General features: G+C 47.2%; 3 protein-coding genes across 5 annotated transcripts in view; 1 reads left to right on the forward strand and 2 right to left on the reverse strand.

Annotated features, from left to right (window-relative positions):
• The window catches only part of LOC146036542 (POU domain, class 5, transcription factor 1.2-like), a 10,614-nt gene extending 28 nt beyond the window's left edge, over window positions 1-10,586 (reverse strand). The window contains exons 1-5 of the mRNA XM_083160519.1: window positions 9,558-10,586; window positions 2,719-2,830; window positions 2,497-2,627; window positions 1,970-2,134; window positions 1-969 (exon numbers count right to left, since the gene is read on the reverse strand). The exon at window positions 1-969 is cut by the window's left edge and continues 28 nt beyond it. Of these exons, the coding sequence (XP_083016645.1) occupies window positions 697-969; window positions 1,970-2,134; window positions 2,497-2,627; window positions 2,719-2,830; window positions 9,558-10,220 (1,344 nt within the window). The 5' untranslated portion in view covers window positions 10,221-10,586 and the 3' untranslated portion in view covers window positions 1-696. The remainder of the gene's footprint in view (window positions 970-1,969; window positions 2,135-2,496; window positions 2,628-2,718; window positions 2,831-9,557) is intronic.
• An 11,818-nt stretch (window positions 10,587-22,404) lies between these two features.
• NPDC1 (neural proliferation, differentiation and control 1) lies at window positions 22,405-107,507 on the reverse strand. Of its 3 annotated transcripts, none has more exons than XM_083158650.1 (9): window positions 107,309-107,507; window positions 66,530-66,655; window positions 42,245-42,325; window positions 39,070-39,201; window positions 35,904-35,970; window positions 28,402-28,486; window positions 27,762-27,841; window positions 27,534-27,633; window positions 22,405-25,162 (listed from the first exon to the last, which is right to left on the reverse strand). In XM_083158650.1, the coding sequence occupies exons 1-9, from the start codon at window positions 107,394-107,396 to the stop codon at window positions 25,088-25,090; spliced, it is 834 nt and encodes a 277-aa protein (XP_083014776.1). In that variant the 5' UTR covers window positions 107,397-107,507; the 3' UTR covers window positions 22,405-25,087. The 3 variants fall into 3 exon arrangements, with proteins under 3 accessions (XP_083014776.1, XP_083014775.1, XP_083014777.1); XM_083158649.1 differs by having other exon boundaries at window positions 66,530-66,661; window positions 107,309-107,506; XM_083158651.1 differs by lacking the exons at window positions 66,530-66,655; window positions 107,309-107,507 and adding an exon at window positions 53,896-54,106.
• A 3,996-nt stretch (window positions 107,508-111,503) lies between these two features.
• LOC146035291 (uncharacterized) lies at window positions 111,504-112,974 on the forward strand. The gene is made up of 2 exons (XM_083158652.1): window positions 111,504-112,089; window positions 112,175-112,974. The coding sequence occupies exons 1-2, from the start codon at window positions 111,685-111,687 to the stop codon at window positions 112,763-112,765; spliced, it is 996 nt and encodes a 331-aa protein (XP_083014778.1). The 5' UTR covers window positions 111,504-111,684; the 3' UTR covers window positions 112,766-112,974.
• The last annotated feature ends 13,164 nt before the right edge of the window (window positions 112,975-126,138 follow it).

Raw genomic sequence — 126,138 nt, forward strand, 5'->3', positions numbered from 1 at the left:
GAGCAGCAACAGCGCCGGGTAAGGGTCCCCATGGGATCCGCTGACTCACCGCAAAGGACAGCTGTTAACACAAGAGCTGTCCTTTGCCATAATTATCGCATATGTTAGTGCATATGTGATAATTATGAATGCGATGGGCAGCGAAGGGGGGCAGAGTTGGGGTGCGGATGTTATAACCTCCCCCCCTGGGTTTGAAAAATGACAGGTGGGAGATGATTGGCTGCTTGTTTATCACTCTCCATTTTATCACTTTTTGAAGCTTGATACATCTGGCCCTATGGCGCAAGCCCTTGAACTATGTGGTCAGCCTGGAATGCAAACACGCATATACGCATGTACCTACCTCTAACATGGACCAAATGATTACTGTATATCTATAAGAATAATACATGGCGTATGTTAGGACCCTGGTAGCGTAGAAAATAATGCACTAAAGTTAGTCATTCAGGAATAATATTAGGTGTATGATATAATAAAATTAATAACAAAGGAAATTGATGCAGTTTAAACCCTCAAATTTTCTCGTTTTTTTTTTCTTCTCGGATCACGAAAACCACGAGGACAAGATAAGAATATGACCCAAAACTCAAGTCACACCAGCAATAAAATCTCTTCGCCCATTCCATACCCAGACCCATATTTAGGAAAACAGAAACAAAAGATTATATTCTAGAACAAAAAACAGGGGTGATAGGTTTATCCATTGTGGTTGCCCATTGGCATTCCGTGAGGCATGGCCTGCGGGAACACCTCACTTTTGTGGAAGGCGGACATGTAAAGTGCAGGGTTGGAACCCAGGGAGGGTGGAGCAAAACCTTGGGAGGGCATCACTTGTGACAGGGAGTAGGGCCCGGCGGAAGGAGGTGACAGTGACTGGACGATTTCGTAGGCTTCACCGTTCTCCCTGAGGTAGGGGTGAACCTGGCGCTTTCCCTTCTGTCGGCGGTTGCAGAACCACACTCGGACCACCTGTGGGCAAATAGATAGAACCAATTATAAATGGTGGAGCAGTAAGGGTGATGGCAACGAGAAAAATACATCTGGGTTTGGCCAAGTCCCTTAGCAGGGTTGACTGGCCCACAGGCTGTGGCATAACAATGGCACTGCAGCCCAAGCGGTGGCTTGGGGGAGCCAGTGCTGTGGGGGCGCATGGTCTCTGCAGATTCCAATGGATCTGACCATCCGTATGGAATCTGCTGAAAAAATATCCCTCCAAAAATAGCCGAAAACTTAGAAGAGACAGATACTAGAGGTACTACTGAACTGATGGATAGATGCTAGAGGGCCTACTGGGTAACATACATCGCTACCCGGAAGTTAAAGATTTTGGGTAGCGATAGATATATATATCTGGAATATATATATATATATATATATATATATATATAAACATTGCCACTATATATATTGCCACTGGCAATGAGCATATAAAACCCTGGCAATGGGCATGTAACCCCTTGGCAATGGGCATGTAACTCCCTGGCAATGGGCATGTAACCCCTGGCAATGGGCATGAAACCCCTAGGAACGAGCATGAAACTCCCTGGCAACGGGCATGTAACCCCAAGAACGGGCATCAAACCTCTGGCAACAGGTATGAAACCCCTGGCAACAGGCATGAAACCCCTGGTAACCAGCAAAAAAACATTGGCAATGAATAAGAAATCCCTGGCTACAAGCATGTACCCCCTAGGCAAATTTCTAATCACGCCACTGCCCCCCAAGGGGAACACCCCCCCCCTTCCCCCGGTGGTACTAATTTAAATGGTATCCTCTCAGTCATGTCCACGGGACTGCCTATGCTACACAGTGTAGTTGGCGAGGAGGAAGCAATTCAGCGAATGCATATGGGAACAAAATGGCCGACTGGACGTGAGCAGTAGCTAGACTGCTATAATCCCAGCTGTGGTGCAGCGGTACAATACACCTGTGTGCGCGCCAGGTAATCAGACTAACAGCAGTCACTTACATCTTTATCCATGCTCAGCTCTCTGGCAATCTGGGAGATTTCCTGCGCACCAGGCTTTGAGCAATGCATGAAATAATTCTCCAGGCGGCGTTTAACGTTGTTCTCGATGCTGGTCCGGTGCTTTCGCTTCTGGGCTTGTGGCAGGACATGCCCCCGGCTGATAATCTGTTGCATTAAATAACCATGTATTAGATAGTTGTTTTTGCTACGCCCAACTACCCTATAACAAATTCATAAGCAGAGCAGTGTTTCAGGATCTTCCTTGGTGAGAGCCCACCAGTACCAGGAGTGGATCCTGTGACTTTGATCTGAGGTGATCCTGAAACCCTGCAGATGGGTAAAGACAATGGGTTAAATGTACTAAAATGGGAGTTTTATTCAGATGGGATGTTGCTATGGGTAACCAATCAGATTCTATCTATTATTAATAAATAAGAAGTAGATTCTGATTGGTTGCCTTCTGAAATAGAACTCCCATCTTAGTAAATTTACCTCAGCAGCTCCCTCCGTCTGCGACTCGTACTCACCTCTTGCAGGTTCTCGTTGTTCTCCACCTCGTGCAACCAGCTCCTCAGAAGGGGCTTCAGTTTACACATGTTTTTGAAGCTCAACTGTAAGGACTCAAAGCGGCAGATGGTTGTCTGACTGAAGGTTTTGCCTTTAGGAGAGAAGAGACATGTCAGATCCACAAGACTCCAACCCACGCTCTATTATCAGGTCTTCCAGAACCCGTGCGCACATATCCTTACCGAACAGAACGCCTAGGGCATAGCCGACGTCGGCTTGTGTGTAGCCCAGCGTGATCCTCTTGTGCTTAAGATCTTTTGCAAACTGCTCCATCTCAGCAGACGTTGGGACTTCCTGCATCAGCAATGAAACAACAATGAGATGGAGAAACAAACAACATAAACTCGCCATCTGGTATCCCCAGGACCACTTTACAGCTCAACCAAACAAACCTTAACTTAGTTTATCACTTAAATTCTAACTAATAAATTAGACACGGACACAAAGTGTTGGCGTTTCAAAAATGAATGTCAAATTTATTTTTCACAATTAACTAAAACTATAATTGGTGGTGGCACCAAAGAACGGTCACTATAGGAAAGTGGGGTTATAGATGACTCCACATACACACCATCGCTGGTGATCACTCTCCCAGGTCATCCACCTCGGCAGGTGGCTTGGCCATCCCCCGGACAGAAGCATGGCCAATGACAGGCGATGCCAAGGGAGAGCGCACCCCACTATCTACACACACACACAAGATCTTAAAAGGATGACCGTTCTTTACCGCCGCCGAAGAAGAGAGAAAAATAGGGAAGGGTGGGTGGGGCTTCTCAGGACAGGGTGACTCACATCTAGCATGTGACTTCCTTGCCCTATCTAAAACCCTCCCCCTGCTCTGATGGGCCTTGTGCCCATCCTAATCAGCATGTCACAAGACACCTTCCAAGTGTAACCTGGGGAACCTATCAGCGGTTTATGTTCTGTCACTGCTTACTCAGCATTCGTGATTCTTTTCCAGCAATTATACTACAACTAGTTACCAGCCGGTCAACATGACAGAACAACATAACAGTAACACCAGCGTCGGATAGGTCCATGACTGACTGGAGCAACACTTGAATTGCTCTGTTGGGTGATATCTAGTGGGCACCGGCGTGCAAAACACTTGAATCCCCCCATAGAGGTAAGGAGTAGCGTTAGACTTTTATTATATAGGATCTTTGAATCAGTGGTTGACATGCTCATTGGCAGGGGTAGTGATATACGCTACCCAACAGGACCTCTAGCATCTATCCATCTGTCCAGTAGGACCACTAGCAACTGTCTCCTCCAGGGTGGCGGACATTTTTGGAGGGACATTTTCAGCAGATTCCTTACGGACGGCCAGACCCATTGGAATCTGCAGTTTTTACCACAGATATTTGCATGCTCCCGGAATCTGAGGGCTTACCAAGGGCCTTATTCTGATCGGTGCGGCCCGATCAGAAATATGCGGTCATGTCCGTGCAGGCGAATCCCCGCCTTCCATACGGATCGCCACCGTCCGTATGCGGATATGTGGCGGTCCGCATGAAAGTGGACGGGGATACGCCTCCTCCATGTTGGGAGCAGCCCCTGCATTCGATGGTCGCCGAACATCGAATGCAGGGCCGCACGCTCCACCATGTCCCGCCACCCAAGACCACACGGACACTTGTCCGTGTGAAATCATGTATGGGGGCGGGCAGCTGACATCCGGCGATGTCAGATGCCCGCCCCCTACACACGCGTCACGGCTTCATTACCATGCATACGCCCCGCGTTTGCATGGGAACGCCCATGAAACGCGGGGCGTATGCATAGGGTAATGAGGCTAAGTAGCCCCTCACGCCCCCCTACGCCCCCTGTGCGGCGTATAAAGAATACGTGTGGCGAAATCGCCTGCACATGCGCAGAGTGACCTCTGCACATGCGCAGACGATCAACATCGGCGGGACGTCCGCATGCGGTAAAATCCGCACCGATCAGAATAAGGCCCCAAGGGAGGAAATGGTCTTAATTAAAACTTCAAGGTGTTAAAGCTCAAGGCAATTGAATATGACCTATAGGAAAAAAGGGGATAACGCGGGACCAGAAAGTTTAATTACAGTAGGGGCAAAGTCAGGCTATGTATCATGCAGATTGTCCCCTGGTGACGGACCTGCCACTTCCTGTCTACATAATGCTTTGCCACTTGGTGGGATAATCTAGTCCAAATGATACACAACCACAAATGCACCGTCTGCGGCATTTTCTGGACTGGCACTGTGCATTTATATGTTTCTGCAACTGACCACAGCCTTTCTCACAGAAAGTAACGGTGCTTGCGGTCTCTTTATGAACTCTCAGGATGAGTCTCTGAAGCCTTAGAGAATGCTGACAACACAGATATCCCCAGACCTCGGTGCCCAACGCTTACGTTGGCAGCTCTGCCATGACCTGTGGTTATGTCACCAGCTGAGAATACAAAGTTCCCAGGAACTAATGACTTTTTGAACACCTGCAAAGCTGTCTGCACATTCGGCCTCTATAAATTACCCCTGTATCCGCACAGTCAGGAGACGAATAAAGTTTTAATTATAAAAAGGTTCAAGTGCGGACACAAAACTTACAAGGGGAGAAGCATTGCATTTTATCTATATCACATGGAGGCCTATAGAAGATGGGAGTTACTTATTATATAAGATGGGGTCTTCTAAATTGAACAAAATGGCGTCAGGGGTGCATGACTAAATGGTCGCCTCAGTTAAACAACCTCAGTACACGATGACATCATTCCAAGGCAGAGCGCGCAACATAATATGGGATACGGTCGTATTGTCGACAGCACACCATTGGGTCGACAGGTGGGAAGGTTGACATGGGTTAGGTCGACATGTCAGAAGGTCGACATGTTTTTTTTTTAGCCGACAGGCGGTATTTCATGCCCTACCATCCACTAGGGCATGGTGGGAGAATAAAATAGTGTGCCGAGCGCATAGCATAGCGAGCAATGTGAGGGGCTGCGGTTGACTTCCAACTGTGTCCATGTCGACATTCGGGTAAAAAAACATGTCGACCTTCTGACCTGTCGACCTAACCCATGTCGACCTAATGCTGTGTCGCCCTAAACCCATGTCGACCTTGCCACTGTCGACCTAGACACATGTCGACCCTCACCCATGTTAACCTAGACACCTGTCGATCTTCCCACCTGTCGACCCAACGGTGTCGACCTAATGACTGTCGACCTAAGTGCACTCGACAATACAATCCACACCCCATAATATGGAGTCTCAATGGGGTAAATGGGAATTCTATTGAAATGGGATGTTTCTACGGGCAACCAATCAAATTTTCGTCTTATGTATTTAGCACTTTCTAGAACAGTGATGGCTAATGGGCCCTACACACATGCCGATGTGTGTAGGACGACCTAGTTATGCTGCTCCTCTGTCCCTCAGCACACAGAGCTGACAGCACACACACACAGCGACCTGTCAGCTCTGTGTGCTGAGCGAGCGGACAGCGCCAGTGTTCTCCGGTGAGAGAACCCTGGCGATACCAATGTTGATGGACACTGCTCATCAATCACAGCCAGCGACGCGCGGGGACGCGCATTGCTGTCGCTATAGCCCCAACACAGACACAGACGTAGGATAATTTTCTAAGCGACTTGCCAAACTAAGCAAAGTCGCTTAGAAAATGCCTTAATATCGGCGTGTGTGTAGGCCGTATAACCTTGACACTCTAGCTGTTGTTGAACTACACATCCCAGCATGCCCTGCATCAGTTTAAGCATGGCCAAATAGTAAAACTGGAGCAGGGCATGCTGGGATGTGTAGTTCAAGAGCTGGAGTGTCAAGGTTAGCCATCACTGTTCTAGAAGGTGCTAAATACATTAGACAAAGAATCTGATTGGAGAACTCTCATCTTAGTAAATTTACCCCAATGTAACAAGATAATGGGCTCAGAACAAGATGGAAGCCCAGTCAATATATCAGCCCCAGAAGCAAAATACAATATGGAGTACTTTCTTAAGAACAATATAATACAGTTGTACCCCGAAGGGTAAATTTACTAAAAATATAAAAAAAAATGATGTTGCCCATAGCAACCAATCAGATTATGGGCCAGATGCGCTAAGCTTCAAAAGTCATAAAATGGAGAGTGATAAACAGCCAGCCAATCAGCTCCTGCCTGCCATGTGCAGACTGTGTTTGAAAAATGTCAGGCAAGAGCTGATTGGCTGGCTGTTTATAACTCTCCATTTTTTCACTTATGAAGCTTAGTACATCTGGCCCATTGTCTAATATTTCTCTATTGCATCCTAGAAAATGGTAGACAGAATCTGGTTGTTATAGGCAACATCATCTATTTTCATTTTTAGAAGCTTTAGGGCCTTATTCTAGTTCACTCTTTCTGAAAAAATCCTGCTTAGATGGACAAAACCATGTGCACTGCAGGGAGGCAGATTTAAAATGTGCAGAGAGAATTAGATTTGGGTGAGTCATTTTGTTTCTGTGCAGGGTAAATACTGACTGCTTTATTTCTATACTTCAATATAGATCTCACTTTGAAGTAAAACCCCACCCAAATCTTATCTCTGCACAACTAACACCTGCCTCACCTGCAGTGCACATGGTTTTGTCCATCTAAAGCCCCGTACACACGGGGGAGATATATTGCTCAGCCATACACAGCTGAGCAATATATGGCTGAGCAATATATTGCTCAGTTTCTCCTTTTCATCAGCTACCAGAGATGGTCGCTGATGAAAAAGAAACTGCCGGGGGTGGAGCCCGGCAGTGGAAATCAGCTGGTCGCACGAGCATGTTCCTGCGACCAGCGATCACTACAGAGGTAAAAACGGGAGCACGCACCCGGCGATATATCTACGGTGCACACTCCCATCGTGGGCAATATGGTCGCTTAGCGACCATATTTCCTGCGATATTACACAAAATCGCCCCTGTGTGTACGCACCTTAAGAAGGTGTTGTCAGAAAGAGTGAACTAGAATAAGGGCCTTAGAGTCCAGCGGCACCCTGGGGTGCTGCAGTGCTTTCTCAGGGATGGCATGGGTCCTGGTTAAATGAGTGGAGCTGGCTTTTCATAGGCCAGGCCACATGCCTAGAGACCCAGTAGTCATATGCAGGTCACCAGTAGTCATTTACTGGTGACCTGCATACAGGTGGTTATTCCGGAAGGAATCTAGTTCACTTTTACATATGGGACATCGACGACAATTGCCGTTAATTTCTGAGGGTGTAAGGGCACTGAGGAACCTTTTAGGGTACAGCGAGCAATAAAAGATGGCGTCCCATCACTATAACAAGATCAGAAGCTCAGTACACACTGAAATCACCTCAGAGTGACATGGTCAAGGGGTCGACGGAGATTAGTACAGGAGGTAGACCTCTCAGTATAACAGGAACCTCAGTACAGCACAGGGCGCACTCAGGATAATGGGGACCTTAGTACAGGACAGAGTGCACGCAGTATAACAGGATCCATACTACAGTATAACGGGGACCTTGGTACTGCCCAGAGCACACTCAGTATAAAGGGGACCTTAGTACAGCACAGAGCACACTCAGTATAACGGGGACCTTAGTATAGCACAGAGCACACTCAGTATAACGGTGACCTTAGTACAGCACAGAACACACTCAGTATAACGGGGACCTTAGTACAGCACAGAGTACACTCAGTATAACGGGGACCTTAGTATAGCACAGAGCACACTCAGTATAACGGTGACCTTAGTACAGCACAGAACACACTCAGTATAACGGGGACCTTAGTACAGCACAGAGTACACTCAGTATAACGGGGACCTTAGTATAGCACAGAGCACACTCAGTATAACGGTGACCTTAGTACAGCACAGAACACACTCAGTATAACGGGGACCTTAGTACAGCACAGAGTACACACCAAGTATAAAGGGGACCTTAGTACAGCACAGAGCACACTTAGTATAACAGGGACCTTAGTACAGCACAGAGCACACTTAGTATAACGGGGACCTTAGTAGAGCACAGAACACACTCAGTGCTGTACTAAGGTCCCCATTATAATAATGGGGACCTTAGTACAGCACAGAGTACACACCAAGTATAAAGGGGACCTTAGTAGAGCACAGAGCAGACCCAGTATAACGGGGACCTTAGTACAGCACAGAGTACACTCAGTATAACGGGGCACTTAGTACAGCACAGAGTACACTCAGTATAACGGGGCCCTTAGTACAGCACAGAGCACACCCAGTATAACGGGGACCTTAGTACAGTACAGAGTACACACCAAGTATAACGGGGACATTAGTACAGCACAGAGCACACTCAGTATAAGGGGAACCTTAGTACAGTTCAGAGTACAAACCCTTTGTACAGCACAGAGCACACTCTGTATAACAGGGACCTTAGTACAGCACGGAGCACACTCAGTATAATAGGGACCTGAGTACAGAACAGAGCACACTAGTATAACGGGGACCTGAGTACTGCACAGAGCACACTGAGTATAACAGGGACCTTAGTACAGCACAAAGTACACTCAGTATATAACGGGGACCTGAGAACAGCACAGAGCACACTAAGTAAAATGGGACCTGAGTACTGCACAGAGTACACTCAGTATAACGGGAACCTTAGTACAGTACAGAGTACACTGTCACCTAGTATAACAGGGACCTTAGTACAGCACAGAGCACACTCAGTATAACAGGGACCTTAGTACAGCACAGAGCACACACCAAGTATAACAGGGACCTTAGCACAGCACAGAGCACACACAGTATAACAGGGATCTTAGTACAGTACAGAGCACACTACTACAGGGACCTTAGTACAGCACAGAGCACACTCTCGGTATAACGGGAATCTTAGTACAAGACAGAGCATACTCAGTATACCACATACTTAGTACAGCACAAAGTACACCCAATATAACACATACCTCAACACAGTATAGAGTACACTACACAGTATAAATATGACTATCCCTCCCAGAGTATCACATTAGGGAGGCATGCTGCGCAATATACCGGGAAGGGTACCACCAGGGGGCGCACTCACCTCCTCACTGTCGCTGCCGATGCCCTCGCTGGCCCCGCTGGACATGCTCCTGGGAGTGGTGCCCGAGCTGCTGGTCTCTATGCTGGAGATACCGCTCTCGGCAGCCGCATTGGGGCTCCGGTCGGAGGGATACTGCTGCTGCTGCACTGGGGGAGGCGCAGTTTGGGGTTTGACGGTGGCTTGGGGCTTGCTGGAAGGTGCAGCCGTACCCGCACCTGCCCACAGGGTGGCGCCATTGCTCTCCCAGATCTGGGGGTAGAAGGCTGCTGCGCTCCCGGGGGGATTGCTGGACAAGGGGGGGTTACACTTGGCCGACGGAGGTTCCACCTTCACCTCCACTTCATTGCCTCTCTCTCTTTTCACGTTTCGGCTCTTGTTGCCCCCAGGGCTGGCCATCTGCTGCTCCCCATTGATGCCGCCCGGGCTGGCAGGGTCCAGCTGGGGCAGGTGACTCCAGTGCATGACTTGGGGAGGGCAGTCCCCCATGGCCTGCACCCCCAGATCCCCGTAGTCTGATGACTTGACTGTGGAGAAGGGATAGAAGGCCTGGGGATGGTGGGGGTGGCTGATGCCAGCATAGCCACCCATGCTGTACTGGCAGTTGGCATCCTGCATCAGTCCTGGGCTGTGGGTAAAGGCCTGGAAGCTCTGATGGTTGTACATGGTGAGATGTTCCTCAAGCCCCGGGTCTGGGTCAAGAGTTGGCCTTAAATGGAAAGTTGGACTGGACTTCTCATCATCTTCTTGGTTCCCTGGTTGTTGTTGTTGTTGTAGCAGCTGCAATATTCCTGATGGGGCAAACAATGACCTCTCTCTGGGGAGGACCTGTTGGAGGTCAGTCCATAAGGTTCTTGGCTGTAGCTGGGATCCTACAGGTCCCCAGAGGACCTTTGATATGTGTATGGGGTCTTGTCCTGGAGTATGCCGGCAGTAATCTAATTCCCCATGATCATGGGCCTCCTTACCCTAGCCCCAGAGACCCTCCTCCCCCTGCCTATTGTCATTGGCCTTCTAGGTGATTGGCCCACTTAAAACAAATGAGACCCCCCAAGGGCAATGAATGGGAGCCATATAGGTGTATGTGTGTACAGTGTGTGTGTGTGTGTGTGTGTATGTATATATATATATATATATATATATATACACACATACATACATACATACACACACACACGCACTGTGCAGACCCCTCAGCCCTCACAGACAGGTGACTGCTTCCATTTGCAAATGCACACACATCATCCAGTGTAAGGAGCCCCCATAACCATCTATATACATAGCAATACCAGCTCCACAGAGGCAGATGAATATTCAGCAGGTCACTTTTTACAAACTGAAGTCCCAAAACCCCAGCAATCATTCCACCCCATTTCCTAAACATTAGACCTAATAAACCCATTTAGTGGCAGTAATCACACAGGGACCTGTGACATGTGCCTGGGATACCAGCTCTGCTGCCCTTCACAGATCAGTGCTAATGTGGGGACATGGTCATTATCTAGGACATTCAGCTATCCGCAGACAGTCAGGTACACAGGTATAGGGACATATGCTATAGAATAGATGTATTACTGGGGAGGGAGGGATAGATTAGATAGATAGATAGATAGATAGATAGATAGATAGATAGATAGATAGATAGATAGATAGATGAGAGCAGCAGTTGAGCATCTGGATGATCAATGGTAGATAGATAGAAGTTAGATAGATGATAGACAGATAGAAGTTAGGTAGATAGATAGATAATAGATTGGATGGATAGATAGATAAAAGTTAGATAGATGATAGACAGATAGAAGTTAGATGATAGATAGATAGATAGATAGATAGATAGATAGATAGATTAGATGGATGGATAGATAGATAAAAGTTAGATAGATGATAGATAGATAGATAGATAGATAGATAGATAGATAGAAGTTAGATAGATAGATACTATATTGGGTGGATGGATAGATATATTATATAGGTGGGTAGATAGATAGATAGAAGTTAGATTGATGATAGACAGATAGAAGTTAGATAGATAATATATAGATTTGATGGATAGATAGATAGATAGATGGATAGAAGTTAGATAGATGATAGATAGAAGTTAGATAGATGCTAGATATAAAGATGGATAGATAGATAGATAGATAGATAGATAGATACTATATTGAATAAATGGATAGATAGATTAGATAGGTGGGTAGATGGATAGATAGATAGATGGATAGGAGTTAGATAGATAGATAGATAGATAGATAGATGATAGACAGATAGAAGTTAGATAGATAATAGATTGCTAGGACGGGAGGTTAGTGGCCCAAGGGACACTAAGGAGCGCTAGTCGTGCTAGAGCCTATTCACACAAATAAACATGGATATTAGACTGAGCGGGAATGGCTGCTTCTTATACAGGGTGTGTGCCTTTATGTTGCAGAAATGGAGACTGTGACAGCAACAAAACAATGTGTAGTTGCCACTTTAAGAAGCTCAGTCCTACTCAGTAAACTTTTCACACATTGTCAACATTAATTCAATATTATTATTTATTAAAAAGAAAAACAATTCATATTTTTTAAGTGTTCTATGTTGTATGTCCTGTTTGTCTCTTTATTGTGCACTTTGAACATTTGAAACCGTATATAAATTGTTTTTCTTTTTAATAAATAATAATATTTATTTGATGTTGACAATGTGTGAATAGTTTACTGAGTAGGACTGAGCTTCTTAAAGTGGCAGCTACACATTGTTTTGTTGCTGTCACAGTCTCCATTTCAGATAATAGATTGGATGGATGGATGAATAGATATATAGATAAAGGTTAGATAGATGATAGATAGATGATAGACAGATAGAAGTTAGATAGATTAGATGGATGGATAGATAGATAGATAAAAGTTAGATCATCGATAGATAGATAGATAGAAGTTAGATAGATGATAGACAGATAGAAGTTTGATAGATAGATATTAAATGGATGGATAGATAGATAAAAGTTAGATAGATGATAGATAGAAAGATAGATAGATATATAGATAGATAGAAGTTAGATACATACTGTAGATAGAAGTTAGAGAGATGGATAGATAGAAGTTAGATAGATGCATATATAGAAGTTAGATAGATACTGTAGATAGAAGTTAGATGGATAGATAGAAGTTAGATAGATACTGTAGATAGCAGTTAGATAGATGGATAGATAGAAGTTAGATAGAACTTAGATAGATGGAAGATAGATAGATGGATATATAGAAGTTAGATAGATGGATATATAGAAGCTAGATAGATACTGTAGATAAAAGTTAGATAGATGGATAGATAGAAGTTAGATGGATAGATAGATAGAAGTTAGATAGATAGATAGATAGGGGTCTATTTATAAACACCCTCCCCCCTTCAAAATGTAATAAAAAGATAGTGTAACTATCATAGTTAGATATTGTGTGTTTGTGTGTATTAATGTGAAAAAAGCATGTCATTTAATGTGTAGACATTTTCTGTGTCAACCTCTGTCCAGTGTGGACCTTGTGCATGTCAACCCATTGAGTGTTGACCTACACATTGTCTGTGAGCTGTACCAGACCCATGTGGTCCAATCAGTGGTCTGGGATGTAGAGCACAGAGCGCACACTGCAGTTGCATGCACGGTTATCTCCGACCCCTTCGCCTATGTAATAGCATCTAGCTAGCCGGCTGCAGCCCAGTGATACCGGGGTTACTGGTAATGCTGGGACTACAGAGCAGGACTAGACCCAGACAGGGGAAATCCAGTTAGGGCTCCTAGCAGATAACAGGGGTCAGTCCTGGGACCCCCCATATATATATACTGTATATTGTAGCTGGGATGGAGATAACAGCGGATAATTGGCTTTGTACAGTTTGGTGCTATTAGTATAATGTCTCTCTGGGGCTGCACTAGCCAAGAGGGGGTTAAATAGATTAATTAAAGGTTTTCTTTGTTAATAGAGGTCACATGACCTGACTGAGACGTGCTAAGTGGCTGTAATCACGTTATCACTGCAGAGGCACAACCCTCTAATCCCATCTCTTGTCACAATATTATTTTTGCAGCGGTCATGTGAGGTTGGAATGTGTCATTTGGGTCGACACAAGCATTAGGTCGACAGTGGCGAGGGTGTCAGTGAAAGGGTTGACATGAGTTTTTCTCGTTCCTTTATCCCAAAGGTCGACATGGGCAACGTCAAAGTGTACCGCGTCACATGGCTCGCTGCGCTCGACACACTATTCTATTCTGGATGGTAGGGCATGAAATACCGCCTGTCGGCACATGTCGGCTAAAAACAAAAAGAGAAAAGGTCATGTTGACCTTTTGACTGTCAACCTGGCCATTGTTGACCTAATGCTTGTGTCGACCCTCCAAACCTAATGCTTGTGTCGACCTTAGCCTTGTCAACCTATTTCATGTGTCGATCTAATCAATGTCAACCTAACAACTGTATACCATACATCAGTTAGTATTGGCATTTTGTATATGGAACGCTTCTGCCGACATAAGTAAGTGCTGAATCCCATAGCGATGCCCTACAGACACTGCTGGCATTATACTATGTACTGTTAGCGATGGATGATTCAGGCTTGGATCAAAGGGTTGACGGGCACAAAGTCGACATTTCACTTGACGGGCATGGGGGTTGATCCTTTTAAAGGGTGCGAGTTGTCGTTCCGGTGCCGTTTTAACTATAAAACGGCACCCAAATTAACCCTATCTCGCACACTTCACAGGGCCGAATTTAGTGAAACTTGCTTGCACCCCTATGGAGGTGCGAGCGCTTTTCAGTGTATTCGGCCCGCAGTAAAGTGCGCCAGGTGTCGCGATGATTCGCAAATCATCCGCACCGTTCGGGGTTAATAGGATCGACCTTGTGGTGCGTCACTGCGCTCCTGCTGTACTTGGTGCGCTTTACTGTTCCTGGTACGCTTTACTGTTCCCAACCTTAGTCCATGTGGATCGTAAAGCATGAATGAGTCCAAAACAAAAGAAAAAAAAATCATGAAAAACTGATGTCAACATTTTCATGTGTCGTGCATTGCCATTCCATGTTGACATTTTGTCAATGTTGACCTAACGCACATTGCACTTTTGGTGTCGAACCTGGACACTGTCGACCAATCATCAAGATACCAATGATTAATTGGCCTGCATAGGGCCTGGTGAGCACCCTGGGGCCTGGATTACACGGATGTGGATCAGTTGGTCACCAGCAGGTTGTTAGACAGTCATTAGGTCGACACCATTAGGTCGACATGCAGGAAGGTTGACAGGGTCATTAGGTCGACAGTCAAAAGGTCGACATGGTTTTTTTCACTGTTTTGTGCCCCACATGTCGACACAGTCGACATAGACACAGATTAAAGTGCACCGTGTCCCCTCGCGTGGCTCGCCATGCTTCGGGCTCGGTGCCTCTCTACGCTCGGCACACTATTTTATTCTCCCACCACGCCCAAGTGGATGGTAGGGCATGAAATACTGCCTGTCGGCACATGTCGTCTCAAAAAACAGTGAAAAACCCGACCTTTTGACTGCCGACCTAACCTATGTTGACCTAATGACCCTGTCGACCTCACCCATGTTGACCTAGACCAGTGGTTCCCAAACTTTTTAAAATCACGGCACCGTAGAGCATCAGAATTTTTCACGGCACCCCTAGTCGAAAAGTTTCTTATTCTATAAATTGATTTGTATGTCATAAATGGGTTTATTTATGGGTGAGGGACAGGATTAGCTTCTGTTTGTCCACATATTCTATTATTGGTAGCCCACCAGCAATGTTTTTGCCTTTTACAATGACCATAAATAATTTCAATTGCCTCTAGACCACCAATCCAAGGCACCCCTGCAAGTGTCCCGAGGCACCCCAGGGAGCCACGGCACACAGTTTAAGAACCACTGACCTAGACTCATGTTGACCTTCCTGCATGTCGACCTAGACATGTCAACCTAAATGCATGTTGACCTAATGACTGTCTAACAACTTGCTGGTGACCCAATGACCGTATCCCGATTACATTAGGTCGACCACTAAAGATCAACAGGGCTTAGGTCGACACATGACATTGGTCGACATGGCTAAGTCAACAGGGCCTGAAGGTCAACACAAACATTAGGTCGACATTGAAAAGGTCAACATGAGTTTTTCACATTTTTTTTAAGCTGACATGTGCCGACGGGCGGTATTTCGTACCCTACCATCCACCATGGCGTGGAGGGAGCATAGAATAATGCACGAGGCACCGTGCCCGACGCAGGGGACGCGGTACACAGATACGGTGTCCATGTCGACTTACATTGAAATTCGGTACAATAAACGTGAAAACCAGTGTCGACATGCAGATCCTGTCGACCTTAGCCATGTTGACCTATTTCATGCGTTGACCTACGCCCTGTCGACCTTTAGTGGTTGACCTAATGTATGCCGACCTGCGATTCGCAAGTTGATGGACAGGAAGCCGGCGTTTCCTCTATAGAAGGTTCCATATAAATCTCTCTCCTGATGAAGTCTCCGTATCACAGTGGTCAGTGGTCTTTTCTCCTGCAGGATACAGCACACCGGGGTTCCACTGGTGACAGACTTTGCTGCATTCACCCCGGGAGGTGCTGCTGGGACCACTGAGCAAGTCCTCAGTGACTGGATGACTTTGATTCATTGTTACTATCACCTCATTCCATCCCCCACCCTGTTGACTTATCACCCCGGGACACTGTGCTACCCAAAACAAGGCAAAAGAACTGCTTTAAACTAGATTGTCCACATTCCTGCAGGGTCTTCTATTCAGAACTCAGTGGAGACCCCTCCTAGGGTTGTGACTTTGAACCTGTTAGACCACACATGGGTCTCTTTCTGATTATGTCCTGCACTGGGTACCGCATTTCTTTGTGCCAATGTTCTAGGACCCCCCCCCCAAGTTGTTACTATGTGCCAGTTTTCTGGGAACCCCAAGTGCAGAGCCAAATTAACAACAGGGTGTGCAGGGTGTCTGCCCATGGACCCCCTTCCCCATATAGCTGCCTCATCAGCTTTGGGGGCACTGTGGTTTTTGTGTTGCATAATGTGAGCTGGGGGCCCTGCAGTGTGTTTAGCATAATCACAGCGCTAGGAGTATTTACACATTTAATGTTTTGAGAACATAATAGATTGCTGACAATTTTATTTGGGTTCCCCACAAGCTTTAATGCAGCCCAGGCCAAGTGTCAGGATGCCATGTTTTGGGAACCCCGATTGATAAAGAGCCATGTTCTGAGAGCCCCACATGCCAAGTTCAAGACACCTCAAGTGCCAGGGTGAGATGTTCAGGAAACCCCAAGTGTCAGGGTACCCCACTCTGGGGCCTCAAGTGCCAGGGTACCACAATCTGGGAATCCCAAGTGTCAGGGTGCCACCTTCTGGAAACCTCAAGTGTCAGGGTGCCACCTTCTGGAAACCTCAAGTGTCAGGGTGCCACCTTCTGGAAACCTCAAGTGTCAGGGTGCCACCTTCTGGAAACCTCAAGTGTCAGGGTGCTACCTTCTGGGAAACCCAAGTGTCAGTGTGCCATATTCTGGGAACCCCAAGTGTCAGGGTGCCATGTTTTGGGAACCCCAAGTGTAGGGGGGGGGGGGAGGGGGTTCTGGGAACCCCAAGTGTCAGGGTACCATGTCCAAGGACCGGGGGCGTAACTAGATATTGGAAGGCCCCATAGCAAAAGTTTGTAAGGGCCCCCTATTTAGCGACTGATGTTGATAAATGTAATTAGAATAAATTACTTAGACAGTAAAGATGGGCCCCCTTCAGCTCTGGTCCCCATAGTTCCAGTCCCCTTGCACCTATGGTAGTTACGCCCTTGCCAAGGAACCTTGAATGTCCGCACACTAGTGGCCTAGGGTTCTAGCAAGGAAAATATTCAGTTTGTGTCTATGCGACCAGTTTCTTTGCATACTTATCAGAGATTTGTAAATGTCTAGGGGGTCCAAGTACAGAGGAGGCCCTCCATCATTCTGCAGTGACACCCTTTGGGTGTAAGGTGTGGGTCTCAACACCTCTAATCCACCAAGGATCCCTGTGAATTTTTTATATGGAGGACACATCTCAAGACCCTTTTGCACGGCTTCATTGCTGAAACACTCAACTAAACTGAACAGAATGGGGATAAGTTGGTCTGTCTATATGCCTATGATCGCACCTGGCCACATTAGGGCCACAGCCAATGACCAGGCAGAACAGTCTGATCCATGACTTTTCGTGAAATGTGGGCGGATTTATTTTTTGCTTATTTATCATTAGCCGTAATTGGAGGCCCACAAATGTGAGATAGGAGAAAGGTCAATAAAAAAAAAAAAATGTGGGTCCATTTTCTGCCAAAAGATTTAGTATAATTGTTGGACCTATATACAGTGATTTTTATAAATCTTTGTACCTAACTTTTTCAGGAACAAGAAACAAAAACATGGTTAAGTGCTATATTGTATTTGTTGCAATAAGAAACACAGAAAGGTTTCCAAAGAAACTGCTTCCATTCTTATCATTTATGTTGTAACCACTTTGGGTACCACCTTTATCACCATATTTAGAAATGCCCCACCCTGCACCTATCACCGACACAATACAATTGTTGGGGTGGTCTCATAAAGAAGACATTGTATTCAGACATTCCCCCAACACAGGCATATAAGCACAAATGTTTTGGGTTTAGTCTTTGTTACTCCGCCCTTCTGGGAACCCTCTGTCTTTCAAAGCTTTAAACCAGCCTCATAACGGCGAGAAGAAATATTAATAGGATATATTTTTTTAATTACGTCAACAAATAGGTTAATATTATTAATTTTATTTATCTGCTTTATTTTGACAAATACGCTAAAGTATAATGTTCTATAAAAAAAAATGAGACAAAAAAGTAAAAAACAAATGCACACATTTTTTGCATAAGCAATACCACAATTAAAAATTTTGTAAGCTTCATTTAATTATATATATTATGAACTTATGATGGCTTACACATTTTTTTTTTCATTACATTAATTTTTTGCCACTGTTTTAAGTATATTAATATAATTATCCAAGATAATTTAGTTGTCATTCTTTATAATGTTGAATTCACTACAGACTGTTTAGAGTTTTGTATCCCTAAAGCAGGCATGCCAAAACTATGGCCCTCCAGCTGTTGTGAAACTACAAATCCCATCATGCCTTGCCATAGTTTTAGCATTTCCTAATAGTAAAAGAGTGGCAAGGCATGATGGGGGCTTGTAGTTTCACACCTGTAGGGCCATAGTTTGGACATGCCTGCAAAAGGGTTGAATTGCCACCTTTAAGTCTTTGATTGCCAGCAGTTTCTCGTCTGTATGTGTATGTGCAGTGGCGTAAGTTTGTCCCAGGTGCCTGGATGCAAGATAAAAATCGGTGTCCCCTAAATAGCTCAATCAGTAAGGTGTCTGTCTCCAGTAAGACAAGTCATGGGTTCAACTACAGAGTGTGGCACTTGCAAAAATATTGGGAGGGGAGTCAGCCACCGAAGCAATGGCTTTTAATTAACTGATTCAAACTCACAGGGAAGGAGAGGTGCCCCCTTTGGGAGCAGGAGCCCGGCAGCAGATGACTCCATTGCCTCCCAGAGTTAAGCCTCTGTGTATGTATGTGTGTATATATATATTTTACACATTTAAATAATAAACAATTATTACACCTTTGGGAATCATTTTTTAAGAAACTCACTCCTGGGATTTGTGGCACTGTGTATAAATCATTTTATTATTTGATGGCCTCGTCTACGATAAATGTAGCGTGGACAAGCTCAAGAATGCTATGGGTCATATTGTGAAGGTTGACACATGAAATTGGTCAACATGGCTAAGGTCAACAAAGTTGGAAGGTGAACACAAGCATTAGACTTTGGAAAGGTTGATAGTTAAAAGGTTGAGGTTTTTAACATTTTTTTTTGTCCCAAATATTGATGTTAAGTAGACATGGACACTGTATCAGTATCTTTGTGCCCCAGAGGTGTGAGTGGGACCTTGCCATGTGGTGATGCCTACCATAAACATTATATATGTGCAGCAAAGACGGTGTAGTGGTTAGTATTAGTGCCTCACAGCACTGAGGTCATGGGTTCCATTCCCACCATGGCCCTGTGTGGAGTTTGTATATTCTCTCTGCGCTTTGGTGGGTTTTCCTCCAGGTACTCCGGATTCCTCCCACAATCCAAAAAGACACTGGTAGGTGAATTGGCTTCCAACAAAATGAACTTTAGAATGAATGTGGGTGGTGTACGGTACATGTGGTGAGCAGCTCCCAGAACCCTTTGCTCCTAAGCGTAATTATGGTGTGGCTTGTTATAACATTGAAGTAGATAGAACTTTTCCTCTGTCAGAGTCTTGTAGCTAAAAGACAAAAACACCACGTTGGTCAACCTGGACCGGACTATTTTTCGACTGATCCTGGCTCCTATAGTGTGGAGTGGAACACTGCCCAAGCTACTACCAGCCCATTTCTAAGTCAGCGGTGGATCACATAATGACACAAACCAGCTAACGATGGGGGAAGGAGGGGGGGTCATCACATGACATGAGAGGCTAAGAAATGCATTCACCTTCCGTTCCAACCTTGACATTGCTGAACCTGCGGTTCTCAACCAATGACATTAGTCTGTGGCGACTTCCCTTGGCTGTACCAGCCATGCACACATATATGATATGGCAGGACCTAATCTGTACATTCCATGGGTCGGAATGTCAACATGGATGTAATATTGACACGCACGAACGTTTAATTGATTAAAATGTCAAAAGCACATTTTTGTGCTATTTTTAGGGTTTAGGTCAACACTCTAGTGTCAAAACTCTGTCAGCATTTTTTCTGGTCGACAGCCATGTCAACATTTTGCTTTCTGATTAACTAAGCTGCTTTCTTTAGGCTGTTTATTTTTTTTTTTTAAATGACTATTCTACGACCTCATATTTAATTGTATAATGTTAAAATATTGTCTAATGCTGGATACACAATATAAGATCATGGGCGGAATTCAATGTGGGTGCTATTTCCAACAGGGGAAATAGCACCCACCACCTATCCAATGCTACCGTTTCCAACAGCATTGATGGCGGATTTGATCTAAACCTGGGGTAGCCAACCCTAGTCCTCGAGAGCTACCAACAGTGCATGCTTTGCAGGTCTCCTCACAGAGGCCCTTATTCTGATCTGTGCGGCCGGAGCCGCATACGTTGCTCCGGCCGCACAAACCAATCCCCGCCTACAATACGGATCGCCACGGCCGTCCGTACGCGGACGGCTGGCGATCCGCATGAAAATGGTGGGGCGTACGCCTCCACCATGGTGGGAGCTGCCCCCTGCATTCGATGGTCGGCGACCATCGAAGGCAGGGCCGCACGCTCCACCAGCTCCCGCAAGCTTAGACCACACGGACAATCGTCCGTGTGAAAGCTTGTATGGGGGCGGAGAGCTGACATCCGGCGATGTCAGCTTTCCGCCCCCATCACTGGCGTCATAGCCTCATTACCATGCATACGCCCCGCGTTTGCATGGGAACGCCCATGAAACGCTGGGCGTATGCATAGGGTAATGAGGCTATTAAGCCCCTCACGCCCCTATACGCCCCCTTTGCGGCGTATACATTTTTTGTGCGGCGATTTCCCCTGCACATGCGCAGAGTGACCTCTGCGCATGTGCAGAGTGAAAACATCGGCGGTACGGCCGCACGCGGGCCGTACCGCCGAGATCAGAATAAGGGCCAGAATCACAAGTGAGCTCATTAGCTCCATCTGTGTATCTTTTAAAATGTGTCAGTGATTAATGAGTGCAGCTGTGCAGCAGCTAGGTTGTCTGGAAAATGTGAACTGTTGGTAGCTCTCGAGGGCTAGGGTTGGCTACCACTGATCTAAACAGATCTGACTTTAAAACAAGTCAGATCTGTTTTGTCGGCAATGGCTACGGATTCTAGAATTCCTGGTTCCTCGTTTTCCGACATTTCACGGCTGTTTTGCCGACACGCCCACTTTTCAACACTCGACAGGCGGAACATTCCACCTATCGAGTTGCAAGCAAGCAATGAGCTATACTCAAAAACTGTCCAAAATGCCAACTGTCAGGAGATCCCCACAGTCGGAATCCCACATTGAATACCCCCTAACTGACCAATCTGGTAATGTATGGGAGAAAACGACAATCAACCATTAACTACCAAAAGCCAGACTATGTTCAAGAATATTCTATCGACGAAATTGGTAAAAACAAGTGCATTTAACTAATTTGTCTGAATGTGCATTTTTGTCTGTGGTTGCAAGCGAAGGGTCCATATGATCATTTCCTTTCAGAAAATACCAAATTTTTGATCCTACCACAAGATTTGTCAGAGAATCCTATAGTGTGTATCCAGCTTCAGACAACCAGTGGTACTGCTAGCAAAAATACTTACATGGGCTCTTTGCTACCAGTCTACAATGGGAGAAAGAGGAGGGTGGTGGTGGTGGGGAAGGGGGGTATTGATCTGCTTTTAAAGGTCTCATCAAAAGCACAGGGAAGAGGCGAGGAGATCAAGGCGAGGGCAGGAGAATGTGCCCTTGGGGAGGGGAAAGAGAATTCAGCATGTGAAAGAGAACTCACTGGGGACGGCCGAGTTAAATAGGGAGACTCTATGGGATCATGAAAGAATGGGGGGGTCCCAGGTGAATACAAATGCAGATTTTGTTGTGAAGAATAGTACAGGTGTAATTGGCTTCCTCTTGCCAGAGCTGGGAACGTGTCTTACAACAAAAACTAAAAAGACCCACACAAAAACTTTTTTAATTAACTTTCGGCGAGGCCAGAGGAACCGTAGGAAACCTGACGTTAGAACATACAACAATCAGAGCTGGAGGGGCGATGGCTTTATTTGAATTAATCAAACTAAACAAACATGAAGGAAGTTGCAGCTTTACAAAGAGAATGGAGTACAGGACACATCCACACCCCCACCCCCCCGGTCCGGCCACTGAGCTTGGGTACAAAGTAGGGCAACAATTCCGATTGCCCCAGTCATCCATCTCTACGGAAGTCCTAATGAGTCAGCCCCAGGACAGGGGGGCGGGTAACAGATTAGGGGGGGGTACGGCCCTTACAACGCTCACTTACTGCCCTCGTAAATCTGGAGTGTGCTAGCATGCGCAGGCAGCTTCTCTCGGAGAGAGATAAAGTACCACCCAATCAGGTTCCAATTGCTATTTTACAGGCTGTGCTTTATATAATAGCAGCTGGAAGCGGATTGCTTGATACATCTCTCCGATCAGTTTGGTGAATGTGACATTACTTCATTGTTATTTACCAACATAACACAAACTAAAACCATCGCTGGACAATACTCTGTCTCCTCCTGGTTTAGCGCCTACAGTCCGTGGTTCTCCTGCAGATCAGGGACTACAAGGTCCAGCAGTAGATGCTAGGTAAGGGTTGGCAGGCAAGGCTGAGATTTGTAGTTCCACAAAACCCAGGACAGCCACATCTGGTCTCCATATACAGCAATATTGGTGCATTTCTGCCGAGTTCTACCAGCATCGCTGTGGAACATTAAAGTTTTTCCAGGTCTCCTTGTATCAGAATATGGTTATTAGGTTGACACTTTTAAGGTCGACATGCATTGGGTCGACCACTGAAAGTCGACACCTGAAATAGGTTGACATGGGTAAGGTCAACAGGGTTGGAAGGTCGACACAAGTATTAGGTCGACAATCAAAAGGTCAACTTGAGGTTTCCACGTTTTTTTTTTGTTTTTAGCCGACATGTGCCGACAGGTAGTATTTCATGCCTTACCATCCAATAGGGCGGGAGAATAAAATAGTGCCCGAAGCCATTCGACGGGACACGATGTCTATGTGTCGACATTCGGGACTTAAAAAGATGTGAAAAAATGTCGACCATATGCTTGTGACGAACTTCTGACCCTTAGCCATGTTGACCTTCATTGGTCAGCCCAATGTCGACGTTAACATGTTCAGCCCAATGACCCACACCCCTTGTATCCCGGGATCAGCTCATTACCACCTATAACAGAACAGCCTGAATCCTGATCATCCACAACCAGATCTGTGCCCCTATCACCCCCAGCCAATTGGACGAATGAAAAACAATATCCTTAGATAAATAAAATGTCTAATTATATTAGTAAGCAAACAGGGAGCTGAACAGCGCCTGCAAGAGAAAAGGACGGACAGACACAAAATATCGGTTATCGTACAATTATCAGTTGTGCAAAAAAAAAAAAAAGACAATTAAAATGATTGTATCATCACAACCATCTCATACATGGGTGGAATCTATAATTAGTGCAATGTGGACAGGAAACTCAGATCTTCGTTTTATGTCCAGATACAATGAGCAGAATACAACATCATCACCAGCAGAAAATCAGGCAAACGTCCAGGTGTTACTATAATCTGACTGTGCGGCCTGGCTGCCTGGAGAGAAACTATGGGCCGAAGCGGATCACGGAACTCCCTAACTGGCTTACAATTTTAGCCCACCAATGCCTTCCCTTCCCCGCCCACCAACCAGCCATATTTAATGGCGGTAAGATTGCGCCCGCCTGCACACACAGTGATCATGGTCAAAATCTGTCTGCCTCTGATTCTGGGAAGGTTTAAAGCCCCAACCATCAACGGCTGGTGGAAACGCACACTTGAAGCGGTTTCGCCCCCAGTTTGCCAGAAATCTCCAAGAGTGGCTGATGACAACACTAGTGTTCACTCTGCAGTTCCTCTTCCCTGTCTGGGGTGTCGCTCTCTGCTGCGTTGCTTCTAGCACGGTGTGGTCTGTATTTCAGCACTGATATACAGACCAAACATGTGCTAGAAGCAGAGAGAGCGTAGGAATGACTAATTATGGACTTAATCAGTCAGAGTGCTATAGCCGGACTAGAACACACACTAGGTTTTATCAAATGATTTTCTGGGATGGAAGAAAAAGTAACATAACTGGTGATACTGGTCGGAGGACAGAGCAGGCGTCATGAAACGGACTCTGGATAACGGATATAGCGTACAGCGATTTACATACACAATTTGACATATATAAAAGTGCAAATGTATTTTGAGGAAAAACAAATAATTCATTTCTTTAGCTCTGGGCGTATAAACGGAGATCAAATCACAAGGTATAGATCGGGCTGGTCCGCGTGGTGATTGGTCCGGTGATCTGAAAACCTGTATCGGCGGATTCCGAGGCTGGTTTATCCCTCACCTTATGCAGCCTTGGGTAGAATCATATGATTTGAGGTAAAGGGAAATCTCAGCAGATTAGAACCAACCACAGTCCTCAGAGAAGAGAACATTTAAAGCAACAACAACAAAAAAAAAATCTATCTGAACGAAGCGTAATCCGGTCACTTATTTAACAGTCTTGGGTTTATCGCCACTAGTCACATAGAAGTTGGCTGATAATTAGTCTTTTGCATCTTATTTTATGATTGTATTCAGGGACATCTCAAAGGTGTCTTCCCTTTTTTATGTTTTGGGAAGAAGGTTTTGGTTTGTGTACAAGTCCGGCGGCGGAGTCAAGAGGTTGCTAATGGTGGGGATGGGTTGAGATGTGGAGAGAAGAGTCGTCAAACAGGGGATTCTTCACTTCCATTTCTCCCGTCTGCAAAATAAGGCAAAATATAAATTACATACAGTCTCGTTTCCTCTACATATTATACACACTTAATACCAGAGGCATTTTATCAGAGGGGGCTCCGGACGGGCCCCCTCCTTCTCTATGATTCAGTAGGCTCAGACATTGAGCCAGAGTCTACTGTGAATGTGCAGGTCTCCAGAAACATGGCGTCCGCCATGTTTTGGAGACTAATTACGGATATTTTTGTAGTGGATGCAGCTCCTGACCCGGGACTCTGGAAAGGTGAGTATTACAACAAGGGCGCAGTGTGTGGTGTAAGCCCCCTGGACTCAGGGCTGTGTTCATCGCACCCATTACAGAAAACCCTATGAAATGTCTGAGACGCTCTGATTGTACAGACCACCTCCAATCAAAGTTGACCACTGAAGACTAATGACTGCACCACATTTAAGTTTGCAAGAGTGTCATTATTATATATATAATTTTTTTTTAAACATGTTTTATTGAAACACCATGAATCACAATTTACATTCTAATTACAAGTATAATGATAGTAACAGAATTAGCATGGACACTGTGAAATTGACATCAGTGTTCAATATTATCAATTCAGATATACATTGCGGTAGTAACTAAATACATTGAAGAAACATAAGATGTGTCTGTGTCTTCTCTCCGCATTTGGTATGCAACCTATCCACAAACCATTATGGCCCAGGGCTGATTATATATAGAATTTAAATAGACAGTCTAGTGATCCCTTCAGGATCAGGGCAGTAGGAAAGAAGGTGACTTGAGTGTGATGTCACCATTGTGGGTGGGGCCAGAGTTAGCACTAATGTGGGCGTGCCCGGACAGCAATTTCACTAACATGGGCAGGCCCAGCCACTGCCGTCACTGTTTGGGGCGGGACCGGCACCTACGGAGGTACTGGGCTTCCCCCAAGCTCTCTGGTCAATGTGAATAGATGACATGCTATTCACGTGGCGGTGGGACCCATGGGCCGACTGTTTTCGCTGGGTGCTGCTAAAGGGGTAGGGCGCATTTTGCCCTTTAAAATTCAGCTAAAACAGCATAGGAGGACATTGGGCTGGATATCCTTTCCGGATATACCCACAACACTGGCATTGCATTCCTCACAACGTTATGATTATCAGAATAGGGAAACTCCGTAAAGGGGGCCTGGTGTACGTAAAGGAGGTTGCGGCTTATGCAAATTAGGGCGCAGCTTATGCAAATTAGGATGCGTCCCAGTTTTCGGACGAAAATAGACGCTGTGCACAGTGTCTATTCTCTCAGATTGGGGGGGGGCTCCCAACTGCCCCCCGCAGCGGGACACTGCCGGCCGCGGGAGGGACGCGCGAACGTCCCCAAAAACCGGGACGTTCCCGTGTTTAGCGGTACAGTTGGGATGTATGGCATTGGCTATTATGTAGCAACGGGAAGAGAATTTAGCAGACGGGTAGGGGCAGGAATTGGCAGCTAAGGTCACAGACTAAACAGCAATGTTGGACTGTCTTGGCTGCGGCAGTCATGGCCACAAATAAAAAACTTTCACTCTGTGTGTCGTCCCCCCCCCCCCCCCCCCGCTAAATCTTTGTGTTTGTGACAAGGATAATGATAGGGGCACATAGTTCTGGGAAGGGATTGTAACGCACTGGGTAAGGTGGCAGGCAAAGCCTTGTTCCTTTATACCCCAACCTTATATTATAAGGTCTAACATTACATTGTGCTCTGTGCCTAATTGTATAATTATAGGGTATCTGCAGAGTGGGATTATGCAGATAATCAATGTGCATGTCTGTGGGCTCAGCCAATAGAAACCGTGACAGCCTCCAGGTCCAATCCAGAAAATCGAACATCAGGGACTACAGTGATTGGTCATCTTTTCCTGTCTCTCTTTTCATACCTTATGCACATTAGGAACATCCTCTGTGATGAAGGATAGTTTTTATTAGAGGGAATCCGGGGGGTGTGAATGACTGGCCGCTTGAAGAGGGGATTACATACTTATACATCCTGCTCTGGTGTGGACCCCCCCTATGGAAAGCTTAGAACAGCTCCTGTTTGATCTCTGCTACCAAATAGAATTACAAGCCTCATTTAACACACGACCCCTACTGGTGTCTCTAATAGTAGGTTTCTGAGCATGGTATAATGACACCGGGAATGTCATAGCATCCACAGCAGCCAATACACCCCGGCACGTGCCACTAAGTACAAGTAATCCAATACTGAGCACATTTTGTGGCAGATTGTTGACACTGGTTGATCAGATCTTTCAGCCATCCCAACCGTGAATTTCATTGGTCCGGATCAGCTGCCAGTCAGCTGGAAGAACCACATGTTCTCCCAGCATGCTGTGCTACCGTTCTAGCTTGCCAGTAATACTCACCGGGGCTAATCCCGGACACTCGTACACTGTGAAGTCCCCGTCCTCGTTCTCTTCGTCTGACGTGACGGCTGAGTCTGGGTGTTTCAGATCATCTTTGTTTCTTTAAAACACCCCAAAAAAACACAACAAACGTTTATCAGTAAATGGGCCAGTCAGAAATAAGGGGCGTACAGGGACACCCGCAACCATACAATCTAGTGTAATAAAGCAGGTCAGGTGGTCACTCACTTCTCCATGGATATCATCTGCTGTTTCTGGTGCTGGTAATGATACATCTGTGCGTTCTGGGCTAACTTCTTATCCCCGGGCTGCAAGACAAACACAGAGAAGGACCTATGGGAGATGTTGAGCAATGGTCTAATCTGCGTATGCTGGTGAGTGAGGAGATAGGGAACCATGGGGGAGGTTTATCATGCCTTCCAACCAATCAGCTACTAACGGGAATGCTACAGACTGTGTTGAAAGGTGACAGTTAGGACCTGGGTGGCTGGTACTTTTGGGCCAGAAGTATTAAGCCTGGTAAAGTGAAAGGTGATAACACATCGGCCAATCAACTCCTAACTGCCAATTTTCAAACACAGCTGATTGGCTGGTGCGTTATCACCTCCCAGGATTAATACTTCTGCCCCTTTATCTCTCTCTCTCTCTTCACTTTATCTTAGTAAATAGACCCCAGAGTTCCAAACTCATTTTCTGCACAGGGATGAATGTGGGAAAGTAATGGGGCGTTATACTATACTGTATCCCGGGCACAGTGGGGTGTATTGGGACTCCCACCTTTTCGTAGGTGTGGTACCTTTAATCACACATAGGCACGGTCACTAACAACCCCTCCTATGGTAGATCTGTTACAATACAAGATACATACCGATGTCTTGTCGTACGGAGGAGGAGGAGACTGCTTATACGCAGGGTAATCCGTCTTTTCCGTTAGCTTCATTTCCTTGCGCATCCTGCACGGTAAGGAGATATAATATGAATAAACGGAGGTTTAAAGGTAAACCACAAGAGGAACCTTCTGCCTTGATAGTGTGTACACAGCGGAGAGCGTTTAGATGAAGCACGCGGAAGCAGAAGTATGCATCAGTGCGGCAATCAGCGCTCACAGGTGCCACTTAGAAGCACGGAAAACATGGACTGTACTAAAAAGAGGGTGTAACGCCATATAGCGTTTACAACCCTATGAAAAGTAATCATGTGCCTTGCTAAATGTGAATGATGTTAGCAATGTGTAGGATCTATAGTGAGATTTCTTTTGCTGTATTAGATAGGTATTTAGGAATAGGAAGTGTGGAGGAGTATCCCCATACTCCGTTCCGGTTTTTTATGATGTTTTTTATCAAGAAAGGTAGGACAGGTATAAATACCGTCCTTGACCAGATACCCCTCACACCTTGAAAAAGGGCCATACAGGGCCTGAAACGCGTTGGTGAGGAGAAGGAGGGGACACACTTGATGGTGAGACCACTTTTGTTTTTTACATCTTACAAACACTTTTCGCCCTGTTCCGGATGCAGGGAAGAAGTGTGACATTTTTGGTCTCACACATCTGTGTGTAGTTTTTAATACTTGCTTTTACTGTTTGTTTTACCGTGAATAAATACCTTTTATATGGAGGATCGTGGTCTGGTGATATCCTTGATTGCGGGGTGAACAAACAAAGATACCTTTTGATGAACATAGGGCCTCAATTTGAGGTGAGTGTATACCCATATGACCTGTGGGATGTCCATGTGATTGGTGGAGACTATATGTTGAAGTTTTTGTGAAACCTGGGATAAAGATACCTTTATATGAAAATAGGGCCTTATATACAGGTCAGTAACGGATATCTATCTAGTGCCTGAAGAGGTTTTAGCTGATGTATCTGTGTTTCATCGATTGAAAAGGACCATAAAGATACCCTTACGTGAATATAGGGACCCATTTAGAGGTCAGTAAGGATCTTTGTGGTTCTCATCTTGATGAAATAGCTTCAATCAACACTGAAGATCTTTTTAGAAACTTTAATTAGAGGAGGGATAGCGCTGCAGTGTATTTTCAATTTTTGTTGGAGGTTTTTTTTTTTTTTTTAATCTTTATTCAAATATTTCATTTATATACATACAAGACATAACAAAACATTAAGGACTTTCCAATTGACCTTCCATTATTATACATAAAATAATTCCTGCACACACTATCTACCTTCCCTGTTCGGAACCTTTCTGACATGTTTTTTGGACTCTTTATCATTTCTATCTTTGGAGATCTATTCACTTCCTCGCCATTTACTCCTTTATACATGGAAAATTATCGATCACTATTTACATTCCATTATTCTACCTCTCACAGAGGGGGGGGGGGGGATAAACTTAACAAAGAGGATAATTTATTTTCCATCAGGTATATCCTTTTGACTGACCACTTTCTCAAGATATCTTGGGCCTTATTTAACATTTTAGGATCTTTTGCAACTTTGTCTAAGCATTTGTTTATTATTTACTTGTGTCTATGTGTGTCTATATTCCCTCCCCACCCACCCTCGACCCTCCCCATCCACCCTCGACCCTCCCCATCCCTTCCCTTCTTAAATTCTGTGAACTGTGTTCTAACTTCTAAATTTTCTTTTACCTTCTCTTCCCTCCTTTCCCTTGTGAGTTATAACAACACATTAAGCTAAGTGTGTGCATAAGTGGGTAAAAAAAAAAAAAAAAAAAAAACATAGAGGGGGGGAGGTGGGGGAGGGGGGGGGGGAAGGGTGCAGGGTGACAACCATAATTTTTTACCCTTATTTTTTGTCTTGTTTTTCATTTTTCTCTCCTTTTAACAACCCGTACTATAAATTCCACTCTTATGTGCATTGTTACTAATTGTCTTACAACCTCTGTGTGTATGAGCCCCTTTTGGCATATTATTCTTTTTTATAATATTTTGTTTTGTGCCACCCCTCCCAAGTCTCTAAAAATCTTTTTGTGTTTTTTCGTGTGTTACTAACGTATTTTTCGTGTTCAAAAGTGAGGTTTACCATCCTAACCCTAGGCTTCTTATTTCTCCATACAAATGATGAGATAATGTCATGGATCCTTTTAAATACCGCCTCTTCAATGTGACATGGTGCGTGTTGGAGTACATACAGAGTCTTGGGCAGGATGACCATCTTGACTAGGTTGACCCGTCCTATTACCGTGAGGGGTAGTTTTCCCCAGTTTTTACATTTGATTTTTATATCTGTAATAATGGGCTCCAGATTGTTTACAACATATTTCCCTGAATCCTCCGACACGTATATACCCAGATATTTAAACTGTTCTACTCTTTGTGGGTATTGAACTGTGGGACTTGTCCTATTAGATTCTCCTCCAGTGATTAACAAGTGTGATTTACTTAGGTTAGTTGTTAACCCCGAAAATTCCCCATACCCATGGATAATTTCGAGTACCCCGTCTAAGTCTTTCTGGTAGTCTGAGAGTCCGACCAATAAGTCGTCGGCATAGAGAGAAATAATATTGTAGGCTCCTGGACCCCCTCTAGATTCTAGTGCATCTCTTAGTTTACAGGCAAGTGGCTCGATCGCCAATGCAAATAGCTGTGGCGACAACGGGCACCCTTGCCTGGTGCCCCGAAAAAGATTGAAGGGTTCTGAAACATACCCATTAATGAGTATCCTTGCGGTAGGCGTTTGGTAGAGTAAAAACACTCTTTCAATAAACTTGGGTCCGAAGCCAAAGGTATTTAACACCTGCCGCAGGAATGGCCATTCTATTGAGTCGAACGCCTTATTGGCGTCGAATGAGGCGACCCCTACACTCTTTTCCGTTACCCCCGCCCATTGCAGATATGAGAAAACTTTCCGGAGATTAATAGTGGTTGATTTCCCGCATATAAAACCGGTTTGGTCCGGGTGTACCATTTCCTGGATCACTTTACTTAGTCTTACTGCTATAATTTTGGCATATATCTTAGCATCTACCGAAATCAATGAAATTGGCCTATACGAGTCTACACTTAGGGGATCTTTTCCTACCTTAGGGATGACATTAATAACCGCCTCAGTCATTGAATGAGGTAACTTACCCTCCGCTTCCATACCCCTAAATAACTGGTGCAGGTGCTCCGCCATGTTCTTCCCAAAGAATCGGAATACCTCTCCTGGTAAACCATCGACCCCTGGGGCTTTGCCCTGCGGCAATGTCCTAAGGGCCTCTTCCACCTCGTCTAAACTAAAGGGTTCTTCCAAGTTTATTTTACTCTCCTCTGATAACGTTGGCATTTGGGGCTGGTCCAAAAAACTTTTCAAGATTTCCGTTTCCGTGTTCAATCTGGATCTATATACCTCTTTGAAATGTTTGACGAATACTTTGGTTATTTCCGGAGTAGTTGTTACAATCTGGCCACTATCTGTGTATATTTTTGTTATCGTACTTGGGGGTGAGTCTGCCTTAGTCAAGTATGATAAAAATTTACCTGCTTTGTCACCGTTCAAGTAATATTGGTGGGAGCTTTTTAAAATTCTACAACTAGCCATTGTCTGAAGATGCTCAAACCATTTTTGCTGATCACTTAACCATAATCTTTTGGAGACCTCGCTTTTGTCCACCAAGTATCTCTGTTCAGACCCAACCATCTCCGACTCTAAGACATTAGCTATTTCACGACATTTTCTCTTCTCCCCTGCTATTTCCTTCATAAGGATACCTCTAAGAAACGCTTTGAATGTCTCCCATACCATTGTAACACTGGCAGTGTCTGTATTATGATTGAAATAGTCTTCAATTTCCCCACCTATTGCATCCCCTCTTTTCAGCCTAGACAGCCAGCTTGGGTGAAAGCGCCAGTATGTAAATCCCTTATCCAGGTTCAGGTCTATTTGCATAATTACTGGTGAGTGATCCGAAATGCCGCGTGCTGCGTGCTCTATCTTTACCACCTGATTTGTTAACTCAGCTGAGATCAGCATCATGTCAATCCGGGAGAAGGAATTATATGAGGCCGAATAACATGTATACTGCTGGACATTGGGATGTCTCTCTCTCCATATATCTCGCCATCCCAGCTGTTTAACAAATTCTGCTAAGCCATTGTTTTTTATGACTTTACTCGCTTTCATCTGTAGTCTGTCTAGTTTGGGATTGATGATTGCGTTATAGTCACCCAAGCAAATGACATGTGCTGCTGGCCGTTCCGCCACAAAGTCCACCACCTTCCTAAGGACATCATAGGAAAAAGGCGGGGGTATATATATTGCCATTATGCAAAATCTACATGATGCGATATACGCGTCCAGAAAAACAAATCTCCCCTGTGGATCTATTTTGCTCGATATACATTCAAAACCAATACCTTTTTTAATTAACACCGTAACCCCTCTAGAGGATGGAGAGAACTGGGAGTGGTATACTTTTTCAATCCATGGTCTCTTTACCGTGGCTATTTTATCCCCAAATAGATGAGTCTCTTGCAGACATATAATGTCTGCAGTCGTCTCTCTACAGTGCTTCAAAACCAATGCCCTCTTAATTTTTTCATTTATCCCCCTCACGTTCCATGTTAATACATTAACCATTACCAATTTTCCCACTCCTCTCCACCTCGGCGCTGAAGTGATAGATCTCCAATTTCATTACCCGTTCCGAACAGGGTTTGCAGGATTTACAATTAGTACATATCACACAACATAACAAACAAACACTTACCCCTCCCCCCTCCCCCCTCCCTGTATAACCTATCCCTTTAGGCATACCTATTTCTACCCACCTCCCCGACACACTAATTTACACTATCCACCCTTTGAAGGCTCTTACAAACTGCCACTAAGGTTCTGTCCCCTTTTTTTAAGGCGTGCTCAGCTCCCCATTAAACTACAGGATATCATATACTCCTCTGTCACATAATGTCGACGCTTGTCATAGAACTTTCTGACAGAGTACCATATTTTAACCTCCCTTACCCTCCCCCCCCCACCCTCCCCCCCCCACTCAAGGCCCAGAAACCGTCCTCAAAGACGTATTCACAACCCTCATCACATTTTATCCAACTGTTTTTTTCTTAGGCGGGCAACTGAGTACGGCCCGGATGGACTTTATTGAGCCATTCTGCAGCTTCTTCTGGTGAAAAAAAGAATTTGGTCTCCTCTTTATGCTGCACACGAAGTTTAACAGGGTACATCATGGAGTATTTTATATTTAGGACTCTCAATCTTTCCTTTATCTCCTTAAATCTTGCTCTTTCTTTCTGGATTGTATATGGGAGATCAGGAAAGAACGAGATTTTTTGGCCATTAAAACACACGTTTTCACTGTATCTAGCAAGTTTCAATAGGTTATCCCGGTCCTGATAGTGTAGGAGCTTTAATAGCATAGTACGTGGTGGACCTCCAGGAATAGGGGGTTTAGAGGGTACGCGATGTGCTCTCTCTATTGCAAAGAAGGGGGTAAGAGTCTCTTTCCCGAATACTTGGGTGAGCCAACCTTCCATAAATTTTTCGGGGTCTTTCCCTTCCGCTCTTTCCTCTAGGCCTATCACCCGCAAATTGCTTCTGCGTAACCTCCCCTCCATATCAGTGACTTTATTCTGTAAGTCCGTGATTTTACTTGAAGATATGTGTATCTGTTTTTGCATAGGTACCATAATGTCCTCCAAACTCGAGATTCGGTTCTCAACCTCAGTTACCCTGTCCCGAGTCTTTTGGGCATCATCTCTCAGCAAAGTTATATCAGATTGTAGTTTGTCAATTTGCCCTGATAGGCGAGTTTCACAGGAGCTGACTGCATTTAGTACCTGCTGTAGAGTGACTTCGTTCTGAGGCTGTTCCCCGCCATTTTTAACTGGACTTGTATGCGGAGTATTCGGAGTTGAATTACTTGCACTCTGTGCCTGTGCACGTGCAATTTTCTCTTGTCGTGCTGCGGCCGCTGCCCCGGTCTTTACCATTTTGGTGTATGGGGCGGTTATACTGGGGTTTTGCCTCTGTGGAGCCCCCACTCGCTGCTTACCCGCTATGCGTTGTGTGCCCTTTCAACTTTGCTCATTCAACTGTGTTTAATTTTAGGGGACACTCACTACGCAGGGTTCAAATAGTATAGACAATATCACAGTCACTGTGTCTTAAAAAGACACTTTTACTCACGCAGTTTTCAGCTTTCCTTCATGCGGTGTCTTTCCGTCCCACATCAACCTCTACCTCCTCTATGCCGAGGGGGGAGGATACGCTGGCTTTGGGCACCCTTGGCTGTCAGGAGACCTTACTTGCCACTCTGCTTGCTTTACCAGCTCTGTAGATATCATCCTGTGGCTGCAGGGGGTCACCAGGTGGGAAAACGCTGAATCCCCAGCCCAGCGCTGAGTGCCTGCCTCTACAGTCCAATTTACTCTGTGGAGCGTCCAATATGTAACACAGAGAGCCCAGCGTTCAGCGTCCTCAGTCAGGGCGGGGAGCAGTGTCAGACAACAGCACAGACGATCAGCGCTGTGAAGCAGTGCAGGGCTCTGGTAAATGCTGCCGTTTCTCCGTCTCTGCAGCCTTATACTGTATTGCGCTCGCTGCCGTCAGCGTCTGTCAGTGGCGGGGGAGCAGGATCTATTAGCCGGCAGTATGACAGAGGGAGAGACGCCGGGTAAAGCACCAGCCTCCGGCACAGGTCCGCACATACAGGCAGCAGCCGCACAGAATGTGTTCGGCGTCAGGGGGTGATCCAGCCGACCTCCGGTAACTGCTGCGGACTCCGGCTCACGCGACCTCCCGTCAGTAGCCTCGGCGGGGAGAGCAGGGATCGGGAGACGGCGGGCAAGGGAGAAACGCTGGGGAGCTGAGACTCACTTCCCCTCACACACACGCCGCCGTGGCTCCGCCTCTCTTGTTGGAGGTTTAAAGGTGGGAGAGGTATCAGGCACTGGTGAGGGATGAAGTACCAACCAATACGATCCTGTCATTTTTCAAACACAACCAGTAAACGGACAGCTAGCAGCTGATTGGTTGGTACTTCATCCCTCTCCATATTCCCCATTTCCCTTCTAAAGTGTGATGATCTGTTTGCAGTATATACCCCCAATGCTCTATTAATATCTGTAATTATAGAGTTAATTAAGATGTACTTAGGGGTTGCCACTATAAATGTGGGGCAAAAACGCAGACTAAAAGGATGACAAATCTCCACAATCCAAATCTTTATATAGGACGCATGAAATCCCTTAGATATACAGTAGGTTTTGTATTTTAGTTTTTGACTACTGCAAAGATCGTGCTAGACACAGATAATTAACCCTTGGCACATCCGTCATTTCTGATACACTACTCAGCGATCACAGATGGGTGGTCTGAGAAAGGCTTCTAAAGGCATTTGCAATAAACTCTGATGACTGATTATCTGGGATCTACAACATGTACGTTACCTGCACCAACATATGCCAGCGCCAACCAAAGCCAGGAGTCCGGCCACTGCGCACGCCACGAATACACCTGCGGAGACACGGACAGTAAAAGGTTAATTCATCTGTCAGGAAAGACGCCATTTACAACAGAGATGTTCTTAAAGAACGTGGGAATGGCCGACTGGGTCTATGTGTGGCACTGCAGTTCCTCCTGCAATCACCCCTGCTTCTTCCTGCACTCACTATATCAGCAGCACATGCACGGATATCCAAAACAAAAGGTCTGATACAACACGGGATTTAGCTCAGTGTGAAAGGGTCTTGAAAGAATATCCCGGGATGAACATCTCGGGATTTCTTCAGGAATCGACCCGGGATGCGGTCAGTGTGAATGGTCCCGTACTGATGATTGGAGCTTTCTTGGGCTCACAAATGCTGATGTCATCTTTCAGAGCCCTGAAGTCCATTTATAATGATATGCATATGGTATTTGCAGGGATTTCCCGGGATCAGTGTGAATGGGGCTGTCCCGGGTCAATCCCAGGTCTGAGGGCAGTGTGAAAGGGTACATTCCCGGGAAGCATCAGGGAACACATTCCCGGGTATGACCTGGCTCTGCGAGTGTGAAAGGGGTATTACAGTAACAGATTTCTGCCTGCCCCTCCATAGGAAGGGATGCAGTTAAGATCCCGGCGGTCGGGATCCCGGCGTTCAGAATCCCGACGCCGGAATCCCGACCGCCGAAATGCCGACACTTTCTCCCTCCTGGGGTGTCCACGACACCCCTGGAGGGAGAATAAAATAGCGTGCCGAGCGTAGCGAGGCACCGGGCCCGCTGCGTGGCGAGCGCAGCGAGCCCGCAAGAGGGGGCGATCCACGTCCCCCCCTTGTCGGCATTTCGGCTGTCGGGATTCCGGCGTCGGGATTCTGAACGCCGGGATCCCGACCGCCGGGATTCAATACTGAATCCCATAGGAAGCCACCAGACACTGCTGCAGCTCAGTTGAATCTGCCCTGTTGAGCGCAGGAAGAAGTGCAGATGATTAGTACACTGCGCTGCCTCCTGCATGATTAGTGCACTGCGCTTCCTCCTGCATGATTAGTGCACTGCGCTTCCTCCTGCATGATTAGTGCACTGCGCTTCCTTCTGCATGATTAGTGCACTGCGCTTCCTCCTGCATGATTAGTACACTGATCTTCCTCCTGCATGATTAGTACACTGCGCTTCCTCCTGCATGATTAGTGCACTGCGCTTTCTCCTGCATGATTAGTGCACTGCGCTTTCTCCTGCATGATTAGTGCACTGCGCTTCCTCCTGCATGATTAGTGCACTGCGCTTCCTCCTGCATGATTAGTGCACTGCGCTTCCTCCTGCATGATTAGTACACTGCGCTTCCTCCTGCATGATTAGTGCACTGCGCTTCCTCCTTCATGATTAGTACACGGCGCTTCCTCCTGCACGATTAGTACACGGCGCTTCCTCCTGCACGATTAGTGCACTGCGCTTTCTCCTGCACGATTAGTGCACTGCGCTTCCTCCTGCACGATTAGTGCACTGCTCTTCCTCCTGCACGATTAGTAAACGGCGCTTCCTCCTGCACGATTAGTACACTGCGCTTCCTCCTGCACGATTAGTACACGGCGCTTCCTCCTGCACGATTAGTACACGGCGCTTCCTCCTGCACGATTAGTACACGGCGCTTCCTCCTGCACGATTAGTACACGGCGCTTCCTCCTGCACGATTAGTACACTGCGCTTCCTCCTGCACGATTAGTACACTGCGCTTCCTCCTGCACGATTAGTGCACTGCGCTTCCTCCTGCACGATTAGTGCACGGCGCTTCCTCCTGCACGATTAGTGCACGGCGCTTCCTCCTGCACGATTAGTGCACGGCGCTTCCTCCTGCACGATTAGTGCACGGCGCTTCCTCCTGCACGATTAGTACACGGCGCTTCCTCCTGCATGATTAGTACACGGCGCTTCCTCCTGCATGATTAGTACACGGCGCTTCCTCCTGCATGATTAGTACACTGCGCTTCCTCCTGCATGATTAGTACACTGCGCTTCCTCCTGCATGATTAGTGCACTGTGCTTCCTCCTGCATGATTAGTGCACGGCGCTTCCTCCTGCATGATTAGTGCACGGCGCTTCCTCCTGCATGATTAGTGCACGGCGCTTCCTCCTGCATGATTAGTGCACGGCGCTTCCTCCTGCATGATTAGTACACGGCGCTCCCTCCTGCATGATTAGTACACGGCGCTTCCTCCTGCATGATTAGTACACGGCGCTTCCTCCTGCATGATTAATACACGGCGCTTCCTCCTGCATGATTAGTAAACGGCGTTTCCTCCTGCATGATTAGTAAACGGCGCTTCCTCCTGCATGATTAGTACACTGCACTTCCTCCTGCATGATTAGTACACTGCACTTCCTCCTGCATGATTAGTACACTGCGCTTCCTCCTGCATGATTAGTACACTGCGCTTCCTCCTGCATGATTAGTACACTGAGCTTCCTCCTGCAGGAATAGTACACGGCGCTTCCTCCTGCAGGATTAGTATACGGCGCTTCCTCCTGCATGATTAGTACACGGCGCTTCCTCCTGCATGCTTACGCACCACAGATAGCATAATGATGAAGTACAGTAGGCTTTCTGTTGGGCCCAGACTCAGGCAGTTCTCCCCAGATGCATGTGGTGGGAGTCCTTCAGTGTAGAGTCACAGTTGATGGAGTGAATGCAAGACTGATACCCCACGGAGAGCAGGCGATAGCACTCCACAGAGACTATTGTACTCCGCTCAGAAAGCCATCTTTGCTCTTTCCAGACTTAATTGCTTTATTGTCTTCCCAGCACCCTTTCCTTGGCTCAGTGTCTTTGACTGCAAACCTGGACACAACAGGCTGCACAATTGCTGTTTGATGAATGATTAGAGAATCCATTACAATGACACATGAAAAGCCCCAGAGCACAGAGTGGCTCATCGTACGCTAAGCACTTCCCAAAGCGGCCACCAGCAAGTTCAACACGTGCGGGGGCTGCGGCACTTTATGTATGCACATCTGACGCATGCAATATTAATCTGTGTGTGCATTATTAATACAGCAGTAACCTCTGGCGGACGGATAGGGGAATTCACCTCCATAACATCATCTGACCCTTGGAAGCTAAATAGAAATGATCAGTACCTAGTAACACAGCGTCGTTCGGTCTTTTGGAAGGTCCAGGCACCCCAGGGGTGTCACTGCGCCCTGACGGCCCTTCTGCAGGTGGATTGGGGGGAGGAGGAGGAGGAGGACTCTGGGATGGTGTAGAGTTAGCTGAGGGAGAAACATAAATAGATTACACATTGTAAGCACTTGGGAGGCTCCAGTTTATGGCACTGATGTTATCTGTACTCTATAGACAGTGAGTGCAGTCTGTATCTGTACCCAGCAGTGACTGCGGGGCTCAGTGTGTGTATCCTGCAGCAAGACTGTGGGGCTCAGTGTGTATGTGTATCCTGCAGCAAGACAGTGGGGCTCAGTGTGTGTATGTGTATCCTGCAGCAAGACTGCGGGGCTCAGTGTGTATGTGTATCCTGCAGCAAGACAGTGGGGCTCAGTGTGTGTATGTGTATCCTGCAGCAAGACTGTGGGGCTCAGTGTGTGTATGTGTATCCTGCAGCAAGATTGCGTGGCTCAGTGTGTATGTGTATATTGCAGCAAGACTACGAGGCGCAGTGTGTGTATGTGTATCTTGCAGCAAGACTGCGGGGCTCAGTGTGTATGTGTATCCTGCAGCAAGACTGCTGAGCTCAGGGTGTATGTGTATCCTGCAGCAAGACTGCTGAGCTCAGTGTGTATGTGTATCCTGCAGCAAGATTGCGGGGCTCAGTGTGTATGTGTATATTGCAGCAAGACTACGAGGCGCAGTGTGTGTATGTGTATCCTGCAGCAAGACTGCTGAGCTCAGTGTGTATGTGTACCCAGCAGTGACTGCGGGGCTCAGTGTGTGTATCCTGCAGCAAGACTGCGGAGCTCAGTGTGTATGTGTATCCTGCAGCAAGACAGTGGGGCTCAGTGTGTGTATGTGTATCCTGCAGCAAGACTGCGGGGCTCAGTGTGTATGTGTATCCTGCAGCAAGACAGTGGGGCTCAGTGTGTGTATGTGTATCCTGCAGCAAGACTGTGGGGCTCAGTGTGTGTATGTGTATCCTGCAGCAAGATTGCGTGGCTCAGTGTGTATGTGTATATTGCAGCAAGACTACGAGGCGCAGTGTGTGTATGTGTATCTTGCAGCAAGACTGCGGGGCTCAGTGTGTATGTGTATCCTGCAGCAAGACTGCTGAGCTCAGGGTGTATGTGTATCCTGCAGCAAGACTGCTGAGCTCAGTGTGTATGTGTATCCTGCAGCAAGATTGCGGGGCTCAGTGTGTATGTGTATATTGCAGCAAGACTACGAGGCGCAGTGTGTGTATGTGTATCCTGCAGCAAGACTGCTGAGCTCAGTGTGTATGTGTATCCTGCAGCAAGACTGTAGGGCTCAGGGGGTTATTTTGGTTCACTCTTTCAGACAAAATCATTCTTAGATGGACAAAACCATGTGCACTGCAGGTGTAACAGATGTTACTTGTGCAGAGAGAATTAGATTTGGGTGGGGTTTTACTTCAAAGTGAGATCGATATTGCACTGTAAAATTAAAGCAGCCAGTATTTACCCTGCACAGAAACAAAATAACTTACCAAAATCTAATTCTCTCTGCACATTTTACATCTGCCTCCCCCTGCAGTGCACATGGTTTTGTCCGTCCAAGAAGGATTTTGTCAGAAAGAGTGAACCAAAATAACCCCCTCAGTGTGTATTTGTATCCTGCAGCAAGACTGTGGAGCTCAGTATGTGTATGTGTATCCTGCAGCAAGACTGCTGAGCTCAGTGTGTGTATGTATCCTGCAGCAAGACTGCTGAGCTCAGTGTGTGTATGTATCCTGCAGCAAGACTGCGGAGCTCAGTGTATGTATCCTGCAGCAAGACTGCGGAGCTCAGTGTGTGTATGTATTCTGCAGCAAGACTGCTGAGCTCAGTGTGTGTATCCTGCAGCAAGACTGTGGAGCTCAGTGTGTATGTGTATCCTGCAGCAAGACTGCAGAGCTCAATGTTTGTATGTCTCCTGTAACAAGACTGCAGAGCTCAATGTTTGTATGTCTCCTGTAACAAGATTGCAGAGCACAGTCTGTGTATATGTCTCCTGTAATAACATTGCAGAGCGCAGTCTGTGTATATGTCTCCTGTAATAACATTGCAGAGCGCAGTCTGTGTATATGTCTCCTGTAATAACGTTGCAGAGCGCAGTCTGTGTATATGTCTCCTGTAGTAAGATTGCAGAGCGCAGTCTATGTACAGGTCTCCTGTAATAACATTGCAGAGCGCAGTCTGTGTATATGTCTCCTGTAATGAAATTGCAGAGCGCAGTCTGTGTATATGTCTCCTGTAATAACATTGCAGAGCGCAGTCTGTGTACATGTCTCCTGTAATAAAGTTGCTGAGCGCAGTCTGTGTACGTCTCCTGTAGTAAGATTGCAGAGCGCAGTCTGTGTATATGTCTCCTGTAATAACATTGCAGAGCGCAGTCTGTGTATATGTCTCCTGTAATAACGTTGCAGAGCGCAGTCTGTGTATATGTCTCCTGTAGTAAGATTGCAGAGCGCAGTCTATGTACATGTCTCCTGTAATAACATTGCAGAGCGTAGTCTGCGTGTCCCCCCATGCAGGAATAATGCAAACCTTTACACCCATACACCGCAGTCATGTGATCTCTCTGACACATCCAACACGGCTGCATTCCCCAGATATGCCGCCTGGGTATAAATGCCGTCCTCTTTATACAACACTCCACAAGGAAGAGCGTATTCCCCAGACCCATCGCAGGAGAGAACAAGTGACAGCGGGTTACATATAGGCCGCAGTCCACTCTCAGCTGTACGAGCAGTCTGTGAGACATTGGAGGGTGTCACTGCTGGGCTGGGGTCCTGTACAGGAGCGCCTGTCACCAGTATAATGATACAGCCTTCACACAAGCCGCTGTCAGCCGGCCGCACTGAATATTCATGTCTCTGGCCCTAAGGCTGTAAATAGGTTTACATGGCCAGCAGAGATCCTCCTGTGTTGTGTCTTTAGGGTCATTTAACACGACTGGCCACACAAGCTGACAATTACTGATAGACTAATAATGGAGATCTATCTATAGAGGAGATTTATGGCTACCCCTCTGCTGACAGATCAGCAACAATACCTGCGACATAGCACCACAAACTGATAACACATATCCCATAATTGTGGCCTATATGCCCCCTGCCCAGCCCATAAATAACAATATGCAATTTACCTTGTGCCAAGTTGGAAAGTGGAGGGCTCTTCACCTCAGCCATGGAGGCCAAATATTCAATAACGCCATCTGGGTCTTGCACTAAAGCAATCCAAAGAAAAAAACTAATATTAAAATAAAGTATAAGAGAACGCGGAAGAATAGGACAAAAGATTTGGGATTAGCAGGATTCCTGAGGACTAAACGTAACACAATGTCGGCCATCTTGGCTCATAGATTAGTGGTTCACAACACAACTATAAAGGCTTCATCCTTTTTGGCACGTCAATGGCTGAATACACCTGCCAAAGCAAAGGGTTAAATGCCCCTATGTTTGTGTCAGGGGGCAAAAGGCGACATCCATTGTCGATTTAAGAGAAAAGGCTGAACCCCCCCCTGCGGAGACAACTCAAACCAGTAATTATGTCTTCAAAAGGGTCCTTCCCCAGGGAGGCTTTCCCTGAAGCCTTTACAGCAGAGGGGCTGTTGTCGGAAGGCTTGTAGGTCTGCTGTGACATATTGATCTATAGCCATAATCTTTAGGCCAGGAGGAGGTGAGCTCCTGACCCCGAGCGGTAGCCATTTTGTTGCCCGAGCCAACATTCAGCCTTTCAATTTATTTAGCGACTCAACTGAGAGATGACAGAATCAGTTCAAAATGGCCGTCGCAACCAGTTGTGATATCCAAAGCGTAAACTTGACCAAGGTATTCTTCACCGTGGTACTTGTGTGGCTTATCAACTAATCCCATTGTCAGGGACAGGGGACAATCATGGCCGCTTCTTATGAGCGTCTGTTGTCACACTGGTTTAGGAAGTGAAGGTAATAAAGAGGAGAGGAAAAGTGAATGACATCTAGACCGTAAAAGACTCAGCATCTGTAGCTGAACAAGTGGCAGTAAAACATTATAGAAATACCTTAATGCACTTGTGCCGTCCCCAGGGAGACCGGAGACCACAGACAGCAAGCAGGTGACAGCAGGCTAGATGCTGGGTAATACTATAGGACAATGCACACCCTACTGTAAATTATATGGCTATATCCTACGCATCAGCCATTTGCAGTGTTAACCAGTCCCCGCCAATCCTATTGCAGCATCAGGTTTGGTTCAGCGCAAGAACCTTCTCCAGAGCCTGCAAGCGATGGACCCACTTCAGCGGCCATGATTGTGGAGACCCAGAGCAATTCCTAAAACACACAGAAGAGACAGGGGTGCGTGTATCGGTGCCACCGGCCAATTCATTTTGTATATTTGATGGAGGTCTGAAAAGACAGCAGGTGTCCTGGCTTAGTTAGCACATCACACCTCTGTCCCCAAAAATGGAGTAAACAAGCCTCTTTCCTCTGCCTGAATAGGAGAGCACGGAGCTGTACACATGTTAATGAGCCCTAGGGCAGGCTGGACTGGAACAGAGCAGATGGCTTGAGAAACAGGGCCGTCCGGGACCCCCCTCCGACGCCCTACATGGGGCGTTTCACTTGTGTCCCTGGTCAGATAGCGGTGTTTTGCAAACATGTCAAAGCAATAGGTGAACCTGGCGGAGGAACACAGAGATCATTGTGCCTCACACCCAAACACAAAGTACAGCGCCACACAGTGGTCAGATTACAGTTACAAACAAATTCAAAGATAATTCTTTACTAGTAAGTAAGTTAGTAAGTTTAATTTATATAGCGCACTTTCTTCAACAGGACTCAAGGCGCTTACTAGTTGAAAGCCTGTCAAAAGGACAGCTTCTGCAATGTACTTTCACTTTGAGCTGTGGCAGTTTTTACTTTAAACTGTGACAGTTTTTAGCTCACAAACTCTCCACCCCACTCCCCAGTCCTATTCTGCTCCTACCTCCAATCTCTGTCTTCCCAGCTCCCTTTCTCCATATCCAGCAAGGTTGAAACAGATCAGTGTCCCTGCAAAAATTGCTTTCACTTTGTTATGAGAGCTTCTAGCACACAAAGGAGTAATTTGGTCGGTTTAGTGGCCTCTAGTGGTCAGTTATGGTACTTCAAGAATGCAAGAAGTAGTTAGATGATATATATACATATATATGTATACATGACCTCACAGCGCTGAGGTCATGAGTTCGATTCCCACCATGGCCGTAACTGTGCGGAGTTTGTATATTCTCCCCGTGCCTGCATGGGTTTTCTCCGGTTTCCTCTTACAATCCAAAAATATACTGGTAGGTCAATTGGCTTCTAACAAAGTTAACCCTAGAATGAATGTGTGTGCGCGCGTGTACATGTGGTAGGGAATATAGATTGTAAGCTCAACTGGGACAGGGACTGATGTGAGTGTTCATATATTATTATTATTATTATTATTATCATTTTATTTATAAGGCGCCACAATTGTTTCGCGGCGCCGTACAAAGGAACAGTACAGGGAGACAGAACTTGGCATAATATTGAATAAATAACAAAAATAGGAGTACAAATAAAGAGCACCACAGTTCAATACACATTACAGCTTAAATATAAGTAGTGAGGACTCAATATATTACAATATATTCTCTGTAAGGCACTGCGGAATATGTGTGCGCTATATAAGAAACTGTTAATAAATAATAATAAATATAAATTATATATATTTATATCTCAACTATATCAATCTGCTGGCAGAGAGTGAAACTACATCTCTTTCTCACATATAAACACAGAAAGTAGCAGTCCAGCTTTCAAAGCTTTTGATTTAAGTGATTTGCCATCAGGGGGCGCTGTTCCCTTGTTGGAGTCTGGATAATTAGCAGAACTCATGCAGGTGTGGGGAGAATCACTTCTACACCATGATTCATTGAGAGCTTATAGAACATAGTGACAAGGACCATGTGTCCCTGGTAGGATGGGGGATTCCTGAACTACTGACAATAGCTCTTTGGTGTTCATGACGGAGATGAGAAAATATCAGGGACAGAGGGAGGACCATGTGGTGACGTTAATTCCATTCACCCCACACATTCTCAGATCTCTACTGTAGCGCACTAACATTCTGGAACCTCCTTGTGTGTTTAGCTAAACTTCAGCTGTAGATTGTAAGCTCCTCGGTCAATAGGTAACTGACTACCCACAATTCCCCACCCCACTTTATCAACATTCCAGGTAAACATATGCACACAATGGGCCACAGACATGATGTATCATTACCACACTGCTGCAGTCAGAGATCGGACATATTGTCTCAAGTTTAGCAGTTGTCAGGGATAGAAGGACATGTAGCCAATCAGAATGGTCTCGGCAGCAGGACGGGAGTGTAAGTGACAGTGACCTGTTCACTAGGTATGAGGACAGGGCTGCATGTGACAGGGGCAGTGACATGATGTGAGGAGGGGATTATAGGCAGCAGGAAGCCACAGTTATATAGTGGGAGGAGCAGGGTCCCCAGCAGCACAGAGTATATCAGGAGAGGAGTGATGTGTCAGTGAGGAAAGGGCTGCATGTGACAGGGGCAGTGACATGATGTGAGGAGGGGAATGGGAGCAGCAGGAAGACAAAGACTGAGAGTTATATAGTGGGAGGAGCTGGGTTCCCAGCAGCACAGATTATTTCAGAAGATGAGGCATGTGTTAAGACAGGACTGCATGTGACAATGGGTTGACGCAAAAACTGGGTCTGCACGGTACCTGCTGCACAGAGCACTACATCTATATATATATATAGTGAAGTTGATAAAAAATATATCATTTTTTTATTATATATACACAAAATCTCTCTCACACACACACACATATTAAGCCTGCTAGCCTGTCTATATGTTGTTCGTGGGGTGCCGCACCATCTGATGGTATGTGTATATATTTATTACGTGTTACAGACAGACATGCACTCTCAGACCACTGACCTCACTGGCATGAAAAGGGGGTCCAGGAGAGTGAAATCAGATCACTGTAATTACATCGCTGCAGATAGGGAGATGTTATCTATCTGTGTAGCTACCAGAAAGGATAGCGGAACCAGCTGGGCCAGCAGGGAGCCGAGGACGGAGGTCCTAAACCTGTACACAGAACCCAGCTATAGCTTAGCAGAACCAGCTGTGCCAGCAGGGAGCCGAGGACGGAGTTCCTAAACCTGTACACAGAACCCAGCTATAGCTTAGCGGATCCAGCTATGCCAGCAGGGAGCCGAGGACGGAGGTCCTGTACCTGTACACAGAACCCAGCTATAGCTTAGCAGAACCAGCTGTGCCAGCAGGGTGCCGAGGTCCTATACCTGTACGCAGAACCCAGCTATAGCTTAGCGGAACCAGCTGTGCAAGCAGGGAGCAGAGGACAGATGTGCACAGAACCCAGCTATAGCTTAGCGGATCCAGCTATGCCAGCAGGGAGCCGAGGACGGAGGTCCTATACCTGTGCACAAAACCCAGCTATAGCTTAGCGGAACCAGCTGAGCCAGCAGGGAGCCGAGGACGGAGGTCCTATACCTGTGCACAGAACCCAGGTATAGCTTATCGGAACCAGCTGTGCCAGCAGGGAGACAGGGACCAAGGTCTTATACCTGTATACAGAACCCAGCTATAGCTTAGCAGAACCAGCTGTGCAAGCAGGGAGACGAGGACAGAAGTGCACAGAACCCAGCTATAGCTTAGCGGAACCAGCAGGGAGCCGAGGACGGAGGTCCTATACCTGTACACAGAACCCAGCTATAGCTTAGCGGAACCAGCGGTGCCAGCAGGGAGCCGAGGACGGAGGTCCTATACCTGTACACAGAACCCAGCGGAATGGGATCATTCGTCAGACTGCATTTAGGTCTACAGTCATTAGGTCGACCCCACTAGGTCGACTGGCAGGAAGGTCGACATGGGCCAAGGTCGACATGACTTAAGGTCGAATTTGCATAAAGGTCGACATGAGGAAGGTCGACTGGTCATAAGGTCGACATGGGTTTTTCACTGTTTTTTGATCCGAATGTTGACACAGTCGACATGGACACAGTTGGCAATGAGAATCGGACCCTCGCATCGCTCGCTTCGCTCGCGATGCTTCGGGCACGGTGCCTCTCTGCGCGCGGCACACTATTTTATTCTCCCACCACGCCCTAGTGGATGGTAGGGCATGAAATACCGCCTGTCGGCACATGTCGGCTCAAAAAACAGTGAAAAACCCATGTCGACCTTATGACCAGTCGACCTTCCTCATGTCGACCTTTATGCAAATTCGACCTTAAGTCATGTCGACCTTGGCCCATGTCGACCTTAAGTCAGGTCGACCTTCCTGCCAGTCGACCTAGTGGGGTCGACCTAATGACTGTAGACCTAAATGCAGTCTGACGAATGACCGCATCCCAACCCAGCTATAGCTTAGCCTTAGCGGAACCAGCTGTGCCAGCAGGGAGCCGAGGACGGAGGTCCTATACCTGTACACAGAACCCAGCTATAGCTTAGCGGAACCAGCTGTGCCAGCAGGGAGCCGAGGACGGAGGTCCTATACCTGTACACAGAACCCAGCTATAGCTTAGCAGAACCAGCTGTGCCAGCAGGGAGCTGAGGACAGAAGTCCTATAGCTGTACACAGAACCAAGCTATAGCTTAGCGGAACCAGCTGTGCCAGCAGGGAGCCGAGGACGGAGGTCCTATAGCTGTACACAGAACCCAGCTATAGCTTAGAGGAACCAGCTGTGCCAGCAGGGAGCCGAGAACGGAGGACCTATAGCTGTACACAAAACCCAGCTATAGCTTAGTGGAACCAGCTGTGCCAGCAGGGAGCCGAGGACGGAGGTCCTATAGCTGTACACAGAACCCAGCTATAGCTTAGAGGAACCAGCTGTGCCAGCAGGGAGCCGAGGACGGAGGTCCTATAGCTGTACACAGAACCCAGCTATAGCTTAGTGGAACCAGCTGTGCCAGCAGGGAGATGGGGACGGAGGTCCTGTACCTGTACACAGAACCCAGCTATAGCTTAGTGGAACCAGCTGTGCCAGCAGGGAGCCGAGGACGGAGGTCCTATACCTGTACACAGAACCCAGCATTAGCTTAGCGGAACCAGCTGTGCCAGCAGGGAGCCGAGGACGGAGGTCCTATACCTGTACACAGAACCCAGCTATAGCTTGGGTAAGCACAGAGGGATTTTGTGACATAGAAATAAATAATAAAGTAGAAGAGGTGGACCCTAATATGTGCTAAGGTGACACAAAAGACACACACACACACACACACACACACACACCAAGGTGAATTTATCTCTCTTCTTTTATATAGCTTCGGCTTCCTATCACTAATTATTAACACTTAGTATATCACTGGCATGCCGCGCTGGGCTTCCCAGCTTATGATAGTTTTTTGGGGTGCCGCACCCTGCACCTAGATATAGCGCTAGGGACCCCCAATATACAGAGAAGCCTTGACGCGGCTTGGGGGCTTATCATACAACCTGCGCAGGTATATGTAACCAATATCTCTGAATTCTAATATCATGTAGTGTTCTAGATTGGTTACTAGCATTGCTCAGTGTGTTGAGGGAAAAAATGTCTTGTTTTACTTAACCAGTATTTAACCCCTCCCTCATGCACCTGGGAAATGCTACTGAACTAATTGAGCATCTACCACTATCTGTATGGAAGTGTCTATCACCACCTGGATGTATGATCAAAGGACTACCTGTTGTCACCTCACTCCAGACAGTAATACACAAGGACTATTTACTGGCCAAATACAGACGGCTGCCTCCCTGGACGCAGTGGGACATACAGAACAGTGGAACCCCCTTTGTAGTCCAGACTCTCCAGAGATCTTTTTTTTTTTCATTTTACGAATTAAATAGCTAATAATAAGCTACACATTCAGCATTACTGTAGTAGCTTTATAAGTGTATGACAAAATAAACCGACAGGTTGAGAATCTCTTATCCAAAATACTCGGGACAAGAAGCCGTTTGGATACTGGATTATTCCATATATCAGAATATTTCAATGAGGTATCGGGAGGACGGGACCCATGTGTGAACAGAAAATGTATTTATTTTGTATAAACACATCAAACACATGAAATACATACAAATAGATTTTCTTTTTTGCATGAAACAAGGTTTGTGTACTATCTAAGGCACTGAATTTGAATGGCAAGCAATCATTTTCCTGAACATATGTAGTGCCAGTTACAAATCATGTCCCCAGTAGTGCCAGTTACATATCATGTCCCCAGTAGTGCCAGTTACATATCATGTCCCCAGTAGTGCCAGTTACATATCATGTCCCCAATAGTGCCAGTTACATATCATGTCCCCAGTAGTGCCAGTTACATATCATGTCCCCAGTAGTGCCAGTTACATATCATGTCCCCAGTAGTGCCAGTTACATATCATGTCCCCAGTAGTGCCAGTTACATATCATGTCCCCAGTAGTGCCAGTTACATATCATGTCCCCAGTAGTGCCAGTTACATATCATGTCCCCAGTAGTGCCAGATACATATCATGTCCCCAATAGTGCCAGTTACATATCATGTCCCCAGTAGTGCCAGTTACATATCATGTCCCCAGTAGTGCCAGTTACATATCATGTCCCCAGTAGTGCCAGTTACAGATCATGTCCCCAGTAGTGCCAGTTACATATCATGTGACCCAGTAGAGCCAGTTACATATCATGTCCCCAGTAGAGCCAGTTACATATCATGTCCCCAGTAGTGCCAGTTACATATCATGTCCTCAGTAGTGCCAGTTACATATCATGTTCCCAGTAGTGCCAGATACATATCATGTCCCCAGTAGTGCCAGTTACATATCATGTCCCCAGTAGTGCCAGTTACATATTATGTCCCCAGTAGTGCCAGATACATATCATGTCCCCAGTAGTGCTTTTAGAAAAAAAAAAACATTCGGTAACAACGGTAACAAACCTACGGTTTTCGGAATAATTTGGGTAATGGATATCTGGATAAGGGATACTCAACCTGTATATTAAGATTCTGGAGAAGTCAGCTATCTACCCAAAGCTAGCAACATAACCATATCTTATGTACTAACACACTTATGCTAGTTCTGCAGTAGTAAATGCATCGGTGACTGTAAGTAGTAGCTTCAGCAGGTACCATTATATTCAGGGGCCCTTTAGCACATCTTGTTGTCCCACAAATAAAATGTTTCCAGAATACACAGCTTCACCCAGCGCAGTACTTAGTAATTCACTTTCTATTATTTTTTTTGTAGGTTTTTCCTTGCAATGCAGCTAGAGCACCCTCTAGTGGTCCAAACGGCAATTACAGCTATTAACATAGAAACGTAAAATTTGGCGGAAGCTAAGAACCACTTGGCCCATCTAGTCTGCCCCTTTTTTAAACATGTTACCTCAAACCATATTTGATCCATATTGCTTTTTAAAGTATATTCATATGCCTATCCCAAGCATGATTAAATTGCTCTACTGTATTTGCCTCTACCACCTCTGATGGGAGGCTATTCCACTTATCCACTACCCTTTCTGTGAAGTAATTCTTCCTTAAATTTCTCCTGAATCTTCCTCCTTCTAGTGTCAGTGCATGTCCTCGTGTTCTGTTTGTACCCTTTTTGTTACAACAGTGCTTGCAAGTATGTTGTATGTTCAGATTACGAACATGGTCATTTGTGTGTTTTGCTGCACTATTGCTGGGTATGGGGCTTGGCCGTAACGATTGGTTGGTTAGAATGGCACTCTACAGGGCACTGGTGTTGCTCAGCCACCACATATTGTAATTCCTGGGGAGCCCGCATCTACCCAACACTTTGCAAATTACCCCAGCCTTGCTTTTTGGCCCGAGCGCCTGACTTTGGGCTCCATGATGCTGTGGCCAAGAAATGCTGCCTGCGTGCCAAGCCTACCCGGGCCGCTGGATACATGACTGCATGTGGGAAGGGGGTTATGGATTTTAAAATCGACAATGCCTAGGTCACCAGTAAGTAGGTTGACACATGAAAAAGACGGTTCCCAACCCCGGTCCTCATGTGCCCCCAAGAGTGCCCATTTTCCAGGTCACCAGGCAGGTGCACATTCATTATTCAGACACATTTTCAAAGATCCACAGGTGGAGCCAATTGTTTTGGTTCTGTTTGGAGACGTGGAAAACGTGAACTGTTGGGAGTACTTGCTGGGGGAATAATGGCGCCTTTGGTACTTGTATATTATCATAGCGCCCCCCGATATTAAGTCGCACGATTTTTCATCGCATCGCATGCCATACACCCGATGCACTGCGATGCGATGTAAGCCCCCTATACGATGTTAAATTGTATAAGCACCATAATGGGTGCTTACAATGTTAAATACACCCCCACGCCACCCCCCCAGTATGAACGTGAACCCGAAGCGTGGCGTGCGCAGCGAGCCCGCGAGGGGCGGCGGTACGCGTCCTCCGACCTTTTCATACCCCCACTATCCACGTCGGCGTGGAGTAGAACCTATATAGTGTGCTGAGTGCAGCGAGCCACCGAGCCCGAAGCGTGGCGAGCCCCGCGAGGGGACACGTATACCTGTGAAGTTATGTGCGTCCCCTAACAGGGCTCGCTGCGCTCACCACGCTTCGGGCTCGGTGGCTCGCCACACTATATAAAATCAACTCCACGCCGACGTGGATAGTGGGGGTATGAAAAGGTCGTAGGACACGTACAGCTGTGCTCGCCACGTTTCAAGTTCACGTTCTTACTGGGGGTGGCGTGGGGATGCATTTAACATTGTAAGCACCCATTAGGGTGCTTATACAATTTATAATCGCATCGCATTGTATGACATATACAATGCCATACAATTTTTAAATTGTATGACATTGGGGAACATCGTGGGACATCGCATGGCATTGCATGCCTTATGGTCTGCGATGCGATGGGCGCCGTGATAATACACAAGTACCGCGCCTTTTGCTTTCGGATGGTTTCGGGTTACTAAATTCGAAAACCAGAAAATAAATGTCGGGCTTACTGTGAGCCCATAATTATTTGTCATATATCTGGATGTGGTCATGTGACCTTCCATATGTAATAAATGCAGCAGTTAGTCACTACTGACCAAGCCGATGACAGATTCTGCGTGTGTCTAGATCGAACTGCAACAATCTAAAGCAATTGCTACGTAATCGGAATGTGACGGTTGGTAGGGAGCACCGGGGGAGTAGCCGGCACCCAAGGCTACACCTCAGCTTCAGTAATATGGGGCGTCTCATGATAGTTTGCCACTTCTGAGCCTGCGCTACTGCGCCTATACACTGGTAACAGAAATACACGTATTTGTTCTGGGCATCCACAGCCGGGCAGTCACCCACACATACACCCAACCTCCATGCCGGCCCGTTAAACCCCCCGTACACCTAACCTCCATACCGGCCAGTCACCCCCCCCCCATGCCGAAGACAGTCACCGCCCCATACACCGTACCTCCATGCCGCACAGTCATCGCCCGATACACCCAACCTCCATGCCGGCCAGTCACCCACCCATACACCTAACCTCCATGCCGGCCAGTCACCCCCCCCATGCCAAGACAGTACCCGCCCCATACACCATACCTCCATGCCACACAGTCATCGCCCCATACACCCAACCTCCATGCCGGGCAGTCACCGCCTCATACACCATACCTCCATGCCAGACAGTTACCCCCCCCATACACTCTTCCTCCATGCCGGAGACAGTTACCCCCCATACACTCTACCTCCATGCCGGAGATAGTTACCCCCCGCATACAACCTACATCCATGCCGGAGGCAGTCACCCCTCCATACACTCTACCTCCATGCCGGAGATACCTCCCCCACATACACTGGAGACAGTCAACCCTCCATAGACCCTACCACCATACCAGAGACAGTCATCCCTCCATACAACCTACCTCCATGCCGAGACAGTTACCCCCCCATACACTCTACCTCCTTCCCGGAGACAGTCACCCCCCATACACTAGAGACAGTCACCCCTCCATACACCCTACCACCATGCCGGAGACAGTCACCCCCCCATACACTCTACCTCCATGCCGGAGACGGTCACCCCCCATACACCCTACCTCCATGCCGGAGACAGTCACCCCCCCCCCCATACACCCTACAACCATGCCGAACAGCCATCCCACCCTACAACCTTTCCCCATGCCAAACACTTATCACCCCATACTCACCGCCCCATACACCCTTCCTCCTTGCAGGGTAGTCACCCCTCCATACACCCTACCTCCATGCAGCGAGAACACCTTGGTTCTACTACCAAGCAGCGAGAACGACAGTAAGAGAACAGGTCGCTGTGCCCATCTATGGCAAGTGGCAGATATACACAGAAGCACCGGGTAGCATGAAAGCAAACCCCCTCTACATAACCAGACGGGGGGTCTACTATAATTCTTGATGACAGCAGAGGCCTCCGCCATTTCCTGTTACAAATCACCATGAGAACTCTCCCCAACACCAGCTACAGGTGTCATCCGGCCACCGTACAAGCATCCCCCACAGCTATTAGATAGTAAGCTCATATGTCCGGTGCCATCTTGTTTCATCATTCTATGCCATTTGTATCAGGACTGTCTCAATGCTTGGCGCAGCGTCACAGGTCAGCGCTTCGTAAACAAATCCTAATAATATTGTGCAGGATGTATAACCCCCCCCACGTTCCACCACACATAGTAATGACTGTACTACAGTCCTGGTGCACAGCACCGCATACACAGAGGTAACACAAGCCCTGGGAAGTCTGGCATTACTCTCCCCATCCACACATTACCAGCCACACTTACGTTTGTGGTGTCGGAATCCATGCTCTCTATAGTGCAGGTGATAGGCGGATCCCAGGGAACAGAGGGCGCAGAGACACTTGGCGAGCAGGAGGTAAGTGACATGCATAGTGACGGCGAGGGCAGGTAAGGTAAGGCAAGGCAGCTGGGAGAGGTGAGCAGGATAAGGCACAGGCACTGCAGCACAGCCCGACGTGTGCGCTCTCTCTCTCTCTCTGTGAGCTCAGACTGTGTGGGAAGCAGGGAACTCTCCTCTGTTCCCACGCACTGCTACTGGGCAGCAGCCAATCACAGGATGGAGCTGGGACATCATCTCTGATAGGGGACCAGGCACCACCTCAGTATGCTGACAGGTACAGCAGCCCCGTAAAGGCAACACATTATAAAACGTTACTGTGACGGCACATGGCAGCCATTAACAGTTATATATACACACACAACAATAAAACATGGTAAATCCTTCCCAGCAGACTATACATAAATGCTAATAACCATAAGGCTCTCCCATAGGATTCCTGCTCCACAGGATACACGAATATCTAGAGCCATCTTAAAGCAGCAGCCCAGTCCACGTATGGCACTCATACGGGTCAGCAGTGGCGGATCCAGGGGGTGGGGGCAGCAGCACAGTCCAAATTTCAAACAGGGGAACCACACCAACTGCCTGTGAGTCAGTTTGGAATGGCAGTGGGTGTGGCTCTTCTATTTGAATTTTGAACTGTACTGCAGCGGTCGAGATTTTGAACGCCGGGATTCCAACCGCCGGGATTTCTTATCGATCCCCCAATAGAACCTGGACCAGCTGTCAACTCAATCATGGGGGAAAATATGGGAAACGAAACTTAGGGATGAAGCGATATTATCTAGTTCTACTCCTATCAGTCCCCGCCACACCAGAGCTTACAATCTAAATTCCCTAACATACCAGCGCTCAGGCCAATGTAACCTACCAATGAGTGTGTGTGGGGACTGGGAGTAACATACCAACCCCATGCAGTTGTACTACGCAAGTTACCTGCGGTTTGGGTTATTCTCAGAGCACCTGGGCCCGTCGGGATACCCAGAGATAAGCCCCTCCCCCATGGCATTTCCAAGGCTACAGCAGAACCCAGGCTTGATGCCATACACAGCGGCTGGCCCTACATCACGCTCTATTAATAAAGGATTTGCCAGGATGACAACAGCCGGCAGATTCTGCGAGACAGATTTGTAGTGGATGAGTACAACCTTGAAGATGAGCTATCGTGTTGTCACACTCGGAGCACAGTCACCCCCGTGCGGGAGAGTGGGATTTCACATGCAGAAGCGGGTCATGCCCACGGGGGGCTCCTTCAGCCTGGCTGCCAGAACCAGACCCTCCCCCAGCTCCCTGCGCTCATTACGGAATCTGAGATCTGGGCAACGCTATCTCCAGCAATAGAGAAATGCTGCCCCCTGAAGAGAAATTCGCCCCCATATTTTATTTTAGATGCTGGAGGAATTATTTGGCAAAAGGAATCTCAAGAGGGAGTTTCAATAACAGACACTGGGGCAGATGTATTAAGCTTTAACAAGAGATAAATGCAAGTGTGATCAGGAGAGATAAACGTCCAGCCAATCACCTGCTAAAGGGCCCTACATACGCAGAGATGTGTGCCAGAGATACATAACGGGAGATTCAGCACAAGAGATTTCACTCTTGTGGCTCATTTCAGACAATGAGCCACATACAGAGAGATTTGTGTCAGATTCAAATTGGGAGATTCAGCACGGGAGATTTCAAATCTGTCACAGAAAGTGAAGTAAATACTGTACTTCATCACAAAAATGTTATTATTACTAAACACATCTAGCACATAACTAATGTCTTCTTTAATAAGTATTCTTTCACCTCCCCCTAATATTGTCCCCCCCCCCCCCCCCCAAAAAAAAATGTAATCATGGTGGCTAGTGGTTCCCCCAGAACCGGCCCCCCCCCCCCCCCCCCCCATATGTCAACTTTTAAACGTTGGTGGTACAGTGGGAACGGACATAAAAAAAATACTTACCAAGTCCGGGGTCCAGCGTCTCGTCCTGTCATACAGACAATAATTTTGTAAAATAAAAAAATGGCATGGGGTCCCCCCCCCCAGGCATGACCAGCCCCGGGCTTTTTGAGTGGTCCTGGTTCCCAAAATCCAGAGGACAAAGTGCGTGGGGTCCCCTGGATCTTGGGGACCAGCACCAGGCTCTTGAGCTGGCCCTGGTTTCCAAAATACGGGGGACAAAATGAATAGGGGTCCCCCATATTTTGGAGACCAGCACCAGGCTCCACTAGCAGGGGGTGTAATGCCATAGCCAGGGGACACGCTTGATGGTGTCCCGTGGCCAAAGCATTACCCACCCTATCTAGTCAGCCCAGGCCGGGAGTTTTTGGGGAGGTGGGGACCCCCCAAATAAGGGGGTCACCCCTCTCCAGGGCACCCCAGGCCTGGGCTGCAGCCCGGGGCTATCCCCTGCACCCCTGGGCGGTGGGTGCAGGGTTGATAGCTTAACAGTAATATTGTCTTTTACAGTAGGACTACAGGTCCCAGCAAGCCTGCCCCACATGCTGGCACTTGGGAGAACCACAGGTACCAGCATGTGGGGCATTAAAGGCCAGTCGGTACCTATAGCCCCCCTGTAAAGGAAATATTAAAATAAAACAAAACACAAACACAGATGTTTTAGTATTTTATTAACTGCATCTGGTCTTCACCCAGGGGGGCTCCTGCCCCCCCCCAGGGCTTCTGCGGTGTCTTCACCTGGGGGCAGCGGCCCCCTAAGCTCTTTTGCATGGCCGCCGCCTCCCAGGGCTTCTGCCTCTTCATCTGTGTTCTTCACCTGGGGGTGGCGGCCTTTTAAGCTCTTTTGCATTGGCCGCGCCTCCCAGGACTTCGGGAGCTCTTCTCTCCTCCTCCGCCGTCGGACTGACTGCCCCTACCCTGTCTCGAGCTGGCTAATATAGCCAGCTCGAGGGGGCGGGGCAATGATGCGGTGAGCCGTGATTGGCTGGCCGCGGCCATTTTGAAATTTGAATTTTTTTTTTTAACATTTCCTCCCGATGCCGCCGCGCTGCCGCCGAGAGGAGAGGTGAGGTGGGGGTGGCGATGGGTGCTACTGCTGGTGGGGGAGGGGGGTCAGGGGTGGCGGCGGTGGCAGGGGCGGGTTCTGCGGCGTCCGCAGTCGCTCGCCCTGCTCATCTGCCCGCAGCCACACATGCGGGAGATGAGCAGGAGCTTTCTGAGCGACTGCTCTGAATTGAACAGCCCGTCCATTCTGAATCTATGACAGATTCAGAACGGCGGGTGCGCGCATGTAAATCGCTGTGTGGGCTATATACACAGCGATTTACATGCATTTTCTGAGCGATTTGTTAGAATCGCTCAGAAAATGCCTGAATATCGTGCTGTATGTGGGGCCCTTAACTGCCATGTTACTTGCTGTGTTTGAAAAAAGTCAGTAAGGAGCTGATTGGCTGGATGTTTATCTCTCTTTATCACCCTTGCATTTATCTCTTGTTAAGGCTTAATACATCTACCCCAATATTATCCTTGCAGTTATGAACATTAAAGAGGCGCATCCGCAGGTGGACATCATGGGACCGATCCCTAATCGGGCATAATTCGGTCACAATTTCGGAGGCCTCCCAGCTCCCCGAGAGCTGTCGACATCGCTAATGGCGCGTACACCTGCGCTAAGATAGGTTCCGAGATTGTGATGTAACGTGACAGGCACTGTATAAATGATAAAGGCCACTCAGTATCGCCCGTTCAGTCTTCTGTGAGTAACAAATGAAATGCGACGGCCTGCTGGGGACCGTGTGCATTTTACAAATAATGCAAGATGAGGCCGCCTTGAGAGCTTACCGCGACTTAGATTCAGAACCTATAAGCTTTAAGCTACAGGGAAGAGCACACTATCAGCTTCATTTACTCATCGGTGGTTGTCGTGGTAACTGCACAGTCAGTGACATTACATCAGAACCAGATTCACCTAGAATGGCATCCTTGAAATGGGGCCACATTCTTTTGTATTTGTGGAGGGAGGTTGCACTTTATTAGACCAGTGGTTCTCAGTACCCCACACAGTTTCACCGGTACTCTTTACCTAGAGGGGCGCCCATCGCGGGCATCGTATGTACATCGCATGCCATTATAATGGCCCACGATTTTACATAGAAATGCATTTAAAAATGTAAATCGCGTCGGTCGCATCGCATGCGACCAAAAATCGCATGCGATGCGACCGACGCGATTACCGCGATTTTACATAGGGAACAATGTTAAATGGCCCACAGACCCCAAATACCCACCCTGGGCCCCCCAATTGTTAACGCCACCCCACCATCAACGTGAACCCGAAGCGTGGCGAGCGCAGCGAGCCCGCGAGGGGCGGCGGTACGCGTCCTCCGACCTTTTCATACCCCCACTATCCACGTGGGCGTGGAGTTGAGAATATAAAGTGTGGCGAGCGCAGCGAGCCACCGAGCCCGAAGCGTGGCGAGCCCCGCGAGGGGACGCGGATACCTTCACAGGTATCCGCGTTCCCTCGCGGGCTTCACAGGTATCCGCGTTCGCTTGCCACGCTGCGCTCGCCACACTTTATATTCTCAACTCCACACCGACGTGGATAGTGGGGGTATGAAAAGGTCGGAGGACGCGTACCGCTGCGCTTTGGGTTCAGTTGATCGTGGGGTGGCGTTAACAATTGGGGGGGCCCAGGGTGGGTATTTGGGGTCTGTGGGCCATTTAACATTGTTCCCTATGTTAAATCGGGTCAATTGACCCATTTAACATTGTTCCCTATGTAAAATCGCGGTAATCGCGTCGGTCGCAATTTTTTACCTACGATGCCTATGATGAAAATTGTGGGCGCCCTTCTAGGTAAAGAGTACCGTTTCACCTTTTCCAGGTCACCCGGCAGTTGCACAGGTGCACTCATTACTCACTGACACATTTGAAAAGATCCACAGGTGGAGCTAATTCTTTCACTTGATTCTGTGAGGAGACCTGCAAAACATGCGCTGTGTGGGGCCCTGAGGACCAACTTTGAGAACCTGTATATTATCCTATATCAGTGGTTTTCAAACTGTGGGTCATGACCATATCAGCATGGGGTCACTACTCCATGCTGATAATGACCCCTATAACCTTTCAGCCAGTGCCCACCACACTCCCCACTGCCACCAATAACCACTTTAAAGCCCCTAAAGGGAAAGTGTGAAGGTGGCACCTTCGAAGTTCCACAGCCGCCACCTGCATTAAGTACAACAAGCACGTCTTCCTCACTGACATCTTTCTTTTGTGTTAACCAGACTTCGGGGTGCACTTCCAAATCCTTGCACCCTTGGCAGCTGACTTATACCCCTTTCACCCCAAGCTTATTTCCCGGGTTATTCCTGGGTCGACCCTGGTCGGGCCCCTTAAAAATAACCTGCTCCAAAGACCCAGCAATCCAACCTGGGAAATGTTGCGGGTAGAACACGGGTGAGACCTGTGTTTAGGGGCAGTGTAAACGAGTACCAAGGGGTAATCCAATCCAGGACCCCTTTAAATCAATGGGAGAGTCCCTACCTTCTGACTGCAGCGTCCCGTGGTCAGTCCTGAGCTTGGGACAGGAGGTATGCAGAGGCATACTGTCTACTGTACAGCAGCAGTGATGGGAGGCCGTGAATGGATGTCTGTGTGCAACATCCATTCACCTCACAGACAGAGGCTGGGGGCAGCCCTGCAGCTTTCCCGATTGCTGGTATGTAGCCGCCGCGGGGAGTTCCAGCCAGCGGATTGCGCACCGGAACATCCCAGGTCAGCACTGCAGTGAATCCCGAATCTGGCCCAATTCGGAACCATGTTCCAAATACCGGGTCAGATACAGGATTTTGATGTAAAAGCAGTATAAAGCTGCCTAAAGGTAGAGCCAGCCCTGCTCATTGCCCAATACCTCCCCAGACTCTGACTGCCTCTCCTGGTAACCCCCCTGTCACTCACTGTCTCTCCTTGTCTTCCAATGCTTACCTCCTGTCACTCACTGCTCCCAAAGTCACTCACTGCATTCCCAGTCACCCTATTCCTTCTACCTGTCACCTACTGCCTCCAAAGTCAACCTCTTCCTTCCATTGCCTCAGCAGGGGGAACAAACTTAACATTCACATGAAGGTATAAAAAAAAGCACATGAAGGTCAGGGGCTTCAAAAGGGGTCTCGTCCCTGGGATCCCATAAGCCAGGGATGGCCAAACCTGTCCTCAAGATCTACCAACGGTGCATGTTTTCCAGGCAACCTGTGGATCTATAGTTTGAAAATGTGACAGTTAGTAATTACTACAGCTGTGCACCAGCTAGGTAACCTGGAAAACATGGACCGTTGGTAGATCTCGAGGACCGGTTTGGCCACCCCTGCGGCATAAGCAGTCCCTTCACTTCTGTTTTGTGTCGAAAAGAAAACTCTAAAGGCCCCCACACACTAGAACGATTTTTTTGAACGATTTCCGACCGATCGTCCAATATATCGGCCGATTTTTACCGATAATCGGTCGGAATCGGACAAAAAAATCGTTCTAGTGTGTGGGGGCCTTAACCGATCCATGTGACAGTGAAAAAAACTTTATTCCCAGGATATCCTCCCCCGGCCATCACAGAGATAGACACTCGTCAGGCTCATCAATCATTAATGCTCCTGTCTCTGCTAGGATGAGAGACAATTCAATCTCATTAATCCACAATACACAACTGATAACAATGGCTCGCAGCTTTCCACATCAAGACAATTACAGCTGTGGGCGGATTCTGCCATTAGGTAATGCTGACGCGATTCGCAGCTTCCCAGCTGTTGCAGAACTATATACCCTACAGCTGGTCATACATCACAAAGACCAGCATCCAATCCGAGTCGTCCAACAATTAAATCGTTCTAATGTATCCAATAGCTTTAGGGCATGCTGGAACTTGCAGTTCCCAACAGCTGGTGCAAAAAACGTATCTCTGTATCATCTCACTGTTATGTAATACCCTGTGGCATATTTATGTTCCGATCATTATTATCAGTCTGGGAACGATTAAAATAATCCCAGAATTTGGAGAAAAAAACATGGAGTATGCCGGAAACGCCACAAGGTGGCGCTGCAAGAACAGTATTCTGTGATCTGTGTTACTAGCAGGAAAAATCACTGGGATTTGCACCCTGAATTTAACTCTATTCCCAAAGCGGTGAGTATGTGAGTGTAAATAAAGGCCCCTGCACGCTAGACGATAGAGGCCGCTATGAATAACAGATATTGCGCATACACACTGAACGATATCAGCAATCAATATCACCAGGACCCTCTGAACATGCATGGTTATATAGCCAAATTGACATTAAGTACACACTAGACCAGTGTTTTTCAACCACTGTGCCGCAGCACACTATCGTGCCCTGAGCTGTTCCCAAGTGTGCCCCCAGATCTAGAGATCCCAACCAGTTTACAGCCACCACCAGTCCAACTGTTATTTACTGGTCTCTTCTTTTCATGTAAAGGGCCGATGTGTTTTATTTTTGTTACCTGTGGGGACCAGTGTGATTGTTTTTATATAGGGGCCAATAGGTTTGGTTTCGTTCCTGTGGGGGGGCTGGGTGTGCATCGTTTTATCGACCACACTTAGGTTGACAGTCATTAGGTCGACACTGTTCGGTCAACATGCAATTAGGTAGACAGGGTTTTAGGTCGACGTGGGACAAGGTCGACAAGACGCGAGGTGGTTTTTTTTAGTTTTTTGACCCGAATGGCGACACAGTTGACATGGACACAGTTGGAAGTCAACCGCAGCCCCTCGCATCGCTCGCAATGCTTTGGGCGCGGTGCCTTGCTGCACTTGGCACACTATTTTATTCTTCCACCACGCCCTAGTGGATGGTAGGGCATGAAATACTGCCTGTTGGCACATGTCGGCTCAAAGAACAGTGAAAAAACCCATGTCGCGACCTGTCGACCTAACCCATGTCGACCTAAACCCATGTCGACCTTCAACCATGTCGACCCCCCGTATACCAGGGGGCCAATGTGTTTTGCCCTGTGGGGATCTCATGATGTGCCTTGGCAAATTTAAAATCTTATTTAGTGTGCTGCAAGGTAAACAGGTTGAGAATCACTGCACTAGACTATATTGTGGAAGCTATTATTTAGAAGCCCCTTTCTGGGCAATATCTTTTACAATATCCTGTAGTGTGTAGGAGTGCGCCTGCAGGTATAAACACACGTCATGGGGAATCCATCAGATGGGTCTCTGACATCCGGAATACTAACACATGATGTCAATGTATCAAGGACAGAGTCCATTCTAACATGCAGACAGGAGTACAGGAACCCGTGCTGATTAACGTCACCAAAATGCAAATGGTTGGGGTGCTAGCACCAAAAAGGAGTTTCGGCATTCAAGTGAACTTTATATACACAAATTTTTAAAATTTGGGTGCACAGTCCAGGTCCCCCTTCGATTCCCTCCGTCTTTGTGAAAGAATACAGCGTTGGATGCTAGTTTGATCAAATATTTAACTATGCGATGTCACTTCTGTGCAATACATAAGGTCTACCACTAGGGGGCAGGTGTGTGTGTTATGACACACACACACACACACACACACACACACACACACACACACACACACACACACACACACACACACACACACACACACACACACACACACACACACACACACACACACACACTGAGAGCCAGGAGCTTCACCACAGCTTGTGATCCAGCAGCTGGATCCTGGCGCCGCTGTGACCGTTCCTGCTGTCACCTGTCCTAAAGGCCAGGGATTGATTACCACATGGGCCATCCCAATATGTTCTCCCCGTGTTTTTAAGGTGTTCCTCCACGAACTCCAGTTAACACTCATGCTCTAAAAACATATTTCTCCAGATTCAGCAATCTACGCTAATGCATTAGCATTTCTGCATATAAATCCGCAATATTGTTTAGGTACCTTGGCCCCTGCTCAGTGCGACCCTTGACGTAGGGATCGGAAGCCCACCATCACACTATGTCTAGGCTTCTGCAATCAAATCTTATGATATGATGGTAACTGACCATTGCATCAAAAGAATTCGATAGAAAAAAATGTATATGATTTGTGCATGCGCAAAAAAAACCTTTTTGAGGATTTGCAAATATCATCAGCATGGCCACACATGCGAAGAGGCACTGCAGCATAGCTGGCTGGGGGGGGGGGGGGGGCATCGAATCACCATCTAATGTTTACCATTGGATGGTGGCAAACATAGGCATTCTGCCATCGAAAGGCAAAAGTACTACCATCAAATCAAAATCATCGTTGGTTAAGAAACATCGAGATGCAATGTCAATCCATAGCGTGGTGACTGTAAGCTGACTGCAGCATTAGGGTTAACTATCTTTTTCCTATAGATCATGTACAGACACTTCCAGTACATCCCTCTAAGCCAGCGGTGGGGAGCCTCCGGCCCGCGGGCCGTATACGGCCCCCGGAGCCGATCTTTGTGGCCCGCCCACCCGCCCGACGGTTGTACAGCAAGTCAAGTACAGGAGAAATCTCACGAGAGCTACCGACCTCTCGCGAGATTTCCCCTGTATGAGACTCCCTGCACAGCCGGAGGACCACACAGACCGGCGACTCATAACCTGTGGCAGCCGCCGGAGCGTGGGACGGCTGCCGCAGGACGATTTGTAAGTTTTTCGTTTTTTTAAATTGCCCCCTGAGGCATTATGCCTCAATGCAAATGGCCCTCAGACCTCAAAAGGTTCCCCACCCCTGCTCTAAGCTGTTGTGAAACTACACATCCCAGCATGCCGTGCAGTAGTTTTAGAATTCCCTAATAGCAAAACTGTGGCAAGGCATGATGTGACATGTAGTTTTAGAACAGCTGGAGGGCCCAAGGTTCAACATGCCTGTCCTAAATGGTCTTCAAGTACTTGTGTGGGTGTAGGAAAAACAAGGAAATACAATAACATAAAAAAATAATTGAAAAAAAAATAAATAATAATTTTGCACTGGGGAATCCCTCTAGTCACCGGCTGTACAGATCTATGGAATGCCCACGTCATTATCTCCGGCACACGCAGCTCAGGATTAGCAGAAACCCAAAGGCTTCTAAAGCTTCCCGACCTTGTTCTAGAGTTTCTAGTGTCAATGGAGTTTTACTTGCGTACAGAGCAGATAAGATGGCAGAGAACCTGCAACACAGCAGCTGCTGTAAAGCTACAAGCTCCAACATACTCTGTTATGCAGCCGTCACAGAGAATGCTGGGAATTGTAGTACTGCCTCAGCTGGACAGCCACATTAAACCAATCACCATTCAACTAATGCACTGTGATCCAGCAATCAAAACACTCAACGTTTGTAAAAATAGCTCATAGTGACACCAGCAGGCTACAAAAAGCACTGCACTCAATTAAAAAATATACATAAAAGGATAAAAGGATAACTACTTCTCACCTCTATGAGGTGAAGTACCGTCACTGACTGCTAGAGGCCACTCGACGGACCAAATTACTCCTTTGTGTGCTAAAAATATGTAATAACAGAAAGTGAAAGCAATTTTGCAGGGACACTGATCAGTTTCAAACTTGCTGGATATGGAGAGAGGAAGCTGTAAGGATAGATATTGGAGGTAGGAGCAGACAGGGACTGGGAGTGGGGTGGAGAGTTTCTGGGCTAAAACTGTCACAGCTCAAAGTGAAAGTGCACTGAAGAAGCAGTCATTCTGATTGGTTGTGACTATATTCCCTTTGTGGAAAGGACCCGGATGTCACGTGAGGTAACGGTGAATGTTAGTAGAGCGTTTTTTAGGTTCTCTCTCTTTTGTGTGTGTAGTTTGTTTTCTTTTAGTTCAGCTGCAGCGGTCCCTCGCCCTTGCTCGCCCCAGATTTATATTCCCTTCCAGGTTGACGTGGACCTGGTGCATGATGGGAAAGGTCCTCCCAGTAAGGAGGATCTATGCTACCCATTCTTTTAACTAGTATACTTGATAAAAATGTTTGCTAATGAAATTCAGAATGCAATTACAAATGATCGTCACGCCGTGATCACGTTCGCAGGGGGCTACACCCCAATAGCCTCAATTTTCAAAACAACTCCTGACATTCATCACAACGCAGCATGGAACAACATGGAAGTAGGGATAACTGATCCCTATAAATGTCATCAACAACAAGAATTTATAGCGCTGAATGCAACAAAATAAAACAATGCAATAAACAGCTGGACAGCATATCCCGGATTCCTGGTGCAGGTTACATAATGCTGCCTCCGGTCTTTGCATTGTGCAGACGCACTGAGCCAGCACGTGCGGACAGCAGATCCTTGGATGACAGTAAGTGTGACAGATATATAACATGACAGCATAACAGAAGTCTTCCTGCACGTGGGCTCTGAGAAGTGGTGTATGCTTATCCTTCATCTGATCGCCCACCCACAGCACTGACTCATCAGCAGTGACAGAAGGATGCATGTTCTGTCCACGTGCGGGGGTCGGGAAGGGCAGGGTGTACCACCTACTGTCTGTAGAAGTGACGCTTCTCGTTTATTAATAACCCTGATCTCCAAAGTGCCGTTACTTGTAGAAAATTAAAGCGGGAGGGGTAGGCGGTAACAAATCCAAATACGGTAAATAAAAGTGCACTTAATGAAGATGTAGACTAACTGGCGTGAAATCTGGGCGATGGGCAAGTGCTGGTGGCACAACCAGGGCGAAGTCAATAGTGTTCCGTCTAAGCTTCTTTTGCACGGTGCAGCACCCTGCCAGTTTTTACAACCTCAAAATGCACCCTGCCCTTTTTGTGTGTGGCACTGTGCACCCTTACGCTGCCCCCCACCGCACTGACATACCACGGAGAACTTCCGGTGTGTGCCATCATGTGTAATGGGCATTACGGTGTGTGCCATAATGTGTAAGAGGCATTACGGTGTGTGGTATAATGTGTAAGAGGCATTACAGTGTGTGCCATAATATGTATATGTCATTACGACAGAATATCTAATGGGCATAGCACAGTATGACAATGTTTAATCCTAGTGCAGTATGCAATTTTAATGTTTTTTTTTTCTTCTTTCTAATATAAAATGAGCCCGGCCGATTAAAAAAAGTGCCCTACAAAAATCCTAGAGTGAACACTAGGTCAATCCGCGACTAGTATCTTTGCTCATTTGTCCTCCTACGTCATCCCTGCGGTGTAATATCACCTGCGTCTCGCTGGCATGGAACAATATTGCCTGTTATACAGGTGGCATCAGGGGGACTTTTATTATATTTATCTAACTAAAAGATGATCAGAGACGTCAGTGTTCTGCTCATTGATCCAACCGAGCTAACAGACAGGTGATCCCGTTATGCTGCAGACAGACGGGGGATCCCGTTATGCTGCAGATGAGGATTACCCTATGCTAGCAGTCACAAACAGGTGGGAAAATGGGCAATCGGATGGGTCATTAGAATGTGATTAGATCTACGCTGCGCTGAAAGGGCATTGCCATTACATACAGATGGAGCAGATTCCAGTGTACCACTGGATTTAGTGAACTCTGCTCCACCTGTAGATTAACACACAGTATAAAGAGAACAAAGCTGATCAGGAACGTGTCTTATATATAACGTTATACAGTATATTCCCACATACCTTTCACACATTGTCCATTGGTGGATTCTTTGTAGCCGTGAATGCAAGGGCCACACTCTGAGGAGCCCGGGGGGCAGATTTCCCTCCTGTGTAGCGGACAGTCTAAGCTTCTGTAACATTTTCCAGCTGTAACTAAACAAAAATAGGGACAGGTTATCCATACGCTCAATAACCAATTACAAGCCCTGTATATAAATACATGCATAATGTTCAAAGATGGCAAGTCTTTATTGGCTGCAACAAGGAGATTAGACAAATCCCAGGACGCAGATAAGAAATGCATGCAAGCAGACTGCACCTAAGTCCCACATCACTCTCTGTCCAGCCCTGGTACAACCCAGAACTCACAGAGCTGCAGGGAGCAGCTGTGGTAGATCAGAGTTTTAAGGGTTAAATCAAGCCAGTGCATCAGGGGTGACGGACTGAGAGACCATTTCTGACGCCCACGCCTGCGGCAGTGCCTCGGCCTATGCAGACATGCAGCCGATTTGATCAATTAGCTTCCTATCCATGGCCAGCAGGAGGGGATGGGGTGTTCAGCAGCCTGTTAACCCTTTGATGGCCAAGAGGCTGGGAGAAATTTAGCGTCGGAGGACATTGTGTGGTAAAAGCCGCTGGTAGAGATAAGCTATGATCTTAAAATGAAAACTTTCCACAGTGGGCTTGCAGCTTTGATGAGCTCCAGACCGGCCGCAAGGGGGAGCACTAATGGGGGAACAGTCATGGTGATTGCAGCACGTTGGCTAAAAAGGAAGCATTATAAATATTTAATCACAAGCAGACTGCAAAGCTGTATTAATTACACATTACATGTTCCCATTAAGCTCTGCATGTGACAGATCGGTGATGGGAAGTGGACACAGAGATTTTAGCTATTTATATTTATGATGCTGGATTATAAAATCAAAAGCAGGAGAGAGGAACAGGTGCCCTAATAACCTGGGCAGTTGCTCCTTCCTGCCTGTGGTGTCGCTGTCTGCTCTGGTGCTTCTAGAACACTCTGGTCTGTATATCAGCCCAAATACAGACCAGAGTGTGCTTGAATAACTGGCGCAAACAAAGATACCCCAGGCAGGAAAGTGAAACTGCACGGGTTGTGGCAGGTGAAGGGTGCTAGGGGTATTTATCAAATCTTGAGGAGAGATAAAATTGTGATATATACATGGAACCAACCAATCAGCTCCTGTAATTTTTCAAACACAGCCTGTAAAATGTAAGGCACAAGTGGATTGGTTAGTACTTTATCATTCACAATTTTATTTCTCTCAAAAGTAATCCCCTGTATTTTAGGAAGATCGCTACAATGACCTTAGTGTTCATTCTAGCACCCTGCACCTGGGCAGTTCCTCTCCCCTGCCTGAGGTGTCGCTTTTTGCTGTGGTGCTTCCTAGCACATGTCTGGTCTGTAGTTCAATGCTGAAATACAGACCTAATATGTGCTAGAAGCACCACAGCTAGGAGTGACACTGTCCTTGAGTCCACAGCAACCAGTGACATCACTGAAGCATGCCCTAAGATTCTCTTAGAGGATAATAAGGGCATTCGTTCTGTCTCAGGTAAACTTGAGAAAGGTCATCTTCCACATTTACACATGTAAGTCATGTTTATTGGTGCCTCAGTACCCTATAGGGTTTTTATGTATAAGAATCTTTACCACAATATAGGCTGCCAAATTAACCAACGTGATGGGAAGCCAAGTAGGCAGAAATACAAAGATGGAGATGAGGGTAAATACAACGGCTGCCGGACGGGGTCCTGACAGTCATTAACCCAACGTCGGGATCCCGACTGTTAAAACACTGATGGCCGGGTTCCCGACGGCCGTCGGCTATTTTCCCTCGTGGGGGTCCACGACCCCCATAGAGGGAGAATCGAATAGGTGGCGAGCGTAGCTCGCCACCATGCCCGCAGCGTGGCGAGCGCAGCGAGCCCGCAAGGGGCTTTGTTGCGCTGGCCATGCTGTCTGAGACCAGGCAGTCGGGATAATGACTGTCGGGATCCCGACTGTCGGTGAATCATACCACACCCAATACAACTGTTTTAAAATGGCGAAACCAAGATTCAGCACTAAGGGCCAGATGTACTAAGCTTCAAAAAGTCCCAACCAGCCAATCAGTTCCTACCTGTCATTTTTCAAACCTAGCCTGTAGCATGACAGTTTAGAGCTGATTGGCTGGCTGTTTATCACTTTTTTGAAGCTTGATACCTCAAGCCCCTAATTATTTAGCGATGGTGGGACAGCTGCTCTACCATGTTTGCTGGGACACTTGGACAGACCCAAGCTGGTCAGAAGGAACATTACTCAGGTCTAGAAGAGGGTGTGTGGGATAAGGGGCGACTCAATTATGACGCCGGCGAGTGCGTACTATATAATGGGCAAGGGAATGAGGGCTAAGGGAACAACAGGGAGTTTAGGAAAAGAGGCGCAATACCACCACATTTCCACCAAAACCCAAGGTTTCCGGACACTGTTCCAACCCAGATCAAACCCCCATTTACAGTGCATCTTGGACCCAGGTTATTCCTGGATCGGCCCGGTTTACAATGAACCTGTCTGCTCTGACATGTCAAACACAGTCACTCCCATGGAGGTGGACCTCTGCATACACAGCCAATCAGAAGCTTTAAAGCATAAACAGGATCAGAAAAGAGGGTCACTTTGCCAGATGTATTTTCCAAGGACTTTTCTTTTAATTGCAATGCTGGCTTGCACCCAGGATTTTGTGCATGACGTCTGAGACCCCTTTCAGAGTGACATCACTGGATGATGTCACCAGATGCATGTGCCAAACTGGTGCTTGAACAAGAGTCAGGGAACGGGTTACTGGGGCAATGGGAAAGGGATCTTGGTAACGGAGGAGCTTGGTTAGGCCACAGGCCGGGAGCATTCCTACACGTTGTGCAAATCCAAGGTGACGTCTATTTTCCACATGTAACACTCGAATACAAATACTGGGATGGAACGCTGATGTAATGAGCATGTAGATTGTTGTGAAGTATTTGTGAACACGCTTCTATTGGAAACCATTATCAGGGACACATCACCGCTGCCAGGAGCAGAATAATACGGCAGCTAATTACGATATTAGCAAAATTAGCCAGGTCCCGAACTGCCGACATGCTGCAGATTCATTCTGATCACGTTCCCGGGGCGAGAGGTCAACACGTGACGACAAAGTCACACGCAGCACTGGAGACCTTGTCACGCACAAAGCTGAAGGACTCCCCAGCCTGCAGCAGCCTCCGGTACCAACGCATGCATGTGACCGCACTGCATAATATGTCACTGCTGAGCATAATACACAGATAAATGCGACAGTAATACTGTGTAGTAAGGTTACAGTCTGATGAGGAGATCTGGGGAAAGCCATCTCCTGCATTTAGATAGAGACAATTATTATACAAGTATATTCAGCTTTGGTGAATACAAACAGACTAAATAGGAGGCAGAAAGATTGGAGGCGGGGGGGTAGGACGCAGGCTGACAGCCTTGGGAGCACGCATCCACATGGCCTGGGTCAGGAACACACAGAGAGGGACACGTGTTCCCATTCCCACGGGGGAGATAACAGCCATGTGCACAGCTGTGCGGCACACCATACCGGATCTACACATTATATATTATCAGAGAGAGAGAGAAGGGGGAAGAGGTGAGCGAGAGAAGGGGGAAGAGGTGAGCGAGAGAAGGGAAAAGAGGTGAGCGAGAGAAGGGAAAAGAGGTGAGCGAGAGAAGGGAAAAGAGGTGAGCGAGAGAAGGGAAAAGAGGTGAGCGAGAGAAGGGAAAAGAGGTGAGCGAGAGAAGGGAAAAGAGGTGAGCGAGAGAAGGGAAAAGGTGAGCGAGAGAAGGGAAAAGAGGTGAGCGAGAGAAGGGAAAAGAGGTGAGCGAGAGAAGGGAAAAGAGGTGAGCGAGAGAAGGGAAAAGAGGTGAGCGAGAGAAGGGAAAAGAGGTGAGCGAGAGAAGGGAAAAGAGGTGAGCGAGAGAAGGGAAAAGAGGTGAGCGAGAGAAGGGAAAAGAGGTGAGCGAGAGAAGGGAAAAGAGGAGAGCGAGAGAAGGGAAAAGAGGTGAGCGAGAGAAGGGAAAAGAGGTGAGCGAGAGAAGGGAAAAGAGGTGAGCGAGAGAAGGGAAAAGAGGTGAGCGAGAGAAGGGAAAAGAGGTGAGCGAGAGAAGGGAAAAGAGGAGAGCCAGAGAAGGGAAAAGAGGAGAGCAAGAGAAGGGAAAAGAAGAGAGCGAGAGAAGGGAAAAGAAGAGAGCGAGAGAAGGGAAAAGAGGAGAGCCAGAGAAGGGAAAAGAGGAGAGCCAGAGAAGGGAAAAGAGGAGAGCCAGAGAAGGAAAAAGAGGAGAGCCAGAAAAGAGAAAAGAGGAGAGCCAGAGAAGGGAAAAGAGGAGAGCGAGAGAAGGGAAAAGAGGAGAGCGAGAGAAGGGGGACGAGGAGAGCGAGAGAAGGGGGACGAGGAGAGCGAGAGAAGGGGGACGAGGAGAGCGAGAGAAGGGGGACGAGGAGAGCGAGAGAAGGGGGACGAGGAGAGCGAGAGAAGGGGGACGAGGAAAGCGAGAGAAGAGGGAAGAGGAGAGCGAGAGAAGAGGGAAGAGGAGAGCGAGAGAAGAGGGAAGAGAGGAGATCGGGAGAGACGGGAAGAGAGGAGACGGGAAGAGAGGAGATCGGGAGAGACGGGAAGAGAGGAGACGGGAAGAGAGGAGATCGGGAGAGACGGGAAGAGAGGAGATCGGGAGAGACGGGAAGAGAGGAGATCGGGAGAGACGGGAAGAGAGGAGATCGGGAGAGACGGGAAGAGAGGAGATCGGGAGAGACGGGAAGAGAGGAGATCGGGAGAGACGGGAAGAGAGGAGATCGGGAGAGACGAGAAGAGAGGAGATCGGGAGAGACGGGAAGAGAGGAGATCGGGAGAGACGGGAAAAGAGGAGATCGGGAGAGACGGGAAAAGAGGAGATCGGGAGAGACGGGAAAAGAGGAGAACGAGAAAAGAGGAGAACGAGAGAAGGGGGGGGCGAAAAGAGAGAGAGAAGGGGGGCGACAAGAGAGAGAGAAGGGGGGCGACAAGAGAGAGAGAAGGGGGGCGACAAGAGAGAGAGAAGGGGGGCGACAAAAGAGAGAGAAGGGGGGCGACAAGAGAGAGAAGGGGGGCGACAAGAGAGAGAGAAGGGGGGCGACAAGAGAGAGAGAAGGGGGGCGATAAGAGAGAGAGAGAAGGGGGGCGACAAGAGAGAGAGAAGGGGGGCGACAAGAGAGAGAAAAGGGGGGCGACAAGAGAGAGAGAAGGGGGGCGACAAGAGAGAGAGAAGGGGGGCGACAAGAGAGAGAGAAGGGGGGCGACAAGAGAGAGAAAAGGGGGGCGACAAGAGAGAGAGAAGGGGGGCGACAAGAGAGAGAGAAGGGGGGCGACAAGAGAGAGAGAAGGGGGGCGACAAGAGAGAGAGAAGGGAGCGACAAGAGAGAGAAAAGGGGGGCGACAAGAGCGAGAAAAGGGGGGTGACAAGAGCGAGAAAAGGGGGGCGACAAGAGCGAGAAAAGGGGAGCGACAAGAGCGAGAAAAGGGGGCGACAAGAGCGAGACAAGGGGGCGACAAGAGCGAGAGATGGGGGGGGGGGTGACAAAAAGCGAGCAAATGGGGGAGATGACCCTCCTTTAGTCACCTGACCCTAGCAAATAATAATCCAATCAAACGATTCAGCGGCAAGTGTACAGCTAGTGGAAACCATCACAATCGTAAAACAAGGTTATTGGCTGAGGACTGGATCACCTGCAGATATGGTAGTGCAAAGGTTTACAATACTCACACACACTTCTCCCACAGATTTTATATGGGAACTTAGCCACCCCGAAAGGCCCGAACTGTTGCCCCAATCTCATTTCTCTCTTTGACTGGCATTTCTACATAGTATGACCTTGATTTTGATACCCCAGCCATATAATTATGTTCAGCCATTCTCTACAAAAACAGTTCTCACATTTTGATGAACAAATTGTTAACGCATGAAAAAGGTCAACAGGAGTTTTTCACAATTTTTCAATGTTTGGGCTTCTTCAGGCTTTACTGACCAATTGGAACGGTTAAGTGTTCTCTGCTCACTCCAGCTGTTGTTGAAATACACATCCCAACATGCCCTGCTAAAGTTTTGCTATTCGGTCATGCTAAAACTGTTGCAGGGCATGCTGGGATGTGTAGTCCACATGCTGGAGGGCCAAAGATTCCCCATCCCTGATCTAGACACTGAACGGATAGAAGTGACTGCACTGGCGGATCTTCTGTAGAACAACCTGCAGTAAGCCCACCTACGGACAGAAGAGGGTGCTGTGCGCATACAGTCTACAGACAGGACGTATGTATGTATGTATTCACCTCTCAATAACATTGAAGATTAATGAAACCATGACAACACCAGCTGTGGATGTGTTGCTATGCGCAGAATGTTGGGCCACACTGCTGTGTCCTTGTGTGGGGGAGGGGTGCTTATTCTGAAAAAGGGTGGGAAGGGGGGGGGGGGAGATAAGGTATCATTATGACCAACTTCCCTTATTTCCATAGGAACTACTGTGCTAAACTGGAGCTGGTCAGATCAGGGGTGTCGTGGTTAATGGCGTCACACATCGCTCTGAAAAAGCTTAAAATCTAACCCGGGGGTCCCGAAGTCATTGTAAATAGGGTTATGCAGCATGTGGACTACATATCCCAGCATGCCCTATAACAGTTTTGCTTATACAGGCATACTAAAACTGTTGCAGGGCATGCTGGGATATGTAGTTCTACTGCAGCCGGAGGGACGCCTGTTTAATATCTCTGCATTAGACGATATTGTACAAACCCTGAAAACCTCTACAAAGACCTCTTGCGCCAAGGCTGCTGCAAAAGCACAAATGTGGATGAGGCCCTTTATTTTGCAAAAAATGCCTGATAACAGATAATAATAGCCTGCGCACAGCTACTCCGCACAGACTGAATGGTAAAAGTTCTGTCAAGGTAGTGAAACCTTTCCACACGTGTGTAACAGTGCAGTATGGAGTGAACACATTATAAATCTGATCTATCTACTGTATATATAAAAGGCTAACTACTCCTCCCCGCTATAAGGTAAAGTACGGCCACTGACCACTAGAGGTCACTCGAGGGACCAAATGACTTCTTTGTGTGCCAATAGATGTCATAACAAAAAGTGAAAGCAATTTTGGAAGGGACACTGATCTGTTTCAAACTTGCTGGATAGGTAGAGGTAGATGTGAATACAGAGATTGGAGGAAGGAGCAGATAGTGACTGGGGGTGGAGTGGAGAGTTTGGGGGCTAAAAACTGTCACCGCTCAAAGTGAAAGCAAAAACTGTCACAGCTCAAAGTGAAGGTACATTGCAGAAGGTGTCATTTTGACTAGCTTTTAACTAGTCCGTTAAACTGACAACCATTTCTGCTTTAACCCCTTCCCGACATATGATGTACATTTACGTCATATGTCGGTTGCGGGGGAATCAAGCCAGCTCACGGAGTGAGCTGGCTTGAAAGAGAGCAGGTAATGGCTGTATATTACAGCCAGGTACCTGCTCTCACGGCCACGAGCGGCGAGTTCGCCGATCATGGCCGTTTAACCCTTTAAGCACCGCGGGCAAAGCGCCCGCAGTGCTTAAATAGCTGATCGGAGGGGGGGCGCCCCCCTCCGGCGCCGATCGGGGCCCCCCGCGGCGAGATCGGAGGGTGCCGATCGGTTGCCATGGTAGCCAGGGGTCTAATGTAGACCCCTGTGCTGGCCGTGTCAGCATTCCTATTACATCCTGCCTGAGGCAGGATGTAATAGAAAGTGCTGAAAATCACTATGTTCAGCCATAGAGCTCTATGGCTGAACCTAGTACAGGCGATCGCGCCCCCTAGTGGTCAAGTACACTAGGGGGCCTTGTAAAAAAAGTAAAAAAAAAAAAAAAAAAAAATAAGTTTAAAAATAAAAAAAAAATAAAAAAATATTAAAAGTTCAAATCACCCCCCTTTTCCCATTTCACAAATAAAAATAAATAAAAAATAAAAAAAATAAACATATTTGGTATGTCCGCGTTCCTAAAAGTCCGATCTATTAAAATATAACATTAGTTATCCCGCACGGTTAAAGGCGTAAACGGAAAATAATTCCCAACGCCAAAACTACGTTTTTTGGTCGCATCGCCTACCCAAAAAAAAATAACTAAAAGAGATCAGAAAGTCGCCCATATCCCATAATGGTATTAATTAAAAAGTACACTTCAGCCCGCAAAAAATGAGCCCTCACCCAGGTCCGTAGGTGGAAAAATAAAAAAGTTATAAGCCGCAGAACATGGCGACGCGACGCAAATTAGAAAAACCGTAAAAGTTGCTATTTTTTTTTTTTGTGGTAAAACATAACGAAAACTATATAAGTTTGGTATCACCAGAATCGTAACGACCCATAGAATAAAGATAATCCATCATTTTAAACGAACTATGAACTCCAAAAAAAACGTAACCAGCGCAAAATTGTGGAATGGCGGTTTTTTTTTTTTTTTACCCCACATTGAATTATTTCCTGATTCCCCAGAATATTATACGGTATAGTAAATGGTACCATTAAAAAGTACAACTTGTCCCGCAAAAAAAAAGCCCTTATGTGTCTATATAGCCGGAAAATTAAAAAAGTTACGCTTATTTGAACGCAAGGAGGAAAAAAAAAAAAAAATTAACAAAAAAGGCCTCGTCGGGAAGGGGTTAAACTGCAGGACAGTAAACCGGTAAGATGTAAGCTCTTGGGCTAAGAACCAGATACAGAATCAGAATCATCTTTATTGGCCAGGTATACTTGCGTATGCTTGGAGTTTTTTGTGGTAACAGTGCAGCATCAAGCAGGGAACACAAGGGGGGTGGGAAGAGAGGCATAAACATACATCACATACATTTCACATATATCTAGAACAGTTCGAGTTAGTATTTAGTATTTGGTACGTTCAATACTGTTTAGTTGGTGAACAGCTATTGGGAAGAAGCCTTTTGTAGTTCTTGTCGTACAGTAAGAGGTACTTGTTTCCTAGCACGGCACAAGTGATAAAAATTGTATCCATCGGGACCCAAAGAATCGCGTTGATCGCATTGCATTCAACCAAATCGCATGCGATCGACGCGATTTTTACATTGGAATCAATGTTAAATGCCCCCCAGACCCCAATTTTCATTGTATCCCGTCCCTGATGTGTCAAATGCCCCCCCCCCCCATTGTTAACGTCACCCCACGATGAACCACAACCCGAAGCGTGGCGAGCGAAGCGATCCCGCGAGGGGCGGCGGTACGCGTCCTCCGACCTTTTCATACCCCCACTATCCACATCGGCGTGGAGTTGATGTTATATAGTGTGGCGAGCGCAGCAAGCCCCGCGTGGGGACGCGCATTACTTCACAGGTATTACGCGTCCGGTGGCTCACTGCGCTCGCCACACTATATAAAATCAACTCCACGCCGACGTGGATAGTGGAGGTATGAAAAGGTCAGAGGACGCGTACCGCCGCCCTTGGGGGCTCTCTGCGCTCGCCACGCTTCGGGTTGGCGTTCATCGTGGGGTGGCGTTAACAATGGGGGGGCATTTCTCATGTAAACTACCCATCAGGGTGGATATACAATGAAAAATCTGGTCCATTGGCCCATTTAACATTGTTCCCTATGTAAAATCGGGTCCATCGCATCGGTCGCATTGTATGCCATTATAATGCCATACAATGGACCCGATTTTACATAGCCATTTAACATTGAATACAATGCATTTAATGTTAAATCACGTTGATCGCATCGGTCGTATCGGGACCTTAACTTAAGGCATGCGTCGGACGTGATCAACGCGCTTTTTTCGTTGCTGGGGAAAAGGCTAAAAATAGCCCTAAAATCGTGTCGGTCGCGTCCATCGCATACCTTAAGTTAAGGTATGCGATCAACTACGACGGGCGCCGTGCTAGGAAACAAGTACCCAGTAAGATTTTTCAGGGGAATGGGATGACATCAGAGAGCGGGACACGAGAGGACAGCATCTGTGTTGGAATCAGCGAATCATCTTGACATTGACATTTTGTGAAATGAGATGAGGGAAACGTTGAATCATGCCAACGTAAGAAACTGGACTGTTCATCCGTCTGCAACCTGGCACATCACCTGGGCAATGGAAAATAGCCTGAGACTACTGTCATTGATCAGGAGCAGTACCCGGATGCTGTGCACTGGAATAGAAACACTTTGGATCTGTAACAATACATGCTGGCATAGAGGTTTTTTAATGTGCATTTTAATACCAAATGACATTTTTAATCACCTAGCAAGGTGTGCGAGAGCCGCACTAAAGTGGAGTCAATGCTAGACACAGGTGGGCAGAGAAAATCTCCCCTCAGATGCAATCCGCACCAGTAAAAAAAAGGCCTGTGGGGGCAAGTAAAATATATAGGTTGGGGACGTGGCACAGTCAGATGGTGTCCATTTCGACTTGCAGTATGTCGACACAGAAAACAAAAAAAATCTACAGAAACACATGTCGGCATGTTAAAAATGTCAGCGTTTTGACTAGTCAGTTTAACATGTCGGCAGATTGACCGTGTCAATATTTTGACTATCGGTCAATGGGTGTAGGAATAGTGACCGTACGTAAAACATCTGTCGAGAAATCAATATGATTTAACCATCTTTGCTCAGTCACGGATATCCTTAAAGCCTAGACTGCCTTTAAGACAGTTTGGTAAATGATGACTTGAAGCCAATAGCACTGTTCACAGCAGCACTGAGTGTTTCAGGAGATAAGCACTGACCTCTTGCAACCACCACTGGGGATATGGATGAAAGGAGGTGCAGGTAAAACACGGTGCCGCCCATGGAAAGCAGTCCGGTGTTTGCTTCCATTCTGTACACTGTGACAGGAGAGTGACAGCTGGTATGACACAATGCCATAGGGAACAGGTCTTCTAAATATTCCCCCATATGGCAATACAGAGTCCATGCCCCTCTGTGGCGGGCTGTATACCAAGCTCTCCTGTAACCCCTCTGTCTGGGGGCACATTACACGTCCAGCAATGGAGAGTAGCTAGGCTTGCAGTATCAGGGCGTGCAGCAGGTATCCCGGCAGTGTTTGTGCAGGGCGGCCCTTTCTGCATGTCTTTGTGTAGCTGACGTGGCTGCCAGCCTCTGTCCGTGTGTGTGCAGGCTGGAACGTGTGCGGATACCCACAGCTAAAAATCACATTTCTCAGGCCATAGTGGCCGTCCCATATACCTCTGCCTAGAGAAGAATGACGATCGTTACCAGAATGCCTGTCATACCTACACCACAGACGCACTGTCAAAATCTACGCAGGGGATACATACGGATAACCGGCAGTGGAAATGGCGATCGGAATACCGATACTGGCATCCCGATGGCGGGAATAAAGACAGGGGTCAGATACGTGGAGCGGAGCACATTGCACCGTGGGGCCGGTTCCGGTTCTGCGCACGTGCAAACCCTGATTGCGAATAGCCACAATGAGCTACTCACTCGCGGGGCAGTTCGCATCGGGGAGGGAGGGGCGGTGGGCGTCCCCATGGGTACACGGCGGGCCGATGCCTGCTGGGGCCCTGCCTTCGTCTCGACGGCCATAAATATAAGTCAGTTCAGACTGACTTATATTTGCGAAGGCTGGGGAAATCATTCGATGGTCAGCAACCATCGAATGATTTCTTCTGCAGCGGCGGTGGCGGCATGCGAGGGGAGGTGTCTTCGGCGGGTGATGGCAGTGTTACATGGCTCGCTAAGCAGCGGATTTTTTGCTGCTTAGTGAGTCAATCAGAATCACCCCCCGTGTGTGGGCACCTTCAGCCTACCCGCATTCTAAGGGGGAAATTTACTGATGGAAGTTCTATTTCAAATGGGGTATTGCTATGGGCAACCAATCAGATTCTATCTATTATCTCCCAGAAGGTGCTAAATAATAGATTCCGATTGGATGTCCATAGCAACATCCCATCTGAAACAAAACTCCCATCTTAGTACATTTACCCCTGAGTGCTTACCCCTCTCTCCCCCCGCAGCCTAACCCTAAGCCCCCATGCCTAAACCTAACCCGCCCCATCACCACAGCCTTACGTTACCGTTTCCCCATATTTACTTGCACTCAGGATTCCCATACACATGAACAGCGCTATCCAACAATAATCATGGCTGCAATTTGTGGAACTGGTATAAGGCCGGGTACAAAACAGAATGATGTGTCTCCTGGCTGGCGGCAGGATCAATATAACAACATATCGGTCAGCCGTAATCAATGATCTTTGGGGGTTATTCAGACCTGACCGTACGGCTGCAATTTCGCAGGCCCGGCAATAATCTAATTACTGCACAAACATACTGGTTGCAGTACGCATGCGCGGGGCCATTCAGTCATAAAAGCCAATGTGTTTTTTTTAATTGCTGGCTGTACGCAAGTTGACTGACAGGAAACCGGCGTTTGTGGGCGTCACCCGACCTTTTTCTGGGAGTGTCAGGGAAAATGCAGGCACGCCCAGGTGTGTGATGTCAGCTCTGGCCTCGATCGCACCGTACAAGTAAGTCCTGGGCTATGCACAGACAGCACACACTGGGAATATCATGCAATGGTATTTGGCTTGTGAATTGGATTTACAGCTAATGGCCAATCGGGGTGATTTTTGCAAGACATTTGCAACCTTGCACAGGGCGGGTTTTCACTCTGGCGGGGTGGCGATTACCTGATCGCAGGACTCTGCAACTTAACAGAGAACCGATCAGGTAAGAACGAACCCCTATATATCACACAAGTGAGCGATATTGTTCACAAATGTATATGGTCATTGCCATATTCATACCATTGGCTTGCAGCAAGCCCGACCGAACGAACGACCAAGCAAACGACCCACAAAAGATTGTGATTGGGTGGCACACACTACTAAACAATATGGCTGATATATTGTTACAATCTGCGATGTATTGTGTAATGTGTACTCAGACTAGGAATACCTTATACAGGTTGAGTATCCGGTATCCGGACATCCCTTATCCGAATTATTCCAAAAACCGTGGTTTTTGGAATCATTCGAATTTTTTTTTTTTTAACCCCCTAACCCTCTTTTCATACTTACCAAGTCCCCGTGCGTCCACAGCAGGCCTCCGGCATCTTCTCCAGGGTCTCCAGCGGTCCCAGGAATGCATTGCGCGAGTGTGCGCGCGCGCCGGTGACGTCACCGGTGCGCGCGCACACTCGCGCAATGCATTCCTGGGACCGCTAGAGACCAGGAGAAGATGCCGGAGGCCTGCTGTGGACGCCCGGGGACTGTGCGGACGCCGAGGGACGCCCGGGGACCATCAGGGGACAGGTAAGTATGGCTGCAAAAAAATATTCCAAAAACCGGAAAATTCCCCTATCCGAAATGCTCGCGGTCCCGAGCATTTCGGATAGGGGATACTCAACCTGTATAGGGAAAGCCATAACTGACGGATAGTTCCATAAGCAACGTCATGCAGAAATAGTCAGCAGAGGAAGCCATTTTGTGATTTTCATCAATATTATTGGTAACTTGACAACTTTCAAATCAAACGGATTTAAAATGCCAAAATTGATCCCATTTACATTCTGTAAACAAAAATGTCCCAATAATAAAGACCCAATGGGGGAAATTTAATAGGATGAGCGATTCAGAACGTGAGATTTGGTAAGAAATCTCCATTGTTTTAAAAACGGCAATCATCTACACTGCAACACCAGCTTGATTGTGAAGTGTAAATGATTGCCGCTTTAAATAAAAATGGAGATTTCTTACCAAATCTCTGACTTTCTGATTCTCTCATACTATTACCTATTATTTCAACCGTTTTGTCCGTTTCGGTCTGAAGCTTGCGGCCCACTATCTGCTGTGGTACTACAAGTCTCAGCTGACCGGTTTAATTTAAAAATAGTATTTTCCATGATTCAACCCTATCACAAGCTCTGACAGATAAAACGTTACGGCAGACTTATTCTGGTTCACTCGCAAAGGCAAATTCCTTCTCAAATGGACAAAACCATGTGCACTGCAGGTGGGGCAGATGTAACGTGTGCAGAGAATTAGATTTGGGTGGGGTTTTACTTCTAAGTGAGATCTATATTGCAGTGTAAAAATAAAGCAGTCAGTATTTTCGCTGCACAGAAACAAAATAACTCACCCAAATCTAAATATCTCTGCACGTTACATTTGCCCCCCCCCCCCCCCCTGCAGTGCACATGGTTTTGTCCATTTGAGAAGGAATTTGCCTTTGCGAGTGAACCAGAATAAGGGCCACAGACTGTACACAGTCTCACAAGGTGTATTAAGCGCTGCCTCTAAACCTGACAGAGCACACAGTCTCCTGTCACACGGCTGCTAGATCCGCTTCCTGATCTCCTTCCTGACACGTATTATCCCAGCACATGTAGGCTGTCATTCACTTAATAACAGAGATCCTGCAATCCCAGTCCATGTGGCCCGGAGCAAAACAATAGCAATAGGGAAGAGCTCACCTAAGGCACACTCAGGCTTCACTTGCTGTGATGCATTTAGGTGTGAGCTTGGAACTGCAGGGTGTAGTCACTGTACATAGGCCGCGCAATGTGCACTGATCTGGAATGGCCCACAGAGGGAGGACCTTAACGGTGAGATCCAACGTCACGCAGTGAATAGTAATTAGTTGCTTACACCAAATGCTAGGCTTAAGGTCCATACACACTGGGCGACTATGCCCAGCGTGTATGGACAGCGATGATGTCAATCATGGCTGCGGGGAAAACCGCTCAGTGCATACACACTATCTGGCGCCGACGGAGGGGGGTATAACCAGCAGATGAACAGCTTTCCGATGATGATGCGGGAGCGTGCAGCAGCGCTCATCGCCGGGCCATACACACTGGGCGGCTTTGAGGTGAAAGACGCTCAAACAGGCTGTTTTGAGCGGCTTTCAGCTCAAAGTCGCCCCGTGTGTATGGGCCCTAACACACAAATGCTAGGCTACTTTTCCTGGAAAACATTGTTACATTCCATTTCTTATGCAGCTACAACAGCAAAGTATTCCACACATAATTGTAATCAGCAGATGCTGCTTGTGCATCCTATTTGCTTTGTTTTGCAAATAAGAAGAAAAAACATCACAGAAAAGATGCCCGTTGCAAAAAGCTCACGCGTTTTGTATAAAGAGACTTGTATCGCATGGAGGATAGATGTATGCTGACAGATCTGTACATATCACAGACAGGATGGTAGCTGTTGTGGCGGCATGCTGAAAAAAAAATAACAAAAAGAAAGAAGACCTAGGGGCTTGTGACTTCATCTCTATGTCCTGACATTTAAACAAACAATACGGGGTGGAGATTGGACAAGCCCTAGTATTTTCTGCATTTCACGCCGGTACTGCAGAATTAGCTGCACAAAATGTCACACTCAATTGCAGCCGAGTAGGAGGAAACCATCGCTTTCATGTTGTCATTTTCTTCTCCCATATGCTGCTAAGAAATCAGTGTATTCAATGTTTCACATATATAACGCTGGTTAGACTACAGCCCCGCTTGATACACAGGTTTTCTACCTCACAATCGAAACTTGGGCCCAACGCGTTTCTCAACCAGAGTGCAGCACTTGTATTTGCTTTGTTAAACATTGCGGGCATCAGGAAACAGCACTTCAATTCCAAACAAGTGTTTGGCATCTTTAGAAGTCCTATGTCAACCGGTGAAGTGGAACCTTCAGTCACTTGTGGTACTTGAAGAATGTTCCCTCCATCCCCCACCCCGAGCATGTTGGCAAAGTGGGTGTGCCCCCAGGCCTGTACGGGAAGAGATCAGAGCCCAGCCTCTGCAGCATACGCACTTAAACATGACACATTTAAATTGACAACTCATTTGCCATAAAGGAAATAAAAAACACAAGTAATGCGGGATCCGCAAAAAATGTAGGCATCCTTCCAGCGGATTCCTTATTAGGCCTATCATAAAAGGCATCGAAGCGTGTCTTACTCACACGGCCATAAATGAAGCCAGATTACGCCAATTTCACAGTGAGATTAATACTGTGTCCACCTGGGACGCTAAGAAAATATTGCTCCAAGCATCTATGCTACCATGGCAACGCTGACTGCGTACACGTAATTTTGTGCATTTAATGAAATAAGCCCCATCTAAAAGGACGGGTTCTAATTTCCACTGTCCAATCAAACATCAATAGGAAATGGAAGCATGGGCCCAATCTGGGAGACCCAGCTCCGTCTTATATACTAACGCCCTGCAGAAGGTATAATGGACACAATGGCGTAGCATCCGCCGCGCAGTGTTTATTACACGGATATGATCCGGACAAAAGATTTGTCAGAAGAAAATCTTTACGGACATTATCAGAAAAGTCAACAAATATAGTACGGAAAAATAATACACAGATAAGCCGCAGCGATAACAGAACAAAGCTCTGTGGACAGACGAAACCAATATTTAACTTATCTGGCCACAACCGCAGAAGATACTCTTGAAGGAAAACAGGTCAAGTGTGCGAGGAACTGAACCAGCCATGAGGTGCGGGGTAGGCTTGTTATGCCGTGCGGAAGGGTTGTTGCCCGCAAAACGGTGAAATATTGTGCACGCCGAAGAACGGGCTCAATTAAACGTCAATAAATAGCAAATGCTATTATAATGTAGAGGAGTCGGTGGAGAAATCACTGACAAGATTTGTAGCCAAGCTTTATTGTCCCATTTAGTATACAGAGAGCAAGAAAAACTGGGAAACCTGAGGTAAAAAATAAACTCCCGTTATTAAAAATTTGATTGGGTGTATTTGGAATGCCCCAGACATCTTAATCTAGGGGCTGACTTTGATTTTCTGACCATATAGTAACAGGGAACACGTCACTATGGGCCTGATTCAGGTTCGATCTGTCCCCGATGCGAATACACTTTGCGCATGCGTATATTCTCATATGTGCATGTGCAGGGCTGCTGTGCGGATGCCTTTGTCGACTTGCACAGTCGCCGAGGCATTTGCACAAGGTGGGTGTGGGATGGAGGCGGTCGGGGGATGGTGCATGGGACGCCCAGGAAATGGTGGGTGCGCCCAGAAAAATGCTTAGCGCCCCCCATTCAAACACAGACAGGCCAATGCCCGCCTTGTTCTCGTAGCCGGAAGCAGCAAATATAGGTGAGGCCAGACTGACTTATTTGCGAACAGGGGAAAAATCATTCGATGGCCGGCGACCATTGGATGATTTCACCCTTGTACGCTCCTGTGTGAATAGATGTTTATGCTAAACATGCATTCGCAATGCGGCGGCAATGTTTGCGCGGTGGTGGGCATTCACTCGCCTGGCGGGCGGCGTAAGATGGCTCGCTAAGAGCTCTGCGAGATCGCGCGTAGTGCCTCCAAACCATGGCATGTATAACACATTGCTGCGGCGTGGCACACGGATGAGGCGGTGCTGCTTGTGTTTCCTGTGTTGGCGCCATTTTCTGGGAGTGTCAAGGCCAGGGTGCGTGTCTTCCAATGCAGATTTACTGGCCTCGCGAGCCGGCAGGAGGTAAGTATTCTGACTAAGCATAAATGGTGATCTGAGGTAGCACTTGAATCTGCGATGCTGGCAGAAGGCTTCCAAAGAGGCCCCTCCTGAATCTGCCCCTCTCTCCAGGCTTTGATAAACATACCTCCCCGGGAGTTAAGCCGTCAACTGCAATATCCGGGGAATAAGCACATACAGCTCTAGGATGGCAAAGGAACATTGAGCAGTCGGCGCAGCTTGAATGAAGCGACAGCCTAACCAGACCGTGACAACTTAGAAAATCTTCGTATCCAAGTAACTTGATGTCTCTGTCCCATGCCGGCACCAGACAGAGAAAGTAACAAGATAATTACAGGGAGAGCTGTTCCAGCGGCTGCTGGGTTTTTGCGTCCATACTGTTTTGATAAGCGACGCACAGAGAACCAGTTACAGGTTCGGCTTACCAGTCAGGGGGGGGTATGTAGATTTATTCCAACAGGGATTCCCAGGGAGACCGCCGCCAGGTTGACTGTGAATTTAATGATGTCAGTAATGTAAGTGAGCTCCGGGAAAAGCTGATTTTTTTGGGGGGATGACTTTTAAGTGCCATGAGCTTACAGCACTGACTTCAGGTAAGGCCTGCGGGCATGGACATATAATCACTGCCATCCATAAACAGAGCAGACAGTATACTGGAAGATGTCGCACTTACTTATGCAATATTTCCAGCAGGTGCAGAACATGGAAGACACTGCGTTATCGAACGCTAATTGACAGACTTAGCAAAGGAGGAAAAAATATCGTCAATAAATGGACTCCGCTTAACTAAACCTTTTTATTCGATGAAACAGAGGGCCTGATTCAGATTTGTATAGAACTGTACAGCCGCATGCAAGAGTTGCTAAGAAATGGCTTTCCGGCTGTTGTGGCAAGAGTTGCTAAGAAATGGCTTTCCGGCTGTTGTGTAACTAAGGAGTCCCAGCATGCTCTGATGGAACCGCAGAGCTGCAACAGCTGGTTGCAGTAAAGGGATCAAGTTAGAGATATACATTTTTTTTTTTTCATCTAAATTGCTCTGTGTTCGTATTAACCATGTTGCACGCTGGGCCTAATTCAGTAGGCTGCGCAGATTAATGAGGCCTTAAGCAGACGTCGCATTGAGAAAAATGTGACAGCAGTCTAATGCTGGGTACACAACAGAACAATCATGATCGTGAGATGACCATACGATGGTCAAACGATCTGCCGGAGCACACGATCAGCATATGATCCGATCACGATCTGTACCCAGTGGAAGGCGTCATTTTCAAATCCTACCTGCAGCAGGTAGGATCTGCAAAACGACCAAGCACCCAGCAGGGACGCGCATCGGATCTAAAACATGCCCAATTTACTTACAAATTGGTCGAGATTGTATTGAAATTGAGGGAATAGAGGCCAAATTGTTCTGGTGTGTACCCTGCATAAGGGGTGATGGAGGGGGCATTGACTTGGCATAGCCGTGGCGCGGTGCAGACAATGCAGGTGTGTCGTTGCCATTTCAAGTCAAGTCAGGTTTATTGTCATCAACAGAGGAGAAACTCCCTCTCTGCAGACGAAATTATATCATACATAAGATACCAGTACAATAAAAGCAATATCCGCATAGATACATACATACATACAAAAAGAGGTACATAAAAGATACATAAAACCAAACAAGATGCATAAAACCAAACAAGGGCGTCAAGCATTCAACAACCGTACTGCTGACGGTAGGAAACTGTTATGTAAGCGGCTAGTGCGTGCTCTAAGGGTTCTAAACCTTTTTTGCGAGGGTAGTAACTCAAATGAGCTAGAGGGGCGGTTGGCCACGCAATGTCGCATGCAGTCGCTGCAACCCAAAAGATGGCCGTTCAGCGTCGGACTTCGCAGCCAAGTGGCTACTGGTGTTATGCGATACATAGCAAAGCGCTTGCATAGCAGCAATGCATTCGCAAAACTTTGCGAAGGCATCGCTGGCTATGACCCCAGCATGTGGGGTGGTCTTGCTCTGTGCTTGGCGCCACCCCATATGCTGCTGCTGGGGGTTGTAATTTTGCGAGTCATCACAAAACTACAACCCTTCCTGAATTAGGCTGAATTTTAAATTACAGCAATTTAGGACATCGGAAGGTCTCTGAAGACATATCAGAGGCCAAAACATAAGACACGTGTCGGTGGTACGCTAAAAATATTTTAATTTTGCAGTCGCTGCATCTAGGAAAGCCAGGTTCCAAGGCCTTAATCAGGCATGTCCAAACTGTGGCCCTTCAGCTGTTGTGAAACTATACATCCCAGCATGCCTTGTCATAGGTTTAGCATTCCCTAATAGCAAAACTGTGGCAAGGTATTGTTAAGGAAGAAAACAACAACGTGAACAGCTTAATTTCCTTAACAGTATGATGGGACTTGTGGTTTCACAACAGCTGGAAGGGCATAGTTTGGACATGCCTGGCCTAAATCGAAACAAAGATGGCCACTTAGGAAAATAGGCCTGCTCCATCAGACACATCCTCATTGTGAGGTAACTATTGCCGACAAGGGGGCAGATGTATTAAGCCTTAACAAGAGATAAACGAAAGTGTGATAAGGAGAGATAAACATCCAGCCAATCACCTGCCAACTGCCATGTTACAGGCTGTGTTTGAAAAAAGTCAGTAAGGAGCTGATTGGCTGGACGTTTATCTCTCCTTATCACCCTTGCATTTACCTCTTGTTAAGGCTTAATACATCTGCCCCATTGTAAGAAACCACCCATATGACAACGCTCACAGGAATTTTTCTGTAGCGGAGAAAAGAATCCTGTGAATGTAATTTCCCTGACGACCGGTACCTTTCACCCGCACTTCCTAGCAACCATCAAACAAGCGTTTTATGGAAAAATATATATACAAGGCAATAAAGTGACAGACAATGAGGCACCGCTCTGCGGCACATTAGATAATCAGGATGCGGGAGTGATGGAGACTGAGCGTCTTCGGCTGCAGAGCAGTTTACCCACAATATGGACACAGATGAAGCGGATCAGCTAGGCTTTAGACTCCTGCACAAAAGCTATTGATCAGAGAGCACAGAAGAGACACAGATCTCGCTCATCCTGCTCTACCGCAGCAAACATGCGTGCAGAAGAGGAAAACAAGACTATAATTACCTCATGGAAAATTGTATGTTGTATACAGATCAGCGAAACACAATGGGGGGTTGCGGCGCATTATAGTCTGTTGTTGCCGTGCGACTTGAACACTACACGCAGGCTCTGCTGCTGTTCATTGATTGGGTCCCTCTACAGCACAATGCGGAAAGGAGCCCATAGGATTCTATAGGGTTCCAGGCATGTCCAAACTATGGCCCTCCAGCTGTTGTGAAACTACAAGTCCCATCATGCCTTGCCACAGGTTTGCTATTAGGGAATGCTAAAACTATGCAAGGCATGCTGGGATGTGTAGTTTCACAACAGCTGGAGGGCCAGTGTGGTCTGTATATCAGCACTGATATGCAAACCAGACCTGTGCTAGAAACACCGCAGCAGACAGCGACACCCCAGGAAAGGAACAGGAACTGCATGGGTTTTCAAAGATAGTGGGTGCTAGAATGAACACTACAAGGCATCTGGGGGGTCAATCTAATGGGATTATATAAACACCAGGCTAGTGCATGCGTGGGATGTGTGCTCTGGTGGGATCAGGCAAAGTTAGAATCACTCCTGCGTGTTCAATAAGGACGTGCTGTACAGCAGACAGGCCCTGCATTATTCAGCAGGCAGCTCCGTGCGCATCTTATCCCAGCCTTACCCAAATGGAATGCACAATGAGGCGGAGAAAATTAAGTGGACGCTCAAGCGTTTACAGTATATAGCACAAATATAGTTCCCTTCTGGGTTTTCATTTAGCCTACTCTGAGCTGCCTTTATACCGGCGGACCTGCGCCTCAGCAACCTGTTCTCTGTGCGATTTCAAAACATGGAGCTAGCGTGCGACTGAAAATCAGGCTCATAAAATCCTATGCCCCTGCCCACACACACACTGGCTCCCTGTATCTATATTACCCTTGGCAGATGTGTGTGTCTGTGTAGGGGGGGTGCGGCCCAGTGAATGGACCTGGAATCTGTTTTTCAATATGCTTTGACTGACAGTCATTATAACACCAATTGACCAACAGTCAAAATACCGACACGTCAATATACTGACATTCATTATACATGAATATAATGTCATATATAATGTCTGCACCTGCATGCGAATGCGTACATACAGTACATTATACAGACATTCGCATGCTGCAAAAATCATTCGATGATAACCGAGGTCTGCACATGCGTTATTTTCACAGATACGCATGCGCAGACCCGCACAATTGGTCCCCGGAACGAATTGGGAAAGATACGTATGAAATTGAATCACCCCCAAAGTCTGTCAACTTTAGCTTTACACCTCCGGCATCAGCGTTCTGAATACACAATCACTTTCCAAGCTGAGCCTGACCACACGTAGAAACGGTACAGAGGGGGAAGTGCTACCACTGGAGTACCCCAGGGGTCTGTCGTTTATTTATTTATTAACAGTTTCTTATATAGCGCACATATATTCCACCATAGTTGAACATTTGCATCAGTCCCTGTCCCAGTGGAGCTTACAATCTATATTCCCTACCACATGTACACGCACACAGACATTCTAGGGTTAATTTTGTTGGAAGCCAATTAACCTACCAGTATATTTTTGGATTGTGGGAGGAAACTGGAGTACCCGGAGTAAACCCACGCAAGCACAGGGAGAATATACAAACTCCGCACAGTTAGGGCCATGGTGGGAATTGATCCCATGACCTCAGTGCTGTGAGGCAGTAATACTAACCATTACACCATCCGTACTGCTCAAATGTACTTGGACCAATGCTTTTTTTAGATCTTTGTTGGTGACCTTGTTAATGGTATTGATGGGTGCGTATGCGTTTTTGCACATGACACAAAAGGTATGCAACAGGATAGACACACCAGGAGGGGTAACACAAATGATGGCGGATCTAGGCAGACTTGAGGAATGGGCAGGAACGAGGCAACTACAGATTAACAATACAAAAATGCTAAATCATGCACTTGGATCTCAGAAATCCAAAGGCTAAGATAGTAGAGCAACTGAAACATTTATTTATTAGCGCACACATATTCCGCAGCGCTTTACAGAGAATATTAGAACACTCCCCTCAGTCCCTGCCCTAGGGTTAATTTTTTTGGGGGGGGGGGCAATTAACCAACCAGTATATTTTTGGATTGTGAGAGGAAACCGGAGTACCCAGAGGAAACCCACGCAAGCACGGGGAGAATATACAAACTCCGCACAGTTAGCGCCATGGTGGGAATCGAACCCATGACCTCAGCGCTCTGAGGCAGTAATTCTAACTATTACACCATCCGTGCTGGGAGAGACATAAGGATTCAAGTAGGGCTGAGGTTACCAGAGGGTAAGGAAGAAGGAGCAGTCTGATAGGCCAAGAGGATCTTCCATCAAATTCTATGTAACTACAGGTGGTGACGGCATTCTTGCTGCAGCTCATAGACTGCATGATTTTTCAGATCATTTTTGTTGCTATGGGTTACAGCACCTTTCTGCATACTGCAGCCTTCTGTGTGTTTTTATTCTGTATCTAATCACCATTAAGCTGCAGCTGATTCAGAATCCTTCCCCAGTATCAGCATAGATCTCTAAGCTGATTATAGGGCTAATGCCCTGTGCGCGCTCCGCGTCCTACATTCACACTTGTGGACACTGGGGGCTGCGCATTACTGTTCTGGGGTCTATAAGGTGACTCATTAGGGGTGAGATTTAGATTTTAAGGCTGAGTAGTGCAGTAAGTGCACAGGTGCCTTATATCAGAGGTGCATTGCCCAGCGTGGGGGACACCTTGCAATGTCAGCGCTACCATTACTGGACGCTGGGGGGGGGGGGTTAGTCACACCCCACAGAGGTGCAATGGATCATTTGCGATTAGGGTGGCCAGTCCCAGGATCGAGATCAGCGGAATCCCAGGATTTGGCCTCAAAATTGCCGGGGTTTCCAATCCCGGGCAGATGCTCAGACGCTGCCTGGCTGTTCCAAAACTTTTCGTGCGTCTCCGTGCAGCATGACAGGGTGTCACGCTGTGCAGGATGTTTCCAGCATCATCCCCACACACCCGCCCGCTTTAAGCAGAGTGCCCATACCCCTGCCTCCCGCCCCACCGCCCGCAGCTGCACATGGAAGTAAAATATACTGGTAGGCTAATTGGCTCCCAACAAATTAACCCTAGAATGTCTGTGTGTGCGTGTACATGTGGTAGGAGATATAGATTGTAAGCTCCACTGGGACAGGGACTGATGTGAATGTTCAAATAATCTCTGTAAAGTGCTGCAGAATATGTGTGCGCTATATAAGAAACTGTTAATAAATAAATTAACTAAATGTGCTGCATGGTATTTTTTATTTTTTTCCTTTGGAGGGGCTCAATTAGGGAAGTCAATCCCGGGATCCCTAACTGCGATGTTGGCCCAGCCATATATATGGCCAATATGTGACCACATAACGCTAAATGGATTTTCTCCCAAAAGATCAACCAGCTTCTCATTTTACAGGTCGTATTTGAGAAATTACAGGTTGGAAATGACTGGTTGCTATAAGCAACTTCGGTACTTGTGTAGTTTCACGGCGGCAGGCTAAGATATGTTGTCAGCATAGCCCAATGGCTGCCTAGCATAGTCAGCGTAGTGTTCCCATCAGACAGCTAGTCACCGTACTGTCCCCGGCGTCCCTGGCAAGCCTAGTGAGCACCTCTCACACAGCGCCGGTAACCACCAGATCCCCTGTGCTGATGGAGGGGATCATGCGGGCGCCGGCAGAGTGGCGCTCCATCTGTCCGAGATGCAGGAGCATCTCAGTCATTATTGCGGCAGGGTACGGCAACCCTGCCTGTGTCCGCATCAGGGAGACGGACAGGGTTAGGGGTTCGGTAGTGCATGCGTCTCGTGCACAAAGGGGGTGCGCAAGTGCGTCTCATGCACAATAAAGGACGCATTTGCCAGTGCACCATGTTACATACTGCCAAATGCCTCCATTTCAAACCCCCACTATCCACGCCAGCCCAAAGCGCGGCAAGCCCCGCGATACGCGTCTTCCTGACTTGTTCATACCCCCACTATCCATGACAGCATGGAGTCGATTTTCTAAAGTGTGGCGAGCACAGCGAGCCCCGTGGATTACTTGACATGTATTCTGCGTGCGCTCGCCACGCTTCGGGCTCGCCACACTTTATAGAATCAACTCCACACCGACGTGGATAGTGGGGCTATGTCAGGCAGGTTAAAATGGTCAATGGTTCCCACACAATGTAATAAGCGCTGACTGACTACGCTAACTACATAAGCTCCGCGCATATGGCCGCGAACACAACGCTGATGCTGACCGTGGGAACACTACGCTGACAGGGACGCAACGCTAACTACGTAACTGCCGCTGTGAAACTACAAAAGTACCGTAACTTCTCCACTGTCCCTTTGAATATTACGGATAGCTTGCCATGAGCCAATATATCCATCTACCAATCTCGCCCCATGAAATCCTGCGCAGCGCCCAGCGCTGGCCACCCAGCCCCACAAACCGGCAGTCACATCAGTGCGGCACGGGGTCACATTCTGCTCATTCACAAATCTTCGAATGGAAAGTTTACTATGAAGAAGAGCCGTTAATCAGCAAATAAACACTGCAAGACTAAACATAACAATTACCCGAGTGTTTAAACCCTGCGCTCTGTGATTACCACATCACCCTGCCAGAGACACTGTCGCTGAATAATTACCCAGAAAGCAGCTGGGTCCTAAATATTTCATGTGTTCCCGAAATTACATTTGGAGCGGAATACAAAGGACTAAACTGGTGGAAAACTGCCCCCAGCAAGGGAATTACGCGGTGTTCTGTGCAGCATTAATGGAGGAACGCTGGTGCGTCTCACAGGTAATTAGCTGACCCATTTACAGCCTTCCAGAAGGACGGCTAAACCACATATACAAGATGAAATAGTATTGTTAAGCATACTAAAACTACAACCTGTGAACCCACTAAAAAGTGTTGCGTAGGGATGACCCCATATAAATTAGAATATTAATCTCTCTCTTTATGGGCCCAATTGTGGGGCGATTCAGTCATGTTCGTTCGGGTCCGAATTCGAGCTGCCATATCTCCGGTGGCTCACTTCCTGCAGTCATACGGCGCGATTACAACGCTACCCAGAAGTTTGAGAATTGCCTAATCTGCATCTCACTACAAATCCAGGCGGCGGTGCCGCTTCCATGTTTGTGCGCGGTTGCAGCATACATGTTCACACCATAACCTAACGTTCAACATAAACGTTCGCCCGTCTCTCGGACAAGTGTTAAGAATAGTTAATCCAATCAGCAAAAAAACGGTCTATTTTCTTTTAATAACAAACGAGCGTTGGAGACAGGGAGGAGAAGCATATATATATATATATATATATATATATATATATAGTTCTCATGTGTCGACATGGACACCAATGAAGTGCCACACTTATGTCAACATTTACATGTGTTGACCTTTCTGTGTTGATTTTTTTCTTGTGGCGATTCGCGGCACCCCCCGCGACCCCCCTCCCGCGATTTGCAGCACACCCCCCGCAATTTGCGGCACCCCCGGTGACTCCCGCGATTCGCGGCCCCACCCCGTGACACCCCCCCTCCTGCAATTCGCGCCAACCCCCGGGCCCCCCCTCCCGCGGTTCAGGGTGCCCCCCACGACCCCCCCTACCGCGGTTCACGGTGCCCCCCACGACCCCCCCTACCGCGATTCCCCACCCCTGACCCCCCCTCCTGTCATTGCGGCAACCCCCCGCCCCCGCGACCCACCCTCCCGAGATTCACTGCAACCCCCCGCGCCCCCCCCATCCCACGATTCGCGGCACCCCCCCCCCCCCGCGACCCATCCTCCCGCAATTCACGGCATCCACCCACGACCCCTCCTCCCGTGATTTGCGGACACCCCTCAGCTCCTCCCTCCCCCGCGCGTAATTCACGGCAACCCCAGGATTAAATGGCACATGAAAACACTGGCACGGCTATGGTCGACAATGAAAAAGGTTGACATGAGTTTTTGAAGATTTATTTTTCTTTTTTTTGAATGTTTTCATATTCATTCTCATGTGTCGACATGGACACCGATGAAGTGCCACACTTATGTCAACATTTACATGTGTTGAACTTTCTGTGTTGATTTTTTCTTGTAGCAATTTTTTTCCAGTGACAACTATAAACTATGTGCACGTCAACCTACACATCATCAACCAATTCTTTGTATAATATATAACACCTGTTCTGTTTTACTGTAGGTGTTTTAAGTCAGACCTTTTACTGCTACTATTACTGTTTATGTAAATGCATTCTGAATGACAGCAACATCCTACCATCCTTCTACAAGAATATATAACCAACTAGGTGATTCATCGCGCCCCGTGACCCCCCCCCCCTCCCGCAATTCACGGACCCCCCGCGCACCCCCCCTCGCGCAATTCACGCCCCCTCCCACGCTTTGCGGGCCCCCGCCCTCTCCCGCGATTCGCCGACACCTGCGCCACCTCCCTCCCTTGATTCACGGCACCCCCCGCGCCCCTCCCGCAATTCACGGCACCCCTAAGCCCCTCTTTAGTGCCCCGTATACTCACACACCCCTATCACTACCCAGCTTCCTGCTCTCCTGAACCGTAACTTCCACCACTGGGGAGTCGCTGACGCTGTTTTGCCCACATGCCCCTATCATGCCTCATAGCCCAGCCTCCTGCTCTCATGCACCCGAACTCCCACCCAGTAGGAGGAGACACTGACTAAGGGCCACCATCCTGTACTCCTGTGCTGCCACGCTGGACCCTCACCCACTGGCAGAAGCAGCACAGTATCTCCCACCCTCCTCTTTAGTCCCCCTTATTCCCACACACCCCTATCACTACCCAGCCTCCTGTTTTCCTGTGTCGTGACCTCCGCCAGTGGGGAGCCGCTGACTCAGAAACACCCTACTATACTATTGCACACACACACCTACACAACATGCACACACAGCCCCCCCCCCACACACACCCACAAATGTCACTGTACCATCCACACTATCAATGTACATCTTACTCTGTAACCGCTTTTTAATTAAACAAAACAATACACACCCCCTTCCACATCATATGCTCTCTATTTAACACATTTCACCTATAACTGAAGTTGCAATACAGGCATCTTTCATACAATTCTAACCATCTTTCTCATATACAAATGTTCACAAATTAAGGGGGCGCAGCCCCTAACGACGGTGTGAAGAGCGCCCGTAGGGCGCGATGAATCACCTAGTATATATATATATATATATATATATATATATATATATATATATATATATATATATATATATATATATATATATATATATATATATATATATATAAAAATACAGATTCACAGGGCTAATTGTCCAGTATTAATACAGAATTTGTCCTAAAAAATTTTTAATGAAAGAACATGCAAATCACATTTGTGATTTTCTTCAAAAGTGGACCACCAGTGTTAAATCTTTAGAATGGTACTTGTGTATGATCACGCCGCCCATCGCATTGCATCGCAAACCACTAAATAGGGGATGCGATTTTCGCGTGAAAAAGCAAAAATGTACAATTAAATATCGCATCGCATGCCAGCAAATGGTTATGCCCCCAGAATGTGAAATGCCCCCCCCCCCATTGTCAACGCGACCCCCACAATCAACGACAACCTGAAGCGTGGCGAGAGCAGCGAGCCCGCGAGGGGCGGCGGTGCGCGTCCTCCGACCTTTTCATACCCCCACTATCCACGTTGGTGTGGAGTTGATTTTAGATAGTGTGGTGAGCGCAGCGAACCACTGAGCCCGAAGCGTGGCGAGCGCAGCGAGGGGACGCGGAATACATGTAAAGTCATGCGCGTCCGCTTGCCACGCTTCGGGCTCGGTGGCTCGCTGCGTTTGCCACACTATCTAAAATCAACTCCACGCCGACGTGGACAGTGGGGGTATGAAAAGGTCGGAGGACGCATACCGCCGCCCCTCATGTACCGCTGCGCTCGCAACGCTTCGGGTTGCCGTTGATAGTGGGGGTGGCGTTGACAATGGGGGTGCATTTAACATTGTAAGCACCCATAAGGGTGCTTGTACAATAAAAAATTGCATCGGATGCCGCTATATCACATGCAATGCGATGCATGCCATGTAATAAGATCAACATTGTGGGCGCCGTGATAATACACAAGTACATTTAGAACCGTAGTAATATGATCATCAGATCGAAAAGGAGAACCCGAATTAGCAGTGAGCGCTGGTGACAGGGAGGAGAAGCACTCAGTATATAAATATATATAAAGACGCTTGTAAACGAGCAGCAAACGTGACAAACCGGCTCTCGGCTCCGGGAAGATGCTAATTAATGTCTCTAAAGCATCGAGATACTTACTTTAGGTGATAAAGCCGAATAATCAGGCTAGCTGTGCAATGGGGGGGAGAAGAACAGATATTATACTATACTTGATGCCGTAACTGGAGGGGGAGCGGCTGGGACACTGCAGAGGGTCTGTCCACACGTCAGCAGGACATATCAGTGCCATAATGTAATGTCATCCTGCAGAACCTCATTGTTCCACAGAACGATACATGCATCTCACTACGCAGCTTTGTAACGAATGTGCATCTTTTTGGCACTACAACTGTAGCATCACTATAGTGCACAAGTAGCGAGTACCCTACTATCGGCTTGGCGTCCAGCAGCGGAGTTGAGACTGTAACCAGAGACTGGCTGGCACAAGTTAATCAGTAGAGACCGTAGAACACCGATTCTATGTACAACATCTAACTGGCCTGCAGTTTATTACGTGCCACCAATATCTATGGCAGGGTGAAGCAAACGAAAGAAGGTGGCCCCGTAGGAATGCCAAAAATGTCATACCTATAGCCACGTGTAGCAGGTGTCCATGGAGAGTTTATAGAAACTGCACAAACAGCGTAGAAATCGTAAAGATCACAAGGGGACGAACGGGTTGGACTGGTTGGGAGATATGCTGTGAGGTGGAACTTCGGCTGGGAGAGGCCGAAACACACTGGACTTGTACTCACTGTGCGGACACAGGTCAGCTGTCCAGAAGAAGAAAATAAATAAAGAAAATAAAAGGTTTTGATCACAATTCTGTAGAGCATATGTGGGGGAAGGTTTAGGTGTGTGAAGTGAAATATTAATCTATGGCAAAAGGGAGCCAGCTAGTGATGATTCTAGTCAAAGAAAAAAAAAATACCGATCACATGAACAGGTCTATCAGACCACTGGGGTCCTGCTCCAACCAGGACAAAGGGGGTGCCGGATGACTGTCTGAAAGTTGGGATCCCGACGGTCTGTACACAGATGTCAACATCCGGAATGTTCAACTGCCTGACAGTCGGGATCCCGACAAACATAGCCTATTCTCCCTCGTGGACCCCCATAGAGGGAGAATAGAACCTGTGGCGAGTGCTGCGAGCTCGCTCGCCACCCCACCCCCGTCGGAATACCAGCGACCGAAGTGAGGAGCAGGAACATGGCTGGACCACTACAAAGGAGCAGCACACGCAAACAAACATTGAATATCATGTAAAAGTAAAATATGTCAGCTATAGGTAAACTGAGGCCCTTCGGGGGCCACTTCGGGCAGCCCTCTGACCCTGAAAAGGGCCACACATTACCCTTAAATTCAGTAGTAAGCAAAAATAATACATTTAATGAAAGACACAGATCCGTGAGGCAGATTCAGAGGTGGATGCAGGGCACACGGAATATAGTCACGCAACGTCATTCAGAAACAGCCACTTTTAACACCCGTGGGGCACTGCGGCCCACCGGTGGAGGACACAGCAATGGCAGGTGGCTTTACCAGGATGCTGCAATTAGGGTGGTAGGGTGAATTTTGCCAATTTAACACCAGGTAGGGCACAGAGCTCTGCTAAACCAGACTAGTGTGCACCCCAACTCTGCTGGGACAAGTGAAGCGGTGTCCAAGGATGCCCCAAAAATGGGCAACGTGATGAACGTGAAGACTAGTGGGGCTGTGCGAGTCACTGATACATAAGACCATCCCTGGCCTAGACTTGAGGTATCATTATTATCATAGCATCCAGGCCCCAAAAGATATACAGCCTGGATGAGGGCCATCATATAAATACCCCAGGCAGCTCTGACCTCAAGGGGTACTTAATAAGGAAAGATCTTTAAGGATCCTGACACAAAACTACCAGACTTCGGTTCTCCCGCCCCAGGGTCATTACCAATGACACCTTAATGTCTCGGGAGAACATCTGCTTATCTCCACACTTTCTGTGTATGTACTGTGCAGTCACTAGGGGCTATATTCACAGATAACCACTAAAACACAACCAACCAGACACTCGCTTTTATAATCTAACTGGCGCCAGACAGAATCAAATTAAATGCTGATTGGTTGCTTCGGTTGAGTGCAAGTGTTCCACTTAAATGCACTATTAGTCATGAGGCGTAAAGTGCAACAGTCGGTCCACTTAAATGCACTATTAGTCATGAGGCGTAAAGTGCAACAGTCGGGATTCTGGTGGGGAAGAGAACCCCACTATGCCACCGCTCAGGAGCAGCACAGAGCACAAGGCCTCATTCCCGGTACTGCACCCAGGCCAACGTGGCCTAGGTATTTCAGCATCCCTATATTTTGCACATGGTCGTCAATGTGTCATATGGGAATAGGATTAGTCCTTAAATAACTGCATTGACCTATACGCTCAGCTTAAGTGTTTTGTGGCCTGCACTACCAACATGGCGGTCCTCCACCTGGTGCAACTAGTTATTCCTGGATATTTGTGTCAGCTGACCGTTTGGTGGTGTGGCCACAGACCGACCAGCAAAAACAAGCTTGGTTTAGTCCCGGTCCATCCAGAATCACCGGAGGCGCTGATGCAGCAACACAATGCATAATAACACGAGGGAAATGCCACATTATGCTGAGACAATAGTACCAATGCTAAGCAGGAAGCAATGGACAGACCGTGAGAACCTGTGTATTCATTTACCAGGCAACACAATCTCTCACGCCAGACAGGCTGTGACTAATAGAAACGCTATATTCCGTACGGCGAGACACTATGGTGAGAAGTTGGTACATATAGGACATTGAAATAGATTCATCAAACAGGGGCAGATGTATTAAGCTTTGACAAGAGATAAATGCAAGGGTGATAAGGAGAGATAAACGTCCAGCCAATCACCTGCTAACTGCCATGTTACAGCCTGTGTTTGAAAAAAAGTCAGTAAGGAGCTGATTGGCTGGACATATATCTCTCCTTATCACCCTTGCATTTATCTCTTGTTAAGGCTTAATACATCTGCCCCAGAGTTCCAGAATTTTGGCTGCCATTGCCCAGGAAAAAGGCAGCTATGGAACTACAAATATCCCTGCATGCCCTTGTGAAATCAAAACAGTTGCCATGGTTTGACTTCTCTTCTCCATAATCCCTTTCAACTCCTCCCACTGTACTGTTGTAGTTCAAATGTTCTTGCAGAATCCGCTCAAAAGTCAATATTTTATGGGCGAGGATAAAAGGTAAAAAAGTTAAAAGTGTGACATCATAACGGATTGGTTATGATGTCAGTGGTGTCTTCTGAACCGGACTACACCTCCAAATATATTACAGAGAACAACATGGAGTGGCAAGAAAAATATATATCCGTCAGAACCTGAATCAGGCACCGGATGTGGACACTATCTGACCAGGAAAACTCAGATTAAACTATTATGCACACTATGCCTTACACACACTACAGCACAATACTCTGTTACCTCGGCCTGAGGGGTTGTCACCTACCTTCTTCTGTGTAGAACAAGCGCTTTAGTCTTGTCCAACATAAATAATGACCAAACCCAATTTTTCCACCTGGATGTGATCTCGTGACAGAAATATGTTACACTGACAAAACTGGTTTGTGCAACGTACAGAATACACTGTGAACTATATAAACAGTATTTTTAGTGCTTTAGGAAACCAGAGAGATTATATATACCTGTTCAAAAGGTGCATCTTTTACACATCACGCACACATTCTGCAGTCTAGTGACAATGGGCCCTAGTGTGGGGTAACACTAACAAGGAAATAAGTGTATGTTTCTTTGGACACTTGCAGAAAGATATCATTACAGTAAGATCCAATTCTATATGCTTGTTTTCTCTTTTACCCTTTGAGTGCCAAGCGAATTTGTCAAAACAGGTGTGAAAATTTCCCCCAATTTTTTTTCTAACTCATCATAGTGACCTGTAATGTTTACCTTCATATAGGAAATAATAGGTACTTATGTATTATCTGGGCTCCCATGTTAAATGCACCCCAGTTTTTCATACCCCTACTATCCAACTACGCATGGAGTTGATTTTATAAAGTGTGGCGAGCGCAGCGAGCCACCGTGCCCGAAGCGTGGCGAGCGGACGCGGTCTCATAAGAAAAACGGGAGCCCAGAAATTACATAAGTACCAAATAATATTTTTTTGCTCAACATTTTTTATTTGCATTTATATAACAAATGTGAGCGACGCTGGCGTTTTAGTGGATAGTTTGAACATCTCTCACACAAATGTTGCACTCAAAGGTTTAAACAGGACTTGGAAGGGGGCTGCGAAGGATGGCTTTATTTCAAAACAAAATGGCCTTGCCGAAATGCACTGTGCTCATTGGTTAATGCATATACTGGGGGTGTGGTCAGTGACCTCACAGCAACTCAAAAGACTGCAGGCACTGCTTTTTTGTATCAGTCAGTATGTAAGTAATCATAACGCTGACAGTTATGGTGTCGACATGAACAGAACGTGAACATGCACTGGGCAGCTGGGTAGAGTTTCTGTGCATTATGGTGCAGTGGGCGAAGGGGGTAGTCATTTTAGAGAAAATGCCAGAGTAATTCTGATCAATATAAACTGGATTCGTGACTCATTTCAGAAAATGGCACTGTTGGGGTTAACAGATGCTAAAATATCTAGTGTATATCATCTGCTTCTCAGTTTATAAAAATAGGGGCAGGAGGTGGTGCAGGGAGAGGCAGGGATACAGGAAACATGGCAGAGAGTGTTTCCTGACAGAGCGAGAGGGATTGGGACTGAGAAAAACCCAGGACAGCATAGCTGAGCAAGATAAATAAACAGACAGGGACATGACAGGAATTAGCACAGCAAGCTGAGAACAGGTTCTACACCTACCCTGTGACTCACTACCAGCCACAGCCAAAGTATCCCTCCTACAACAAACATGGGCGACCAGGGGGCTGCGATGTGGCCACGCAAACACCTGCACTCCACTAAAGGAGGAGGAGTCTTCATCTGTGGGTTGCTTAAATCTCTTCATAGATATTTGCGGCTCCCCCTCAAAATATAAAATCAAACCTTTTTGCATGGGTGGGTGAACTGCTCCACCCTGCCTATCATTAACCTTCAAAACGCTGGTTTACTCAGATCATAAATCAGGAGTTGTTCACTACATGCTGCCACATGAGCTCCAAGGAAATGGCATTAGCCCATTGTAGCCTATGGGCTACACGTCGTGGCTGTAGTTCTGGAGTAAACTTAAGTCCACGGTCACGGCCTTTGTTCCCAGCTGCTGATATTGGGGCTGACTGATGTGCATACAGGGACAGACTATAATTGATTATAAGATTATTAGAAGTCACAAGCGAGACTGTGGCCACTTCAAGTGGACTTATAATTGGTAACAGAGCAACATGACCGCTGATATCCTTATAGCTTAGAACAGTGGTTCCCAACAGGACATGTTTATTGTAGGTGCCTGTCACACTTCTAATGCAGTACATATTGTTATTCATTTGCTCATTACCTTTCTAAAATTGTACAGTATATACTGTAGGTCAGGCATGTCAAACGTTGGCCCTCCAGATGTTGTGAAACTACATATCCCAGCATGCTTTGCCACAGTTTTGCTATTAGAGAATGCTAAAAATATTGCAAAGCATGCTGGGATGTGTAGTTTCACAACATCTGGAGGGCCAACGTTGGACATGCCTGACCTACAGTATATACTGTACAATTTTAGAAAGGTAATGAGCAAATGAATAACAATATGTACTGCATTAGAAGTGTGACAGGCACCTACAATATAATGCTTTACGCCAGTGATGGGGAACCTTCGGCCCTCCAGCTGTTGTTAAACTACATAGCCCAGCATGCCCTGCTACAGTTTTACTATTTGGCCATTCTAAAACTGTTGCAGGGCATGCTGGGATGTGTAGTTCAACAACAGCTGGAGGGCCGAAGGTTCCCCATCCCTGATTTATGCCCACATCTCCAGGGAACCCAGCCAGAGACGGAACTCCAGCACCATTGTAAATAAGAGACTTTTTACTGTACTGGGGCTGACTGTGGGATACCTATAAGGAATAAGGCGGAGACAACATGTTGCCCCCCACACCCCCTATTTAAATAGGGATACATCACTATCAGGTAACATGACTGTTCCTGGGAAGATATCAGTGACAGCGAGGAACAATCCTTCGTTCCCTGAGAACAATGGAGCTTCCTACAGTAGATTAGGGTAATAACTTGTAGTACGCTTATGTCCTGCTGTTACAATGACACCGGCTATTTATATATGTAGCCCGCCATGCCTGAAATCCAGATGTTGGCAGGGGTACATCATCGACTCACCGCAGTGGATTCGCACTCATCTAAATAGGAAAAGGGACCCTGAAAATTGCACCAGAGGTGCGGTAAACTCCCAAAATTCAAGTGTATCATAGATATAGTATATGACCTCATTATGCAGCAAGCACAAGGAGCAATGTTCCAGCCTGTCACCGTGCAAGGAGGTCTGTACTCAGTACTATGGCCACACTTTAAATACATGATGCAGGCAGGACAGGGAACCCCACACATAAGATACAGTATATATTATATAGGGGGGCAGTACTATGGCCACATCAAAAACATGACGCAGGCAGGACGGGGAACCCGACACATAAAATACAGTATATATTATATAGGGGGTCAGTACTAGGGCCGCACCAAATACATGAGGCAGGCAGGACGGGGAACCCGACACATAAGATACAGTATATATTATATAGGGGGTCAGTACTATGGCCACATCAAAAACATGACACAGGCAGGACGGGGAACCCGACACATAAGATACAGTATATATTATATAGGGGGTCAGTACTAGGGTCGCACCAAATACATGAGGCAGGCAGGACGGGGAACCCAACACATAAGATACAGTATATATTATATAGGGGGTCAGTACAAGGGCCGCACCAAATCCATGAGGCAGGCAGGACGTGGAACCTGACCCATAAGATACAGTATATATTATATAGGGGGTCAGTACTAGGGTCGCCCCAAATACATGAGGCAGGCAGGAAGGGGAACCTGACACATAAGATACAGTATATATTATATAGGGGGTCAGTACTAGGGTCGCACCAAATACATGAGGCAGGCAGGACGGGGAACCCGACACATAAGATACAGTATATATGATATAGGGGGTCAGTACTATGGCCGCACCAAATACATGACGCAGGCAGGACGGGGAACCCAACACATAAGATACAGTATATATTATATAGGGGGTCAGTACTAGGGCCACACCAAATACATGACGCAGGCAGGATGGGGAACCCCACACATAAGATACAGTATATATTATATAGGGGGTCAGTACTAGGGCCGCACCAAATACATGAGGCAGGCAGAACGGGGAACCCGACACATAACATAGAGTATATATTATATAGGGGGTCAGTACTAGGGCCGCACCAAATACATGACGCAGGCAGGACGGGGAACCGGACCCATAAGATACAGTATATATAATATAGGGGGTCAGTACTAGGGCCACACCAAATACATGACGCAGGCAGGACAGGGAACCCGACACATAAGATACAGTATATATTATATAGGGGGTCAGTACTATGGCCGCACTTAATACATGACGCAGGCAGGACGGGGAACCGGACCCATAAGATACAGTATATATTATATAGGGGGTCAGTACTAGGGCCGCACCAAATACATGAGGCAGGCAGGACGGGGAACCCGACACATAAGATACAGTATATATTATATAGGGGGTCAGTACTATGGCCACACCAAATACATGACGCAGGCAGGACGGGGAACCCCACACATAAGATACAGTATATATTATATAGGGGGTCAGTACTATGGCCGCACCAAATACATGACGCAGGCAGGACGGGGAACCCGACACATAAGATACAGTATATATTATATAGGGGGTCAGTACTAGGGCCGCACCAAATACATGAGGCAGACAGTACGGGGAACCCGACACATAAGATACAGTATATATTATATAGGGGGTCAGTACTAGGGACGCACCAAATACATGACGCAGGCAGGATGGGGAACCCGACACATAAGATACAGTATATATTATATAGGGGTCAGTACTAGGGCCGCACCAAATACATGACGCAGGCAGGACGGGGAACCGGACCCATAAGATACAGTATATATTATATAGGGGGTCAGTACTAGGGCCGCACCAAATACATGAGGCAGGCAGGACGGGGAACCCGACACATAAGATACAGTATATATTATATAGGGGGTCAGTACTAGGGCTGCACCAAATACATGAGGCAGGCAGGACGGGGAACCCGACACATAAGATACAGTATATATTATATAGGGGGTCAGTACTATGGCCACACCAAATACATGACGCAGGCAGAACGGGGAACCCGACACATAAGATACAGTATATAATATATAGGGGGTCAGTATTATGGCCGCACCAAATACATGAGGCAGGCAGGACGGGGAACCCGACACATAAGATACAGTATATATTATATAGGGGGTCAGTATTATGGCCGCACCAAATACATGAGGCAGGCAGGACAGGGAACCCGACACATAAGATACAGTATATATTATATAGGGGGTCAGTACTATGGCCGCACCAAATACATGACGCAGGCAGGACGGGGAACCCGACACATAAGATACAGTATATATTATATAGGGGGTCAGTACTTGGGCCGAACCAAATACATGACGCAGGCAGGACGGGGAACCCCACACATAAGATACAGTATATATTATATAGGGGGTCAGTACTTGGGCCGCACCAAATACATGACGCAGGCAGGACGGGGAACCTGACGCATAAGATACAGTATATATTATATAGGGGGTCAGTAATACGGCCGCACCAAATACATGAGGCAGGCAGGACAGGGAACCCGGCACATAAGATACAGTATATATTATATAGGGGGTCAGTACTAAGGCCGCACCAAATACATGACGCAGGCAGTACGGGGAACCTGACACATAAGATACAGTATATATTATATAGGGGGTCAGTACTACGGCCGCACCAAATATCTGACGCAGGCAGGATGGGGAACCTGACACATAAGATACAGTATATATTATATAGGGGGTCAGTACTAGGGCCGCACCAAATACATGATGCAGGCAGGACGGAGAACCTGACACATAAGATACAGTATATATTATATAGGGGGTCAGTACTAGGGCCGCACCAAATACATGACGCAGGCAGGACGGGGAACACCACACATAAGATACAGTATATATTATATAGGGGGTCAGTACTAGGGCCGCACCAAATACATGAGGCAGGCAGGACAGGGAACCCGACTCATAAGATACAGTACATATTATATAGGGGGTCAGTACTAGGGCCACACCAAATACATGAGGCAGGCAGTACGGGGAACCTGACACATAAGATACAGTATATATTATATAGGGGGTCAGTACTAGGGCCGCACCAAATACATGAGGCAGGCAGGACGGGGAACCCCACACATAAGATACAGTATATATTATATAGGGGGTCAGTACTAGGGCCACACCAAATACATGAGGCAGGCAGGACGGGGAACCTGACACATAAGATACAGTATATATTATATAGGGGGTCAGTACTACGGCCGCACCAAATATCTGACGCAGGCAGGACGGGGAACCCGACACATAAGATACAGTATATATTATATAGGGGGTCAGTACTAAGGCCGCACCAAATACATGACGCAGGCAGTACGGGGAACCTGACACATAAGATACAGTATATATTATATAGGGGGTAAGTACTACGGCCGCACCAAATATCTGACGCAGGCAGGATGGGGAACCTGACACATAAGATACAGTATATATTATATAGGGGGTCAGTACTAGGGCCGCACCAAATACATGATGCAGGCAGGACGGAGAACCTGACACATAAGATACAGTATATATTATATAGGGGGTCAGTACTAGGGCCGCACCAAATACATGACGCAGGCAGGACGGAGAACCCGGCACATAAGATACAGTATATATTATATAGGGGGTCAGTACTAGGGCCGCACCAAATACATGACGCAGGCAGGACGGGGAACACCACACATAAGATACAGTATATATTATATAGGGGGTGAGTACTATGGCCGCACCAAATACATGACGCAGGCAGGACGGGGAACCCGACACATAAGATACAGTATATATTATATAGGGGGTCAGTACTAGGGCCGCACCAAATACATGAGGCAGGCAGGATGGGGAACCTGACACATAAGATACAGTATATATTATATAGGGGGTCAGTACTAGGGCCGCACCAAATACATGAGGCAGGCAGGATGGGGAACCTGACACATAAGATACAGTATATATTATATAGGGGGTCAGTACTAGGGCCGCACCAAATACATGACGCAGGCAGGACGGGGAACCCGACACATAAGATACAGTATATATTATATAGGGGGTCAGTACTAGGGCCGCACCAAATACATGATGCAGGCAGGACGGGGAACCCCACACATAAGATACAGTATATATTATATAGGGGGTCAGTACTATGGCCGCACCAAATACATGATGCAGGCAGGACGGGGAACCCCACACATAAGATACAGTATATATTATATAGGGGGTCAGTACTAGGGCCACACCAAATACATGACGCAGGCAGGACGGGGAACCCCACACATAAGATACAGTATATATTATATAGGGGGTCAGTACTATGGCCGCACCAAATACATGATGCAGGCAGGACGGGGAACCCGACACATAAGATACAGTATATATTATATAGGGGGTCAGTACTACGGCCGCACCAAATACATGGCGCAGGCAGGACGGGGAACCTGACACATAAGATACAGTATATATTATATAGGGGGTCAGTACTAGGGCCGCACCAAATACATGAGGCAGGCAGGACGGGGAACCCGACACATAAGATACAGTATATATTATATAGGGGGTCAGTACTATGGCCGCACCAAATACATGAGGCAGGCAGGACGGGGAACCCGACACATAAGATACAGTATATATTATATAGGGGGTCAGTACTAGGGCCGCACCAAATACATGATGCAGGCAGGACGGGGAACCCGACACATAAGATACAGTATATATTATATAGGGGGTCAGTACTAGGGCCGCACCAAATACATGATGCAGGCAGGACGGGGAACCCCACACATAAGATACAGTATATATTATATAGGGGGTCAGTACTATGGCCGCACCAAATACATGATGCAGGCAGGACGGGGAACCCCACACATAAGATATAAACCCATATTTATATGGGTTATGACTAGGGCCGTCATGCAAGCATAACAGGGAAACGGAGGCATATATATATATATATATATATATATATATATATATATATACTGTATATATATATATATATATATATAATGTGCATGGTCTGATCATGTGTATGATGTGTGCAATGTACAATCTACACAATAACCACCACCCCACGCTGGCATACTTTGTATAAGCTGCAGGCCCATACCTGGCAAATATAAATAGACTACGTCACCCATGATAATAACATATGCCAGGCACCAATATAGCCATGCATACACAAGGATGCAAATACTACAAGGCCAGTGAAGTACACCCAAGACACACACACACACACACACACACACACACACACACACACACACATCTATATCATATATATATATATATATATATATATATATATATATATATATAAAAACAAATTTTATATTCAAATTCAAAATTCCATAGTCAAATCCCAAACACAGGTGTAGCACAGGTAGAGAGCAGCAGACATACTGTATAGAGCGACTGCAGCCACCTGTCCGCCCAGTGACCCCATCCCTTCTTCCTCCGCCGGCCCCCTTCTCACCTGGACTCCCGGCACACAGCCGGAGGAGCAGCAAGCAGCAGCACACGGCGGTCCCCAGCGGGATCCCCGATCTCCTTGGTGCCCCCATCTCTCAGGCTGTTCCTGGGAGAGGCTCCACCATGGTGTCCCCAGCAGCAGCAATCACTGACAGCAGAGCGGCGGAGAGAGCCGGGAGCGCGCACTGACAGGGAAGAGAGACGGGAGCGCGCACTGAGAGGGGGAGAGAGCCGGGTGCGCGCGCTGACTGCGGAGAGACTAGAGCCGGGGGCGCGCCTATAGAGAGGGAGGGAGGGCGCTCTGGAGCATCGCGGGGCGCGCATCCTCTGTCATTCATTTCATTCATTCATTCGTTCATTCATGCAAATCTCCACAACTGTTTTTGTGTACTGTATACTTAATGGTAAACTATAAATAAATGTATGTATACTCTACACTATTATTTTAACCGTGTCTATTATATTGACACTATTATTTTTACCACTATCCGACGTTCGATGCGTGCTCCTGCGGCTCATATTAACATGTAACTCAATTCTGGCTAGAAAGCATACAGAAGTGTAGTATAGCTGTGACGTCATATATTATATACTACTATATCTTACGGTGGTTAAACACCAAACGTATCCTTTTGACCATCGAGACATTCCCGGTAAATTGTAAACGATATCGTACGGTCCGTGAATCGTTCTGTGTGTATGCACCTTTAATGTTTGAGTACACAGCGCTGGAATCACGGTTGCATGCAAACCAACGGTGTGTACATCTCTGATAGTGTGTGTACGGTGCTATCACTGGACGGTGGACCCCTCCTGTGCATGTGCAGTCGTCAAACACAGTACACCCTAAAGGCCCCTATACACTTCAACAGGGTGTGGATCGTATTATCCACACCCAGTTGGGTCGACAGGCAGCAAGGTCGACAGGGTTCTAGGTCGACATGGGTGAAGGTCAACAGGTGTCTAGGTCAACATGGGTTTAGGTCAACAAATGCGTTAGGTCGACATGGGTTAGGTCGACAGGTCACGAGGTCGACATGGGTTTTTCACAGTTTTTTTACCTGAATGTCGAGTCTGCTGTCAGCACAATACATGCTGTAGGTGTGTGCTGCTGCTGAGTTTAGAGTTTTCTTTCACCCCCTGTAAACATTTTAGGGGCATGTCCTAAGCGAGGGAGGTGCCCACACCTCCCACACTTCGGCGACGCCCACTAAATTTTACCGGGGCCCGGCATTCCTCTCGGGTGCCCTGGCTGGATCTGCTGTCCAATCACAGCAGGCCCTCTCAATTAAGCACTTACAGCAGTGCCGCAATTAGCATTTACCAAATAGATCAGGTTCAGCCTGGTGAGTTTGACAGAACCATGCACAGATCAGTGAGATCTGTGGATGTTCTGTCCAAAAAGTGTGTAAAATAATTACCACCTCCCCCCCCCCCCCAGCACCAACAGGATACTGCTAGGTTGACAAGCATTGGGTCAACACCACTAGGTCGGCAGGCAGCAAGGTCAACATGGGTTTAGGTCGACATGGGTCTAGGTCGACATGTCATTATGTCGACACAATAATTAGGTCAACATGGGCTAGGTCGACAGTCAAAAGGTCGATATGGGTTTTTTCACTGTTGTTTGAGCCGACATGTGCCGACAGGCGGTATTTAATGCCCTACCATCCACTAGGGCGTGGTGGGAGAATAAAATAGTCTGCCGAGCGCAGAGAGGCACCGTGCCCGAAGCATTGCGAGCGAATCAAGAGATGCGAGGGGATGCGGTGCACGTCAAACTGTGCCCATGTCGACTGTGTCGACATTCGGGTAAAAAAAACTGTGAAAACCCCATGTCGACCTTTTTTACTGTCGATATTGCCCATTTCAACCTAATGCGTGTGTCGACCTAATGTCATGTCGACCTAGAACCATGTCGACCTAGACACATGTCGACCTTGACCCATGTCGACCTTGCTGCATGTCGACCTAGTGGTGTCGACCCAATGCTTGTCGACCTAGTTGGTGTAGACCTAACAACCCACACCCGCTCCGACTGCCAGAGGTGTCATGCCACAGCCGGGGAGACTTTTTACGCAAGGTCCCCTGGCCACCACATGAGTACCATGGCTGGACAGGTTACCTGGGGGATTGATGGCCCCCCCAATAAAGGGTTCGCCCAGGCTTCACCTGTAAAAGCACGGAAGTCCTGGGCTATCCCCGGGCATCCCAGGGTGGTGGATGCTGGGCTGATGCCTGTAAAAAATAGATAAAATCACATCGCTGTTTACAGGAGAATTACATGACCCAGCATGGGGGGCTTTAATGTGCCTGTTGGGTCTCGTAGTTCACCTGTAAAAATAATGTGCAAATAAGGAGACAACACACCCAGAGCTGTAATATTTTAATAATCACCCCTTTTACACTGGAGTGATATTATCACATACTCACCTGCTCCCGCGTTGTCCTCTCTCTCCCACTGCTTACTCGCCACGGACAGCCACCGAGTGAGCAGTGAGGATTTTTAGAGGGGGATTTCCAAATGTAATCCAAAGTCTCCCACTCTGCAGTGCATTGGAGTAATTATGGGAGTCTGGGGGAGTGGAAACAGGCCTGAAAATTAGACTTTTTATACACTGGATACAGTATGGAATACAGTATTAATATTTAATAGTACAGATGGTCTAGAGCTGGGGTAGCCAACCCTAGTCCTCGAGAGCTACCAACAGTGCATGTTTTGCAGGTCTCCTCACAGAATCACAAGTGAGCTAATTAGCTCCATTTGTGTATCTTTAAAATGTGTCAGTGATTAATGAGTGCAGCTGTGCAGCAGCTAGGTTGTCTGGAAAATGTGCACTGTTGGTAGCTCTCGAGGGCTAGGGTTGGCTACCACTGGTCTAGAGTATAGGCTGGTTCATACATTTAAATAAGATAAGTGGTCAAGAAAAGGTTAAACATGCCATAATAAATAAATACACAGATATAAAAGAATCAGTACTGCACTTTCTAAGCTCGCATTCTTCCACATCATGCTAAGGCTCCTGTCTCTTCCTACTGGCAGCTACTCTCTGGTCTATTGCACGCACACACACACACAGCAAATTTGGTCGAAGAAGCTGCTCCCACAGGGCATGTGCAGCAGCTCTGCTCTGTCCCGTACACTGCATGATGTGGTGGCAGCTCTATTGATCATATTATATATCAGTGGTATTGTTGTCATAATTTAAGGCACTTGCCAAGAGGAGGGGGGTTTCTGTGCAACCAGAACCCCCCCTGTGTTTGCCTATGGCCTGTACTATAACGGAGGCGGAGACACTGTGACATCACTGGCAGTTAACGTAGTGTACCGCAGACATAGGAGGCAAACCTATCGCATTTGTCTGGCGGTTTGGATAATGCCTCCCTGGCTTAAGGTGCGTACCCACGGTAAGATATAGTGCAAAATCTAGCACACTATCTAGCTAGTTTCGAATTGCATGCTAGATAGTGCACTATATCTTACCGTGTGTACGCACTATCCGACGTACGATGCGCGCTCCCGCCGGTCGTCTGGGAGGGAGCTGGTCGGGTGAACATGCAACTGAATTTTGGCTAGAAAGCATAAGATACAGTGCATATCGTACGGCACACTGTATCGTATGCTTTCTAGCAAACAAGCGCGTCATCAGCGCCACGCCCTGGCCACTTCCTGGACACTGCCCAGACACTCCCCATCAGCCATTCCGCGGCGCACACGCACCCACAGGAGGCCCGAGGAGCTGGAGACAGGGAAAAAAGCACGGCGCACGCACACCCAGAGGAGGCACGAGGAGCTGGAGACACGGAAAAAAGCAAGTACATTTTGTCATGGGTGTTTCAGCTGCGGTGTGGGTGCGTGCAACAAAATGGTGCTCGTTTGGGAGGGGTCGCCTGCATACATCAAGGGGCAGGTGGGGGTGCCTGCATGAAAATGGTGCTTGTTTGGGAGGGGTCGCCTGCATACATCAAGGGGCAGGTGGGGGTGCCTGCAAGAAAATGGTGCTTGTTTGGGAGGGGTCGCCTGCATACATCAAGGGGCAGGTGGGGGTGCCTGCATGAAAATGGTGCTTGTTTGGGAGGGGTCGCCTGCATACATCAAGGGGCAGGTGGGGGTGCCTGCATGAAAATGGTGCTTGGTTGGGGATGGGAGACCTGGCTGCATGAAGGGGATGGAGGCTGAGGCTGCATTATCACAGGGGATGGAGGGTGAGGCTGCATTATCGCAGGGGATGAAGGGTGAGGCTGCATTATCACAGAGGATGGAGGCTGAGGCTGCATTATCACAGGGGATGGAGAGCTGCGTGAAGAAAGTGCTTTATTACAGTATATGTGATGTCAGTGTTGTGTTTATATTAATTTTTTTTTTTTTTTGTTTAAGAAATGGCAACCCCAAACCAGGAATTTTGGACAGGATTTCTGGACATGTATGAGGCGAATGAGTGTCTGTGGCGGGTCAAGGACAAAAATTATGCTAATAAGGAGAAACGCAACAAGGCACTGCAGGAAATGCTGACATACGTCAAAGGCATAAATGCTTCTGCCGACATAAAGTTTGTGAAAAAGAAGATTCAAAATTTCCGTACAGTATACTTAAAAGAACGCAAGAAATATGAGGATTCCAAACGCTCTGGAGCCGGGGTAGAGGAGATTGAAAAACCATCTTTATGGTACTATGATCAGCTCCATTTCCTACAGGATCAAGACCCCCTAAGTCAGTCACAGTGTTCAATGATGGAAGTCTCTCCAGGGCTATTGCCAGAGGAGGAAACAGATAATGGCAACGTGGTGAGTTTATACATAATATTATTTACTGTGTTATTTAGCTTGATTATAATTTGTTATTGACAGTTTAATTTTGTGCACATTCAAGGTCACTCTTTCGGATGCGGAGACAGAGCTACCCAACACCCAACAAACCGAAGCCGAGCAGACTGCTGTGGTGTTGGAAAGCACACCTCCGTCAAGACCCAAGAGGACCCTCACCACAATCAAGTCTAGAGCTTCCTCAAGTTCAGCACCAAACCGTGCCGAGCGGTTTCTCCAAAGTGCAGAGGAGGTTCTGCATAAGTTACCCAATGAATTCAATGCTTTTGGTACACATGTTGCACAGGAATTGGAGGCAATGGTACCAGACCAGCGCATCCATTTCAAGAGGATTGTATATGATCTGATGATACGGGGACGCAGTGGCGAATTAAGGCGTGATATTAACCTTGCATCATCAGCATCATATACAACGCAGCAAGCCCAACGTCCTCCCCCTAACCAATACCCATCTCGCACATCATACCCACCACCAAGTTTTACTGAACATACAAGCCCACCCTTGTATTGTAGCCCCAGTGCTACCTCATCACAGCCCCAATATCAAACTTCCACTCCCGGCCCGAGTGGTACCCCCTCTGTATGGGTGGGTGCACAGGCCACTCTCCTTTGTGAGCCTGATCTGTTCAAGTTGTAAATGTTATAATATATGCAGTCCCTTTGGGTAGTTAAGATATCTCTGTTCCTGATATCTTGAAGTTAATACTGAGCGGTTAAAAAGTAGTGATATGTGGATTGATGGAAAGTTCACTTTGAAGCTTTGTTTTTATGATCCGTAAACAAATCATACCTCATTTTATTTTGTTAAGAAATAATCTACATTGCCTGGCTGCAATTTTTTGTGCAAAGGACCTAATTTTATTTTGTAAAGAAAAAATCTACATTGCCTGGTTGCAATTTTATGTGGAAAGGGCAATAAATATTGTTTTCTGCAAAATTTTGTTGTTCTCATAAATTAGTGCTTTCCTCAAAGGTATTCATAACTCCGAGATAATCTGTGTACACTAGCATTCAGCTATCACAGTTGGGTTTACAATAAAAACAATATACATTTGGGTAACATACAACAAACTTCATAAAATACAAAGCGAAACTTATTTAATACTTGAAACATAGCATTTGTTCAAAAAATACAACACACGCAACTTTTGTGGACATTTCAGTCACAGTAATGTATCATGAACAAATATGTACAAATAGCAGGTTCTGTATCAGGCAATTGCTTGAAGCTGCCAGTCCAATGCACCCTCTCCATTGAAGTAGGCCAGGTATTGGTCTCTGACCTGCTTTGCACGCTGTGATGACCCATGTGCCAGTGGGTTTGCATTAAGCGAGGTCCACCCATCGATGTCCTGTGACTGCTGTGCTGGTTCCGGTTCTGACACTACAGGTAATTCGTGTCTTGATTTGCGCCTCAAAAAATTATGCAGGGCACAACTTGCAAGCACTATCCATTGGATTTTGTCAATGCGCATATTGATTGCACTGTGGAAAATCCTGAACTTATTGCTCATTATGCCGAAGGCATTTTCCACAGTGCGTCGCGCCCTGCAAAGCCTGTAATTGAAAATACGACGCTCCTGATTAAGCACTCTCTGAGGATAGGGCCGCATGATGTGCTCATGGAGTGCGAATGCCTCGTCAGCTAGGAATACAAAATTTAGTCCATTTTTGCATTCATCACTGGAAGGGAGGTTAAGGCGCTTTGTGGCAAGGTGCTGGTAAAAAAGAGTGTCTTTCAGTGAACCTCCATCTGATGCCCTGCCATTTTTACCCACATCCACATAAACAAATTCATAATTGGCATCCACTATCGCCAGCAGTACTACGCTAAAAAACCCTTTATAGTTGTAGTACAAGGAACCAGATTTGGGTGGCTGTGTAATGCGGACATGCTTCCCATCGATGGCCCCTCCGCAGTTTGGAAAGTTCCATCTGGTCTCGAAATCAGCCGCAATACCCTGCCATTCCTCACGGGTAGTAGGAAACTAGAAAAGAAGTTTGAAGAAAAATGAATTTCATTTGAGGTTTATATTTACATAACTTTATAGCATATTTCATTGTTGATGCTCACTATTGAGCCTTTCCAAGGAGGACATTTGATTGGCAGAACACACTTCTACACATAATTAAACCATGTATGATATATATTAAGGATGGACACATGTTGGCAAACTACAAATGCAACCATGCCTTGCCACAGTTTAAACACTACCTTTCTTTATTGTTGAACTGTGGCAAGGCATGATGTGATTTGTAGTTGCACAACATCTTGAGAGGCAGCGGTTGGGCAGGCCTGTATTAAGCCCATGCTTGTTGTGTTTTACTAGGGTACAACAAACCAACCTGGCCACATTTCTCCTGCCCCAAAAAAAAACCACCACACAGTTACGGGCCACCCCACCCCAACTCTCCCCCTCCTCGTCTCCGTAAGCCTTGCCGCTGGGGTGGTCAGCAATGTTAAGCGGCGTCTGGATTATTACAGATTTTACAACATTAAACAATGTATTCGGTGTGTGCTCATTTCTCTAGGTATATGTCTGCTGCTGCTTTCAGAGCATGCGGGGAGCACACATAGAGAACAAAAGACACTTCAAATAAAGCAATTAAGTGGGAACACAATGGGACCATGTGCATTAGCATATACTGTACAGAGGATGCTGTGAATACATATTTACAACTAATGTGACTTTTCATTGTCCTTACCTTCAAGTATTGTTGCTTGAGGACAGCATATAGGGCCCTGCAGGTTTCTGGAATTATACGGCCCAAAGCCTGAGGAGAAATCAAGGACCCAAACTTCAGATCCGCTAGGGATCTACCTGTTGCCAGGAAACGCAGAGTGACGATCAGCCTGTCCTCTGCAGGTATTGCCCTCCGCATGGTGGTATCCTGTCTTTGGATATAGGGCCTCACCAGTCCCAGCAGTTCCTGGAATGTACTGTCATCCATCCGCAGGTAGTTACGGTAGTCTGCAGGGTTGTTTTCACGAATCTGGACAAGTAGTGGCATATGAGAGAGAGTTTCCCTCTGTAGAAGCCAATGCTTGGTCCAGCAGGATCGCTTTGCCCTATTGGGGCCTTTTCCTCTCTCAACATTAGAGCTCTCCCTTTCTGCTATCACAGCAGCTCCTGCATATGCTGCCAGCATATTGCAATGGAAAGTATCCATTATTGAGCTTGGAAAATGTTAATTAGCACACTAGCTGCAATAACCTGATGAGGAAATACAAACTAGTCACTCTGCAGAAATGCAATGATTTTAAAATGGCTGCTGAGCCTTTATACAACCCTGCAAACACCCACTTGTACAGCCTGCCAATGAGGGCTTTGTTATTTTTTCAAATCCCTGCCCATTATGCAAACACTGTGATCGTTCAGGATCTAGCCAAAAAGCTGTGACGTCAGATCGTATACCATATCGTTTGCAGATCGTACATTATTTTCAGTCCAAATCTGATGGTTTTTAGCCTATACTGCGTTCCCGTGAAATCGCATACGATATCGGACGAAACATGAATCGTACCGTGGGTACGCACCTTTAGATCAGAAATTGGTCTTCCTCTGGTTTTTTTCCTTTTTCTTGTGTTTTTGGAATGATGAGCTGGTGGAGTTTGCGTTGATCGAGAGTGGATGGAATTTCCAGGACAGGAGTCCATTGAAAAGAAAAAAAAACTTAAATTTCATTAATTTTTTTTCTTACAGTTTCCTACAAGTACGGAGGAATGGATAGCCAGGAGTGTGAAAGGCGTTGGCGGTTCCCTAACTGCGGAGGAGCCATAGATGGGAACCACATTCGCATTATCCCAACTGCCAATAGAGGATCTTACTACTATAACTACAAAGGGTACTTCAGCATCGTTCCAATGGTGGTGGTGAATGCTAACTATGAGTTCATTGTTGTAGATGTGAACAAGAAGGGAGTGGTTCTAAATGCCAGCGGTCGGAATCCCGGCGGTCGGATTCCCGGCATTCAAAATCCCTACGCCGGAATCCAGGCCGCCGGAATCCAGGCGGTCGGGATTCCGGTTCCGGGATTTTGAACGCCGGGATTCCGACTGCCGGGATTCCTACTGCCGGGATTGTAACTGCATCCCAGCAAGAATGGCTGAGCTTCAGATGGTGGCTCATTTAAAAATACTGTTTTCTACGACCTGCTCACCACCCAGACCCTTTATTTGCCGCCTCGGCAGGAAACCAGGCGCGGCCTAAATTTAGTGTCTGCTGCAGATGAGGCCTTCACACTTCACGAGAACATTACGAAGCCTTATGCGCAAAGGTGCTAACTAAAGAGAAGTAGGTATTCAATTACTGGCTGTCTGGAGTACAGCGCATTGTTGAAAATTCCTTTGGGATATTAAACAAAATATTCCGGATCTTTTTGTAAAACACCAATCAACTCGAGGACAAGATTGACTTGGTTGTCACTGCCTGTTGTGTTCTAAACAGTGTTGTGGTCAGTGTATTGGTGGGCAGTGGGCATTGGTGGAAGCACAAGACATACTTGTGATCGCTTGTAAAACAGGATTGGGTGCTGTGTAGCAAATGGTCTCTCAGTCCGTCACCCCTGATGCACAGGCATTATTTAACCCCTAAAACCCTGATCTGCCACAGCCTCACCCTGCAGCTCTGTGAGTTCTGGGTTGTACCAGGGCTGGACAGAGAGTGATGTGGGACTTAGGTGCAGTCTGCTTGCATGCATCTCTTACCTGCGTCCTGGGATTTGTCTAATCTCCTTGTTGCAGCCAATAAAGACTTGCCATCTTTAAACATTATGTATGTATTTATATACAGGGCTTGTAATTGGTTATTGGAATATGGATAATAACCTATCCCTATTTTTGTTTACAGCTGCCAATGCCAAGTGTTACAGAAGCTTAGACTGTCCGCTACACAGAAGGGAAATCTTCCACCCGGGCTCCTCAGAGTGTGGCCCTTGCATTCATGGCTACAAAGACTCGACCAATAGACAACATACGTGTGAAAGGTATGTGGGAATATACTGTATTATATATATATATATATATATATATCTCATATATTTGGCTAAATCTGTCACTCAAAGTGTGTCTGGATCTGAAACGCTGGGTGGAGCCTCTGACTCACATGACTGACTCACATGACAGAGAACCAGCCCAGTGAGCCCAAAGACAGTGCCAGACACCCTCCGCCTCTCCATGTTACACAGCAAAGACACAGCTACACACCAGACACACCAGGTGAGCGCCCCACACCTCCATACCTCCCAACATGACCCTCTCCAGGAGGGACAGAATGCTCTGTTTGTGGACTTCCATCTTAATTTATGATTGTCATCACCTGTCATTTTAAACAGGGTAATTGATAAGAAAGGTGTTTAAGCACAGGTGATAGTAATCCATAAATAAAGAAGAAAGTCAAGAAACAGAGCAATGTGTCCCTCCTGGAGAGGGTCATGTTGGGTATGCACCTCCCTCCCCCCCCCCCCCCCCCCCATTCAGGTTATCCCCACGATTAAATGGCACATGCAAAACACTGACATGGCTATGGTCGACAATGAAAAAGGTTGACAAGATTTATTTTTCACTTTTTCAATGTTTTCATATTCATTCTCATGTGTCGACATGGACACCAATGAAGTGCGACACTTATGTCAACATTTACATGTGTTGACCTTTCTGTGTTGATTTTTTCTTGTGGCGATTCGCGGCACCCCCCGTGACCACATTCCCGTGATTTGCAGCACACCCCCCGCAATTCGCGGCACCCCCGGTGACTCTCGCGATTCGCGGTCCCACCCCGTGACACACCCCCCTCCTGCAATTCGCGGCACCGCGCGACCCCCCCTCCCACGATTCGCGACAACCCTCCGGGCCCCCCCTCCCGCGGTTCACGGTGCCCCCCATGACCCCCCCTACCGCGATTCCCGACCCCTGACCCCCCCTCCTGTCATTGCGGCAACCCCCCGCCCTGCGACCCACCCTCCCGCGATTCACTGCAACCCCCCGCGCCCCCCCATCCCACGATTCGCTGCACCCACACACCCCCCCCCCGCGACCCCCCCTCCCGCAATTCACGGCATCCACCCACGACCCCTCCACGACCCCTCCACCCGCGGACACCCCTCACCTCCTCCCCCCCCACCCCCGCGCGTGATTCACAGCAACCCCAGGATTAAATGGCACATGCAAAACACTGGCACGACTATGGTCGACAATAAAAAGGTTGACATGAGTTTTTGAAGATTTTTTTTTTCATATTCATTTTCATGTGTCGACATGGACACCAATGAAGTGCCACACTTATGTCAACATTTACATGTGTTGAACTTTCTGTGTTGATTTTTTCTTGTAGCAATTTTTTTCCATTGACAACTATGAACTATGTGCACGTCAACCTACACATCATCAACCAATTCTTTGTATAATATATAACACCTGTTCTGTTTTACTGTAGGTGTTTTAAGTCAGACCTTTTACTGCTACTATTACTGTTTATGTAAATGCATTCTGAATGACAGCAACATCCTACCATCCTTCTACAAGAATATATAACCAACTAGGTGATTCATCGCGCCCCGTGCCCCCCCCCCCTCCCGCAATTCACGGACCCCCCGTGCACCCCCCCTCCCGCGATTCGCAACCCCCCCCTCGCGCAATTCACGCCCCCTCCCACGCTTTGCGGACCCCCGCCCTCTCCCGCGATTCGCCGACACCTGCGCCCCCTCCCTCCCTTGATTCACGGCACCCCCCGCGCCCCTCCCGCAATTCACGGCACCCCTAAGCCCCTCTTTAGTCCCCCGTATACTCACACACCCCTATCACTACCCAGCTTCCTGCTCTCCTGAACCGTAACTTCCACCACTGGGGAGTCGCTGACGCTGTTTTGCCCACATGCCCCTATCATGCCTCATAGCCCAGCCTCCTGCTCTCATGCACCCGAACTCCCACCCAGTAGGAGGAGACACTGACTAAGGGCCACCATCCTGTACTCCTGTACAGCCACGCTGGACCCTCACCCACTGGCAGAAGCTGCACAGTATCTCCCACCCTCCTCTTTAGTCCCCCTTATGCCCACACACCCCTATCACTACCCAGCCTCCTGTTTTCCTGTGTCGTGACCTCCGCCAGTGGGGAGCCGCTGACTCAGAAACACCCTACTATACTATTGCACACACACACACCTAAACAACATGCACACACAGCCCCCTCCCCCACACCCACAAATGTCACTGTACCATCCACACTATCAATGTACATCTTATTCTGTAACCGCTTTTTAATTAAACAAAACAATACACACCCCCTTCCAAATCATATGCTCTCTATTTAACACATTTCACCTATAACTCAAGTTGCAATACAGGCCATCTTTCATACAATTCTAACCATCTTTCTCATATACAAATGTTCACAAATTAAGGGGGCGCAGCCCCTTACGACGGTGTGACATACTTGCCTACTTTTATCTTCACCTTTCCGGGAGAAGCCCGGAGAGGCAACACATCAGGGGGGCGGGAGCAAGGCTGACATCACTTGGCCCCGCCCCCCATGACGGAAACCTCCGTGATTCGCGGGCCGTGAGGGAGGGGGCGTGGCTTAAATGCCGCGAAATGCCGCGATCGCGTCATTTAAGCCCCGCCCCCTCCCAGCGGACCCGCGATTTCATGTAATTTTAACCAGCGTGTAAGGATGGAGCGGGGCAAATCCCAGAATGCGGGAGACTTGCCCACCTTCCCGGGGGACCGGGAGAAGGACCCGATTTCCGGGAGGCTCCCGGCCATTCCGGAGGGTAGGCAAGCCTGCGGTGTGAAGAGCGCCCCTAGGGCGCGATGAATCACCTAGTATATATATAATACATGTTCCTGATCAGCTTTGTCCTTTCCATACTCTGTGTGCTAATCTACAGGTGGAGCAGAGTTTACTACATACAATGGTACACTGGAATCTGCTCCATCTATTTGTGGCAATGCTCTTTCAGCGCAGCATAGATCTGATCACATTCTAAAACCCCAGATCGACCTTTTGACTGTCGACCTAGAACCTGTCAACCTATTGCTTGTGTCGACCAAAACCCATGTCGACCTTTCACCATGTCGACCTAGAGGTGTCGACCCAACGCTTGTCGACCGAATGATCCCAACCCTCTGACGCATAACAGGATCACCTGTCTGTTTGCAGGCGTCTGACGCATAACGGGATCACCTGTCTGTTTGCAGGTGTCTGACGCATAACGGGATCACCTGTCTGTTTGCAGGTGTCTGACGCATAACGGGATCACCTGTCTGTTTGCAGGTGTCTGACGCATAACTGGATCACCTGTCTGTTTGCAGGCGTCTGACGCATAACGGGATCACCTGTCTGTTTGCAGGCGTCTGACGCATAACGGGATCACCTGTCTGTTTACAGGCGTCTGACGCATAACGGGATCACCTGTCTGTTTGCAGGTGCCTGACGCATAACGGGATCACCTGTCTGTTTGCAGGCGTCTGACGCATAACGGGATCACCTGTCTGTTTGCAGGCGTCTGACGCATAACGGGATCAAGAGATATATAGCAAAAAAGAGAGCGCACTGTGTTGATCAATTGTAAATTTTTACTGAACAATTTAGAAATATATTTAGTACATTTATAAAAAATAAAATAAATAAACAGACAATTTGTTTAAAAATATATGCATTAAGCACTAATTCATTAAAAACTTTCCGACCGTGAAATAACTTGTAATTGACCAGATTGGTAATTTTATGCCTTCAATAGTAGCAGTTCCTGAGGAATCAATATTACAGTTCCTTTAAATATATTGTGCAGCTGATAGCTATCAGTGAGGCGGTGCTCCTTATTGTAAAGAACAGGTTATATTACCAGATGTCTCCTGCGGGTGGATGGGGTGATGATGTTGGATCCAGACGGACACCCGCTACCACCGGTGTTGCTCCGATGGTGAGGGAGCCGGTACCGGGAGCAGGTGTCTTAGACGGGACTCAGCGGGTCTGCTGACAACCAACGCGGCCCCGATGTGAAGAGAGCCAGCGTTGGGAGCTGACAAGGCTGGAAGATGAGTCGCACCCAGGACGGTCTGATGTAATAGACGTCTCTGCACACCTGTGCAGGGGACACTGGAGGAATAAACCTTTAGCTGTTGGTAGGAGCAGTCCGGCAATGTGGGGCACAAATAAACCAATTGAGGCAGTCTGGAAAGTAGTCACGATCGGAACAAAGTATGTCTTGACGCGTTTCTCCGTCCTTCTATTGCTGACGGTTTCATCAGAAGATAGTCTGTAGGTGATCAGCCCAGGTATATAAAGGTGGCCCGTCCAATCATTGGAGGGCAACAATCTAGTGCACCTGTTGGTTGTTTTAGCGATTCACAAGTCGGAAACTTTATTGCTTCGTATCAAGCTGTGAGTTAGTAATATAGTATATAATAAGTGCTTGAACTAAGAAATTCTTCATACATAATAAAAAATACATAAATTTTTCAATATTAAGTTATCTTACATATGGCATCATCAGACGTTGTTTTATTTTTATATATTTAAAAGGAGAGGAATAGAGGGTATAAACTTATCTAAATTTGCATGATTGAGATCTAAGGCCGTCATAGCACTATACATAGTGCACTCGACTATGAACGGCGCAGCGCAGTATAGGAGGGTTCAAATCCCACTCCGAGACTAAAATTATTTTAATTCAATTCGTAATATTTTTATTATTATTTTGAAATATAAAGACCTTAAATGAGATGAATAAATCACCTAACAACATTCTATATACATAATAATTTATATACATTGCAATGGTTTGATAACCTTATTTTCTATAAGAATTGCAGAGTTCAATTAATATTCATAGTGGCTTTGAGTCATACCTGAATGGACACATATAATAAAGAGCATCAGAAATCAATAATAATTATGAAAACAGTAAAGAATATAATAAAAAATAAATAATAAAAAATAAATAAATAAAATTATAAGTATACATAAAAATATATGAATCTATACTAATCTTTATCTCTTCTTTTCATAATAACGATTCTATTTGTACTTCTGTGTACATTCTATATGAAGAGAAAGGAAAAGGAAAGAAAAGGAAATGAAGGAAGAATAAAAGGAAATATATATCCTTTTATTCTTCCTTCATTTCCTTTTCTTTCCTTTTCCTTTCTCTTCATATAGAATGTACACAGAAGTACAAATAGAATCGTTATTATGAAAAGAAGAGATAGGCGTCTGACGCATAACGGGATCACCTGTCTGTTTGCAGGCGTCTGACGCATAACGGGATCACCTGTCTGTTTGCAGGCGTCTGACGCATAACGGGATCACCTGTCTGTTTGCAGGCGTCTGACGCATAACGGGATCACCTGTCTGTTTACAGGCGTCTGACGCATAACGGGATCACCTGTCTGTTTGCAGGCGCCTGACGCATAACGGGATCACCTGTCTGTTTGCAGGCGTCTGACGCATAACGGGATCACCTGTCTGTTTGCAGGCGTCTGACGCATAACGGGATCACCTGTCTGTTTGCAGGCGTCTGACGCATAACGGGATCACCTGTCTGTTTGCAGGCGTCTGACGCATAACGGGATCACCTGTCTGTTTGCAGGCGTCTGACGCATAACGGGATCACCTGTCTGTTTGCAGGCGTCTGACGCATAACGGGATCACCTGTCTGTTTGCAGGCGTCTGACGCATAACGGGATCACCTGTCTGTTTGCAGGCGTCTGACGCATAACGGGATCACCTGTCTGTTTGCAGGCGTCTGACGCATAATGGGATCACCTGTCTGTTTGCAGGTGTCTGACGCATAACGGGATAACCTGTCTGTTTGCAGGCGTCTGACGCATAACGGGATCACCTGTCTGTTTGCAGGGGCTGACGCATAACGGGATCACCTGTCTGTTTGCAGGCGTCTGACGCATAACGGGATCACCTGTCTGTTTGCAGGTGCCTGACACATAACGGATCTCCTGTCTGTTTGCAGGTGCCTGACGCATAACGGGATCACCTGTCCGTTTGCAGGTGCCTGACGCATAACGGGATCACCTGTCTGTTTGCAGGTGCCTGACACATAACGGATCCCCTGTCTGTTTGCAGGCGTCTGACGCATAACGGGATCACCTGTCTGTTTTCAGGTGCCTGACACATAACGGATCACCTGTCTGTTTGCTGGCGTCTGACGCATAACGGGATCACCTGTCTGTTTGCAGGTGCCTGACACATAACGGATTACCTGTCTGTTTGCAGGCGTCTGACGCATAACTGGATCACCTGTCTGTTTGCAGGTGTCTGACGCATAACGGGATCACCTGTCTGTTTGCAGGCGTCTGCCTCATAACGGGATCACCTGTCTGTTTGCAGGTGTCTGACGCATAACGGGATCAGCTGTCTGTTTGCTGGCGTCTGACGCATAACGGGATCACCTGTCTGTTTGCAGGCGTCTGACGCATAACGGGATCAGCTGTCTGTTTGCAGGTGTCTGACGCATAACTGGATCACCTGTCTGTTTGCAGGTGTCTGACGCATAACGGGATCACCTGTCTGTTTGGAGGCGTCTGACGCATAACGGGATCACCTGTCTGTTTTTCAGGTGCCTGACACATAACGGATCACCTGTCTGTTTGCTGGCGTCTGACGCATAACGGGATCACCTGTCTGTTTGCAGGTGCCTGACACATAACGGATTACCTGTCTGTTTGCAGGCGTCTGACGCATAACTGGATCACCTGTCTGTTTGCAGGTGTCTGACGCATAACGGGATCACCTGTCTGTTTGCAGGCGTCTGCCTCATAACGGGATCACCTGTCTGTTTGCAGGTGTCTGACGCATAACGGGATCAGCTGTCTGTTTGCTGGCGTCTGACGCATAACGGGATCACCTGTCTGTTTGCAGGCGTCTGACGCATAACGGGATCAGCTGTCTGTTTGCAGGTGTCTGACGCATAACTGGATCACCTGTCTGTTTGCAGGTGTCTGACGCATAACGGATCACCTGTCTGTTTGGAGGCGTCTGACGCATAACGGGATCACCTGTCTGTTTGCAGGTGTCTGACGCATAACGGGATCACCTGTCTGTTTGCAGGCGTCTGACGCATAACGGGATCACCTGTCTGTTTGCAGGCGTCTGTTGCATAACGGGATCAGCTGTCTGTTTGCTGGCGTCTGACGCATAACGGGATCACCTGTCTGTTTGCAGGCGTCTGACGCATAACGGGATCAGCTGTCTGTTTGCAGGTGTCTGACGCATAACTGGATCACCTGTCTGTTTGCAGGTGTCTGACGCATAACGGGATCACCTGTCTGTTTGGAGGCGTCTGACGCATAACGGGATCACCTGTCTGTTTGCAGGCGTCTGACGCATAACGGGATCACCTGTCTGTTTGCAGGGGCTGACGCATAACGGGATCACCTGTCTGTTTACAGGCGTCTGACGCATAACGGGATCACCTGTCTGTTTGCAGGCGTCTGACGCATAACGGGATCACCTGTCTGTTTTGCAGGCGCCTGACGCATAACGGGATCACCTGTCTGTTTGCAGGCGTCTGACGCATAACGGGATCACCTGTCTGTTTGCAGGAGTCTGATGCATAACGGGATCACCTGTCTGTTTGCAGGTGCCTGACGCATAACAGGATCACCTGTCTGTATGCAGGTGTCTGACGCATAACGGGATCACCTGTCTGTTTGCAGGTGCCTGACGCATAACGGGATCACCTGTCTGTTTGCAGGCGTCTGACGCATAACTGGATCACCTGTCTGTTTGCAGGGGCTGACGCATAACGGGATCACCTGTCTGTTTGCAGGTGTCTGACGCATAACGGGATCACCTGTATGTACGCATAACTGGATCACCTGTCTGTTTGCAGGCGTCTGACGCATAACGGGATCACCTGTCTGTTTGCAGGCGTCTGACGTATAACGGGATCACCTGTCTGTTTGCAGGCGTCTGACGCATAACGGGATCACCTGTCTGTTTGCAGGGGCTGACGCATAACGGGATCACCTGTCTGTTTGCAGGCGTCTGACGCATAACGGGATCACCTGTCTGTTTGCAGGCGTCTGACGCATAACTGGATCACCTGTCTGTTTGCAGGGGCTGACGCATAACGGGATCACCTGTCTGTTTGCAGGTGTCTGACGCATAACGGGATCACCTGTCTGTTTGCAGGCGCCTGACGCATAACGGGATCACCTGTCTGTTTGCAGGTGCCTGACGCATAACGGGATCACCTGTCTGTTTGCAGGCATCTGACGCATAAAGGGATCACCTGTCTGTTTGCAGGTGCCTGACACATAACGGATCACCTGTCTGTTTGCAGGCGTCTGACGCATAACGGGATCACCTGTCTGTTTGCAGGTGCCTGACGCATAATGGGATCAGCTGTCCGTTAACTCGACTGGATCAATGAGCAGAACACTGACGTCTCTGCTCATCTGTTAGATAAATATAATAAACGTTCCCCAGATGCCACCTGTTTAATATGCAATATTGTTCCCTGCTGGCGAGCTGCTGGTAATGTTACACCGCAGGGATGACGTAGGAGGACATTATGTCTGCACAACTATATTTATATGCTGATTCTGGCCACTTGTTTATCTATATAAGTTTGCGTAACGTACGTTGTGATCAGTAAAGACGAAAGGCTGTTGCCACCCATCATTCAACCAATGTGTGTTAAATGTCTTTAGCCACGTCAAATTTTTCTATTGGACGGTAAGTAAGGCAACGGAACGTACTCCACTCACATAATGTGGTGAGTTTGTGGGGTACACTCAATTGCCTTACTTACTGTCCAATATAAAACATCTGACGTGGCTAATGACATTTACTACCCATCGGTTGTTTTTATCTGCATGAAGCTGGATACGTAACTGAGGTCATCTGATCATTGGTATAAACACATGAGGAATACCGCCAGGATTGAAAACACCTCCACATTTTAAGGGTCATACAATGTTCTTCTATTGTCTGTGTATTTAGGTGCTCGGGGTGAATACACCATCCCCACCTCTTCTTCTTCCCATTGC

This window comes from Crinia signifera, chromosome 9 (genome assembly GCF_055691185.1).
Source record: "Crinia signifera chromosome 9, ASM5569118v1, whole genome shotgun sequence".
Lineage (NCBI taxonomy): Eukaryota > Metazoa > Chordata > Amphibia > Anura > Myobatrachidae > Crinia > Crinia signifera.

What these genes read in the sequence shown, in the direction of transcription:
- NPDC1 (XM_083158649.1), bottom strand. Translation starts at nt 107,396, where the DNA reads ATGGGGGCACCAAGGAGATCGGGGATCCCGCTGGGGACCGCCGTGTGC. An exon ending in GCTGTGTGCCGGGAGTCCAG is followed by an intron (nt 66,662 to 107,308) that starts GTGAGAAGGGGG and finishes ATTTTTGTTTAG; the next exon opens with TTACAGCTGGAAAATGTTAC. An exon ending in GCTGGCATATGTTGGTGCAG is followed by an intron (nt 28,487 to 35,903) that starts GTAACGTACATG and finishes CTTACCGTGCAG; the next exon opens with GATGCGCAAGGAAATGAAGC.
- LOC146035291 (XM_083158652.1), top strand. Translation starts at nt 111,685, where the DNA reads ATGGCAACCCCAAACCAGGAATTTTGGACAGGATTTCTGGACATGTAT. An exon ending in AAACAGATAATGGCAACGTG is followed by an intron (nt 112,090 to 112,174) that starts GTGAGTTTATAC and finishes TGCACATTCAAG; the next exon opens with GTCACTCTTTCGGATGCGGA.